The following is a 144,179-nucleotide window of genomic DNA, read 5'->3' on the forward strand; positions in this document are numbered from 1 at the left end:
TTAAGCAAACTAGAGTAAAGGAGAGGAAAAGAAGTGCTAAACTCACAATTAAACCCCAAATTACAAACCATGTTTCTGCAGATGATCCAAAACCTTTCTACAGCTTCTGTGGATGGATCCTCAAGAAGTCTTCAGTAGGCAGCAATTAACCCCTATTAGCAGCATGCTGGAAGGGATTGGAAGCTGTGTTTGCATCATTCCCGCCATAACCATGTTCAGGGATGCAGACCCACAGCAGCATGTAATCACTCTATTTTTGCCTGTGAACTACACCTGTGATACTGTACGGCTTCGCATAAGCCATATCCTTTAGGTAAGCCTTCAAGGGAAGCACACAAAGTCTGTGGAGGGTGTAAATAGGTACCAAAGGTGTCCTGGGTTCAGCAGTAGCAGTCATGTTTCTCCTTCGTGGTAGCTGGTGCAGTGCTGCGTTTTGACTTCCAGCCTGGGAACAGTGCTGGTGATACCGATGTTTTCGGTTGTTGCTAAGTGATGTTTACCCTGACCAAGGACTTTGTGAGGCTCATGCTCTGCCAGGGAGGAGGGGAAGCCGTGAGGAAGCAGAGATGGAGCGCCTGACCCAGGCTAGCCAAAGAGGTATTCCATACCACAGCACGTCATGCCCGGGGTGGGGGGTAACTGGGAGTTACCCGGAAGGACACATGCTTCCAGGTGGGACTCATTTCTTGGCCGGTGGTATTGTATTCTCTTCCCTTGTTATTTTCTCTTATCATTGTTGTCGTTGGTGGTAGAGGTGGCGATTTGTGTTGTACATTGATTGCTGGACTGCTCTTGTCTCAACCCGTGGGAGTTGCACTCATTTGATCCTCCTCCCCATCCCTCACGGGAGCAGGGAACAGGAGAGCCCCCGGGTGGGGGGGCCTCGATTGCTCTCAGCCCGACACCACTCACTGGGAGTGAGTGAACAAGCTGTCTGGCTAGGGTTTAAACCATGACAAAATGGCAGGCTGGGGAGGCTGCAAAGGTGACGGGCTCTGGTGAGCACAATCCTACCAGCAGCACTCACTGCTGCCAGGTCACAGCTCCTGCTTCACTGGTGCATGGTTTCCTTTTTAAAATGGACAACTTGCAGGGCAGGGATATGGGAATATGGTCACGCTTATGGGCAGCAGCAGTCTCCACCTTTGGATTTTAATTATACATTAGAACTGGACAAATTATTCATTGGGAACAGTCTGGACTCAGGGGAAAGAAAATACTGCAACCAAAGCCTTTGTCAGGACACTTAAAATATATAGAGCGGATTTGTGCACACACACCTTACAGCAGAGTTATATTTAATGACCAGAGCAATCTGTAGGCTAACTCAACAGTTTGTGTCCAGCTTTGCTTGTCTATAGCGGCTCAGAATTATTCTGCTGTATTGCTCTATGGCATGCTGGATTTGCCACCTCTGGCTCCAGCTTGTGTGCCTGCACCTATCCCTGTCTGGAAATAAAGTGCCTGCAGCTGGGCTTTTCCCCCCAAAACAAGCATTTGTCATAGAATGTCTTCAGAAACACGAAGAAACTCCACCAAACACTGCCTGCTGATAGATCAGGAAAAGTGCCCACACTTTATGGTAGCTCAGGTTTCTTAAACATGCCTGGAAGTATTTGTCCCATCACCAGTGCCTCAACCCCAGGCTGCACAGGCAAGCTGCAGCCACGCCATCCTTCCTACTGCCAAACCCCTCCTCACTCAGCCCACAACAGCACAAGCCTCAGACATTTTCCTCCCATTCTTTGACTGGGTTTCCTTGGGTGCCAAAATCCCATTTTCACCGTGCAGCACCCTCAGAATTATTTTTTCATGTGAAAAATTACAGTTTCCATCAAGCTTTGTGTATTTTACAAAGACCAGGCCCTCGTGTGTAATTTGGTTGGTGCTTTGAGAAGAGAAGGGTGGAGGGAGAAGAAAACTAACACCAAAACTTTGGGAGGGAATTTTTCATGAATTAAATTTAAAGGAAAAAAGAAAAAAACCAAACCCCCAAACACACAACACTAGAATAGAATGGAGTTAGATATTTACAGCGTAATGTTTTTGTAAGTCAGCAGAACAAAACTCTGGTTTTCCTTATTGGCTGTTAACCACAATAACATACGACTTGCTCAATTGCATCTTTGTTCCTTTAATATCGGGAATTTCTTTTCTATTTTATTGACAAGGAAACATCCAGTTTTCTGGCTGGAGCCTGCTATGTAAAGAAAGCACAAAAGGACTCATTACTTTTTAACTACTAGCAGGGAAGCAATCGAAATAACTATTCTTTTCGGTGAGGTCAGCAGCTGGTAGCATCAGTATTTCAAACACCACATTTATAGTATCCCATCTCCCAGGCTCTTTGAAGTAACATCAATAACAGGATCTGATGACTGCGTCATACACACATGTACGCATGGGGGTTGATGCACGCTATAAAGAATGCATTTGCTAATACACAACGGATCGCATTCAATTATCCAGCAATGGATTTTACAGCACCAGCGCTGGGATTCACCTCTTTGCTGTCAGTTCAGGGAGGCTCTCTACGCACTGGTTACAGTGGGACTCAACACAGCCGAGCTGGTGGGGTGTACTCTGGCTGTTGCGCCTGTGCCACACTGGCATATCCCAGGGCCCAGCCGTGAGACCTGCACCACCTCCCAAAATGCCTGGCTTCCCCCTTGGGAGAGGTAAACCAGGCAAATAACAGGGATATTCAAGCAGATGGGGACATGTCCTTCTTCCCTCCTCAAACAGAAATCCTACTCCCACCACATCTCCCCACAGCATCTCCTTTTTCAGAGGCTGTCTAAATATTACATAGGTTTGGAATACAGAATTCAGAGGGGTTTTGGAGTAGCTTTTTGGGGTGGGTTTTTTTTTTTTTTTTTGAACCCACACAGTAATTAAACCAGTGGGTTAAACAGCGAACGAGAGAATCTGCCTCGGGGCTGAGGAATACCATCCCCACCAGAGACTAAACACTGCAAACCGCTCTGCTGGTAATGGATGGGCATTTTAAAGGAGGCAAATGATAAACAGCGATGGAGTGTAATTGGCGCTGTTTGTTGTGCGCTCGCTGATGAAATGCCAGCAAAACTGAGTCACTTCAAAATGACATGTTTATGTGACATCAAAGAGGCTGAGCTGACTTTACATTATATCTGTGACAAATGTATATATTGGATCGCTGTTTGCCATTTAGACCTTCTCTGATTACTTCTCATTGTAAAGAGAAACATTTGCGATTCTGCTCACTTGGTAAATCTGTAGAGTGACTTGTTAGCAACACATGCAGGGAAAGTTGTTGAAAAGCCCTTCTGGGCCTACCGTAGTAAATATGTATTCACACACCCGATAACGTGCTGCCGCTTGTTGCCTGAAAGATGAACGCAGACAGAGAGGCACACACAGTAGTGCTTCGACACGTGCTCCCAGCCAAGTATTTGCACTTCAGGCACTAAACCCAAGCCACCTCCTCCTCCTCCTTCCCCGCTGGACCCTGTGCCCCCTGGACCCTGTGCGACCCTTGCCATCAGACACCATGGAGGTTTGCTTTGCCATGGCAGTCCTGGGAAGTGGGGCTTGCACAGGCTGCCCAGCTGAAATGTTATGATTCAATTGTCCTGGGGATGGAAAATAAGCAAAAATAGAATCAGTGCTTGCGTATCAGGAAGGCACAGAAGCAAAAAGTTGCTTTCCTTTCCCAAACATGTCTCAGTTGCCTTTGAAGATGGGGAGGAAGCCTGGGGAAGTATTCAGCACTGGCATGTTCTGGGAGGGCTACGCTTTTCTCCAAACCCAGCAGCGTGGTGGGACACAGCACCCATCACTGGGGCAGAGGCTGCAGGCACCAGAGCTGGCACAACTCTGTGGCAGGCTGAGAGGCGGCACAGGCAAAGCATCTCAGCTACCCCAGTCCTCCAGAAACACCACCTTCCTCATCACCAGGTCACTGCTTACTAGCAGGCAGCTAACGTACTCAGGCTGAAGGGAGCACGCTGCCATAGGGATGCAAGAGCATCTGCTTCGTCAGGAAAGCCAGTGGCTCCCATGAAGTAAGGGAGCAGGATGCAAGGGAAAAGCACTTCACCAGTGGCTAATTCCTGCCCAGACCTCCCAGACCAGTGGCTCCTGCCAGGGGGAAGACTTTGGGTGCCCCACAGGGAGTAGACATAGGAAACTCCTCACCACTTTTCTCACCTCTAAAAGACCCCTCCATCAGTCCTGCCTATGGAAAGCCTTGGAAAATGCACCCCAAAGTGACCCAAACAACACTGCGGGCCAGGGTACCAGAGAGTTCATCAGAGGATGAATCTCTGTCCAAACTTGGCATCATCTGGTGATGGCAAGGGGAGGAGAGAGAGCTCAGACAGTCATCTGCACCCTTGTCCACTCTGGAGCAGTTAGTGCTTGCAGGGCGCTCGTTCCCAAGCAAATGGGATGAAGGGAAAGGAGCAGCTTTGTACATGGCCAGCTGGAGAAGCAGCTTTCTCCTCCAGACAAGCCAAGGGAGAGAGCCCGGCCACAGAAACCTGAGAACACGCTGTCATTAGCTGAGCATCAGCAGGCCTGGAGCCCTCAAATCCATTTTAAAACCAAACACAAACCTGAGACACCGGCAACAGCCTTGCGCTGCTCACCGCTTTGTGTGCAAACTGTGGGTAAGCAGATTTTGAGCCTGAGAACAATGCAGCTGCTTTGGGAAGGAACTCCTCGCCTGAGGGACCCAGAGCTGCCAGGGGTCCCAGGCCTGGCGGTGGCCCCATGGCTACTCCCTCACCCTTGGCACAGGGCAGGCAGCTAACAAAGCTGAACACACCGCAAAGCCTCCCCCCTGCCTCTGTGGGTCGATACGTAAATAGAGAAAAGATTTTCAACCTGCTTCCTATTACTTCTGTTATGTTTTAGCTTTCCTTTCCCCTCTGCCCCTGCCAGCCCCAGCCGTTTGCCCAGCAGGCAGCGAACAGGGCTGGCTGCTGTCACCTACCCATCCACCGCAGCATTTCTGTTCCCACAACAGGCAGCAGCTCTGCTGCCCTCCGAGAAGGCAGAGGCTGTCAGGATGCACAAGTCCCAGCCCCAGGGGCTGCAGCAGCCTCTTCCCGATATCTGGCCAGCTTCTATGTTTGGTTTCAGCCTTGTAAGCTTGTTTTTTTTAAGCATGTTTATGATTATCATAGTGGAGGAATGCACTAAATACATAGCATAACTGGAGGAAGGAGTTATTGCTGGGGGAATGTATAACATGTGTGCACACAGCTCTGTAATGCTATCCCTGCCTCATTGATAAACTCGGGCAGATTTTGAAGGCAGATATATTTGTAAACATTGCAGGGAGTGGATGCTCTTTGCGCTGACACCCAGAGAGGGCTCAGGAAAGGCATCCTGCGCCTCAGCACTGGTGTCCCCTGCCCAGGCAGGGTGGCCCTGCTGCTCCCTGGCCCCAGGAGCAGGGAGGCAGCATCTCTCCCAACCAACTCACCCTGCAGACTGGCTGTGCTGCCTCTTCTGCCTGCACACACTCATATTGACAGCTCGTTCTCCTGGGAGTGCTTTAAGCACTAAAGAAAGACTCTTGCATTCTGGTTTTGCCCTTTTTCATGGGCAGTGGGACTCACAAAAATCTGTCTGTTCCAAGAAAGAAGTAAGAAGGCCAGCACTGGGTGTTTCTACATTTCACTTGTTAGAGATGCAATTCACATGGATAAAGAGGACAGGTTTAGTTTATTCTTAAACCAATGCCATGACAACAGCACCATCGCCCTCTCTGCTGCAGAGGTGAGAACTGAAGCCCCAGCTGTTTTCTGGCTCACCCATCACCATTAGACTTCCTGCAGGTCCTCCCCAGACCTTCTCCAGCAGTGCTTCTGTCCATACCTGTGCACGGCAGGCTACGATCCCCTGGCTGACACCACCCCTGGTGCAAGCTGTCCTGCCACTGCCAGAGACTCTAACAGGGTCCAAGCACTGAGGCCATCATCACCCTGTTGGATGCCAGACCTGGGTTTTCTACCACCTTTTCTTCTATCCCATGGCACCATGTAATGCTGCTGCAGCACTGCCAGCCACAAGCAGCCACCAAACATATGGACCTGCTGGAAAGGGTCCAGAGAAGGGCCACAGAAATGATAGAGGGATGGAGCACCTCTCCTATGAGGCAAGGCTGACAGAGTTGGGGTTGTTCAGCCTGGAGAATAGAAGGCTCTGGGAAGACCTTATTGCAGACTTACAGTACTTAAAAGGGGCTTTAAAAGAAAGATGGGGAGAGATGTTTTAGCAGGGCCTGTTGTGATACGACAACGGGCAATAGTTTTAAACTAAATGAGGGGAGATCCAGGTTGGACATGAGGAAGAAATTCTTTACGATGAGGGTAGTGACACCCTGGAACAGATTGCCCTTGTCACCCATCCACAGCAGCCTGGGAATAAGTACCACCCTGGGATCTGAGATGCTCCTGGGTCTCCAGCACTCCAGGGCAGCTCCATGCAGGCAGTACCCTGCACCCAGCCCATCCACATCCCCAGGGAAGACAGTGCTCTCCCAAATGCACTCCTGCCTTCTCCCCTCTGCAGGACACCACTAGATTTGGCCCACCAAGCATGTTTACTGGTGGGTTACAAATAATTGCACGTGTTGGTATGCGATTGTTAATATGCCTGTTGGTATTGATTAAATAAGGAGTATGATGTTTCCCTTTTCTTTGGCGTGGCACTTTGCCTGTTTGTTTCTGGCTGGCGCCAGCGCTGAGCACTGAGCAGCAGGAGTGACTGCCAGCAGCGCTTGGCCATGCCCGCGCCATGTGCCGGAGGCTCAGGAAACGGGCTTCACGTTGGGTTCCGCAGGTCGAGCCGGGCTGGCACGTGTCAGACCTCTCCCATCCTGTTGGAAGAAGTGCTTTGAGGCAAAGCATTTTTCTGGGATTAGGAAGGTTTTGCTGAACTTCAGGTCCCTGCCTCCCCTAGCGCAGCTGGGACTCAGAGCCTTCCATGGGCACCTCGCTTTTATGTCAGCTCACAACAAAGGCCACAGTTCCTGGAAAAACATTTTCCTTCCTGGGCATGAACACAGCAACCCCCATGCTTCCCACCCCTTCCCAGAAGTCAGCAGAGACCCCTGACAGCCCCAGTGCTTCTGCCACAGCCAGGCCACCAGCATCCCCAGCTTCTTCTGGCATGGGACCCTGCCCTTGCCACACAGAGACATGGTGTCACCTCCCAGGAGCATGTCCTGCTCTGCAGCCTTTGCCCACGCTGGGCCAGCAGATCCCTCTGCCCATAGGAATGGTGTTTTGATGTCTGTAACACTTTGGGAAGTCTCATCTATATCCAGGAGTGCAGGAGGAACCCTCCACCATGAACCAGCACAATGCCCTGGGCTCACCAGCTCTGTATCTGTGCCTCAGCTCAGTCCTGCAAGAGCTCTGCTGTCTCCTGGGCACTTAGGAGGAAAACTAAGTCTTTGCAGGATCAGAGCCTAACAGGAGAACAGGTATAGTCAGAGCACCACATGAACAAGCCCTGTACACCTTCAGCTGGGGACATGGGAGATGAAATGACCCTGCTATTCAATGTCATGATGTTAACATGTATGTTTTTTCCCAGACCACATTCTTAAGGAGGGAAGATGTACGCAACTACACTATACTTTCCAGTCCTTCCTGGTCTTACTGCACCCTGATGGCTGATTTCAGTCACATGTAATGCTGCAGAGGAATCTCACATGTATCAAATTCCTATGAGTCTCAAGAACATGCATAGAGACTTCAACTCCTGTTCCCTCTGAAGAGCAAGACTACGATGTGAAATTACCCATGCTATAAGATACCACAGATCCTACATGGGAAAACAATGCTATGAATACCCCAGCCACAGGAACAGCTTTAATCAGGATGAATACAAAATAATCAAGCCATGGGAGAGCACGCTAGAGAAAAAAAAAAACCAAAACAACAGGACTCGTAAGTTCTGCTGCGCTTGCAGCAATTTTTTTCCCCTCTTAAGCACTATAATAACCAAGTGGCTCTTTTTACAGCCTTCTTTTCGCATGCTCTTTTTGGATTGCCTTTCTTTAGCTGCTTGCACACAGCACAGAGGTTACTGGGCTTATAGTGCACAGCATCCACAAGTGGTGTCTGGGGCTGAGCAGGCGTCAGCAGATAATTTGGCAACTGCACAGCTGCATCCTCCAAGAGCAGAGGAAAGGAGGAAAAGCTGCTGTCCCTGCTAGCCCATAGTCTCACATTTTAGCTAATGCTGCTTAGTAAAAGCTAGGCATGAACCTCAGCAACAGGCCTGGACGCTTCCCCCTCTATGACACTGGCACCCAGCACTGAGGGGCAGCCTGCAATGTGCATATCTCCAGTGGTGCAATCACACACAGGTGTTAGCAGTGTGGTAAACAAATCCTTTTTTGACTAGGGATGAAGAACAGACACTGTACAACAGTAACCAAAGGCTGGCACCAGCTGTACTTCCACAGAAAAGAAGGCTGAGCAGGCAGCTTGCTGCCTCTCTTTCCCACACAAGCTGTGACTAAGGACTCCACAACAGAGCTGAGCATCCTACGTTTTTGATGTTTTGCCCAGATGTGCAGAGACCTGGACCAGGCTGCTGTAGCTCCAGCTGCCTGATCCTACAGCTCCAGGGCTTACTGGGACAGGTTTTTGTTAAGGGAGTATTATTATTTTGTCTTTGCCCCATACAGACAGACAGCACAAGGCGCAATGAGATACCTTTAGCTGTGGGAGCTTCCACTTGCCTGACCCATAGCTGTTTTCTCTGACACTGTCAATGAGCAGGGTTATCCAGCCACTTTGATACCTCCCTAATAGCCATCTTTGTCCTTTCTACTGTGCCACCTCTCACAACACAATTGCTGTCATTCCTCCTCCATATCCTTCTCTCTGCTCCACTGACATGGATCAGCCAGTTAACCGTCCCGGTCAGTAACATCAATCACAGCCACCTCCAAGGCATTTAGATAATAGAGATATAATGCACAAAACACTTTTACATGTTATGATAACATCCCACTCACACACCCCTGCAAGATGTAAGCTCTTTGGAAAAGACACATGGATGCTCCTTGTCCTGGGTTCAGGATGATACAGTTGTACCAGTGGCTCTGCCTCCTCAGACAGGACTGAAGGCCCTCTGAGTAAGCGGTACAGCCAGACCTGCAGGGTACAGCCCAGAGGGGACCAATGATGATCTAACTCACAGAGAGGTTAGGACTCCAAACTCCCCCCAGAAATATGTCAAGCCTGTCTGAGCTGGCCATGGAGGGACAGAACTACAGATGGGACTGAGACACAGTGAGATCATGTCTTTGATCCAGGGACAGCAGCTGTATGTTGCTCCTTTCTTAGGGTGTCTAGTTGTCCGTAGCAAAACCATACTTCAGAGAAAACGAAGAAGCCTCTGCAAGGCATTTTAATTTAACAATGACAGCTTGTCAGGTGTGGAATAGTGTTTTAAAGGCAAATAAGATCTGCACCTCTTAAGGAAACTTAATTGGTTCCATCCACAGCTCCCCTTAGCTATTGAACTCCTTGTACACCTATGTTTTATGCATAATGACTTTTCTATCTGGTATCAGACAGTAATCATTCCAGAAGGCAAAAATCTCAAAATAACCACAGTATATGCATACAGAATACATTTAAAAGAAAAATCTAAATTGACTGTTCAGACCTTCCCTCACTTGCCAGTGGATCTTCTCCAAACAGAAGGCATTCCAAGTCGGCGTAGGAAATGCTAAGATAGCATGCTTTCCATATTGTGTTATCGGAGCGTCTTCCAAAAACTCAAGCTTTCCCATACAACAAAATGTCATGAAGAAGGTTTTACTCCAGTCTGCGTATCACAGGCTGTACATACTGCTTCAGCTACTGTAACGTTGGCAAGCAAAGCTTGTAATGACTTGAAGTACAGTTTAGGAGCAGAAAAACTTTGCTTCAGAGCCACTTGCTCACACTGTCTGATTTTCATTAGGAGGGGTTTGTGTGCCTGTGTTTCTTCCCCCAAGAATCAAGACAGAGATAATGTCACAGAGGACTTTTTGGCTTTCAGTGCTTTCACTGTATGGAGCCTGATTAATTGAGCTGATGTCATATTTGCACTGAAAGGAGGTGGAGTTTCCCAGAACCAGCTGGCCCAGCTGAACAGAGAACTGGGTCAAACCCTGTCAGCAACAACACACTTCATCTTGGTTACAAGAACAGATTTTACACCCAAGCAGGTAGCTTCCCCTTTCCCTCCCATTAACATTAAATCGCTTGCTCTCATCTGTGTTTTCGCAAGGATAGAAAGAAGCAGTCTCTGCAATACTTCACTTGGGCACCATCACAGCAAAACCAGCAGAGCTAGGTTCAAACAGCACAAAAGGCAACAAGTAGCATCACTGTCAAGAAGGCAGGTATAACAGCCCACTAGGACACCACAAAACCCACCACCCTGACACAGAGGCATGCTCATGCTGTCTTACCTGATGAGTCCAAACCACACTGGGGTAATCTCCATGCAGCATATCTGCTTCTGCTGCAGCGATGGCAGGTGGGCAACAGGGAACTGGGGGCTCAGCCACAGGGGCCCCAGCCTAGCAGGGAAGCAGCCAGGGAACCCACACTGCACATCTCCCCATCCAGGCCGGGTGGAGTGAGTCAACCTTTCCCACCGCTGCATCTCCCCTGCAGATCAACCCCACTTCCAAGCTCACCCTGGCTCCTCTGGGCCCCAGCTGTAATCAGTGCAAGAAACTAAGCTCACCAGCAGTTAACCCAGTGCAGCTGGTGCCCAGGCCCTGCTGGGGTCATGGAAAAGGCCACCTCCAAGGGCTGCGCTCAGTCCTCATCGCTGCCTCTCCTGCAGCTCTGGCTGCGGTAGTCCGGCAGGGAGCAAGGTGCAACAGTGGCTGGCACCTCAAGACTGCTCTGGTTGTCTCTTTGTGCATATGAAGACGCCTGGGTGCTTGCTGGGGGCTTGGCTCTGCCACACCAAAACCACCATAAAGGATCACCAGAGCAATGCAAGTGCCTGGTCCTGCCATCAGGCCTGGGCAAGAGGGAAAGGAAGCAGAGTTTCAACAGAAATTCAAGTCTTTGGCACACTGATTAAAGTTAAGTTCTGAGTGAAAAAATATATGCTATAAGGGTTTTAATAAGAACCCATTTATCCAAATAAAGTCCTCATTTTCTTTTTTAACTGTCAAAGAATTTAACAAATTTGATCAGATCATACCACTGAGCCGAAAGTGTGAGTTCTGGGAATGAGCTATTTGCATCACTGTAGCTCCCCACTTACAGTTTTGGGCTTGCTATGTGCCCCCCTCTCTGCCTACTCTGCTGTTACAACCCATCTGATCTCGCTTAGGGTGGAAAAACGCACTTCTGCAGCACAGAACTCTTCACAGCAAAAAGGCAGAGTTCTCACCCATGGCTCGAGGGGGGCAGGCTGGGTGCCCCCCTGGGGTGGCACTTCTCACCCCTTCTAGTCCTTCAACAGCACCAGCCCAGCCCGCACAGCTCAGTGGCAGAGCCCTGGGGTGCTGAGCTCCACACAGCACAGATGCCAGCTGCAAGCCATGTACTTAAATGTAAGCACATCCGCAGATACAAAAGTGTAAGTGTGAAATTTGGCTGAGCAGGTTTGACCCCAGCTCTGATTAGACTGGATGGCATAAGGTAGATCATAAGGTGGTGGCACAAAGCAGTGAGTAAATACATCTTACTTTGCTCCAAAAACAAGGGCCGTGTACAAGCAGCTTGGCCAAGTCACTGAGACTATAACATAGCAGCAGAAACAGTGGCCCTCTCCTCCGCCCTGGCCCAGGTGCCACCAGCTCATCATGGTTGTCTTTCGTCAAAAGATGTCACATGTTGCTCAAGCACATGTGCTGCTCACAGGCTCCAGCACCTACCTCTGCTTGGCAGCAGCCACTCTTCAGAAGAAACCAGAAGGCCTCACTCAGCAGGTAAATAAAAGATTCTTCTATGAAAAACCAAAGTCCTGCTTTCATTTGTTTATTTTCACTCTGTACAACAAATGCTCTGGCGACAGAAGCAGGACCACCAGGGAGCCCTTCACCTCCAAAACACCACCTACCTTTAGAACAGCACATCACATCCCACAGCAGGGACTGCAGTCAATGTGCCATCCATTCCCTCCAAGCAGCAAGCCCTGGTAACCTTTCCTAGAGACCTGAAAGCTGTCAGTGGTCAGGCACAAGCATCCTCCAGCACTGAGGGGTCCCCAAACACGTGTATTTCTAGGCAGCAATGACACTCTAAAAGGAAACACAGCAGCAAAGCTCCCTGGACATAGGCTGTCACCACAGCAGCAGCAGCCACCCAACAGCTGCAGTCACAGCTAGTCAGCACCCACTGAAGCAGGAGCCCACATCTCAAATGTGGCAGTACTCCATGTCATCTGCCAGCATGGTGGCATGAAAATACCACCTGCATCAGCCCACGGCTTTGTTGATCTGCCTGCTTTGCCTGTTAGCCAGCAGAGGAGCATGCAAACATCCATGGTGTGGGTCCTCATGGCATGAATTTGGGGAGCCTGGGTAAAACAGAGGGCAAGTTATTCAGGTCATGTCCTGCATGTGCTCATGGAGATGTGGACTATGAGGTGTTCAGCATGCCAGTGTTCAGAACAATTCTGGTGCAACACTGATTATTCTGGAGTAAAGCTCGTGTTTTTGGAGGTGGTGGTAGCTCTATAGTTATCAGCCTATTCCTGTTTTGAGCTGCTGCCCATAAGGCCAGAAAGGGCAAGTCCAGCTGCTCAGGACTAGGAGAGATGAATGTATATCCTTTCAAGCCCCTTAGGATGCCGAGATGTCCATCTCCCCTCACCAGGACCACTGTGCTCCTGCAGTGCACTGTTCATCGGGGAGGGGGGAGATGTAACAAGTCGTCCAGGCAGGAGGGAAAAGCTGGCGGCTTCGTGCTGAGTCACTTCTGGTGGGAAGAGGGAAGATGGTGGTGAGGAAACAGCTCCTGAGGAGCTGCTTTCCAAGCCCAATTTGATTTTGAAGGGCAGCCTGTTACAGCTGCTCTGAGGTGAGAAGCAGCAGCGAGGAGGAAGAAGGAGCGGAGGCTAGTACATATAAAGAAACGCCTTGGTGTTCTTCAGACGCTTGTTTTCCTTTAAGGAGCCCAAAACAGAAGGTATTTCCACCAGCCAAGTCAGAAGTCCTGCAATACTGTGCAGCCTGGCATTGCCCCTGCTCTGTGGAGAGTTTGCTCACTCAGCTTCTCAAAAAGACCTGTAAAAGATTGGACAAGCCATTAAAATACAGTCACTGAGCTATAGATTTCCATTTTCCCTTTCATGACAGATGGATACTCTTTATTAGACCAGATCCCCTTTTTAAAAAGGGATTAGAAAAGCAAAGACAAAAGTAAACTTCTCCAGGTGCAGCTCCATTCCCAAACACCACCAACCCAAAAAGCTTTGTAATGGATGGTAAGAGAGGACTAAAACAGATGCTGCACTGTGGTAAACCTGAAATTCTGATTTTTTTTTTCTTGCATCTATAGTTTTCAAAATACTGTTTCAGATTACTAATAAAAATGCTTTAACAAAACCAGTTTCGACATCCAAAATCAGAACAATCCCATCCACAACACTGAATCTAGGTGACTCAGCCTGCTTATAGTCCCTATTCTCATGAAACCTTTTCTTTTGATGAAACAGCCTTTTTATGATAGAAAATTCCTGACCAGCTCCAAGTGTAAGTAGCAAGCCCACTGCAGCAAACAAGTCCAGGCTAAAGATTCAAGTTCTCATATGCTGTACTGGCCATTGGGAAATAAAGCTTTTACTCAGAGACTGATCTGTTTTGGTATGTGCTTGCTGAAATCTAATAAAGAGAAGACTCTGGAAAGTAACTGTGGGTAACGGCATTCGAGTGAAGCAGGTTGAACCTAAGCTTGTTTACCTCAGAGGGTTGTTTCCTTTACAGAGCGTTTTCAGTTGAGTGGGAGCACACAGCCATGGATTTGTCCAGTTCCCTATCTCCTCCCTGCAAGCATCCTCACTGGGAGCACGTTGAGTTTACCACATCTGATGGGAAAAGTTCTCTGGCATGTCTGTAGCCACTATATTAGCAGCAAGTTTCTGACAGTCAGTGCAGCCCCATAGTAATCACTTCATTTTTTATGTCCAGAGACAGAACACTTCCATTTGGCTTTCCAAGGGAGAAGCTTTTATGAGAGGAAAATAATCTTTTTCCAGCACTGCGGAAGAGCACAGGAAAATAGTAATGACCAATGCCTGCTGCGAGGTCAGCTCAGGGGACCTGCCCAGGGTGGCAGTGTTCTCAACACCAGAAGTGGACAGGCAGGCAGGTCTGCTGCTGAGCATGGAACAACTTGTGGTTTTGGAGAGCACACACACATGAAGCTCCTATGGAGCTCAGATTAACATGCAGCATCTGAGGGGGTTGTACAGTGACAGCAATTACACAGTATGAGTATTCTCATTACTTAACCATGTGCCTGTGTGGGATATCAGTACATACACAGGGCAGTTTATGGGGGGATTTCAGTGGGGCACCAGTTCATGGTGACCTGCGTCCCACCGGCACTGTAATGGTTAATGTCTAAAACTTGCCTTGGCTGAGATCCTTCTGCTGTTTGATGGCTCAACTGAAGCTTGATGTTTATGGTGGAAATTGTCTTGATTTCTTTAGATGAGATGAGCATCCATGGAGTTTGAAAATGTGTTTTAATTAAGATTCTGCTAAATTCTACCAGACACCTACTTGGAAAACAAAGCAACTGAATAATTAACTCTGATGAGAGCAGATGCTGCTCTAATGACAACCTGTTACTGCTCAAGTGCATCATTAGTTGTTTTACTGGGCTCTTATAATATGTCCAGAGATCTTCAGCTATATTGGTAGCAATGCATCTAAAATAATTCTTTAGTGTGGACTGTTGTAAGAGAATAAAAACCAATAGCCAACAAGAAGAAAAAAAAAAAGCCCTGCTCAACTGAAATAGTGCTTCTGCTGGTCTGCGCTGTGTGTGCTTGAAAGCAAACACTTCTTTAGTTATCCTTGTGGGATTATTTTAGCCATTCATCAAGTGAAGCTTACAAATTGATGAGAATCTAATGATGCATTTATTTACAGATGTGCAGTTCTGTTCCCTGTTGTGCTGTAGAGGGGTGAGAGGAGGGAAGGCTTTTTCTTTCCCTCATGTAATGTGCACAGTCATACGTTTGACAAAGTGACTAGAAAAATACCACCAGCATGATTTTACCCTGTTATTTCTAGCTCTGAAAAATAAATCTATACCATCTCCTAAAATATAGGCAGGGCTCTTCAAAAAATAGAATAGACTATTTATACTTAGTAACCCACTTTAATGACACACTGGACTTCCTGTTTTCACAATATCTTGCGGTTTCCATCTTAAAACATGTATTATTTTTATATTAAAAACTGTGGGTTTCTATTTTGGACTATCAGCATCAAGAAGGATTGGCCTGACCATAAAAGTAATGAGATGAAGTGCAAAAAAGCAAGCAAAAACATCACATGGGGGGATCTAGCTCACACTTTTATATTACCTTCTCTTTTTTTTTTTTTCCTTTAATGTCAGGACTCTCTCTTTTGCCTTGAAATAAATAAAAGATATGTTGAGGAATGATTGGGGTACTCTTCGAGATGTTTTTCAGAGCCTGTTGAGCCTGGCAGACAGCCGCCTAGTAGAGCCAAAGGCAGTGGAAAACTCTAATCCCTGGAAAGGAGCTGAAGATTGCTGGAGAATGTGTACAGTGGCATCTCCATCAGCCCCTGGGGAGCAGCACTGCTCACCTCCAGTCCAGATGGGTACCTGCAGTTTTCCAAGCCTCAAGTTTCTGTAAACCCAGCAAGAGTTCAACAAGCAAATAATGCTAAGCCCATGCCTTGCTCTCTGATCCCCCTCTGTGGGTAATGTGCCTTGCTGCAGTCCCAGAGATGACACTGGTGAAGCCCCATTGCCCCTTTTGGAGAGACTCAGTAGCTGCTGCCTCACATGGGCGGTAGCACTCTTGAAAGACTCAGATAACGATGACTTAGCCAAACGCATGTCATGGCCAGCTCATCCAGGAGCAAGGTTAAAGACTCAGCACCACCAGTATTGCAGTGACGAGCTCACAAGGCCCTCGCAACCCAGGGGGCTGGCCCAGCTACAACCCCCTCTGCACTTGCCCAGGCAGCATCCCTGAAACCATACCTGCATGCCAGCAGCGACATCTGCTCCCTACACACCACATGGCAACAGCCATCCCAAGGCATGCTGCCTGCTGGGATCTGCTACCTGCATTGCCAGCAGGTCACTGCAGGTGCCCTGCCATGTGGCACTTCCCATGGGAGCAAGCTCCTGGCTGCAGAAGAAGCTCCATACACAGGCGTGACCAGAAGGGCCTGGCTGCCTGAAGCATGTGGACCGTGCAGGGGTGAGGTTTGTCGTCTCTGAGCCATTGTGGTACCATCTCATACTGGAAACCAATACAGCTATTGCCACTTTGTTAATACTTTTAAGCAAATGAAAAAACAAACAAACAAAAAAAAAATCCCAAACACCCAAACAAATAACCATATCAACCAAAAGCATGTGAATATTCACACTCCTTAAAAAGCAAATTAGCCACCTCATTTCATCCCAGCATCTCACACTGCCGTTTAAACAATGCTTTATTGCAAACAAACTAGCTGCATCCTTATTAAAGAGGGAGGGTAAAGAAAACAAATCAAAACAACAAGAACTAAGCCCAAAAACTTTGGTTTGCTTTCTCCTATGACCAGCTTCTAACTACAAGACGCAAAACTTCCCAGGTCACCTTTCCATCATAAAAGATAGAGAAGCCCTTTGAATTTATAAGGCTCACAGCTGACTGCTATGCCTCTTATGGGGACCTCTTCGGGTCTGATTAATTAGTAATTGGGGCAGGAGCTATGCACTTCAGTGACTCTTGGTGCCTTGATTATAAATCGCAATCTGGTGCTAAATCTCAGCAGGTCACATTGCTGTTTTTGCTGTGCCCCAGTGACACAGCTGATTAAATCTGTGTAAACAGTATCTTAACAGAAACATTTTTGGGGATGGAGGGCTGCCTTCAGTTCAGAAGAACTGAGTTATTTATTTCTGAGGGTTCTGTCTGTTCTAACGCTTTTCTACCAATTACCAGTCATCCCAACTGATCATGCAGCAAGCTAATGGTTTTAATTTGGCCTTAAAAAGCTTGCCCACTGCAGGGGCTTTTAACAGAGAGTCAGCACTCCAGTCATACATGCGAGCCTAGGATCATAAACAAACACTATCCTGGGTAGTTTTACAACTAAGGAAAGGACAAGACAGTGCTACAACACAGTTGTTTCTATACATTTTCTTGCCTCCTGCCAGGAGGCCCCGTGCGGCCTGGCGGGCTTCTTCCTCAGCAGGTGTGTGCAGTACAGGCTGCCTTGTCCCTGTGTTTTTGACCACAAATGATGAGAAATGCAGGGCTGTCTGCTTTCCAGGCTGTTTCAGAGCAAGCAGAGGACCCACACCGCTCAGTCCACCTCCAGTCCTTCATCCTGCACCCTCGTTGTCCCCAGCTTTGTGTTTGCCTGGGCCAGGTCCTTGGTCCTCTCCCATTCTCCCCTTTCCTGTGCAAGTGGCTTTGGTTTTCCATTGTGTTGGACCCCCTGTGACACTTCGTCCACATGAGATGGTCCCATTTCTGCCCCTGTTATTGGTGTGCTCCCCACAGACTCTTCCTGCACCCCAGCCCGCACTGTGCCTTGCTGTGCAGGTCCATGTTGGCTTAAATCTTGCAAGGTTGAGCCCTGCCTGCATGTTTGAAGCAAGGAAAGTGAATTGAATGTTACTGTAAGACTGCAGGAGAAATGTTTGACATGTTGCCTCCCTCAGAAGACTGGTCATTAAAGACATGATTTTTTCCCCACTTAATTCACAAAAGCATGTTAATAAATGTGGGATGCAAACCAGTGAGTCTGGTGTATCATTGCCTTTCCTCTGCTCCAGCTTCCTTTCCATTGTAGCTCAGTGAAGGTGATAGGTGTTTCTCAGACTAACTGCCTCTAAAGAGACAAGAAACCATTTGCAATACACTGTAATGCTGAACAGCTGTTTTCATACTCTCTTTGGAAAGGAAGTGTGTTTATCTGCAGTTTCGATGAGCTGGAATGCTGTCCATGACCTTGCAGCGATGTTTTAACAACTGCTGTGTGGAGGAGAAACCAGCCAGTGCTCTCTGTAACCTTCCTTGGGGTGAGGAGGAAGGGGGAGTGTTTGCATTAATTTGCATGATACTTACAAATCCGTGGCTAGGCTGTGGATTTACACTTGAATTACCTGCTGGCTATTGTGGTCCAGCAGGATCTGACCTGCTTTTAAACAGTTTAACTTTGGTCTTTCAAATGCAACGTTGAAATTAGCCTGGAGAATCCAGCTCTGGCTCTAGAGCAGGGAGTTTGGTCTTGGAGTTAAAGAGCCAGTGGGCAGGACGTGCTCTCTTGGATGGCATTCAGGCAGAAAAGGAAAGAACTGGGGGAGCAGCCTCTGTGTTTACGGAACTCCTGGCCACAGAGGATGGCTTTTCTGAGTGTGGTGTTCGGTTGGTGCCAGCCACCATTTCCACCATGGCCCCAGCTCCTGAGCGTCTGCTAGAAGTAGGAGACCCCATGTGTAGAGTGAGGTGGGAAATGAAAGAATTGTCAGGAGACAGCATTCAAAATCGTATTTCAAATATGGCACTGGAGTTGTGCAGACCTACCCAAAACTTGGTGCATTACAGACCTCCGGGTTCTGGAACAGGGATTAAAAAATCTTGAAAAATTAAAGGAATCTTTTTGGGTGGATTTCAGCAGTTTGGGACTCTTTTCTCCCCCGTGGTGCTGCTGCAAGAACACTTTCCCTTGTGTTAATTTGTTACTTCCTCTCCTGATTCCAGAAACCAGCAGTAAAGCACATAGCAGTGGAGTAAAAACTACTGAACTCTTACAAACCTCACATAAAGAAGTTTCTGTCCTTATCTTGCCTGCAATTGGTTGCCCTGTCTACAGCTTCAGCACAGTCCTGCTGTCTGCAGAGCTGGAGTTGGTCACAAACTGGAGTGCCAGATGAGCCTGTGCATCACCCACTGAAATTGTCATGATGAGAGATGGGCTCACGTCAGCCAGTTCAAGTGGGGAACCATACACAGTTCCAGTGGGGGCTGTTTGGAACCAATGTTCAGGATAGGTCACTGGGGAAATACGTGTGATTTGCAGTTTAGCCCTGGATTTTAGCACCACAGACCTAAGAAGGCTTCAGTTCCACAACAGCCACTGGAACTAAGATGGCTTCTCCTCAGATCAGTGCCTTGTTAGAGAGCAGCCTCTTACTGTCCTCATCAAACAGGCCTTGATGCCACCAAGTGAGCTTCAGTCCCTGAGGTCAAGATGCTGTGACAGTAGTACAGCGCAGTGATCAAGCCTTTCTTCTTCTAGAGAGTACAGTACATATGGCAATAGGATTTATGTGTTAAGCACATTACATCAGTGCTTATGGAGACTGAAGAGGAATGCTCCAATGCCTTTAGTAGGGGTTGGGCTGAGTATTTCTTATTGAGATGCAGAAGGCAAAGTGTTAAGACATATAAAAGCATCTGCCAGAAGGCAAACAGCAGGTCACAGACTGGGTAGCAATATCATTCTGTCTCCTGAATGCTACAAGCCAGAGCTTTAACTAGTGGCCTCTCCAGCCTTTCAGTCAGTTCCTCAGCATGGATTCCACTTCCCTTTCTCATACTTTTCCGGGAAAGGGAGAGAACCCCAGCTGCTTTCATACGTAGCAATTTTTTTATGACTAACATTGAGGTCTTGTTGAAGACATCAGGATTTTGCTACCAACTTCAGTAGCCAAGTCTGGAAGTACTGGAGCATATGTTACACTAACTGCAACTAACGGCAACTTTTCACTGTGCATCTCTTAATTGCATCCATACAGACAAGATGTTCTACTGCACATGGTCAATTCCAAATGAGCAAGAATCTGGCTAATGAAACTAGATTTTCTCCAGAGCAACTGCAAGTGCTACTTCTTATTGAGGACCTTTTTCTTGCCAAATTTCAAGATTTTAGCTCTATCCATTCCTGCAGGAGCCCTGTCTGAGTAATCATGGTTGATTGCTCCTGGAGTTGTGTGAACATTCACAAGAGCATTTGTCATCTTCTCATTTAGTGTTTTTCTAAGAAAATAATTTTGCTGTCAACAAATCCCTTTCTTGAATGAAATGCTAGTAGCTAAAGTAGCATGCTTAGAATAGGAATGGGATTTTTGTCCTCGCTTTGCCAAACTCAACACTACTTCAGAGCTTAACATCAAAAGGGTCACAGTGAATTAGAGGATCCCAAACTTGTGAATTCTTTCTCAACCAATGGCAACTGTCAGGATCCCATTTCAATAATTAAGCATGATGTTTCTTGATTTTTCCTCTGTTCTGTGAGAGTTGGGTCCTGTGAAATACTGTTCAGACACTGGTATCTAACACCCAACTTCTCTTATCCTTAGGCATATGACCATATCTCTTGTTAATCCTCTCCTTCCTTATTACCATACTTATCGAAGGTTGATATTCAAATCCAGTTGTGCATTTTAGTCAAAACATGATGTGTTCTTCTCAATTCAGATCACTAGGGCTTCTGTAGAGATCAGACTTTGTAAGTTATCTTTAAGATTATTTGTTTCCTGCTTCATGCAAGATTCCCCTTTTTTCTTCCATTTCATCTACAGTGGCTGAGTCCTGAAACACCACTCTTGCATGTGATACTTCATTGTACATCAGTATAAACCATGGTGCTTCATTCTTTAGGTATTTAAACCAGGTGATTTTTCTGTGCTTGTAGCATATTCTGTGTTGATTCCTGGGAAAAACAGAGCAAACATTTTGACTGTAGAGCTAGTGGTGGGATACTAATAAGTTAGAATTGACATTAGCCGTTGCAAAGATGTATTGCCAGTTTGTTCCTGGATCACACCTGGCTGGTACAATTCAGCTGTGTGTTTATTCACTTGGAGCAGAGCACATATTTCCCTTCTTTGGGAAAAGCATTTTTACTGTCACACTATATCAGGTCATCCTGGATTAGTATCTCAAGCAAATAGTTTTATACCTTTTGTACTATGCAGTTAAAAGCACAAGTTGTTTAACCTCACTGCCAGAGCAATAAATGGCTATCTGCACTGATGCCCATTTGCTTATATGCTTTCAGAATTACTCTAGTGGGAAGGCTCAAGAAGAGTTAGACATCAAGATTTAAATTAAGGATTAATAAGAATACAGAAGACATCATTGTAATTTATGGAGGGTAGTCTTCTTTATATTCTTTTATATAAGTATGTATATAAACACATGCACATACACATGCTACTTTTGCAAAAGAAAAGTTTTGTTAATAGCTAGCTTAGAGTGGCAGCTCTTATTGTTTTGTTACCTGGGGTGAGGGGGAGGTTTCCCATATAGGGCACTTCCTTTTCCGTAAGTGTGGTGCCAAGCTTTGCACTGGCATATGCCCTGCTGCTCTCTGTGTTTTCTGCAAAGAAAGTAACTGAGAAGATTGCTAAAGTGACCCTCAGTGTCAGGAGGGGATGGACCCCACTCTCCTCCTGCCATCTCTCAGTCTGAGGAATTTTAAGACAGCTAGTATTGTGCAGAGGCTAGCAGTGAGACATGCATTTGGTACCCTGAGACACAGGCTATTGCCACACAGTCAGAAAATGCTTAATTGAGCAAGTATTATCTAAGCATGGATGGTAGGGCTCCTGTCTTCCGATGTGTTTTCAGGGTGGCAGGTTCGGCCTTTTTGGCTTTGCTCAGTTCTCCTGAATTGCAGCTGGCATTTGTGGCTGTGTAGAGTTAGACCCCAATCCTGCAGTGGATCTGCAGAGGATGAATTAGTTGGACTGCAGATGGATGTATGTCTCTACTCACAATAATCACATTACAGGATCACGACCATCATCTGGAGCTTCTAAAAACAACATTCCCTCATCTGTTTGCCTAGCTGATGCATAACACATATTTACATAGGCTCTCATCTTAGGAATTTTCATCATCTCTTGCGTAGGAGAATGCTGAAATGATGTTTGCACCATAAGTGTTCCAGATTCCACACATGCTTTCACTCACTAAGCATGGTCTTGCAGGCAAAAATATGTGCCTACTGTCCCGTAGGGTAAAAGTAAAAGCAGTACATACCTCATTGGAGTTTTCCATCTTATTCTTGGATCTAAAAGTTTCCACCCCTCAAATATTAATGTGTTCAAAGTAAAATATCTGCTTTAGCATTTTCATTAGTAGGATGTTAGGCTGATTCACCAAGATGCCTAAAAACGAGATTAAGGGTGTGGAATGCAGAAGGCAGTATGACCATTTGCCCACTTTAATTTCTTGAGTCAGTTTAACCCCAGAGTCAGAGTTTCAGCACTAATCACAGACTCAAAAACTACCATCTGAAATTTAAGAAGTGTGTATCTTCTTAAAGTTAAAATGGAGTTAAAATGGAGCTACTTACTTGGAGGCAGTCACAATAAAATGAGCAAATGTAGCCACAGATGTGACAGGGGTGCTGCCTAACCTGATGATGTGCTCCTCTTGTCATGTGAACTGGGAACACTGGCAGCATGGGATTAGCAGGTCTGCAGGCCTATAGATCCCCCTTTGCCCCTCCTTCAGTTGTCCCTTGAAATTAACTGTCACCAGCCCAATTCAATACATTTTGTAACCCCTAACCTCTAGTCAATGATATTTTTTCAGTCAAAATCAGTGAGCTGGATATAAAGAGGACAATTTCTCATGTCATTACATCGTATGGTTAATACAAACTATTATATTAACATTTTCTGCTCTTGTATTACATCTTGTCATTTTGCAATCATATGGTTAAGCAAATTAAGACACTGAACATCCTGCGTGCAAGATCTATTTGGGTGACATTAACATTAAATAACCTGTCAGTCGAGAAAGATGGCTAGAGCCAAGTGTGCAGTTTTCTGGGTTCACACAGACATCACAGGAAGCTTGCTGTTACACGAAAGCCGAACTGAGGTCTCCAAACCACACTCAAGGTCCATGAAAAAATGGACCATCTCAGTCCTAATGGGGTCCTCAGTATCTCAGCAACATGAATAATTGAAAGTCAGTCACTATGAAAGCTCTGGGAATCCTGGCTCTAAAGCACAAAGCTTAAGGGGTGGCAGAGCTAAGAGGAAAAAGCCAGCTTCAGAAATGATAAAGATCAAATAGATCTGGTAAAACCAACCACTTTTTCATCCAGTACTGTTAATTTTCAATAAGTCAGTAAATTCCAGTGTGTTCTACTTGATTTTAGGTTGACAAAAATAGCAGTGAGCACATTGCTGGCAGGACACTGGCAGTAGGTGTTCTGAGAAGTTTTCTGCTGGGCTCCACAAGAACTCATTCAACCTTCAACATTTCATGAAATGTAGAAGTTTCATAATTGTACTTTAAATCCTTTAACTGACGTACAAGGAATTTGTATATAAATAGAAGCTTCAGAAGTTTCACAGAGGATTATTATTGCGGGGTCTGTACCACTCTGACGACTTGGTTGCCCAAGGACATGTACTTTGTCAATACAGAAAAGTGTGAAGTGAAAATTAATGCTTAGGGTGGGTACTTTCAGTAATTTTATCCAATTTCACTCATACACTCAAATCTCCCTGTAATTTAGGCCCAACCCTAGACAATATCATGGGCAAAGGCTGGGTTGGCAACAAATACAATGAGCTGAACTTCCTGAAGTCATTCACTTCTGGTTCAAGAATAAATAGCTCTTATACTCTGTGATCCCCATAAGACTTCTGCAGGCACACTTTATTTTATTTCACTTTGAAATCTAAAGGACTCTTCAGGAATGGAAGGTTAAACATGCAGGTAAGTGTTCAAGAAGCCGGAACCTTATTTGACTAATCTCTCCTCAGCTAATAATCAAATACTAAATAGCCCTGGCTCTAGGAGCAAACATTTCCCCCTAAGGACAAACCTCTTTCCTGAATGATAGACCAGAAGTGAGCTGGCACTCTGGAGTTCAAGACAGACCCACTGTAATTAATTCAGTTAAAGCACAGCAATTAGGAGGTAGCAGAAGGATGGCAAGTCCCACCCTGTTAACTAATCTCCCTCAAAGGAACGTATTTATTACAAACTCTTAAAATCACCTTTTGATAACGTTGAACAGCCTGTGAGGGGCCCATTAAGGCATACAAGGCAGACCCATTTTAATCCTTAATACCACTTGAAGATTATCCATTTTAAATGGCCTTGCAGAGCTTATCATAATTTTGTAAACTATTAAAAAGTATTAAAAAGCACTACTACATCTATCTGATGAGAAACATGGGCTCCTCCACCTGCCTTATAGAAAACACTGTATCTCTGTGACTGCCTGATGGTGATTCCAGCTGTGGTAGTCCAGATTAATATTGGTACACAAACTTCCTGAGTTTCACTGACTGTGAAGACTGTATTATAACTGGCTTACTCAGCTCCTTAGTCTGAATGCAGAGATCTCATTTTCTTTTCTATGCAGGACACTGTCACCTAAAACCAAGATAGGTAAATTAAAACTGACCATTCTTTTCAGGGCACGCAGTAACTGGCATTTAAAAGCATGTTGGCTTTCAAGAGTGCGGCTGAAACAGAGTCATCTTGCATTCAGTACTTTAAAAAAGCTCCCCAATCCAAGTCACTTAAAGAGAAAACCAAGCCATTCTGTGGCCCCTGGACCAGAGAGTGGTTAACACTGGCTAGAAGTCTTCACACCCACTGGTAAAGGCAATATAAGAATAACCATCATTTCCAAGGGGACTTTGGAGTGCAGAGTTCACTCGGGAATGGGTGACCTAACCTCTGCTCCTGAAAACCCATGAGATGCATCACAGCAGTTGCAGCTACTGTCTGCAGGTCCATGGCAGTATCTCTAGATGCACTTCTTCAGATGCAGCAGCTCCCCTCTGTTCCTAAAGGCAGGCCACCGTATCTGTAACATAATGGAATGGAAAAGGAGAGATAACAGAGCAAAGTACAGCCCGCACTGTGGAAAGAAACTGAAATGCAGATGTGCCTGGTTGCCTGAGACGCCTTGGCCTGAGGAGAACCACATCTGGCTAATTCCCCCTTAATGTTGTTAGAGGAACATGGGAAGAGAGTAGGGAGAAGAAAGAGCTGGGCATGCTGTCCACCTTGTTTACTCTACTATCTTTGCCACTGAGCTTGTAGAGGGGAAGTCAGCACGGATGACACTTGTAAGCTTCCAACTGGATGATCTGGTCCCTTCTCATTCCCTCGGTTGCCTTCACTAAAGGAAAAACTATCACATTTACAGGGCTAAATGTTAAAGGAAAGGAAAAGTGAGCTCAAGAGAAAGGTGCAGCATTGCATTTTTGCCCTTCAAAGTAAAGAAAGCCAGGAGAGCAGGCACAGTAAACCAGAAAGTATACAAGGCTTGGAATGAGTGTAATCACTTGGAAAAAGGGGGTGCAAATTAAGCCGGCTTGAGCCAGATAAGCAGGGCTTCTCACACAGCAGCACCCATACCACATCTAAAGCCTGACCTGCAATACCAGCTTGGGCTTGTGAGCAGAGATGTTCAGGCTGAAACTGAGCAGATAAGAAGTGAGGGGAGGGTGCCAAACTCATTTTCATGGGGGATCCGAACCACAATTCAGTCCAGGTGACATTTTACATATTTTCACCATTGTTTTTGTTTAGTTTGTGAAAGCAATTACACAGCCAATTGAACAATGTAAAGCAACTGCTGCAATAGTCAATATTTCAATGAGGTACAGAACAGCTCAGCTTTCCCAGTTAGGATATTCAGGCATAGCCCTACGGTATCTGTACCATCCATCACTGACATCGCCATCTGGCTTACCTGAATCCTCCCCTATCACAGCTTGTGCTGAACAAACCTGACTTTTCTTTGGGCTCCTTTTGAGGAAAACAAGGCAATGAAACACCCTGCACTGCTGGTGATATGGACAATGTTAGCTGGCATTCCTAAGCTCTTAACTGAAGCGTGACAGGGGACAGCTAAGTGACAGATGAGGCCAAATACACTGGGTATCTGGGTGGTCACTTTGATGCAGATAATTGATGGCTCACCCTGTTAAATTACACAGTGCAAACATGTAATATTAGACCCCTACAGAACTGCTTTGCCCTCGTGTCATTTCAACTGAGCTACTCTGATTTTTATTGTTGTGGCTGAAATCAAAGCTGTTTCTTTTTGGTGTGGTGTGGCACAGAAACCACTTCTAAGTTCCCAGGGCTGAACCAGCAGGGCCCACTTTGCTGCCAGGACTGTAGTGGGACAAATTGGTGGTACAGGTGAGTTGCTGAGGTGGCATAACAGTGTCAACAGAGTAGAAGATAACTGTGCACACGAGTATGCTTGGAGCTGGCGGTAGTGCCGCTGTGTTACCTATGATAAATAGCCTGTGTCACCGCAGTAGCTGGTCTCCAGATTGAAGCAGACTTTTGCGAATCAGCAGGGTCAGCATTTGAAAAGCATGTGAATATTGTGCACTTGTAAATATTTGAGCACATCTGTTTAGCTCCCTCGCAGAAACCACTGGGAAAAACTACTTCACATTGTGCCATGCGATGCTGTTACCCTGCTCTAATTGTCAAATCTGTTGAGTGTTTTTCTCATGCACAGAGAAATTAAAAATTCCTATCCCCATTCATGATTAATTCAGCTGCAGTGCTGCACTGTGTCACACTGCATTTTTTAAAGTATTAAATTCCACCTCATAATCAGAAGAGTTTTAATTAACTTTTTGCCACTTCATCTTTTTTCCCCTCCTTCTCAGAGCCTCAGACAATCTCCAGAGCTGCTCTGCCTGCAAACATCTCAGATGCTACCAAGAGAATGATGGAGTGCCAGGCTGCACTGTGAAAATTGCTTACACCAACCCAAAACTTTCTGCCTCTTCCATGCCTCCCTGCTACAGGCCTGAGGCCAGTTGCCTGTGTGTGCACAGCTCTCTTGGTCAGGGCATAACAGAGATGTAACCCATGGCACTTCCTAGTTGCCTGGGAAGAGCATCTGGGTATTTCTTCCCTTCAGCCCAAATCTTCTGGCACATATGGGACTGGTCTTTATATTAAACCTTTAGGGAAGCGGAAGAGAGGACTTCACAGGCGCAATATTCCCACCTGTATGTCTGTTATTTTTCTCTAAAAGCATCTGTCCTCTTCCCCACACCTTGTGCACCCCAGAATTGCCCCAGACTGCCCTTACAGGTTTGCATAAGGACTTACCAGGCAGGGACATGTTTGCAGGTAGGAAGAGCCTTGTTCCCTCTCTTCCCAAGCTGGCTCTGACAAGAAGAAAGGAAAGAGGTTATTAGACCTCATTGTTTTCAGAACTGAGCAAAAGGGAATGCAACCAGCATGGAAAAAGAACCCAGAGACTCAACAGCTTCCCACAGGTTTCTGAGACTTTCTGGACCACTGTGACTTTTTAGACTTGACTTGGAAGTGATTAAAGAGCCAAGATCCAGGTGGGCTTTAGCAGGTTTGGATCGCAGTACAGGAGTTTTCCTTGTGAGCAGCAAGAACAGAAGAAAGCAGCAGGAGCTCTTCTCCATCCATCAGCCCCTATGGGAGGAACTCTGATGGAAAACTGCCTTGGCAACACGACCGTGCTGCCTCTAGATGGCTTTTCCTTGCAGGACCAGTACTTACTCAGCGGATCTCCTCAGATTTTTCTGACCTTGGCAATATTACAAGGGTCACATTTTCGCATGGCTGAATTGTTCCTGAGCAATTTCTCTGATGTATTAGGCACAAGCATGGTTTCTGTCAGCATCAGGCATGTCTAATCTCTCCACCTGCTTTCTCTCCCAGCAGTACATTTGGTATCTGTTGCATGGAAAATGCCACTTCTTTACATTTGTTTCATAGCAAATTCCCACTGCAGGCTGAGGGAGCAATCACTCCTCAAAGGAAGGTGCCAGCTGGGTTAGATTCACTTTGCTTTCCCTGAGACAACTTCTTCCGGCGTCCCTGATTTATATTAGCTAGTACCACAAACTGGTATTCTCTCAAAGGGATGTCAGATACCTTCTTTCAGGTCCCAGGTCACCCGGAGCATACTCCTTATGTCACCCCATTGGTGATACCTCTCCCATGAGAATGCCTATGCAGTGAACCTGCAGCTCTAGTCTCAAGCCTTTGAGACACTTGTATGGCCAAATGCTTCTTCTTTTAAGGGTCTCACCTTAAAGCAGGTCCTGCTTTAAGCTCCTGCTCAGTACTGTGAGCATGGGTCAGGGCAGAAGTGCCCCCTGCGCTGCCCTGTGCTGGCTGAGTGGAGGGAGGCTTCAGTGGAGTACACGCTGCATATGACTGCTCTGCCTCTCCTCCTTGCCTGCTCCGAGGCCTCACTGTCCTTGTAAATCAGCACTGACAGGTTTTAGGGCAGAACTGGTTCCAGTAAGGGCTTGAATCCCTTCTGAGGGGCAAAGAGATGAAGGAAGCTGCAGAAGAGGTCCCTCCACCTGTGTTGGGACAGCTGCACCACAGCACGCAACACAGTGACATTTCTCACAGGGTGCAGGAAAAGAGAGACAGAGGATATGTAGTTTGATGGTGTTAATGATAAGGCAGTGAACATTACAGACAAGGTACAAACAATGGGAAAATGGAAAGCAAACAAAAAAGAAAGGGAGCAGGATCACATAGATATTTCATTATGGGAATTTCTAACAGTGATTGCTGCATACTTGAATACAGAAAGACGGGCAGTCGCATTCACCAGCTCTGATCCAAAGAGACAAGGAATACTCCACAAGAGCAAAGATGGTGTTGATTTTGCTGCTCACCCTAACACTTTGCGACATCCACAGGGGCTTTTTTTTTTGCCTTTTCTGTGTCCCTTTAAAGACTACATTGCTCTCTGAACCTCTGGACGGAGCTGGGAATCCTGACAATACTTTAGAGGATAAAATGTGGTTATATTTGATATATGAGGCCAGAAGAAACATCTTCGACAACATTTGCTTTTCAGTAAGAAAACAAGCAAAGGCATTCCTGGCCCAGCAGCGTATTTAGTGGGATTTCCTTAGTACTTTTTTCCTATCCCCTCCTGTCCGCTTCTCCCCAGCTCTGAACCCCCTTGAGCATCACACCACAGGTTGGAAACAGTTGTTCCCATGCCAGAGCATCATGAACCTCAACTAGGCAGGAGCTGCTCCCCGAATGATGACTCCTTCCAAGCTGATATTAGCCTGGCGCAGCTTGTATCGCTTTCTGGAGTGAAAGAAGCTGTACTTACCAAGACACTTTCATGCCATTATTTCCTGTTTGCTGACAAAACAGTTGTGCATGCACAACAGCTTTACCCCAGCTCTGCATCAGGCAAAACATTACCAGCCATTTTAGAACAAACTCATGCAATGACTAGGCTCTGGGCTATTAGGGCACGTCTTACGTAATCCGGTCTACTCTGGGTTTTACACAGCACGTGTTTCCAAGGGCTGAGATGGTGTTTATCTGCAAAGGATGTACTGATTAAAACTGCACATCTAGTTAAACCTGTGAAGCCCACACTCTGCTGACATAAATCTGCTGCTATACCTCTCCTGCACAGAAGGAAGAAGACCTGGTAGCAGTTCAGCTTTTTAGGCCTCTGCTGTGTGCCATCTCACCCATGAGCACAGTGCAGCACCGCCAGCATCTACCAGCAGTGCCTTTGTAGGATAGAAGTTTGGCCTCACTTCATCCTCCCCATTACAGTTATGGGAAGGAATGTTAAGTATCATGTAGGAGAACCTCCTTTCTCCCCTTTCTGCTGGGTTTCTTGGGTCAACCAATACTAAAAGTGAACCCCTACACTGGAAATTTTTTGCACTACTTTGCTGCCATCCCCAGCAAGCACCCAGGATGGGCAGACTCTCTCGAGATTTTCTTATACAGCCTACTACACTGCATTAGCTGAAGAGTTACCCCTCTAGTCTGAAAGGTAGCCTTCTATGCCTGGAGTTTCTTTTGGGCACTTTTCACTTATTCATAACTTTTCACAAGTATACCCAAAATACTGCAAATACCTTTTACCATCAGGGATGCTCCAGGAAAACACTTGTGCAGAAAGGAAGGGCCGTTCCTTTTAGCCCTGCCTTGTGATGGGCTGAGAACAGAAACCAATAGATGCTTTGGGAAATAAAAATAAGAAGGGCCACCAATATGAAGTATAGCTGATATTTATAGGTGAGCACTGCAAGGCTGAAATTAATCGAAGACATGCATTTCATTCCCCTAGGCTGATTTGCAAGTATACCTGTGGGTCTCAAATGTACAATGCATGTGAGTAATTGTCAGTTCGACTTTACTTTGAATAGATTCATGGCAAGATAAAACAGACAAAATGCAGGCACTCAGGTATATCCTGGATTTGACAGAATGAAGAACAGTACTCACCTATCTGCCTGACACCCCTTTGTTACCCCTTTACCAATCCTGAATGTTCAGCTTGCAAGTTATTCTCAAATGGAAAATTGCATTAGCAATTTTTGGTCAGAACTTGGAAGAAAGAGGCAAAAGCAGAGCTGAATCCACAGATTTGAAAAAATCCCTCTCTCCAAACAGTATAATTCTTATTAATTAATCTTCAGGCATCCCTCTTCTGCTTAGAGGTCCTTCTCACCAGCCAACTATCCAGTCTCATGCCATACAGGGCTTTTTGGCTTTGCCACTGCCAATTGCTTATTGCCCCAGGGGCCAGTGCTTTGCACTGTTACCAGCCTCTCTGCTTGTGAATCTCAGCTGTCCTGCACAATCACCTTCTCTACTGTGTCAGGTGGGTTCTGTCTGTTGGCCATGGATGGAGCTCTGAAAGCATTTTTTTCATTCAGTAGGTTTTCCAGGTACCACAAAGTTCTGTATTTCCCCTGCTTTGGGATACAGAGATGCTTTGGCTGCTATTTGACATCTGGCACACCTCTTTCCATTTGAGTGTCTTTCCTTAAGTAACCGTGAATGCAGAATATACAGAGTCATGCAGTATTGGTGAAAACAACATATTAATGCATGAAACAACATTATACTTTAACAAACACCCTCCAAGTCAAGAAGAGGACATAGGAAGAGACTGCACTCTGGTTAAGTTTATAAAAGGGGCAAGTTCAATGTAAGATGGTCAACAAAACAGTACCAAAAGGCTCTTCATGAGTTTTCTGAACATTCAGCATGATGCGTTATAATTGATAAGCAGAGGGGAGAACTCCCCAGAGCAAATGAATGTGGTAGGCCTTCTGGATATGTCAAAGGATAAAATGGGATTCCCCAGAAATAGCTAGGTAACCAAACACGAGTTAAACACAGCTGCTTACAATCATTTTCAGCTGATTGTTGGTCATAAAAGGCCATCATTAAGCCTTGAAAGTTAACAAAAAACTGTTTTCAGTGGATCTGGAAAAGGAAATCTGGAAATGTGCTTTATCTTTTCTTTATTATATTTTTTCTTTCTCTTCCACTGTCTCCACACCCTCTACAGTGGGGTATGGGGTAAGCAATAACAAAGGAGAGGCTGGAGAGGAGCAGGAGAAAGTATATTCAAAAAAAAAAGGCACAAGAAAACAAATAATAAAGAACAAAACAACAAAAACTGCGAGCTTTCAACTGCAATTATTTCCCCTATATTTCAGTGAAGCCATTCAGGAAAACAAAATATTACTCATTTTCTCTCCAGAGGTTTTTGAAATGGTTTCAACATTCTTCCTCAGCCTGGCTTTCTCCTGTCTCCAACCATTGTGATGAGTGGTGCCGGAGGAGCCTCTCACCAGAGCAGGAGGTGGGGAACAGGCTATCACACCATCAGAGGACGCATCGCCCAGATTGAGAAATCACCAGGACCAGGCTGAATCCAGCAAGCCTTAGCAGGAATGCACTAGTCAGCCCATCACCTCATCTTTCTGCACTTCAAATTCAGTTTTATCTAGTATGGGATGCATGATATCATATAGACAATACAAACATCTGACAGGCGAAACCTCAAAACCTGAGGAGCTCCTTTGCCCAGGTCAGCCCACTGCAACTCATTCACAAAAGGCTTCTGCATGCATCTTGGCTGGTAGATATCAATGTACTAGTTTAACCCAGGAGAGGGACACAGGGAGTTGCAGGATCTCCCCAGCACATCGCCTGTGTCCAGGGCTTGGGCAGGTTTCCTTGCTGTTGGCCAATGGACACATGCCAGTGAAGAGGGTGCTGGACCTTCTAAAACCATAAAGATGCACTGGCTGATGGAGCCCTGCGAGCACTGATCTGAACAGCTTGTGAACCATTACTATCTAGAAGTGTCAAGAAAGATTAGAACAAACATCAAGCAAGGATGAAATAAACAGCTATTGTATGGGCAGAAATGGATTTTCAGTTTCCACAGTAAATAAAATAATGTGCTGTCTTAGTCAGTGCCCCTGTGATGATACAGTTTGCAGGATTTTTACTGGCAAGCTGCCATACTTACTTTCATTTATCTGCCTCAAAGCACCATTTCAAAAAGTGCAAAAGCATGTTGTTGATAGAGTAGATTGTTTATAGCTGAATTGAGTGTTTCAGAACAACACACATTGTAATAAAGTGGGGGAAGGGACGAGGAAGCCTGCACAGCTGCAGCTTCTTGAATCCTTTGTCAAAAATCAATGCCAGAAAGCTGAGACATATTTGTTCTGTGTCAGGAAACACAATACGCAGCACCCTTGCAGCCCTGCTCCGTGACAAGTGCTAATAAAGGCCAATGGTACCACCAAGACTTCCCCAGCACCTTGCGTGGCACCCCTGGATGGCTGAGCGAGGAATGGCACTGCACTCCCTGGTGGCTCCTTGAAGCCTGTGGACACATCACCCCATGCACCATCACAGTTCTGCTGCTGCACATACACCATGTGGTATCTAAAGTCCATGTCAGAGCGCATGTGGAGAGAGAGGGAAGAAAGGAGAGAGAGAGAAGGGTATTAGAAATAATGCTATAAATAACCCCAAGTTGTTTCAAGAGCAGAGTGAAGCCCTTGTCGCTGGATTTGCAACCTGCCGCTGCTGGAGAGAGGCAAAAAGCCAGGGCAGTTCATTGCAGACAGGAAGTGGTGGCTGAAAGAGAAAGGCGGCTTGTCCCTGTTCACCAGTCTCTCGTGCACTCACCGTCTCTTCAAAAGGAAAAGTGAGTCACACAGACTGGTTCTCCATGCTGAAAAACAGCACGAAAAGCACATGCCTCTGGAGGTTTCCACTGCTAGCAAGGGTTGGTTTCCTCAGCACAAGCAATAAAAGGCTGATGAATGAGGACTTCAGTTCCCCTGATACTATCACATCTAAACAAATATCAGGCTGAAATATATGGCTAGAACTAAGGTAAAAAGAGAACAAGATTCTGTGGGAAGATAACCATAGCTGCTACCCAGGATTAGAGGACATGGGGAGAATGTGAGGATGTCCTCCAGCCTTGCTTGGCCCAGAGAAAAAGCCTCATTCTCCCACCACGCTGGGGGACAGCAACCTCTCTGGTCAGTGTTCCTGCAGCTTACTGGAAATAACAGGGATGGTATTGCCTCCAGCTGGAGGGTACCAAGCCACGGTTGCTGGAGATACACTGCCTTTGTTCCCTCCCTCAGCCCAGCTTCCCAAGCAACCTGCCCCATGGCCCCACACCAGCCAGCACTGCACGGGTTGGCTCTGCCACTTGCTCCCGGCTGCCTCGAGTGCAGGCTGCCCTAGGACAATGCTGTGCTGGGGCACCTCAGCTGAGTGCTGAGTGCTCTCACCTTGCCATTTCCCCCTCGGCTGGCCCAGCCAAATGCCCTCGGGATGTTCATTACAAGCACAGCTCTCCCAGGCACCACAGACTTCCAGGAGATAGTGCGGTGCCTCAGCTCCCTTTGTCAGCCCGAGCCCCTGGAGGCATTCAGAACCCTGAAGAATTGCTTGATCCTTTGCTGAATCAAGCCCTATTAGCATGTTTCCAGGCATTTACAGATGCCATATTTTCTACATTAATATTTAACCCACCAAGTCTTTCAAAGCCCGTCTTTCCAAACCTCAAGTTCCCAGATGCTTTTTAATGCCCTTCTCAATAGTGCAATAAAAGTCTGATATTTTATTACTCCCATGAATTATTATCCTAATTTGTAATTTGCCAGACTTTTTTAAACTTCAAAATCTGCACTGTATTTTCCCACACCAGGAAAAAAAAAAAAAAAGAAGAGAAAAAAAGCTGTGCATGACACATTTTTCACTAACAAGCCGAAGCCTAATATTTAAATAGACAAAATGATTTTTCTGAGAGGGCATACTATCTTTGTCACACTGTCAGCGAGATTGTTTTATGTCACCCCAAATCACATTTAAAGGTTTTCCTAAAATAGAAAGGATAACCTAGAACTGTGCACAAAAGACTGGAAGCAGAATGAAATGGTTACACATTCTTCTGAACTTTGATGTAGTGTAAACTTCCAGGATGGTTTATAGGCACCCTTTTTATTTTAAGAAGTAAGCATCTTGGTTATCTGGAATGCAGATGCTGGGCAAATTCAGAAGCTCTGGAATGCCTGCAAGCTGTGCTCCCTATGCAGTAGACGCCAAAGATAATGGAGCAAAAGACGCTCCAGATCTCATCCTGCACCTACTGAAGTCAACAAGGGCACTTTTACTGACTGAGCTGAGCTGTGGATGAAGCTTCCAAAGGGCACCCTCCTGTCAATAAGCTGAGACCTGACTGAATCCAAACCACCACAAATGAGTTGGGTCAAATAAAAGAAAAGAGAGACACTGAAAGGGGACCTCAAACTTTAGTTACTTACTTTAGTACATTAGTACTCTAGGAATGTCTAAAGACACGAGGCTGTTGGTGCGCTGCTTCTTTTGATTCAGGTTGCGATGAAAGCAGAGCTCTGTACTAAGAACAACTGATTTATCAATGTGAGGATAGAAACCTCCATTTGTCACCCAGTGAGAAATGAGGGTTTAATACTTACAGCTCACAAAAGTGCCTTCCACTGGAATCTCAGTCGTAAGCTCTGGAGAAGCAGAAGTGAAAAACTATTTGCTTTCTTCTTCCTTCAGACCTATTAAAATGAAGGCAGAAAACTTCTGTGGAGCCTGACTGTAATGGCTCAGAGCTGACCACAACTCTGTGCAGAGTGGCATGTTGGCAACTTCACTGGCAAAAGGCCAAAAGCTTTTATTTCTCTGGGTGGAAGCAGGGCATCACACTTCCCATACGTACAGGCTATGTCATCCTGGAGCGAGCAACCTTATCATTCATGAAGAACTTGCAGCATTTGAAGATTATTCAAACACTCAAATCCTGGAACATTTAAACTTATCTATGGCTGGACAAATCTGAGGCAAGCATGTGCCTTGACTGGGAAACCTGGACTGGGGATCGACTGAAAAAGTACCACACTTCCAGTATTGTTTCCTAAGGATCCTTTTCCATTAGTCACAAAATTCACAGCAGAGCTGAGCTCTCCATCTAATGCTCAGTTTTGTCTAGGATCCCTCTCCTGTCATACGTACCTCCTGTTCTCTCATCCCCTTGGCTCCCCTTGGCCTTTCCAGTTGTGATGTAGGATCCTCTTGCCCATCAACTCTTCTACAGTTACTTGGTTTTGAAACTCGAGAAGTAAAAGTGGATTCCAGAGTTAACAGGAGGATCTGCTTCTTCCTATAAATGCTATGTGGAGTTCAAACCTCCTCTGGGAAGAATACATAACTTTTGCAGGTTTCTGATCAGCTCCATACTCCACATAGGACCAGTACTGGAGTTTAGGCTCAGAAGGGAGGAACTTGAACCCCAGAGAGAGAAGCAGAGAAACTCTCTCTGAACTGCCAGGAATTAGTCCTGGTACAAGTTTCAGCATGGGAGCTAGGGTCAGGTCACTGGAATTAATAGCTCTATTAAAGTCAGAATTTGCTTCAGATACAACACCAAGTAATGAACTAATAGTAAAATACAATACATGAACATACAGTTATTATGCTCTAGGCACTGGATTTATTTCCCCCCAGTTCCAATTTATTTTCTATTTGCCCTTCTTTTTTTTCTTTTAAACACCTTTTCTCCAAAGGGATGTTGACAACAACTCTCTATTTTGCTGAATATGCACTTCCTGCCTTTGACTCTGACTGCTTTGACAGCTGGTAAAGTCAATATATGCTCCATCTCATGCAGCCAAGTAGCAGCTACAAGTGGCAGCCACTGATCTCAGAAGAGAGAACTCAAACCCTCTCTTGCATTATTCTTATGGGAGGTTTTTGGAGAGCTTCATCTCAAACCCACAATTTTGTTGAGGCTGAGTCAGCTGAAATGTGCAAATTCCTTTCAGCATTCAGGGACCCACAGTCAGGTTAACACACACAGGAAACAGGCACAGCTACACGACAGGTTGAAACATGCACTGGACAGTACTGCCGCAAACTGTCACATACCTTTCAAAGGTGGTGAGGCAGAACTGTGAAAGCCTGGGAGAAAAGTCAAATATGTTCTTCTAAAGGCCAATGAGAAGGAATTCGGAGAGCTGCTCATGTGTTTTTGAGTGCAGGCAATCATGGCACTCACCCCAGAAGTCCTACCACCAGAACACTGTTACGAGGACCCAGTCAGCTGTGTTGTCATGCTCCCGCTCTCATCCCTTCCATCACCTCCCCAGGCTAATCCAAGACCAGAAACCTGCCTATCTGGAGAGAGGCAAAGCCTTTGTGAGCAAGCACAGGTACAATACGCAAGAGCTCAGCTAAGTACCTAATAACATGTGTATGTGATTGACAGCCTCTGTGTGACGCTTACCCTTCTGCTTGTTTCTCAGGGTTGCAACTTATTAACAGTGTTACCTTCTCTGATAAAATAACATCATGCGTAAACATCAGTGACAGGCATTTATTGTGGACAATGCTTTTAATGAAAGATCGAACATTAATAAGCATAGACCCTGAGAATTAACACAATGAAACACTTGTACTTGGTCACTAAAGAGTACTTCTCACAAAGAAAACCCTCTCCTTTTGTTCCTAAAAAGGTCAAAGTCTTCTCTATTTGACAGAAGAAAAAACACACAGAGTAGAGCATATATAGGCTGCTTTATGTGGCTTAAATTATTTCCATCCATGCGTAAAAAGCATTCCTTTCCAAAGATGCTCACCAAGTTTTTGAACGTGATCTACAACTCCCAGAGACTCTGCTCCTGAAATTATTAGGTTAGCTGCTGAAAGCAGCAATCAAGTTTTACTGTTAATCTTAAAAGCTAATCCTTTTTATTGACTTCCCAGTCAATAAACTTGTAGCTCTGAAACTACTTTCAGGTTTGCTTGAGTAGTAAGAGGGTTTGCGTGTACCTGTGCATGTGTTTGAAGCTGCTAATTTCCCTGCTAAGTTGTGCTTGCAGTTTAAAACTTTAAAGCAGTTTGCTTTGTCTCCTGCCATGGGGTCATACTTCCATGGAAATCAGAACAAGGCTTGAGCTGAAAGGACTAAGGGAGTAAGGTCAGGACCTTCATCTGGTCAAGTTTGTTGAAGGCTGTTAGAAGGAGTGAATCTTCCTGAAGAACAGAAAAGATAAGGAGTTGGGGGGGTAAGTTTTGACCTTTTTTCTTGTAAGAAATCCCATGGATACAGTCCTGTCCCTATTCTTGAATTAAAATCTAACCCAGAGAGCTAAAGAATAGTTAAGCATCACACAGATTTATCACTCTTCAGCTCCAGCCAAAGAAAAGGAAATGAAGGACATGCCAGATGTCTCAGACTACTTCAAGTTGCTGTGAACCAATTTGGCTGTATTTAGCCGTGCACAAGCCCTGCTTACAAGTCTCCTCTTACACCAGCAACCAGCAGTGCGGGACTCCCCAGAAACCCCAGCATCACCTCCAAGCAAGAAGAGGACACAGTACGGGAGAGGAGAAGCAGGTCTGTTCTCAGCTTACGTGCTATGTCGAGCACTAAAATATAAATAGCTCTCTGAGCAGCAGGGAAAATATGAAGGCTTCCTTGGCTTTGTAATTTGTGGTGGGATTTTCTTGTGCAGAGCAAGCTCTGACTGAAGCTCTTCCCACTGGTGGGGGGCATTCAGGCTGCCGCTCAGAGAGCAGCCTTTCCCTCGGCATCAGGATTAATGCTCTTTGTCCATTGCCAGTTTCACAGAGTCTGCCAGAATTGAAATCGTCACCATTCATAGCTGCTGCTCAAGCTCAGCAGAGACCAGCCCCTGGGTTCAAAGGTGCAGGGGGAGATTTTCCCCTCCCTCACTATGCGGGAAGTTTTCTTTCAGGCAAACCCCCTTTCTGAGACCATCTGACAGAGAGGTGCTGTCCAGCCTTCGCTTACACCAGGGGCCCATAAACACCTGAGCACTTCTCCCATCCAGCATGGAGCAGAGGGCAGTGCTCGCTGCCTGCACAACCAGGATGTGCTGCAACTCCCAGCCTCACATTTCTGCTCGGGTTTCAGGTGGGCCAGCTCCCCGCCTGCTCTTAGCATGTACAGCGAGCTTCATGCTCTTAACATTTCCCAGAAATTCAAAGTGACAGAACCGGAGGTATTGCAATCTGGAACTCTTAACTTTCGTAAACTGGTGAGAATACTGGAATGTGCATGTTCCTTATTTAACTGCTCCACCAGCTTTTCTTATACGCTGCTCGGCACAGCCGTTCAGGATACATATTAGACAACTAACATCTGGACTGAATATCTATTAGGACCATATGCTCTACTCAGCTACAGCATCATGTTGGAGATTGGGAAAATCCAAACCAAATGGAGATATCAGAAACTTTCAAGGGTCAAAAATAAAGTCACTTTGGTTTTCCCAGCCCCAGCGAATACGGTATACTGGCCTGTGCTCTATGCCTCGTGCGAAAGTCTCATTGTAGAAATAACCTGACTTAAAAAAGGAAAACCAACTTCAGTATTGTGGTTGAAAACAGATCTATCTTGATGATTTTCCTCCTAGTAAAGTTTTGAGTGAGGCAATGCTTAATGCCTCTGTCTCCTAAATGAGAATGAACAGCAAGAGCCCCAACCTTCACTTTCCTGTCGATACTTTATGATGGTGTTTCCAGTGTGGGTGTGATGGTTTTCAGTTTCGCCCCAATAGGATTCTCCTGGTTTACGGCTGAAAAGGTTATACATGCCCTAAATGTCTGTGCCTGGGAATGCACCGCTTACATAAACAGAAGCAGCACTTAAATGCCATAAAAGCCCCTCGAGGTATCTGACAGCACAGCATGACTGCCTCACTACTGAGTAAGGAACTGAGAGCACGGAGGAGCTAAAATCATTTTGTACATGAAAGGAAGAAGGCAGAAAAGAGTCCCTTTAACCACCTTTAACCAGCTCTGAGGCCTGATCAAGAAAAAAGTATAGACTCCCACAGTCTCACTAATGTCTCATGTAGAAGGGGACACCTTAGTGCTTTTAAAACATTACAGGTAAAGCCCTGAAGCATCAGAGGCCAACAGTGTTCCTTAGGTAGCAGCAGTATTTATACCTACCCAAATTTCCTGTGACCAAGACTTGTCTGGGGCAAGGAGCAGAACTTAATACCATGGCTTCTTGATACTACTGTCACTTCAGATGGATGTGCTCCGGGACAGTGGTGTCTCAAGCCCCATATAAAGGCATTTATTCCAACTTAGCTGGGACACCAGGGGAACTACTGATTTTATCAAAGCAACATCCATACTGTATTTTTTTCAGATCAAAATTGCAACCCTTTAAAATGATCCCAAAATAATTTTGCAAAAGAAACCAATTCAGTTTTCCACTACATTTTTTTTCCTTTTTGTTACAAAATTAAATTAGTCAAAATCCCCATATTTAAAAACCTGACATAAAAAAAAATCCTAAACATCCTTTTTAAACAAATGCTCTTATTTTCTTAATGGTTTAAATGGATGGATCAACACCACAAAGGTGGAGAAAGAGAGTGTGCATAGGACGGATATTTCTGGTCCGGAGGAGGAGAACTGGAAGAGCTGGATGACTAGAGTGTTAGAAATGGGGTGGGATTCAGTAGCATAATGTGCCCAACCATAAGCTGTCAGGAGTCAGAGCACCATTGCTGCTGTGCCTAGGGAGCTCAGCAGCTGAGAATGACAGTGGATGAGAAGGGGCTGGAGGTATTGGCTGGTCACAGGACAAGTGCAAGGCACCAGAATGACCTGCCCTTGAGAAGAGCAGGAGTCTACTGTGGGATATGAAGTAAGGTAATGCTCTCAGAGGTAAAGCAGCAGTAACAGCCCTGTTCAAGGCCAGAGACCATCACCCGTGTTCGGGAAAGTTGAAACAGGGAGAGAGAAACTGCAACCAGAGTGACCAGGGAAGCATGGATCCTTAGGATCTTGGCTGGTTTAGCCCAGCAAAATGGACCGTGATGGTGGCTGCAGGACCATGGGAGTGCAAAAGGAAAAGGAGGAAATAAGGAACTTGCAGAGATATTCTTTTCAATAATTGTGTTGGCAAAAGATAAATAACAAACAGTTACATAGCCATAAATGAACACTAATGTTTTCTTCAGGGTGTTAAACTGAGCTATGGTCTCTCAGACAGAGAAAAAAATGTGAGGCCTAATAATCCTCCCAAAACACTGACATCCCAGTGAAGTCAACAACAAATTCCTGCCCTCCATCCCTGTGTCTGGCTGCCCGCGGATTCAAGCAGATGTTCCTGAACTACTTAGTTTCAGCTCCTTGCTGAAACCTTTTTTTCTCTCTCTCTTCATTTTTTTTTCTTTAAACTCTGAGGTCTAGAGATTTCGTTTTCTTCAGATGAAAGATTAGATTCTGTCAGTTCTGAGTACATATGTGGGCTGATCTGGCCTATGGGCCGTATGTTTGACACCTCTAGTATACTGTGTTATTGTACCCGGGGGAGGTGACGGGGACTTATTTATAGAGACAGTGTCTGTCAAGGGAAGTTGTAAGTGCGATTTGTGTGGGCTAAAATAGGAAGAATATGTACTCTTTTAAGTGGACACTCCCTTGATTTTAGGCATGGTCAGGGCGAGTGCCCTTCATGAATCTTCACAGTTTTCAACTTATTTCTTTTTTGTGGGAAGACACAATATTTTTAGAATCTTCAAGTATATCTTTAAACTTGGAGCAATGACAAGTCCGGGGACTTCTGGGACACTTGAAGCAGATCTAACCTGTCATATCTGTGCTGTGAGCAGCTGCAGACGCCACTGCAGAGCTAGTGCAAATGCTACTCGCTGCAGGGGCACTGCTCAGCACCCAGGCAGCACAAGGGCAACGTGGAGCCACGGCTACAGAGGTTTTGGTTCTCTGGGCCCCCACGACCGCACCGAGCCATCTCTCTCTTGCTGCTCTCCCTTTCCACCACAGAGACATTAAAATGCACACAACGCCCTGCACAAGCCTGATGTTTTGGAAGACCACTTCTTCCAAAATGCCTTAGTATGAAATAAAAAACCACCCTGGGTTAAGGAGGAGAAAAACATCTCCTGTTGACTTCATGACAGGCGATTGGGGTCTTCACCCTGTCTCACTGAATCTGTTCCTTCTCTAGTGCAAATTATTTAAGAAAGAAAGTTTCCTGATATTAGCATTTCACACATCACCGCGCGCATTGCTGGTGCTTGAGAAACAGCCAACAAAAATAGCTTCCTTGCAGGGTTTAAGTACATAAGATTTAAAGTAGCCAATGAAGTTTTCAGGCTCCTAACACTTCAAACAGAAGAACTACAACAGTAAGCATACAGCTTAAAAACTTTAATCAAACACACTAGTTCACAGCAAGAGCAAGTAGATAAACAGATGCAAGATTTCTAGACCAAGTCGTTCTCACATATGGTAACACCATCCTCTCTTAGGGGAAAGCAATGATGGCAAACAATGAAAATGCCCTTATTTAAAAGAATTCCTTCTTATGTCCAAACTGTCATCTCTGTTTAATCTCAAATTCACAAAAAAGAAAAACCAAACAATCCCCTTGGTTAGGAGTCTGCTGATACTTTAGGTTTAAAAAAGAAACAAACCTAAACCCCCCACATCTTCCCCCCACACCCCACCCCCAATTTCCTGGAGCTGCTGCTATGTAAGTTCAGGTGAGAGAAACCACTTGAGAAGGTTGTCTCAGATTATGGTTTCTAATAGAGCACACTGGGACAGCATCCTTAAAGGTGGGGTCCAGGCTGTGTTAGTCCATTGCTACAGGTCACTAATGTTTCACCAGCAGCTGGCAACAGAGCTGGGACCTCCCACAGCCTCTGCATGGCAACCACGGGACAGAACTGGCCTGCTTGTACTCAAATTTCCTTTATGGCTCCTTGCATTTAATGAAAAGGTTTTTTGCTTCCTCTGGTCTGGATTGGACATGGCTCATGATCTTGGTGATGTAAAAGCCAATAATTCACCTCACGAGTCAGCCCTGCATTTCCTATGTCCATTTATTATATTAAATTCCAGCTGTTACCAATCATTCATATACTCTCTCTTGTGTGTACACATCCACATACACCAAAACAGTAATGTCAATTGAAAGGTAGGACTCTTTGGGTTACCCACCTACCAGCCAGGTTATGAAGTACTGTTTTTCAACCAAAATGAAAGCTGTGAAATCAGCAAAATAACGGGCTGGTTTCTTAGGTACACACAGCAGCACAGCACCACTGGGTGGGGTGAGACTGCTCTCTCACAGCTGGTGAAAGTCTGTTCTACTTAGTCCCCCTTTTCTCAGGATTAAATGCATGCAGCAGAGGACTCTGCAGCAAGGAAAAGCTGTCACTCAGAGGGCAGGTCCAGGGCTGCAGCAGTAGTGCTAGAGGTGACAGTAGCAATGTACCTGCGCTCAGTAATGCTTGTTTCAGCTCATTTTGGACCAGCTCCTCATGCACAGGCTGAAGAGGCAGATTTAAGACTGGTTTTAACTTGTAGACTTCGCAAGAGGGGACACGTAACTTGTCCTGTTCCCTAGAAAACAGGGATTCACTCAGTGGTGGTGAAGTTACGAAAAGCCTGCTCCCCAGTGCATTTTGACTGTCTTATACCCCACGTTTTGACCACTTAGAACTAAAACTAGTCATATCTGGGTTTAACTTACCGGTGCCATTTGCAGGCAGGATCATACCCTGAACTGTTTCAAACTGGCATAGCCATATTGGCCCTGAGGATGGATCAATCTGGACACCCCAGCTCCTCAAGGGTCTGTCCCCTGATGCTGTACCTATGGGGCAGTTGGAAATGTCCGTGCCAGTGCATACAAAGTACTTGCAGAGCACATTATCTGGACAATCACGCAGCTCTTCAGGCATCAGATTAGGAACAACTAAACCCAAAGCCCCTCCTGAAACTGAAACAATATCAGCTTTGAGCAAACAGTTGTCCTAAATGAAAATTCATCCCCTGCTAAATTTAACCAGGTTGCATGACAGCACATATGTGTTGATTTCAGAGAGGTTTCTGAGGCATGAGGGAGATCATAAATAGGCCCTAACATCTGAGAAAATTAGACAGAAAACACAGCTTAGCTTTCCGTTACACTTTTGTTTAGAATTCAGCTCAGTATCTGTTCTTCCTTAAGTGTCCTGGCACACAGCTTAATTATTAGCAGGGTTTCCTTTGGAGGGAATAGGAAGTGGAAAAGGTTATTTTTATTTCATTGTCATACCCAAATTAATGGGAAAAAATATTTGCAGTGAGAGTTTTTAACTTCTGCACACTGTGAACCTGGCTGCTGGCTCACCAAGTATCATAAACACCCCATGTATGTGTTCTTGCTTGGTGTCAGGCAGCCACCACCAGCACTGTCAGGTTAATCATCTCACATGTGAATAATCACCCAAACAAAGTGAATGGTGGACGACACAAAGCCGAAGACACAGCTTTTCTAACCATGGACTTAAGTCAGGTAAGACCAGGATAGCTGGGCTGTGGTGAGGCTGCAATGTCTTCACGCAGCACTGCTGACAGAAGAGCAGAACTTGCCCTCAGGTTGCAGGCTTCATCTCTACATCTTACAGCAAATAGAAACAGAGATGGAGGAAAATTATTGTAAGAGCGGACTGAAAGAGGCTTTGTATCTATCTCAGAGTGAAGAAGCAGCTGATGTCAGACTGCCTGGCTGCATGCTCTGGTCTCTGAGCACTAAAACCCAAAGCCACAGTGCAATATTGTATGGCTTCAACATGAGCTTCGCTACACGCAAATTGGATGTACCACTGTCAATGCTGGACATGCCCTTAGGAGATGGGAGCAAAGATGAGAAGGTGCGGGGAACAGCATAAAGCTACTAGCAGGTCTCTATCAAGACAGTGACTTAAGGCAGTGATGTTTGCATCCAGTGATGCAGTTCTCTTCCCATTCCTTTCCCCTGCTTGGTGTCTGGGCTCTGAGCAAACAACCAGAGGCGTCACCACAGGGAAGGTCCTGAAGTGCACAGCTCACAGGGGTGCTGACAGCGCCCTTCACCAGCTGCCCCCTGGCCTGGAGAGCACATAGACACCCACAAGACGGAGGCTTCATTTCATCCATTTCCTAGCATTGTCCAGCAGGGCAAACATCCAGCTGGGCACAGAGCAAAGAGGTTATTTGCAGTGAATACTAACCTGTTTCAGGTAAAGTTATTTATCTGACCTTTTTTCTGAAATTGAGCAAGAGGATGACGAAAAGAGCTATTTCAAGAGCAATTGCAGCACACTGGTTTCATATCTGTGATTTCCCCTGAATGTACTAAATTGTTTGAGAATAGGAAGCACTGTGAAATCTTTGACATCTACAAGTTTGCTTTTCCTCAAACCTAAATGAAGGAAAATCTCTAAAAAACTTTCAAAGTCAAAACTGCATTCCCCATAAATGAGTAATTATCATGATTTGAAAATGTGTGTCTGATTCACAGATCATACCCCCGCTTCTTGTCGTATTTCTGTAGAAAGTAATGACGCAGGAGGGAAATGCTGCCCTGCGCATTGCCTCTCCTTGCGCAGCAGGTTTGAAGAAGCCAGGAGAAGGCGACGCATCTGAAGCCAGCCCCTCTCAGGAGCAGAGCAGAGCATCAGCACCGGCACACAGCTCCTTCCTCTCCTCTCTGTCTCACTTAGCATTCATCTACCCTTGGCAGGTACTTAGTGTTTTCCTCCTACCCAGGATACATAAAAGCAAGGACTAATCAAGTAAATAGTAGTATTAAGTAAATGTTAATGTAAAATAACATCACTGACCTTGTCACTGTGTAAATCTCTCAACTCAAAGTTGAACTACATTTACTTCAAAATGTTGTCAAACATTGTTTTAACTGAAAAAAACATGCTCTCATCCACTCAGGAGGAGCACACCAAGGCTTATAAAGCTCTCTCACAGTCAGCATCAAACAGAAAGGGGCTGTAACTTTTCGCTAGGATAGACTGCGTGTCCCGTCTCAATTCCTTCATTCTAAGATTCTCAGATTTAAAGCTGTTGTTCTCAAAAAAGCACTTGAATTGTTTAGAAATCATTAAATAAAGTAAGCAGAAGACATAGTATTTCATTTAGAGTGTTGGCAACTTGATTCTTTTTCTGTATTTTAGACACGAGTAACCTGTGTTTTGTTTTCCCCAGCCCAGAAGTTGTCAGCAGTGGTACCCTGGGGATCCTAAATGCCATACACGCACAGATGAACCCTCTGGATGCCCAGCACAAGAGATTTTCCATATTTTGAGAGTACCACTTGGAAAGCTTTGGGTTTACATGGAAATGCTATAAAACTGGAGGAGTGAGGCTGAATACAAGTGCTCTGTTTTCCTGGGGATTTTGATGTCTCTTTGGTCCTGCTCTCAAGCTCTCTGGAGGAACATACAGGTCCTCTAGGTGCTGGACACCATGGCTAAATCCTAAGGCATGAGGGGTGCATGAGGAGGTGAGGGAGGCAGCAAGATGAAGAACAAGGTTTAAAAGTGCGGCCTGAGAAGGAAAGTAAAAGAAAGGATGGGCAGGGGATGGCATGGAGGTCTGAGATGAATGAAGGAAGGACATCTGTGGAGGCAGCTGATGCCAGTGCATGATGCCTTGCATGCCCTGTCCCTTGGCTTTCCTTGTCAGAGGAACATGATGATTGTGTTGGTGAGTCTCTCAAACTGTGTAAAAAAGCTTTTATTTTACATGTCGTGCTAGAACTGAAATTACTGAACTTTTATATATGAATTACTGGCTAATTTTCTTGGGGTAGCAGGGTTATTTTTTTTTCTTTTACATATACAAATATTTTAAAGCTTTTCTTTCTGTGTATAAACTACATTTTCGTATCAGCTCATCAGCTCAAAGAAAGTTTCATTTGATATATGAACACAAATACCTGTGCTTACTATCATAGTTGCTAAATCCCACAGAAAACCTTGAAAAAGGTGCACCTTTGAGGATGTAGCAAGACTAACAACCTAAGTCCATGCAGGAGTATGTTTGGATTATGCACAAATAGAGCATAAAGTTAAACTGTGCTAGAATGAAAACCTCACTGTTTGGGAATATGAAATTTCCCCATCTGTTTCCATCAGACATGGCTGAGTGGATGCTCCAGCATCCCCAAAGGAATGTCTATGTTAGGGGGACAATGTTTTCTACTCAAAGCTTCCAAATAGTCAGATTTTAAAATTTAATTGAATTTCATTTTCTTAAGGAAAAGTCCAAGTCACACAAGGACCCACCAAAAAAAGAGCTGAAACAGTTTGGATGGGAAAAAAAAGAAGTCAGAATCCCACAGATATCATGGAATCATGCTGACTCGTGTTTCCAGACTTTCCTAGAAACGTCCAGCTGCTAACGAGAAGATCTGGCCAGTCTCTTCCAGGATACTCAGGGTTCAAACTCCCCGCTAATGTGTAAGCAATATTTACTCAATGCACTTCATCCCTTAAACTAAGATACTGCTCTTGGAAAAGAAACATGAAACAAGTCTAAAGGGAGTGGTCTCCATCTCCTTAGGCTTCTATGCAAGGACATACAAAAATAAGAACTTACACCTCCCCTGGGGCAAAATATCAGTTTACCCCAAGAAAACAAATATGTCTTCCATGCAATATAATTACAGGTCAGCTGAGAAACTTGGAATGAAGGAAAGCAGATCCATACATTGGCAAATTCACGCAGTCCCTTGGCTTTGAGGGATGCCAACAAATCCATTACTGCGATAGTATTTTGTACTGACGGAGTCCTACTTCAGAATTTACAGGCTTAATATAAGGAACTTCGGCTGGAAAGGAAAGAAGTTCCCCTCCCATTCACTATTTTCCAATGGAAAAGCATTTTTCCCAAGTGAAAAGTAAATTGCTGAGAAAATGCAATTGAAATTATTAAAATTGCTGAAGGTTTTCCCCTTAATTTTGTTCCCATCCATCTCCCCCCCAAATTCCCACGATAGCCAATGTCAGAAGATTTCACTTACTCTTGAATTCCTCCTCCCAAATCATAAATATTTATCACGTGAATGGTGTCCTTACAAGTCTCTCACATTTGTGAAAGAAAGCAGTTTGCTGCAGGATTTGACCTTGAAAATCTTCCCCAGCCTCATTGACAGGAGCCAATGTTATTTTTCCCTTTTAATAGCCTTGGAAACTTATGCCAGACAGACAGAACAGCCAGACAGACCACACGCAGAGTATTAAAAACAGTTAAGGGTGTGTGATTTTGGTATAGGGAGATAATGGCCACTATAGGGCAAATGGAAGGTGGTACGGTGAAAGGGGGTTTGTTCATTAATAATGAAAGGACATTGGAACATAGTTAATTCAACATAAAAAGCCAACTTCTTCAGCTAGAAAATGCAATCGATTGTCTGAAGTAATGGAGGAATTAGAAAACATGTCCAACCTTTACGCTTTGGACTCCTAAGTAGCTATTAGACTTCAATGTTGGAAAAAACACCACAGTGATGCCTAAAAGCAAGAGGGTAGATTGTATGAACTGTCACCATCAATTCCACAACCCCCTGTACTGAAGTAACTGAAGTGCCCTAGCCTCCCAGGGCAGACCCCTGCCATAAACGCTTACTGTCCAATGCACATGGATAAATACCAAGCTTTGGTCTATGATGGACACTTGAACACTGAAGAAGCAGCACAGCCCAAGACAGAATGGACCAGGAAGCGAGAGGCGATGCTGCTTTGGCCAGCTATGCTGTGAGAAGCAGGAGGAGGCATTTTGTTTCCCTGCATCTGTGTTTTCCTCCTCCGTATCTTCTGTTGGATCTGTAAGAGTGCCCAGTCACGGGGCTTGCAGCAAGGACCTGACTCACATCCAGCCCTCGAGGCAGGCATAGTAGGAGCAGAATTTGCATACACAGCTGCACTGCACCCTGAGCACTGTCACCTTGCGCTTGTCCCTTGGGCTATCACTGATCTTTTAAAACCCAAACAAACTCAACATGAAAATCAATGAAACTTAGGGCAGCCAAAGAGAGCAGGAATCTCAGCCAGCTGACTGAAGTGGGCTTGCTCTTGCTTTTACTGAGAAGAGATGATTTCCAAGAGTTTCAATGAGCGTTGGATTATCAGTCAAGGAAGAATCTGACTCCCATGTTAAATTAATGCTAGGCAGTGCACAGACCTTGTACAAAGATATCAACAGAGGGGGCTGCACAGTCAGAGAAACCTCCCTGAGAAGCTACCTTGCCAAGACCAGAGAATATGCATAAACACCTCAGGATGTGCCTTGATGCTTGTGGCACAGAAAGAATCTCTAGGTCCATATGATTGCTGTGGCCCACTAAATTTATCAACCAAGAAAAGAGAAACTCATCAAGTCTTGCAGAAAAGAAGATCTGGTCCTGTCACCAAGGAAGATGACCTGGTCAGAAAACCCATTGCCTGCCCCTTCTTTATGAGTCTCGCCTCCTGCCCCTTTATCTTCCAATAGATGTTTTGATAAAAATGAGGAAAAAAAAGATGGTTTTGTGAGAAATTTCCTTGGTTTCTGAAGGCTGTATGGTGAAACACAGTGATGTTGTGACCAAGTTTCCTCCATCGCCTCACTTCTCTGACACACAATAGAGTCCCATTCTGGTTGGAGAAAGTGATTACTCATGGTATCTCTGTCAAAGGAGCATGCCCATTGAAAAATGGGGTTTGGAAAACTCACTTGTTTTCCACTGTGTTTCAAAAGACCACTTACTGAAAAAGCCTCTCTATTCGAAATCCTTGTTTAAGATCAGGAGCCTTGTCTGAACTCAGCAGCATCTCAGCATCACTGAAAGAGGGGACAGTTCCCCAAGGATGATTTGGGCTTCTTATCACTTCTTCCATTTGCCTTCCCCAGACTACCACATCATCTCAATCACACCCCAGAAACTAACCTGAATACAAGCTACTAAATCAGATCAGCAGCCAGCTATGCATGGAAGTCCTATCCCAGGGAACAAAGAAACATAAAAAAAAAAAGGGGGGGGCCTTAAATATTCTTCAGGAATGCAAAAAATGAGCTTCTATCACAAAGCAAAAGAAATATTTTCCATCACCACAGTGAAATATTTATTAATAGCAGACACTAAATAATCTAGTACAGACTTGCTCTCCAGAGTGCAGATTTTAGCAGGAGTCTCCGAGAACCAAAGCCCATTTAATTGTAATGAATAATAGCACCGATTTCCTGTATTTGGGCTCATATTTTGCAAAAAGTGTTAGCAAGTAAACATGGATATTCCCAAGACTGTGAATATTTACTTAAGTTCTATTTTGATGTTTCTTGTTCTGAATATTACTCTATGAATTATTAAATTGCAGCCGATTTTCGTAAGAATGACTTTTTTTGTTTGCAAAAATTGCTGCTTTCTTCCACCTGAAGCTAAATCCACTACACATGGAGACAACTAGAGGCAATATATTCCTGAAAAGGATCATAAGATCTGAGCCAAAGTATGTATCGGATGAAAACCAGAAATGATGCTTTTGTTCGAGTGTCAAACACACATACAAATACATACTTCATACAAATGAGGATTTTTACCAAATGGCTTACTACTATTACAAGTTCATAGGTGGAAATGGGTTTAGTTGAGCACATGCTACTGACCAAGCATTTTCACTTCATTTACATCTCGTGTCTCTGACCAGAAATAGGCAAAGAATCCATATCCCAAATGCAGAGTGTAGGGAACAGAGGAGTCTGGAGAGGAGAAACCAAGTGCTCTCCATGCAAGTGTCACTGCACTGGGAGGGGAAGCCCTGTCCCAAGGTGCCACATGGCACCAAAGAGCCCATTTCATGCTGGGTGGTGGAGGGGAGCCAAGAACATATGCCCAGGTGGAAGCCAATGCCCTGCACTAAATCACCAACTTCTGTTTGCCGTGCTTGCTTAAAACTCTCCCACTCTTTCCTGTGACACTGGACACTGCTGGGAGCAGTGACTTCTCCCTGTGGGGTTGTATGAGACCTAGTAAAATGATCATGACCTCACAAGAGTTTCATCTGTGTACATCTTCTCCATGGAGATGAGAGGTGCTCATGTCACAGCAGTGTTATTAGCAAAGAGTCGGATAAAGAGCAGACCTCCAGCAACTGAATTCTCTGGGGGCAAAGAAAGGGGATACCTTTAAACTTACATAACAAAAGTACCATCTACTGTAAGCATTAAATGATGGTCCCACAGAGGTGTAAAAATGCAGAGGAATATTTAACATCAACACAATTTCACAGAGCCAGCTACCCGCACTCCTGCTCCCAGAACCATCCTACAATCATCACACAGGCACAGTGGAAATACCTTTTACTCCTGTAGGAAACATTTTTCTAATACTGAGACCACATAGGGAAAGGAGAAAAGAAGATACACGTGTCTACAGCTGAAATTTCTCCACGCCAGGCTTACTGTTCAGGCCTGTGGGCTCGTACTGCTGCTGACAAGTGGTCAAGACTTTGCTGCTGTTTTCACGGCAATTTGCATGGCATGGCTCAGTGTTTCATGATTTATTTTATCCAAAAATGACACCATATTTGACATGTACCAAGTGACAGCAGCAAACTTATTTAACCACTCTAGTGCTGGGAAGCTTAGGCGAGGCTCAAAGGTACCTTACAATTGTCCTGCTTATTTTAACACACCATACACAAAGCTGCAGATCAGCCTGACAGCATGGAGAAGCCTCTGATTAGACAGCAAACTTCACTTTCTGTCCTTTTTAAGTGTAACATTTTCATTCTCACACATGTGCATGCTCATTTGGGAAGCATCTGACTAGTTCTGGCATCAGATTTGGACACCTTAATGTGTGCATCTTCCTCACAGTCTCATAGCACTGAATAACACATGAAGCTGCATTTGTCTAGAGGTCTGCTCAGCTCAGCCTGGGCGGGTGAAGAGGCAGATATTTATTTACACTGCTCCCAAGAGGGGTGAGATCCGAGCGGGCTGGTGCAGGGTGTGCAGTCCCTGACTGCAAGCTGAGCCACTGGTTTCAGCGCAAGCCCTCAAAGAGCAAGGCACTGCTCAGCTGGAGCTGATGCTGGTCCTTGTCTTCCTGCCTTGTATAGGTCTTTGCTGTTAGGAACAACCAGAGAGCTGCCCTTTGCTAGCACGTCTCACCTGCTATCTACAAAGCAGTTGTATTTAGAACAATAAACCACGGTACCTATGTAATATTTGTCAGCAAATACTGGCTTTCGGTGAAAAGTGCTAGTGATAAGCACAAGTTCATTTGGTAAACCATGTCCTGTCTAGCAAGAATCCCAAACCCTTCCTGCAGAGGAAAACCATTCTTAGGGTTAGCTTAGGGTTAGGCCTGCATAGCCTTCTCTCTCCCTTACAGCAATATACTCTGTGAGAGGTAATGGGAGTAGAGCGATAGCTAGGTCATTCCTACAAAACAGAATAGATTTTGCATGGAAAATCCCATCATTTTCTTGTATAAACAAGTCCAAAATGCATTTATAGGATAGGTTTGGGTTTTTTCAGCTTGCAAGAGGGTTTAAATTTTTTTCCTCGCCACACGAACTGCCAACTAAACTGAGAAGCAGAAATCCTAAATAAAAGTTTAAAACCAACCACCAACTGTTTAGAAACCAAAAAAGAAACTCTACTAGGAAATCAGCCCTTTTAAGATGGCGTACCAGTAAGATGCCAGGGACAGGTCACTTGGTTGTCTCATTGGAATAACCACGTTTTAGGTTTTCAGAGTAAAATATATGAGGGTGGGCAGCCGAGAGGGCTCAGATTTTAACACAAAGGGTAATCTGGTCTGGCACAGTCTGGTCACTGCAGCAGTGCATCTGAAGGTTAGGTTTTATGTTTATTAGCACCATCCAGATGGCGTTTTATGTCCTTAATAACTTTGTCCCTGACTAAGCCGTGAACCTACTGTTTGACAAACACTGTAGGAAATACCCATCAGCAGAAAAGCCATTTTGTAATGAGGGGTAGAGCCTGTATGTTTAAGATGACTACAATTTACTTCTATGTACCTGTCACCTTTCGCTGTGTACACTTAACATTGTAAAGTACTTTAAACAGTTGTCATTAAGCTAAGGGGTCTGGACAAAAGCCTGGGAGCCCTCTAGATTCTTGCAGCATGCTTCTGAGCTCCTCCCCAGCCCCTTTATGTATTTGGCCTCACCGAGGAAGGAGGGCTGAGGCTTTGGCAGGGCTCTGGGGCTGGCTCCCATCTCCCCCATATGCCTCATGACATGCTGGAAAATTCACATCAAGAATGTTGAACTGGGGAAAACCCACCTTTCTCACAAAGCTGTTACAACAATTCGATTATCTCCACTGACAGAGCACCTTGCAATCCCCAAGAGGAACAGGTTCTGTACTTCATTAGCAAAGTTATCTCCAACATGTTGTCCCAAACACCGTATGTCTTACAGAATCTCTAGAATTTACTGTATTTTGATAGCAAAGAAGAAAGCTTCACTTCTAATTAGTGGGACTTGCAACTTTCTGTGGGGAAAGAAATATTTTAGTTTCCATTTGTTAAAATGAAAGGACTGCTGACAGTTAGTTTAGCAAGACCATCCTTGCTGCATAGGACATCTCAGCAGCCCAGTGGTTTCTTTCAGCACCTCAGAGGTGCAAAATTTTTTCCACTTTCAATCTAAACTGAAAAATGTTTGATTTCTTCCTAGCTGCAAAATACATGGTCAAGACATTCCTCCAAAATGAGCAAAAGATATTGCACATTTGCAGACGGCAAAGGCCTGAGCACAGCCCATGCCAGGAGCTGGGGTGGGCAGGGAGACTGCTGAGTGCAGCCACATGCACAGCTCCCCTTGTGATGTTCAGGGAGGCTTGTACAGTCGTGTGATTTCATACCCAGGCAGCCTCATGTGCAGATGCCTACATGACATTTAAAAACTGAGCTGTGGCCAGCTATCATATACTGATCAAATGTATGGGCTAGAAAATAATGAGTTTAAACAATCCAGGAGACTCTACATAGATGTCCAGCTGGTTTACTGAACTGATTTAAGCTTAATTTGTTCACCCTCACGATTCAGACAAGGCCAGAATGAATGTTAGCAGCACTTTCGGTGTTCCATGACACAATTTACCTCGAATTACAGCAACTGGGAAAAAACCTTGTGCTCAGGGAAGGATGTATGTATCGCTGTTGAAGCAGGCACTGGCAGTAGTGACATCAGCATGTTTTTTTAAGCATACGTTCGTCTTTTGCAGGGATATTTTGAGACCCTAAAAATGTCACTACAGAACTGTCCCAGTTTTTGATTTTGAAAATGTCACCTGTGTCATCGTTGGAACTGGGCTGTTATTTCCAGAACTAACCATTTGGGGAATGGTTTACGCGAAACTGAAACCTTAGCACCAGCTCTGCAGCGAAAGGGAGAAGGCAAAAGTGCTGGCGCTCGCACTGGCGCTGGAGTCATCCAGGAATTGGCTGGCTTACCTCAGGCCAGCCTTTCCCTTGCCAGAATTCAGAAATTCACATTTCTTTTCAAATTTGCTGTTTTCTTGAGGCATTCATTTTGAACGTGACCAGCTGTTCTCAGAACAGGGATCTGGAGCCATATTCTATATTTTTAGAGCAGGCATCTTTCCTGTTAAACAGAAAGATGAGAAACTCCAAATTAGAATATGGTTAGGAGGAACAGAAGAAAATTCACAAGTGCAAAGCTGCTGCTGTTCACCCAAAAGGCTCCCAACAAAGATGCAGAGCGACTTTCTTGGTAATCCACAACAGTTTACCTGAAACAGGAGCAGAAAAGAAGCCAAGGCAACCACACAGCAAAAAGCAGCTCACCAGGAGCCCCAGGGTTTGGTGCCACAATCAGCTGAAGGCACCAAAAGGAGCAGCCCCACCTCTGGTACAGGCTCCTGCTCCTCCCTTGGGCCAGCACCAACACTGACACAACTGTCTCAGGGACTAGATCAAGGATCTCATCAAGCTACAGACTAATCTGGCAAAAAAAATAATCCAGTTTTGGATGGAGCGAGTCTCTCAGCTGCTTCACGGTGTGCACGCTGGTGCTGTCACAATGACTGGGATGGAGAGTAGGACTAGCAGTTTTGGCAGTGAAGTGACAGCAAATGTGCAATCTGAGTAAAATTACCATGCATTTCCAATAACACTGGAAATAATGAAGCCAAAGCTCACAGGGTCCTTGGGCTGTGAGCTGCTAGACAAGTGTTATAGGTACACAGGTGGTACAGCACAGGTTCACCAGGCATGCTCATCCTCTGATACCTGGTAACATTCATGTTCATGCCACATCCTTTCCATCTGTCAAAACTGACAGAGCCTTTCTGCTCTAACCAACCACATATATTCCTAAAACTTCAGGAAATTAATTATCCTTGATAATTAATTTCTTCAGCCAATTTGGTTGAGGACAGCCATCAGCTTCCACTGCCTTTGAATGTGGTAAAATTTAAACAAAATAACATTGCTAAGCAATCCCATATCCTTCACAAGTCATTTGAGAGAAGAACCAAAACAGCACAAAAAACCCCCAACCCATCAACACTAAGCTTAAGGGAAATTTATTTAGAAGACCACACCTGGGGCACTGTCTCTATAATGTCTTTGCCTTGAGTGGTCGCTTCCCTCAAGAGGTCCCCAGCCCCTTTGGAGATCAGCAATTTTGTGCTGTTTTACAGGTGGGAAGCTGAAGAACAAAGGAAGAAGACATGGTGTGAATTTAGCGATCAGTAGAAGATCAAGTCGGTTTACTTACCCACTAGGTAGTGCCACTTCTTTTTAGTTTATTTCTATGTTGCCATCTTAGATATTTTGAAAAAAAAACCCACATCATGAGCCCAAAATGGTGAAATATTAACTTATGCCTATATCCAAGCCTCAAAGGATCATCTATAATTTTTCACGTTGTTCCTAATTCTCACCAAGTTAACCAAGGTTTCAAAATGTTACATTTTCATAAAGCCCTGCATTTATCTGGTGACCGTATATGCAACCCCTATTTTTTAGCCATTTTAAATATTTCCCTTTAAGAGGAAAGTTTTGGGTTATTCCACATCACCACATTTCTGAAATTAATGATTTAAATTTGTCACAAGTAAGTTGAAAAATTTCACTCACCCACTCTGTGCTGTCAGGATATACAAAGCCAGATTAAATGCTCTGTGGGAGACTTTACCCCTAATTAAGCATTTAACCAAGGGAGTTTATCCCTCCACAGTGGAGGCAGGACCCTTCCCTGTTCTGCTTCAGGATAAATTGCACTGAGTGGGACAACTCAGAGGAGATGATTTAAACTGCTCTCTTCTTGCCAGCCCTAGGCCAGCAGCATACAGACAACCTGTCCCACCTCCCACGAGAATCCAAAGGGTCATCCACCCTGCAAGAACAGTGTGTTAAATCACCTTTTTTTACAGAACTCAAAAAAGAAGAGCTCCTTCAAAGGGCCTCCAAAAGTCTTTTTCTTCCTTTGAGAAGCAAAATCCCCCAAAATTCAAGGTTGTATTTCAACAAGAGTGCCGCTTGTTTTCCCAAACTCCTCCCAGCTCTTGGCTATAGAAGAACATTTTAGATGAAGGTGAAAGAGGCCATTCATGCAAATGGATGCCTATTGTTGCTCTGTGTCATTCAGAAAAGGTAGCCACTAGCAGCAGTGAGGGTTTCTCATACAACACGCTCTACTATACACTACCCTCAGTCCCAAAGAAAAACATGGGATCCAGTGAGCAATCCTGTGATAAGACAGAGTACATTTACTTTACATTGGTAATTTTAAAGATGAAAGGGTATGAAACACCCTTAGCTTGTTATTAGGAAATGCCTTGTTAGCCACTTTCTTTTGAATTCACTCACTGCCATTTGCAGAAAAGCCATTTCTCCCCAGAAACCGTTTCTTTTCAGATTGCTTTTTCCCCTGCTTCCCAGCAATTTCTGTTTTCAGAGTAATGAAGACCAATGTGGTTCTCTTCTACACAATTTCACTGCATTTACTTTTTTTTTTAAATAATTGATCATATCTCTGTAATTTTATACTTTTATTCTAAAACATAGGATATGTACAGTCACTGCTCAGCATTGCCAGTGAATTATGGCTTATTTGGGATTTTAAATACAAAGATTATAAAAGTGCTGGTTAAAGTGCTGCCAAGTGAACTAAACTTAGTGTTCATGGTATCTGGCTAAATATATGGTTTTTAAGTAATAAGGAGTTGTTATTGAAACTGCAATCATCTTTCACAATAAATACTGTTTTACTTGAAGGCTTCTATACAATAAAGGTGTATCAGTACTTGGGTATAGTGTACTTATAATTCGCACAAATATAGGGAAAACGTACTAATATTTCTTAAACTGCATTTCTTTTGGTTATGCTAATGGGAAGAACAATTTGGTGTGCCACATGCACCTAGGACTGATAAAGTCTGAATATTATACGAAGATGTCTATTCAGAGGTTATCAGCTTAGACAGTTGTAAGCAGGGACATTATTATATGTAATCAATATATTAAAGAGGGGGTAAGCCTCACGGACTGTTAATAGGGAAAGGCTTAGGGGTTGAATGAGGATGTTGATGTTGTTTAGACTGAGATTTTCTAGGTATATTCAAACCCACTAACTATGGCGTAGATGAACACCCCTGAGACCTGCTGAACTCTGCCAGGATAAAAGCTGGGCAAAACTGGCAACTAGTATTAAGTTTGAGACCCATGTGCTCCAATGGAAAAGCAAGATTTATCATGAGATTTAAAATCAAGGCTCATAAGCATTTAAAAATCAAAGTTTCATTTTCTCTCTGCTGTTACTTAAGACAATGAAGATAAACTAGCAGAATTTACTTTTTAAAATTTATATATACATTTAAATAATATACATCTACAATACTTATATTGAAAATATCTACTCCTTTCCTAAGCAGCTCACAGTGACAAAGTATATATAGCAACAAGTTTGCTTGTGATATCAGGAATACAATAAGGAAAAGTTTAAAATTTATATGGGGGGAAATTGAACAGAGGTTGAGACTGAGTGAGGTTAAGGGTTTTTTTTTTTGCTCTTGCATACAGAAAAATTCTAGCTGTGATTTCTGTCACCAAAAGCTGAATTTCACTTTTTTAACGCATCCTGCAAATTGCACTCACATATTTTACTAAAATCGTGTCACCCATCCTGATGAGATCAATGAGGCATTAAACACATAAATAACTAAAGGATCAGGAGCCTACTTGCCTAAAATTGTAGTACTTTCTGTGACTTTAGGGTTCATAAGATCCTATGCTCTTCTTGTGCAGTAAGGGAATTGGTTTCCTTATGACTTATCTTCCCTCTCTCGGGGAGACGCACTGTATGCATGCATGCACTTTAAAAGCCTGGAAGAAAGAACAAGTATTTCGAGTGAAAGCAACATAGGGTGTGCAGCCGTCACCACTAGTGTACTCCTTCAGATGCCCAAATACAGTTGGCACCCCTGGAGGAGCATTGCATAACTGTTTTCATGCAAAGGCCTGATGCCTCTTCTCATGGGACCTTTCCAGGCGGATGGGGACAAGATAGTGCCACTGTGCTGGGACCACTCAAGGGATGCTAGCCTTGCTTATGGGAATGAAGCTGCAGGGTCTGTCCCAAGACTTCTCTGCCCACCCTGGCTTTGTCAGAAATGCCATACAACATGGTGAGGAGGAGACAGCCCTGCTGCCTGCGCGGGTACAGGCAGGCAAGGGACAGAGGGAGCGAGGGAGGAACCCGCAGATTTGTCCCTCATCCCTGACTGCACCATGGCTGAGACATATGAAAGTGTCAAACCCCAAAATGTCAGCACAGAGCCTGACGTTTCAGACATACAAGTCTGTGAGAAACTCTCTGATCAACTGCCTCCAGGGCATCTTCTATCCTGGACCCCTTCCAAACAGGATGGTTTGTGGATGCAGGATGGAGAGCACATCCAGCGCATCAAGCGTTGCTTGCCCATTGCCTCTGAAGAGCCTGATGCAGAGGATGCCTTGGGGCCACACATCTTCCCTTGCCCCACTCCTTTTCCTTGCCTGCATCCTCCCTCAAAATGTTTCAGGACCAGATGCCACCTGACATTGCCTGACACCCACCCAAAGCCACCTGGTTCCTTCAAGTCATTGGGCTCAGACTAAACCTCCTCTGGGAAGCTGCCTCAGCTGAGGAGCAGAGATGGTGGGGATGGCCAGTGGAGCCTCTCCAAGACCCTCACATGAGTCATAGACAGCTGCTGGTTGCAGTTATCACATTAATGCTGGTCCAGCTGCCTTATTAAAGAAGATTTCTTAGCGGAAAAAGGTGGTTTTTAGAACTTGAAACTTTTTCATGTGAAAATGGCAGTTTTGACAAAGGCCTTTCATTCTGTGATGGAGATAATCAAAATGAAAAATCTCATCTTGAATCGAAATGAAAAGAAATGGAAAAATGAAACAGTTATACTTTCTGTTTTGACATTTCCCATTCAAAACTCCTCAGAATCCTTTCCCTGCTGTGTGAAAATGTTCCTTTTCTGATTTTTATTTTTTTTATTTGTTTCACTGGGGGAAAAGAATTTGGAAATGCTGACATTTCTTGCATGAGATATTTCAAGCTTTATCTAGAGAAGTTGTGCCTACAAGCACACTGAGTATGGGTTGGTTCCTTGCACCCCACCCCACGAGTATTTTAGAAGACTTGCTGGAAAATATCAAATTTAAATAACAACCTTCTGATATTAAAATCAAAGTCAATGGGTTACATTTTTCTCTTTGAATCCAGACACTTTTCTTCAATTTCAGATACTAAAAGGTAACCAGATTTAAAACCAATTTCACAGCAGAAATGCTTCCATAGAAAATGATAGACCAGCTGATGCAACTGGCAAAATTCACACTTTTAATTAAAATGATTAAACACAAGAGACCCCATTGCCTGTTTCATGTATAAAACAACAACAAAGTAGGGATTTATGAAAGAAAAATCGCGTTTCTGTATATCTTAAAGGAAAAGCTGAGAATTGAATTTAAATTGAGGATTTTTATGTGAGGTGTTATACTCTTCACTTCTGCAGACTACTAGTACAAATCTGAGACTAGCCCAGTGTTCAGATATTATGCCATCAAAGGCAATCTGCTGTTATACCCTTCTTCCATAGAATCTATGTATGTACACTGGAAGTCTCTGTTAATTTCAGTGATATTCCAACAGTCAATAGAACATCAAATTAATCTTTTCCCCAATGGTCAAAGGTATTCCTATCGTAAAACAAGCTTCCTTGAAATAGTGCATATTTTCACTGTTCTTTTTTACAACAAGCATTATACGACAATGATTTGTCATGTTTTATAATGCAGAACACCACTGAAACGAGTAAACAGCTTTCATGAGGAGATCAAGAAGAATACATATTTTTAGACTATTAAATGTATTTATAGATTATTTTACATTCAGGTCCCCTGCAAAAATAATACCATATTCTGTCTATAGATCTTCCTCTTAATAAGCTCAGTAGAGACGTCTTGTTCATTTCCTGGGAAGCAACGCTCTTCATAAGAATTATCTGTAAATGCCGTTAAATTAACATCTTCAACTGCTTTTACTCCACAATCATGAAAATAACTACATCCAGAATCATTTCACTTTAAAAAAGTCATTTTAGTCTAAAGTTTGGCAAAAAAATAAACTGAAATGCTTAGAAATTTACATTTTTGTCACTCCATAAATCAAAACTTACTTTACATATTAGAACAATTTTTGTGAGAATTTTGGATCTGAGCTGATAACCTTTTGCCAAGTTTTAACGAAATGCAAATTGAAACATCTGAGATATTAAACAGACAATCGAGGTTTATGGTTACATCATAAGATTATTGCCCAGTAACACTGCATACTATGGCCCCAATTCTGAAACACTCACAGGCTTTATGTATGCAAGCAACCCTTGTGAACACAAATATAAGTGCTAATATAACCTCATGGCATCGAGAACACAATGTTGTATCAGCAATTGACATGCAAACTGTTTTGCTAAGGGAACATTCCTCCAAAAGATGTAGGAGGGTGTATGTGTAGAAAAGGGCAGCAAACGATGGCAGAAGCTTAATTATAGTACCACTAATGGCAGGAAGAGAATACAGCGTTGAAGACAGCCAGCAGCATTAGCTCAGCGCAGCTACAGAGCATACAGGACCAGCTCCCTGGCTTGTGTAAGCTGGAGTGGGTTCACTGGAGTCTTATTACATGGGTTTTCATCAGATCAGGATCTGATCTGTACAAAATAAAAACCCCACTGGCCGATAAAGAATGAAGACTAGGTACTCCCTTGTAGGTCACCAACAAGCATCCTGGCACCAATGTCTTCTCCCTCAGAAGCCCACGCTGTAGATGCACACCATAATGCAGACCTTATGTAGTGCTGAGGGAAGTGTTAATTAATATCTTTAATCATTACATACTACCGCAAGATAGGAATAAGTGTCTTGCTGGACATAAAGTCTTTCCAGACACCACATGTAAGACTCAATTACAGCCACTACCCACTCCCACACCTCACAGAGGCAATGTTGACATGTTCCTCCTGTTCAGCCTGGGATTGGCTTTCACAATAGCCTCCAGGAAGAGCTAAACCTGCAAAACTTTCTGCACTTATGGTTCATATTAATTTGCCTGTGGCCTCTGTGAAAACTACAGACAAATTTCTAACAATGGAGAAATGGTTGTTTTAAATGGACTATTGTTAATAATTAAGGTTATGCAATACTCGATAAGAAAGGTCAGATCTGAAGAGAAGGGATTCACCTGATGCTCAGAGATACACTGATACAAAACCTAGGTCCTCAGAGGGAATGATCAGCATGGGGCTGTGGGATAAGGCCGGCATCAGTCTCACAAATGGGGTGAGGTTCCTCCTCCCCTGGTGTCGAAAGCAGAGAAGACAACAGGAAGCCCTCTGAAGGGGGTCCACAGTATATTTACAAGAGGAATGCCAAGTGCTAAAAAAATACATGCACCACAAACAGTTCCCGGGAGGTTACTAACCAGCGGATGCCCCAAAGTCTTGTTGTTCAGCTCTTCTAACCAGATAAATTGAGACTAAATTGTAGGCTGAGCTTTTCTCTGGTAGAAAAATGTTCCCACTCAAATTTCACTGTTCTAATTGCAGAAGCTAGAAATAAAAATACTTTCATTCAAATAACCAGCATTCAAAATGCTTTCAGCTGGACTTTGCCTCCCAAAAGAAGCAAAGGCACATGAAGGATGTTCTGTATTATCATTTTTATTGGTGTTGTGGGCCAGGACTCCATAGGTGCTGTCCTACCACAAAACAAAGATGATTATTTCTACTTCAAATCATGATATTTTATTATAACAGTTTATTTAATCATCTCAGCATGTATTGCATGAAGTCTGCAGTGGAATCAATTCATTTCTAGTAAGTATTGGGCCAAATTGTGCTTTTAGTCCCGGGAGGAGGGGTGGGGGTAAAATATACAGAACAGCTGGGGCCACCCAGTAGTTCAGTGAGGCACTCAGACAGCAGCAATGGCAGATACAAGCAGAAAACATCTTTAAAGAGCCCTCAATTCTTCAGCAAAGCCATAATTATATTCTGAACATTTTTCTCATAATCATTTTCATCCAAAAATTTGCCAAAAAAATTCATCGTGAAAGGCGTAGAAATCTACATTTTTGACACTCCATAAATCAAAAGCTTATTTTACATAGCAGAACCAAATTGCGGTATATTTTACCTCAACCATACTGTCTTTTAGCATTACCTGCTCCATTTCCAGACTTGACAATTTTTACATACCCTTCCACAGCTCCTCCTCAGATTTTTTTAAACTCATCATCCTCTTTATCAAAACATATTAAATGCCACTTCTCAGAATCTGTCCCCTTGAAGCACAATGTGGCCCTAGGGCTGAACTAGCTCAGTTTCTGCTATGATGATGTAGAGCAACCTGGGATCACTCACCCGTCACTTCCCATCCCTCCAGGTTCCCACTGAGCTATTCACCACAGGTTAACAATACTCCCTCTCATGCCAAAGGTGCAGTAAACCTTTTGCAAACACCCCCAAGCTGCAAGAGAGTGCAGACTTGACTCCAGCAAAGCCACTTCATCCTGGAGGCAGAAAGGTTTCCCCGGGGGAGGGTACATTTAGGAGCATTCATTCCAAGAGGGGGGGGTTGAGCAAGCCCCCTTTTGTGTCAGTACGTAAAAAAATGTTTGCTCTTCAGTTTCAACTCTGATTTCTTTTTTAAATCAAAATGAGTCACCTTTTAATTTGGGAAATTGGATCATAAATTCATATAGTCCAACCACAACCAAAACAAAACAAAATACAAGCAAATCTGAGAATAATGGTGACTTTCAGACACAAATCAAGCTGGGTTGGATTTGTGTTATTTATCAAGAGTTAAGAAACCTTGTTTTCCTTCACCAGTCCCCTGAGCCATTAACTTTCACATTGCACCACATTCTTATAAGATTATGGGAATTTTCAGTTCAGAAAATCCAAAGTGTTCTGCAGCTGAGCATATTTAGTTGCATTTTACAGTTCTATTTTAAAATAATACCACTACATCTGATACCCCATACTTGTCTGTGACAAATGTAATATGCAAACATCTTCCATTGCATAAATGGCATAGGAATGGCAATAACAATACGCTGAATATCTAACTCCCATTGTCTGAAGAGCAGTCTTAATGTTGCTGAGTTAATGAGTGAAATGAGCATTGTGGTCTAAGTGTCACATAAATGATGGTTTCTGTTACAAAAAAAACTGTACCACCACACCCTGCCATCTCAAAAAGCTAAGCTCTAGAGGTTTCCCACAGACAAATATATAAACCAGCACTGAATTTCTTCCCTTTCCTCCTCTCTAAGCAGCTCATTTAGTGACCTCTTTCTTTCTGCAACCTATTTTTTGTGACAAGATGCAGCTAAAACATTCTGTGGTTGTACGAACAGGAGTAAAATGTACCCAGTGTAGACCATCCTCTTCCCTGGTGTGAAGGTCATCCACCAAAGCTGCTGAGTGGCAATTCAAGCCACTCTCACAGAGATATTAAACTCATTTCTTCTGTCTACATCTTTTTACACATAAAGCAATGAGGCCCAAGTCCTCCCTGCACTTTCACATCTTTGATAGCAACAAGGAGCACATGTGCGGAAGGGCATGCAGATCATAACAGCAAATGCTTGGATCCAATTCCAGACAGCCATGGCACTGCTTCCAGGGACATACTGAGGATTACTTTCAAGCAAGTTTTGGAAAGGGAGCAAAATATACACAACAGAGCTATAACAATAGCAATCAGGGGGATAGAAAAGGCTAAGCGTTTCACAACCCGGGTCAGTATAAGCACAGCCTTTCTAAGACGCAGAAGCCAAGGCAGAGAAGAAAAGGGAGAGTTGACCAAACTAACCTGAGAATTCAGCCTTGCATGAAACCAGGCTCCCAAATTGCCATACAACGGCAAGTAGATGGTTCTTTCCTCCAAACCTCCTGAAGATGCGTGAAAATTACACTGACAATCTTTGGGTAAAACTATCTGCAATCTGTCACTGGCTTTGTATCTGACATCTGGCAAGATGCAGTTTCACAAGGATTCAGGGGATAGCCTGCGGAGTGGTCAATAGCTTCAGTTGTTTTCTAGGCTTTTGTTAATTTTCTGTAACTTTCTGGTGTGGTTTTTGTCAGAGGGGATCCACAAAAAAATTTAAAGAGTCAGGTATTACAATCCCACTGAAACCAAAGGAGAGAGGTACCCAAATGCCTTGAGCACATCAGAAGGTATGAGCCTTGCTACCAGCAGTTACTCATGATTGCAGCCTTAACGGTGTTGAGTATGGGCAGTCTTACTCTGCTATATTCACATAGCATCCATCTCAAATCAGGATGAACTTGCACAGGACCTGGGTTGCTGCTTTCATTCTATAACAAATACATGTATTTTGGTTTTGCTAAGCACCAGTGACTCTCAGGTTTACAGAAAGCTTGGATGAATGGTTTAGTGGGAGGTGTCCCTGCCCACAGCAGGGAAGTTGGAATTAGATGATCTTAAGGTCCTTTCCAACCCTAACTATTCTATGATTCTATGAAAACCAAGTAATCCATTCAATCAAAACAAGAAAGGTTCAAGTAGTTGAGGGTAGCAATTTATATTATGGATAGTAGCAGTAAACCTTTCCTTACCAGGACACTCCCCATTTTATCATGATGCTCCAGAACTAATTTTGGAGCACCTGGAATTAATAGCCCTTGTTTAAACTGCAGTAGCAGCTCTACTTCAGCTGTAAGTCAAGACCCAGGTCAGTTTGCTGGTGTCTGCACCAGGAAACATGACAGCAATTTGTCCTTGCTTCAGACTGTTTACTGTGTAAATCTTGAGTGAAAGATAGAAACAAGCCCAGAGAGAGGACGCACAGAGAAATTATGAGTGAAGATTGGTGTGTACAATGCTGAGCTGTTCCCTTTCTTTCATTTCATCAGTTGAAACATCTGGAGCTTTTTAATGTTATTTTCTTTTTAGCTGTACAGCATACTGATCTGCAGGGTAGGATTTACTTTGTGCAGACAGTTAGCTGGAGCAATGTGGTAAAGACTGTTTGAAAAGTGTAAGACACGCAGATTCCATCAAAGCTAACCTCCCTCTCAGAGTGAAAAGTAAAGCCAGGGTCTTTTTCAAGGTGAACTTACTCAGCACACAAGTTACATGAATAGGTCCTTCACTCTGAGAAATAATTGTATGACCCTCCTCACAATAGACCTGAGAGCAGCAACATCAGATTCTCCAAAGAGAAAGACAGCCTTCTGTCTTTTACAATTTAAAAGTGAACTTCTTTGATAAAGGACAACATACCAAATTTTAAGGACAGCCTTAAAAGGACCTACTTAAGAAAAAAAAGTGTCATTTGTAGGTGCCAGGTCTGCTGTATATTCCCTTGTTTAATACACAATTTTATTTACTCAAGTTTTGTTGATGGGAATCCCTAATAAAGATTTGAAGAAGATGAAATTTATTACAACAGCAAAGCCACTTTGTTCTGAATTAGTGTGGTTTCTTTTGCCCCATCTGTGGTTTCTGCAGCCAATTTTTGTGAGGCAGACCAGAGTATTAGACTCAGCAACAAGGACTTTAAGATCTGTTACGGAACCAAAATGTTTCCAAACCAAAATGCATACACGTTTGCTCACGTAGACGTGACTCACCTATGGCCACCCTGTGATTCCACCCATGGTCCCATGTATGGTTACCTAACAGAACTTACTAAGATGCACAGGCTCAAACAGCCATAATATAACTGCCAGACTCACAGTTAGTGTGTGATCTGTATGACTTGACTGATAGGTAAAAATGCAGCATTTTCTGAGGCAGCAGCTAACCTGTTCCGCTTAAAGGGTTGTGCAGACACCTTGAAAAGATGGGAAGCATTTTGCATTCCCCCAGCCCTCCCCCATGGGTATGATTAGGTGGCATGATGGGCCAAGCTCTGAACATAGGTTATAAAACCACAAGTATGGGTCATTAGCTCTTCACTTTATTTCTGGGTATATTTAATCACTTCTTTTGCCTGTGCTCCTGATTTGCCATGTTTTGACTGCACACAGGGTTTACACACCTTTAGTATATCTTGGTATTGCACTGAAATGATTTTCAAGTGTTTCAATTGGCCAATCCTGAATCAAGTTCAGTAGAAAAGATGCTGGCATGATTGCTACTGATTTGTTCCAATCAAAATAGATTTGTTCTTAATCCTCCATGACTCTCAGAAAAGGCCATGAACTCCAGGTTCCATTAGAGCTATCAAGCACACCACCAATGCCAACACCATATTTTCAGTCCGGTTTAAAAAATGTGAGTCTAACTCATAACATGTTTTTCTGATATGAAGATTGCTCCCACTAATGACTAACAGATCATCAGCAATTGATAAACCTATGGTAACATGGAGAAGATAATTCACTCAAGGAAACCAATGGCTCACTCATCTCTCAAACCAAGAACTGGAGGTGGGAAGAGTAACAAACAAGCCAAACAGGAGGCAGGGTCCAAGCGGGCAAAGCAGCAACAACAATGTCTGCACACAAAGCATAGTTAACCTGGAAACTCCTTGCTGCGGGGTGCCACATGCAGTTTTCTCTCTCTGAGGTCAAGTAGCAAAGAGCTGGGGACATAAAGGAAAGCAATCCTCAGGAAATCAAACACAATCAATCAAGTCATCCCTTGTTGACATGCAAGGAGTCTGGGACAAAATAATGTATCTAAATCTGAAGGACTTATTTTCACCCTCTTTCAGAAAGCCATTTACATGATTTAACAGAACATTCAGCCATTTCTGGAAAAAAAGAAGTATATTGGGAAATTCTGCTACAGGAGTTGAGATACCTTTTAATTATTGTTTGTCTCAACTTTCAGGGGAACGTTCCTTCTTTCAATTGTCTTTGGTGATTTAACGTAGATAAACAAGGACTTCACTTGACACACATGAACATTAGTAATATCTACTGCAATACTCTGCAGTCACTTGTGGACTCTACTCGCCTCAGACCAGAAGTGACACTGGTGAAATAATAGTAACAGCAAGAATGAATACTGAATAATGAGGACTGTCAAAACCTTTCCTGAGAAAGGTCACATTTGGAGATGTGTAACAGGCTGAACTGAATAGCAGTTAGTCCTCTTCTCTCTGCTAATGGTCCTCCTGCTATAAGCAGAGGGCCTCGCAGGGCTGGTGGTTTCTCTGACCCTGTGTAATGAGTATCAGCCCCCTTCTCATAACCACCATTTCCTGCCTGTTCTGAAGATGTGTATGTGCTCCACTACCAGGAGATAGGGAGACCTGATGTTTTCAACAGTCCCTGCAGCAGGGTCCTCTGCCTCCTTCCCTCCTGTCCTTCCAGCTGTTGCTCACCCTTGGGACCCTCAGTCTCCTACACCCCATGGGCTGCACCACACATGGCAGCTCCCATGTCCCTGCTCCCTGCCTTCAAGTGATGGAGCAATGCTCCTGCCTTCCGCTGGCCTCCCACTGTCCTGCCCTCAGCTCAGGAGGACCTGGAAACAAGGATCATTTCCAGTGAAGTTTGGTACAAAACAAAATTAACTGGTTCTGCAGAGGACTGTGCCAATGGGCATTACTCCAGGCAACGGGAGGCTTGGTGTGGCAAGCAGGAGCAGGGTGACAGTGGTAGCAAGGGATTGTGGTGAGGCGTGCACGTTCTTTTCATGGTATCTTTGTAGAGTTGCAGGTTTTATCAGCAGTTGATGCCTGGGATTTGGGTTTAGCATTCTGGCAAAAATCCTAACAATTCACCATATCCACCCCACCAAAAACATTCAACCTTATCTTAAGCAAGTTCCGCCCCATATTTACCTTTCTGTGGCAAAGCCCAATCAATATCTTTTTCTAGACACTATACCCTCTTAAATGCCTTTCCATGACTTGAGAAGCACAACGTACAAGTTTGGTATTTTGGATTCACCTCACAAACTGCTAGTGTTGCTGGTAAAATCTTTTTCTCTGATCCTAAGATTGAGGTAATACAGACTGCAGAATACTGTAGTTTGCAGGTGTGGAAGTCCATTTTAATGCCAGTTTTTATACCTGAGATACTGTAAACGAGTATCTTCAACTTATATTGCCCATCGTAAACTTTTTTAACCTGTGAGTCATTTTCAAAATAATAAACGTAACTATTCCATAAAAATATCTCAACACAGAAGAGCCAGAAAAGTGAAGGACATGAACAGATGGCACATCAATCTTCTGCATTTATACAATTTGTTTTTTAATGCAAATAGTGTGGGTTGCCTGCTCTTGCCTTGGATATTGTTCCAAAGACGAGCACATTTTCTTATCTTTCTGGATCAATGTGACATTTGCAGTTATCATAAAGTGGGAGCCCATTTAATGATGTTAATGCTTCCTTAATGTAAAAATAAAATCACCTCCTTTATAAAAGCAAACAGATTAAAAGTCCCAAAGAGACCATTGAAATCTGTGACATTTGCAGTTACTGGTGGCGAGATGGCTTGATTATACATAGGTAAAAAGTACCTTAAAAGCATTGTTTACACTCATTAATCAGAACATTCAATAAGAATGCTGGAGTCCCCTCAGCTAGAATCAGGTTTTTTAAATGTATTAATAAGAAAATGGAGGCATCATTTCATACAGGCTGTTTAGATGGTTCAAAACACCCAAAACTGCAAACAACCAAACTTATGGCCTTATGGCAGCTTGGTAAATCTTCAGACCCCAGATGTAATATGTGGTCTGCATTTTTATTTGCACATATTGGAAAGTGACTCTGCCAGCACTCCCTGATTCATGCCTATACCGTTCCCTCCACGGTGCCACCAAACAAGTGGCACATCACTAATATTTCTGTTCTTGCCCACAGGGAAAATGTGAATCTTCAGGTTTCGTATGGGCTTTTTGGGGGGAAGGGAACAAAACCAAGAAATCACAACAAAAAACTTTATCTTCTGATCTGGATTCTTACGAAAAGGGAAATGTAAAATAACGGAAATATCTCACTTGAAAGTAATCTGAATACAATGTATCCTGCAAGTCCCAGATTCCCAGGCTCCCAAATTCAGCTAGGACTACATTACATCTCTCCAGTTCTAACAGAAAAGAAGTAAATGATATGAAGAACACAGTATATTTTTCATGAAAAAATACTTTACAGAAAGAAACATTTTTAACCATTTTGAATCGTGTTTGAAAGTCAAAATGTGGTGATGGCTTCTGAGGAAACATCATTTTGAGCAAAATAACCAAAACCCAAACAACCCCTTGGAACTCTGCTCATGATTCTGCTTAGGAAAAAGGCTCCGCATGCTTTGGGAAGGCAGCAGCGATAATTCCAATTGCACCATCAGGCTGGAGGCAGGCACCAAAGCCTGCTGACCCCCAACACAGCTTGTGACAATAATATTTCTTTTTCTCTATATATTCTTCTATTTTTTAAGATTTTTCAGTGAAGGAGGGATGAATGCTATAATCAGGAAGGAGCGGAGGAAGTAACCGTAGAGTAAGTAAGAGTAACTGGGTAATCCAGGCATTCCCCCTACACATGCTATCCCCTATCACCTCCCAGGTTTCCTTCCAGACCTGCAGCTTCTAACTACCCCTTTCCCCTTGCTGCCCAAAGTCCTGCCCAAAAGACTCCAGCTCACAGGGCACTGGAATAAATCACAGATGCAGATATTGCTTGTGCAGCTGCACACACAGGGTAGATCCTCATACCACCCCTTGTACAGTACCTGTAAAGGAGGTTAGAGGAAGTGGCGAGGTGGCAGAAAGCTGAATGTACCGTACAGCCCACAGATGAACATCTCTTCATTACTGTTTCGGAGAGACTGCCCTCAGACACAAACACAAAATGGGGGGTCTGTTATTGGGAACAACCCAGCTTTGAAATACCTCACTAACTAGAAAAGGTAATTAAAAATTCCTCTTAATTCTCTGTCCTTCCCCTTCTGAATGAGCTGTTAAAAGACCAAGAAAAACTGTTATAGTGATACCATAAAAAGAAAAAAGCCCAAAAAAACAAAGAGCTCTCAGCTTCAGGCGTGTCCGAGGGGCTGGCAGGGAGAGACAGCACCCACATGGGAAAGTTCTGTCACCCCATCTGAGATATCACTTAGCGGTGGCAGCTCTCCAGAGGCAGAACGGGTCCCACCTGTTTCCAATGTGTTTAGCTATTAATATTTATATAGTAGTTCAAGTGGATATAAAAAAGAAAAGGGGGGGGGGGGGGAGATGAAATTCATCAAATTGTATGTCATCTCTTGGTGGTGTAAAGTAAAAACCGTTGCAGCAGGGGGAGAGGGGAATGGCTTGTTTTCTTACCTTTCTGAAGGGAGGCATGTCATTGCTCTCAAAATGTCTCAGCACAAAGCATTTGGCAATCACCTCGGTGTGATCCACACCTTGACATCCAGGCTAAATACCACGGCCACAGGCTGGCCCCAAAATCACAAGGCTTTGAATGGCTCCACGCAAGTAACACTTTATTAGCTCTAGGGCTCAACTTACAACACCAGGGGAAAAAAAGGCGAAAGAGAGTTACACTGATGTGGAAGTCATTTTCTTAAGCTTCACTTCCTGGGCTGAAAAGGACCCATGAAGACATCTAATTTTTAATCTCGCTAAGGTACCAATTCATGGATTGCTGTGAGGGGGAACAGTGTCCAAGGGGAGCCCTTCTTCCCACCCAGAGGTGAAGTCCCAGGGATGCATCCTAACTACATATATATGGGTGTCCCAGATACCCTGCTGGTGCTCAATCCTTTTGGACTTGTTCTGCTTTCTATAAAATACTTCAACATTCAACGGAGCAAAAGAGAGGAGAATGACTGATCACCCAGTGATAACTTAACCACCATCCTTGATATGTATATTAGGTGAAAGTAAATATTATAGATGAAGAGGATAATTTCAGCATGGGAGAAACAGAAACATCCACTCTAGGTCTCCTGTACTGCGAAGCATGGAGCACTTTCCAGACAGGCAAGAGGCCAGGGCTGAGAATGATGCTCTAATAACGTTGTCTTTCACATTTAAAATTCCTCTGCCTGAGGAATTAATATACATAATTAAGATCTAAGCCATAAAAAATGGAAAGGCTTTAATAGGAAAAAAACCTAAAAGCCATTCATGCCAAAATGAATGCCCATCTTTGGGTGGTGGACTGAGTATTCACATTTTCTTTGCATAAATGGGAAGGCTGCCTGTCCCTGAGGGGTGTCCCCTAAACAAGGAGCAGGCAAGGGAAATAGGAATTCAAACTGGAAATTTTCTGTTCAATCCTGTGAACACTATCCCATCATTTCTTAAAACTGAATCCAGTCAGAAAATTCAAGTGAAATCTGTGAGCAATTTCAGGCCTTCTGAAATGCCTTTTGTCAGTGAATTAAGTATTTGCCAAAAGGAGAGCAGAAATTGCCCAGCCTCTGCTCTGAATAGGAATAGCACCAGGGAGCCTCCTCAACAGTGATGGTGATGGGGATCTGCTCTCAGCACTGTGGGGAGAACATCTGCACCCAACCAGCGAAGAAGCAAAGGGAAACAAATATTCCTTTTCCAGGTGCTGAGAGTTTTTGGTCAGGAGTGTTTTCCACATCTCCTCTCCTTCCTGCCCACTGATGCTTCTCAAAACACCAGTCAACACAGTTTGGCTAAGGGTGTTGGGAAAAGCCCAGGATAGGTGACAGGGGTTGGGCTATTCTCCTTCCCCACAATATTTGTTACACACCTGGCACATATTGAAGAGGAGAGCAGTTCTGTTCTTGTCCGCAGTCATCCACGGTCTCCTGTAATCTAACTCCTGCATCTCTCTCACCTACACAGAGAATTTGCATCCAATTAAAAGAACTTGATCAAAAAGATAAGCTAGCTGGAGATCACAACCATAACCAATGCCTCAGACCATGCCTGCAGCAGGACTGTGTGTAAACATCAGAGATAGTGCATGGCAGAGGTAGGATCCAAATCAGTCACTGGTACATTTCTCTCTTCCCTTTCACTCATGCATGTACAAAACCCTAGCCCACACAAGCCTCTTTTGCACAATACTCTACAGTCTGGTGGGGGGAAATTAAGCCAAATAAACAGCAGATAGAAGGAAATTCTATAACTCTATGATTCTATGAAATTATAAACCAGAATAACATATAGCAATTGTTAAGATGTCTAGGTCTAAGTATGCCAGGAAACCTTGTGAGGGCAACTTGGACTAGTCTACATTTTACTTAGCTCAAATATTCAGCAAGCTACATATGAAAAAGTCACTGCAAGCCCTGAATCATCATGTTTAGCTCCTCTCTCTCCAGCATGTACTACTACTTTCCATTTAATCTTAACCCAATCTTTCCAAGAGCTTTCATTCCCATCAGCCTAATCAAAGACTTCTTATTTACTATCATAAATTTTCAGCATTAGATTTTGTGAAATCTATATAAAGCTCTGTATATTTATTATACTTCTGCAATAACTTCATTTCAGTGAGAGCACTTCTCTGCCGTGCAGACACATTGTATTATAAGCATTTTGAAACATGAGTGACTTCCTTCTAGAAATAAAAATTAAGAAACTCTCTCCTCTGTCTTCAGCTTCTATCCCTCTGAGCACTTTCAGAGTTCGCAGTTTTCAACAAGAGCTCTCTATTACTCTTTTCCACGCTCCATTCAGCAAATGCTTTAAAGAGCAGGCTCTTTTAAAATGTGACCATTCTCAATGGCCTTTTGTTGGTAGAAAGGGCTAAGTAAATTTCTGTAGGTATAAGTGAGGGAGTACCTTGCTCTGGAAGCAGAGAGGATGGGAGCATACACATGAGCCAATCCGCCATTGTAGAGCTGCAACAAGTAATAGGCAATGTGCAGAAGACCAGAGCCTGCATGGAAATCCACTATCAAGTCAGCCAGCATAGGAAGTGGACTACTAAAGGAAATCTTTCTCCTGCCTTGTCCAACCATGGGCTCCAAATTCATCAGATCTTTGTTTTATAGAGGGAAAAAATAATATAACTTTCTCTCTCCTATGCTTAACAGAATTTTTATCTGGTATGTATGTCTGGATGAAGATGAAGGCAATTGAAAGGCTCATTTCTTCAGGCTTTTGGCTTAACCTTAGCTATGAAAGTCTGGAATAAAAATCTAGATTTATAGATAGTATAAATATCTAGAAGAGGCACAGGAAAACGTACTCTTTTTATGCTCCTACCTGGATTTTGGGGGTCTGTGGGAACACAGCACTGTTTGATGATTTTGGCTACATTAAATCTCACTGACAATTTGGTCTCACTGATAAGCATGCTCTCTGCACAAGTTAGCCTTCAACAAAAGTTTCCTGCAAAGAAATAGGCAAGTTTAAGAGAGGCAATCCCATGAAAGCACAGATTCAAGTCATTCTGCATGGCAGACACAGTGTGTACAAACTCCAACTGACTCAGGTGGATAAAGGAAGAAGGGACTGGCGTGCTCCCCTACAGATGCATCTTGGCTGATTTCCTCAGCCCAAAGATCTGCAAGCAGACCAAGGCAGGCATCATCCCTTCTCCTTTTAATGCTCAGAGCTGCATGGCTAAATGGAAACTGGGAACCTCCAGACTGGCAGGGAGTCTGATGAAGTCTCCGAACTGTAGAGAAGGCCGTAGCCAGTCTTGTTCCTTTTTCCTTCCTGCATGCACTCAAGCTTGAGGGACCAAGTACTTTTTCTTGGCTTTGTGCCTAAAGGGGAAAAAAATCCCTAATTTTGTGGTCTACAAGTCCTAATTAACAGTCTTGTATGTATTCGGGTTCCAGCCCTTATCTCCAGGTATCCTCTAAAGTTTTGCCTTTGGATCAAATGCAGAGCAAGAGGACCCACTTCTAGCACATGGGTGACAAAACTCCTCTCTGGATGTGTCAGGACATCTTGACCAAGAACAAACTGTTGCTACTGGCCAGTCGAGGTCTGAGGGCTACCCTGGTTTACACCAGCTCTAAAGTACAAATCTCTGGCTGAACCAACTGCAGAAGAAGATTTCACTTGCCTCTTCATTTAGTCTTAACTTTCTACTTGTCCCTTTCAAGGATACTGACTGGTGCTGGAATGTTTGTGCCAGAGAAAAGGAAATCAGCTTTACCCCCATGGGCAGCTCTCACGCTTTTCTATACATTTTTATAAGACAATTTTTCCTAAGACAAAAGAGAAAGAAGTCATGGTCAGCATAGCAGAGAACTGCATAAGGGAAGTTGTTTGTATGGAATATTTGTTTAATGCTTATACTGATTTTCAGCTAAAATAGAATTCTGCTCTCCAGAGAGATAGAATCGGGTAGCAAACAATCTCAATGAGGATCACCAGATTCAAGCCACCTATTGCCTTTCCCCTGCCCACCTTGAATCCAAGGAAATCAGAACTGAATGTGGATTTAAAAACAATAACAAAACCACAACCACCACCCCCAGCTTCTCACAGAACAGAAACTGGAAAAAGAATACATCAAAAATGAAAGATCAAAGACACAAAAACGTAAAAAAATGATACTGTTGGTCAAATCAGGTTCCATTTAGGTTGTCGCTTAATCTCCCAGAGAAACTGGTACAGGGTACCAAACTGAATTAGTACCATTTCTGTTTAAAGAATGTGAGAACTCTTCAGAGTGAACAAAAGGAGGATTAAAATCCTGTCCCTGCCTGGCCACTGAGATACCATCACTTCCAACTCATACCAGTAAAATGCCAAATCAGCCTCAAATTTGTCACAATATATTTTTTTCCCAAACTAATCCCAGTTTTAGGGAATTGAGAAAAGGGATCATTTCCGATTTCAGAAGGAACCTTTTCTCCACTGCAGACCCACACCAGGACCACAGCATGCACATCTGACACATCAGACAGGAAGGTGCAGGCACTTTCCCATGGCACCATCCCTTCTGCTTCCTTCCCCAAAAGCATCCCACCAGCTCAGGCTGCATACCTCCTCCCACCTCTATGACAGCACACACAGAGAGCAGAATGGAAGACAGAGAGCAGGACCATAGGCTTGGCAAACCTCTGCTTCTGCCCCCTGCCTCTCAGGAACAAGGGCATCCGCAATCTCAGAGAGGCAGCAATGCCTCCTTGTCCTCCTGGGCTGAGAGAGATGCTTCAGCAGCCATGCTGGGAAGCACTCAGCGCCTGTTTCGCTTGCTTCGTGTCTGCTCTGTGGTGCAGAAAAGACACCATGAAACAGCCACATATATTACCACTTCAACATGTTTAAATCAATTCCACCTCCATTCAGATGAGTGCTGAAACCCCCGTGTGGCTGGCAATTCCTAGAAGAGGACAGATCTTTTCCAAAAGCTAGGCTGAACTTAAAGTAGATACAAAATAATACTATAGATTTTCTTTCTCTCTCTCGCTCATCACAGCCCTAAGATTAGCATAAAAATGTGCTATCCTAACTAAGCAGTCTGTTAACTGATAAGCTATCAAAAAATCATCTGTTATTTTTATAGCTCAAAGGCAGATGCCATTTCAAGAACCAGAGTTGATTGAGTAGGATTTTTAGTGCTTTGTAGATTTATCATTGTAAACTTGAGGTATTTTAAAACAGAATGATTCAAGTCTTGAAATATTACCTCAAGAGCAATCAAGCATTAGGATTTTTTTGCTGGTCTTAAATTTTATCTGGGATGAAATCACTTAATCTCATATCATAAAGAATTTGAGTTGCTTTCTAATGTGTGCACTAAAAAAATCTTTTCTGCATTACTGTCCAAACCAATGTAATTACTCAAAAGCATGGAAGTCAAAGCTTCCCAGCTCCTCCTGCAGGGCCCCCTTCTGCACATTCTGTTCATATCCCCCTTCTCAGGAGCATATTTGGTGAGGACCTCAGACAGCCAGTTGCAATCAAGCTTACTGTATCAGGTTTAATGGTTTAATTGGCATGGCACTGATGAGATGCCCTGCCAATATCTGTCCGATTATCCTGCTATGTGCTGTACAGACCCTTTATTGTAAAGCTGAAGTACACATGCCACTGCAGGAAGGGAAAGAGACTACCAGCATGCGTGTTTCATACAGCAAACCAAGTATGCTGAGTTTTTCGATAGTAGGCAGAATGGAACAGGGCCAACGTTCAACTCGTAGGAAGAGAGGAAAATGTGGAACAACGTTAACCCCACATTACGTGTGATGTGGCCACTGCATCAGCGAAGCATGTATCGCTGTGGAGAAGCAATCAGCAATAGACAGAGCATTGAAAAGCTCCAGTGGAGGGGCTTCTCCTTTCATAATGAGAGACAGGTGCCAACAGGAACTAAAAGTCTGCAACCAATTGTTGCGATTAATACTGAACTTTTGTGAGTCCTACAAGCTTTCACATCAAGGCATGGGCAAACTGGCTATCCAGGGCAGCTCTTCCACATTTTATACCAGTCAAAACAATTAGACATACCTCCAAGCTGATGTCCTCTGAGAGAGAGGCATGGCGTTACCCCCAAAAGAGAAATAACGTGAGTGTCAAAACACACATATCACCCATTTTCAGAGGAACTTGCCTCTGAAATACTTCAGTGCTTACAACAGCACAAGTTTGCTGGGCTTGCGGGAATGAACCTCCTTTCTCAGCCGCTTTTGCTCAGTTCAGGGGTCTTCACACAAGAAAAGAAATCACTTCAGTCAGAAAGCAGACTAGGAGGTTTAGTTTGAGACTTTTCGAGCAAGAAATATTCAACCAGTCAAAGAGACAGCAAAGAGCTACAGAGTACCTATATACAGCCTGACAGACAGGCAATATTTTTTTCTTTGGTGTTGGTTCACCGTGACTGAAATTTCAAAAGGCCACATAATTGTACTTATCACCAGTTAATCCCAGCACATGCTCTCCTGCACTGGTGCTCTGCACAGTGACATGTATGCATGTGGCTCGCTGAAGGCTGCTCGGAGCCTTCTGCAAGTTTCCTGAAGGATCCCTGGTTCCATATGCTCCTGACTCCTCCTGCAGGCAACTGAGGTCCTCATTACACAGCAAATTTGCACCTTTCCCAAAGCACATTAGGCTTTACTCCATCACTCCCCTCAGAGACAGAAATCCCAGCAAAAGACTTGATGAGGTTAACAGCAGTATAATTTATCTTCCTGAGTTTATGGGGCATCCAACCTACATTTGCTTCCCTCGGCTTACAGGCTGGCCCCTGCACATATTATCTGTAGGGGAGAGGGACCTGGGGGTCCTAGTGGACGACAGGATGACCATGAGCCAACACTGTGCCCTTGTGGCTAAGAAGGCCAATGGCATCCTGGGGTGTATTAGAAGGGGGGTGGTTAGTAGGTTGAGAGAGGTCCTCCTTCCCCTCTACTCTGCCCTGGTGAGACCGCATCTGGAATATTGTGTCCAGTTCTGCATCCCTCGGTTCAAGAAGGACAGGGGGCTGCTGGAGAGAGTCCAGCGCAGGGCAACGAAGATGATTAAGGGAGTGGAACATCTCCCTTATGAGGAAAGACTGAGGGAGCTGGGTCTCTATAGTTTGGAGAAGAGGAGACTGAGGGGTGACCTTATAAGTGTCTATAAATATATAAAGGGGGAGTGTCACGAGGACGGAGCCAGGCTCTACTCAGTGGCAAACAATGATAGGACAAGGGGTAATGGGTACAAACTGGAACACAAGAGGTTCCACTTAAACTTGAGAAGAAACTTCTTCTCAGTGAGGGTGACGGAACACTGGAACAGGCTGCCCAGGGAGGTTGTGGAGTCTCCTTCCCTGGAGACATTCAAAACCCGCCTGGACACATTCCTGTGTAACATTATCTAGGTGTTCCTGCTCCGGCAGGGGGATTGGACTAGATGATCTTTCGAGGTCCCTTCCAATCTCTAGCATACTGTGATACTGTGATCCTGCAGCCTTTGGAGGACTGTGAGGGCAGCACAGTAGGTGGCTTTTCTACCTGTCTGCTGTGTGAGATGCTGAGCTTTCAGGCACTCTGCCTCCCTTTCCACCACACAGCAGAGGTCACATGGATTTGAAGAACGCCTATAGAAGGGAAAAACTACCCGGTATTCCCAGGAAAAGATGCATTTTTCATGCAGGATCCCTGACTGTCTTTTGTTGCAGATATAATCTCACCTTGTCCTTGTTGGAGCCCAGGCAGAAGCTGTGGTGAATGCGGAGTTCAGACCCAGTTTGTGTGTCCAGCTGTGATACATGGTGCAAGGCCTGTGGAGCTCCCTGGGTCCTGGTGAGCAGGGACAGCATGCAAAGAGCCAGCATCAACCTCAGTGGCTCACCTTAACACCCCATCTGGCATCACAGTGTTCTGGAGAGGTAAGCCAAGGGGGAAGGAGGCTCATGTTAACCTCAGCAAGCTACCTTATGATAAACGTTAGAAGTACCTGCCTGCTTCTGTGGTTTAACAGATTTTATGCTATGGAAAATATAAACTAAATAAAAAAGGAAAACTAAATCCAAACAAAAATAGCCACCAGCTTTTCAAACAGCAAGGACAAAGCTCTTCACATAGCGGCAACTGCCTCATAAGCCCATGATCTCCTGTTAACCCTCTGTCACTCCAGGGAACGGCTCCAGGTTTCAGCCTCTTCCAGGGCTGTGTTAGGTGAGTGGGTTTGGGAAACAGCATGACATGCTTTGGTACACGCTACCAAAGCTCCGTGTGAGCTACAGAGGCATGCTAGAGATTCATATGCGCCAAATAAATGAATTGTAAAAATCAAGCACAGCAAAATACTGGAGCAGATGCAAAGCTGCTGTGTCAAAGACGAAAGAGTATTAATGGTCCAGGAACACCCCACTTTGGGCATGATTTTGTCCCAGTTTTCCTCAGTTTTTAGCAGCCAGTTCCCTAAGAGGCCTCAGCTTTTACCAGCTATCTCCCAAAGACAAGGGCAGAGATGTTTTTCTTGCCCAGAATAGTTAGAAGTCATCAAACAGCTCTGCACTTACAAGGCCAACCTTTCCTGACCTTTCTGGCTAGACCAACTCCTGTTACATTAACCTCTGACCTGAGACTCCTTAACAGCAATATTCCTGGGCACTGTAATTTCCCTCCCACTGTGTTGGCTCAGGGAAATATTTACTATCTGGGCTTCAGAATTTATTTTTCAACAGAAGTGGCAGGGACCACCCCATTCCACCCCCTCCTCCTGCAGTACAAGTGAAGTAATTCCCGAGATATTATTTTACCCGAACAAATGTGCTTCAGAGCCTCCTTAGCTTTGTACGAAGCCCTGACTTCCTATCAAAATCAAACAGGGACCTGGTCAGATTTGAGATGGATATAAACAAGAAATGGGAGCCCATAATTGGTGATGGAAATCAGATAAGCTCCTTTTAAATACAACCATTGATAGAGAAATGGGAACTCAAATTACCTTTGATTAAGTCTCTTAAGCAAATAAAGCAGGGGGAGGGGAAGGAGGGTCAGGCTTAAACAAACCACCCTCATGGATAAAATCACTGGGAAAGGAGTGGAAGGAGATGGTTGTAGCTTGTCAAAGTCCCCAGGCTGGATGCAGCGGGACTGAAGCCAAGGAGAAATTCCTCACCCATCATAAGCAATGTCAGCACTTGTGATAGAGGGTCCCACAGAAGGAGCCACGGCAAGTGTTTCATCTCTGTCTGATGCCCTCATTACTCCACGCTCGGTAGCCAGAGGCCGTGCAGATGTTATGCACAGAAAGTCAGCTGAAAGCAAATGAGGACACCAGCTTCCCGCAGGCTTCTTAGACTTACAGGGTTCATCTCACTGCTTCCAAATTTAGGTGAATCACATTACTTCAAAACTGGACTATGAGAGCTGAGGAATTTGCTTGCTTCAGGGCAAATCACCTATGGATTTGGTTGTATGCCTGCCTCGTACACCTCTATACAGGAGAAAAAAAAAACTGTTTTGCTGCTGGAGATCTGGCTGACCTCTTCAGCTAATCTGGATTTCCCACCATTTAATTATAGTTACTTGTAGTGATCAGAGGTTTGTAGATATATTGTCCGGTTGGGAATGAAACTGAATGTTTGGATGTACACCTGGCAGGGGAAGAAGAATGACTTCCAAAACAAACCTGAAATAACCAAAAAGAAGGAACTTCCTCTGTACAAGATACTACTTTTGAGTAGCCCTTTCTCCATTTCCATGACTTGCTCTTCCTGCCTCTCCCCACCCCCTGACATGGCTTCCTACGTACTTTAAAAGACTTCTCCTGATGTGAAAGCAATCCCCAAGCTCAAAATACAGATACATACCTAAAAAGGACAGTGGAGGACAAGGTGGGCTCACTAATATCCGCTAAGAGGCAAGCAGCTCTGCTCAGCTGATGAGCAGTTGATGCTGACCACTGGCCACAAGCCTGTCTGGGAGCTGCAGCCTGTGCAGGACCTCTGGCAGAAGTGCTCAGCACCTTGCCCAAGAGAGCCACCACTCCCTGCACCACACCAGCAAATGGGGATGGACTCACAAATCCACTCCTCAAAGCTGTTGCAAAGCTCTGCTGCTGCTGAGCCTCCGGAAATGTGAGGCAGCTGTAAGGCAACCGCCACACACACATTAACTACCCAACTCCCCACTGGGCTGGGAAGGGCTTTGAAAAGGAGAGGTGGGTGTTTTACCTGACAGCTGATGGCTCCCACTAGACAGCACAGGATTGAGCTGTATATGTGGAGCCATGGGTTCTTACCCTCAGGATGTTGTGGTGCCATGTGCTGCTCCTCCTTGCAGGAGCCATGGGCACTGCACAGGAGCAGCTGGCGTTTTGAGGGGGTAAGGCTGAGCATGAGCAGTAGGGCAGAGAGGATCACCACTGCGGGTAGTACTAGGAGCTGTGCAAGGGAGGACAGGGCAGAGGAACACCGGCCTTGACTTTATTTACATGTAGGGATGCCAAAACCATGGGATCTCTCCTGTGCTAAGCACCTCATATTCTCTTGCAGGAAGGCTGGTTCTCCCTGGAGCTTCCCAGGGCACCCAGCTGTCCCAGGGACAGCCCAAGCTGCTGCCCATGGCTGCTCCCTGAACCTCAGCCAGGGGTCAGCCTGGTGGCAGTGCAGCACACAGGCACAATTAAGGGGACACACGCTGTGTTAAGTGTCAAAAGCTCATTTTCACACAGTACACCGGGCTCTGAACACGATCCAAAACCACACCTTTGGTGGTGTGCACTGATGCAACCGTGCTGAAGTCAAGGTCATCTCCCAGCCTGTCACCATGTCACCTCACCCCAAACCACAGGCAGGTTTGCTCCTGCACTCCTGAGTTTTGGATCAGGCAGCCAAGGCTTAGGACAGGGACAATGATGAAGCTACTGTAAGTAATAGCTTCTGCTTAATTGCAGCCCAAAACCCTATTTGCGGGTCAGTTCCCTGTCAGGATAAATAAGCATTTTCACACAGTATTACATTTCTCTGTTTCTTTTGGCTGATAATACTGGATACTGCCCAAGTCTGTCCCTGATGACCACAATAATCATTCTTATCTGGACTCTAATCAGTGTCATATGTAACCTTATCACGCACACGTCTTCATAAACATGCAGCGTTTAAACAAATGTAAGGTCATAAGGAACTCTCATATTTTGAGCAAGTTTGTGAAACACAAAGTACTCAGTTTTTTGAAGAATGTTTAAAATTAAAACTTCTGATTTTCTGCTGGAAAACTGGATATTTTGGGTCGATTGGGTTGAAATACAGCTGCATGCAGAACTGATCTTTATAATGATGGACAGGTCCTTCTGTGCAGATAAAATCCAGATTTAAAATATTTCTTTTAATTGTTATTGTCTTTGTGCTCAAGGACTGATTGTGGGAAAAATGCCATTCTCTGACCATAAAAATAAAAAGAAAATACAATAAAGCACTAATTGGTCAATGATGATTGAACTAACGACTTTACAGTGCCAGTCAAACACACATCATAATTGCTCTTTGGACTCTTTATGAAGGTACACCACTGTTTCATAAGACTAATCCAGCATTATAAATACTTCATTTTATGTCAGTTTCCGCCATTATCACGTAAGTCTTATGATAAATTGCATACATTATTAAAGTTTCCTAATTTAGACGACACAACGCATGATAAAAGCAAAGGGTTATCTCCACCAAAAGCAGGTCGGATGCAAGTTGTCACCAAGATGACAATTACCTCTCTTTTTTTGTTGTAAATCTGAATGACAAGTATTGGGAAGTGTTGGGTGCTATGATCTGTCCCCTCCTCCTGCGGCGGGAGGTGGAGAGATCACATCAAACCCTGGGGATCTGCAAAGGTGAAGGGAAAAGAGAGCTCAGCTGCGGCCCCTGCCCTACCCAGCCTCTCACCCACATGAAAGCTGAACTCCTCCACAGCCAGCTTCCCAGAATCCACATATGACATGGTTTGGCCACCTCAGCTGGGGTGTGTTGATCTGTTCCCTACACTGCAGCAGCCATGCTCTGAAACTGAACCTTGTCACCACTCACAACAGCCAGCACTCCCGGGGGAAAGGCACACCACTTGTCAGCGAGCAAGAGCCCCTGGTGACAGCCAAGGGGTTCAGGCATTGCCCGAGCTTTCCTGCATCCAGCTGTGACATGCTGCTGTAGCAGATTACTCAGCTGTCCAGCTTCTTCCACTCTGAGGAAGAGCAGACGATAGCTTCATGGAACAAATAATAGGAACATTCCAGATATTGCTACTCACTGGTGTCATAGTTGTGCCGAATGGTGTCCACTAAGTTCAGGGCTTGCTTGTGCTGCCATTGAGGTGATTCCCCACACTTCAGCACTCCTGACACAGAAACAGCAGGGAGTGGTGGGAGGAGAGCACCAAATCTATCAGTGTCTCTGTGCAGAGAGCCAGTGCAGCTGAGGAAAGGCAACAGACTCTCCTGAGACTCCTTTACTGCAGGAGGGGGAAAGGAGCCCCTCTTTTCCCCCAGTTTCCCATTAACAGCTCACAGACAGCCCATAAATTCTTGGTGGTGTTAAATGAAGTTAGAAAACCTTTCTGTTTTCCTTAAAGCATATCTGGAGCCTAACGCTGCTCCCAGAACTCATATTCCATTTTTTTGTTTTCCCTCTCTTAAATGCAGTCTTGGAAATGTATCAGGAGAAGACCACAACGTAATTTGCAACATTAGGATAAGCTCCTCCGGCAATTCTCCATCCTGGATGCACCCTCTCTCCCAGCCCCAGATCTGCTCCGTGGGATGTGCCGAGGAAGCCGGCACTCCACTCCAGTGAAATTGCACAGGGTCCTTTCCCTGTGTGGTCAATTTTGAGACTTTGCAGCCTCTGTCAAGCATGCTAATGAAGTTCTCAGTAGCTGGCTGTGCGATTGTCTATCAAACACCACCACAAAGAAAGTGTTTGCTCTCCACAGCAGCATTCAGTCGTCGTGAGCTAGCAGGGGCCACCTCCACACTCCAAATGGACATCCTTTTTGGCCCCTTGTGGAAACGACTGGCCAAAGCACAAAGCAACACAGTCTCTGACTCTGTGCCAAACCCCCCTGTGTGATGCCACAGACTTACATTAGTGTGACCCTTGGCATGCAGTGATACTCAGGAAGCAGTGCCAGCTTCCCCCGACACAGGCTCTGCCATAGCAGAAGCCACAGCAGGAAGCACCAGGAGGAAGTGAAGAAGCAGGCCTTGAGCCAGGGGTGCTCAAGCGACCCAGGCAGGTCCCTTCCATGCTCCAAATTGTACAAAAATGTTTAATGAGAAGTATCAGAGAGAGACAAAACTCTCATATGGAGGAGATAAAATGTGCTTGTACATCAGTGAAATCTCTACACCAAATCCCACCATACACTTCGCATATCCACATACAAACACACAAGGGAAGAAATTAACAGAATTCCTCTAGTCACAGAGTAGAGTACTGAAACAATATTGCTCCATCATACGCTGTTAACCTGCATTGGCACTGCAGGACTTACAGCACAGGTTGTAATCGCATCTCCAGTAGAAGATACAAGCCAAAAGAACAAGGAGGAACCTGCACATTAGAGCCACCATTGTGTGCTAGGCAGTGGGGATCCCCCACTGTGGGATACTGCATTGCACTGTGCTTCCTCATCTGCCACAGTGTGAGAGCTGAGGTTGTGGGGAGGGATGATAGCACATCCCCTGCGTGCATTGGAGGGTGGGTGTCCACAGCCTGGCTCTGCTTGGCACAGGGTGCTGTTGTTACATACAGTCATGCTGGCTGAGGGCAGGGGCAGGACAGCTGGCATTCGCAGGCTGTCTCCCAAAGAGTCATGCTGGGGAGCTGAAGGTGAGTGGGTGAAATGTGGTCTTTGTAATTAAGCTTTTGTCCACTGTTCGTTACCTTGAAGAATACACCAGGATTGCCAAGTGAAAAATACATCTTAGCCACAGAGCTCTGAAAGGATGAAATTGGCTTTCCTTTGCATCGGAGACTTACCTACATATATTATCGAAATGAGATCCAGGTACACGTTACAGGAAAGCCACCAGAATTAGCGCAGATTGTAGAAAACCAAGCCTGTCTTGTACTGCAATGGACTCGAAGCACACCTCAACGGTAGCATTAGGAGTTACAGCCTTGGCTCACAAAGTTCCTTAGACCTGACCTTGACCCAGAGCTTCTGGAGAAGGGGGCATCTCCACCAACCCTCAGCCTCTGCAAGACCAAGAATAACTACCCAGTAGGAATGAGAAATAGTAATTTCATCCTGAACTGCCACCAGACAACAATGCTATTTCGACAGAGGCGACGTAGGCTGGGGTTGAGGCAGCACCCAGGAACACGCTGAAGCCGTTAACAGCCCTGTGCTTGCAGCCCCAGTGCACCACCCAGCCCCACAGATGTGGGGCGAGGGGGTTGTTAGGGGCCAGCTACTGACATTTTACATGGTGAGCACTTACTGTACTGATCAAAATTTATATTTGCTCTGTGCAGGCAGCAGTCTCAAGCATCAAAGCTTCTGTTTCAACACTGTGCCAAAACCCATAAAGTTTAAGGCTTGACCAAGCATTGATTCAGCACTAAAGCAGAAGCCTAGGCTCTGGAGACTACTGAATAGCTGGATTAAATAAACACTTTAAAAACACGCTAGTGGTATGCTAGCGTTGCTAATAAAAACTGGGACTTCAGAAAGGCATAGATGAAGCTTTGTTTGCTGAGGTTTTATTTTCACATGTATAATAATTATATTTACAATAGGAAAAATGTTTTCTAAAATAGCTATAAAAATAAAAGCACTCACAGTGAAATCAAGGTGCTAAATACAGCTATTTGAAGACACAGGTAAAATTAATTCTATTTGATGCTTGTGAACAGGGTCCTGCCAATGCCTTCTGTTGCTTTTACAGAGAAGGAATACAATGAAAGATCAGTGGGAGTCAAAGAGCAGACACAAGGAGGAGAATGGGAGTTACAGCAGCATCCGTGGCAGCCAGCACAGATTCAGTGTTTCAAAGGTTCCAAAGACCAAACAAAAACAGGCATATTTTTTCATGACAAATTCATCTGAGCTTTCCACCAGGCTGATGCAGACCTTAGCTAGACAACGCATCTGTGTACCTATGAACTAGGCACATAGGGTACACAGCCTCTCCCCTCTCCTTATCTAAGCGCAGCCCCATCAGTAGTACATCTCCAAGAGCAGAAAGACCAGAAACAGAGCTGGAAATGCTCACAACTTCATCTATGGTTTCACTGTACCATCCATTTCTCTTAAACATGCTACCCTGAGTATTGTGATTCCCCAGAAATAAAAATTAGTTAATTGATAGCATTTAAAGTTCTGGAAGAGATTCTACTGGGAGTAAAAGTATAGCAGGAAAGAGAGCGTGCGTGCTTCCAGACTTACAGTGAGGTTTACAGAATTTGCTTGGGGCTAACAAAGAAAATCTAATCATTGTACATGTGGGATTGTGCAGGCAATGGTGGAATGCGAAGACCCTTTCTAGGTCCCAGGGCTAGGACCAGGGCAAACCAGAGACGGCTGCCCAGGGGAGCTCCTCTGAGAGGATGGCTTGGATTGGAAGGGGGAGAGCAGCTGTACACAGCACTGCTTGGGATCATCTGGCAGAGTAGCACAGTCTAGTCCATCTGGAAGAAATAACTAATTATACCCCACCTCTATTTATGTCTAATTTTAACAGCAAATTTCCTAGGATATAAAACATGATCTGTTACCAGTCAGACTCAGCACTAACGAATGTCAATGAGCGCTGTGTTACCCCAGTGCTAAATGTTTTTGAGAGTCTCCATTTAATGCCTTGGATTTAAAGAACAAATCAGATAGGCTCTTCTTGACTAGGCCATTTTACAAAGACAGATTTCAAAATATACCTTGCTCAGGATTTTCTCATCTTTCTAAAAAATTCCACTATTAAACACCAATTGACTGGGGAAAAAAAAAAAAAAAAGCCTTCACAAAGATCTGATTAGAACAAGATATAGCCTGGATAGAGTGAAAACCAAGTTTGAGGCTAGGCCACAGCAGTGCTTTTCATGGCTCCAGCACAGAAAGGAAGAGTAACCAAAAGTACTTATACACAGTTGAACAAAGCTACCCAAAAAACCCTAACAAAGTTTCACTGTAAATCGTTCTACCTGGTGAAGTAATTGACTTGAACCATATCCTTGTAATATCTATTTAGTGACAAAACCCACTTGGTGTCCCCTTGGTTAATATTCCCCAGATCATCTGTGCTGCTCTGCCAGCACCAACTTGGAACATGCATCATTGTGTTATTCATGAGACAGTAACCGGGCTGAGAACTGCCAGAATCTACCTAAAGTATTTCCTTTCCAACATCACTGATTTTCATAGTTTCTTCCACGATGACAAATGAATTCAAATTCTTTCCTACCATTAATCTTTTATCATTGGGTTTAGCAACTTTTAGAGCTTGAACAAGCGATCAGCAAAGTCAACGGAGAACATGCCAGAGGCAAAGGCAAGTAAAGCCACAAAGTATAGTTTAAAAATGATGGCTACTCCTGCCCTCCTTAGTAAACAACTAGGTTACTTACAGTCCAAACGTACTGCAAGTTGGGGAGGTGCGCTGAACACCCCATGAAGAAAGAATTATAGTAATCAAGTCTTGTGGTCAAAAAGACCATGGCTGCTCCTAGTAGTTCACTGCAGGACACAAAAGGGCTCACCACAGCCTACGCAAACTGCACAACAAAATAAAAACCAACACCCTAACCTTTGATATCACAACAACAGATAGCAGATCTCCAGTGCAGTTCAGGATCAAAATCCTTGTGAGGTTGCCAGATCAATGAACTACATCTGAACTTCCCCTCTCAATGGAAAAGGGAACAGAGGAAGAAGTGGGTTCCTCCTACAATACTTCTGCCACATGCAAGATTCCCTTGGCTGAAGAAAGACATGCTCTGACATTTATTTCATCTTAAGTCTTTCGACCACCTTTATGCTGTCCACAGGTTAAAAAATAGCAGTGCAGAACAGTGAAGAGCCACAAACTCAATCTTCTGCTTATCCACCCAGCTTCACACATAAGATGTACACAGGACTTGCGTGGCTTTTTTCCAGGTGCTGCATGCCAGATCCTTTATTGGCACACAGGGACACCCTGAGGCCCCTTATCTTCTAAACAGCAGGAGCCAGAGCTACATCAGCAGGGCCTGGTAGTTAGCAGTACAGCCCTTGGTAGCCAGTGCAGCTGGGTGGTCAAAAGCAGCACCCAAGCAGCTTTGTATAAAAGCAATGTGAGGCCCTTCCCAGGATGAAATTCCTACACCAGGGAATCCCTGGTATCTAGGCAGGCTTCGAGTAGCAGAACAGTGTGGTTTTGGTCAAGCAAGCAGATGAGGAAATATCTTTGAATGGAGAAAGCTTGGGATCAGCCTGTAACAGCAAACCCTTTCCACATTAATCCTTTAGGAAAAATTTCAGCAGAAATGTCCCAGAGAGGGCATTTGCTTCTGGTCTAGTGTATCTCTCATGTCCCTTAATACTTCTATAAACTTTTTAAATCCTGCAAGCGAAGTACAACCTGAGTACCTTATTGTTGAAGACTACAGTCAAAGCATTCCTGTTCTCCAAATGTATTTTCCTGTTTCTGCAGTGTTCTGAGGTACCCAAGGTAGCTTGGTGCCAGCCAGCTGCTGATTTTGGTAACTGGCAAGAAATACCAGCCTTTGTTTTTCAGAGCACTCATCTTGGATTGCAGAGTGGTATTGCAGCTTGGATTTGAGGTTTTCTGTAGTCATTTGGGTAATGAAAGATGCTACATCCATTTAAACTGAGAATTAAATGGCAATCTCAGGGCAACACTGCAAGAAAGTCACTGATTCAATCTGGACGATTGAACCTTTCTGCAAACAGAGCCAGGACAGTAAGGTGAGTTGCTGAAGCAGCAGTGGTGTTGCTATGTGAGCAGGGTTGCAGGTGAAGATTTAACCTCAGCCACAAGCACCAAGATGTGATCCTTCTGCTACAGAAACTTAACCTTGTGCTTTGTGTATCACCAAACTTGTGAACTTCAGTGCTTGTCAGGCACAGCAGGAAGTCCTGACCCAGAACAAGTTCCTTCACGTCTGTAAAAGCAGTACGGCTGCGTAGAGACATGATGTTTTATAAAGCTGCGTAAGAAGAGTTAACTAGACAAACAGTGTAGTTAACACTCCATGAGAACTACTGCAGGCGGACCACAAGGCTAGCAAAACACACATAGGAGCCCTGAGCGGAGAAGAAAGATCAAAATTAGCCCTCTGGGGTATGTGGTTTGCTACTCTGCCTGTTTAAATAAGCTTAATTTTTTAAATTCGCTAACAGAAGGCACCTTCTGCCAGCATTTAAGCATTTCATTCTGAGGGGTGAATTTCTCAGGCCCTGGAAGCTGTAACACAAGCATGCAGTACCTCAAAAAGAAAGTCAGAGAGTTTGCTTCTCTGCCCCAGCCTTTCCAGCCCTGTCTCCAACCCCACAATGGCCACATTCCCATGCTGACACAGAGCTGCACTGAATCATGCTTAATATGAGAAGGAAACAGTTGGCAAACATCTGAAAACATTGTCCGTTAACCTTTTTCTAATATGGTTATTTTTGCAACTATCACATCTTTTCGTGGCTGAGCTGCACTTTCTCTCTCTTTAACTTGGGTTTTATTACTCTAGAAATATTTGGGAGTTGATGTATTTAGCCAGTGAATCATCTGGGGGCTCTGTTCCTCTGAGTAGAAGACTGGCATTATTAAACAAAAGTTTATTTTCTGGTACAAAACTTCCCAACAGAGCTGTCACACTTGGGCACTTTGAAATCTGTTGAGAGCATTTCCTTGCACAAGGACTGAGAGCCTCTGTGCTGCAAGGGCCTCTGCTTTCTACAGTAGTGCAGTGGGGTTGGTGGCCCCTCATCCAGACCCCAACTTCTCATTTTCCTCATGGCCCCCTCTTCTTCTTTCCCCCTCAGTGGTGAAAGGCCCCACCAGAGCTATGTGCCCAACAGACCACCCCATCAGTCCCTCATTTTCATTTTCTTTCCCTTTTTTGGATCCCACTCCAAACATATGGATGGCACAAATGAAAGCAAACTCATTTACCTGCTCCTTGGAACCAAGGGTACAGTGCAGACAAGGCTCTGTTCCCCGTCTGCCTTTAGAGCAGAGCCTAGAATTCAGTTTCTACAGGACCCAAGCACATCTGGGGGAAGATGCTGCTCTATAGCAAGAAGCATGGCACAAGAGGGTAAAAATCCTTGTGAAAGGAGCTGAACCTTTGTGGCAACAGCTCCTAGGTGTTGTCCTATGCTAAAGGCACCAGCAAACTCTCAACTTCCCCTGACCCAGGCTGTGGGCAGCACAGGCCACATCTCTGATGGTGGGAGATGACAGGAGAAGCAAAGGAAGGTTTCTGCACTCACCTGGCCATCCGCAACATCAATCTCCAAAATATTCTGTCTACTCAGTTTCCGTTGGCTTCCTGAAACCTTGGACACTGCTTCCTAGATCGGGGGAAACACGTTTCTTTTAAAAATGAAAACATCACAATACTTCTGACTCGCAAAAAAAACAACAAAAAAATTACCATCAGATATGTTTGTGCAGCAAACTCATTCTTCCCTTTTTATAAAGCCACAAGAGATATAAAATGTAGAACATCCAAGGACCACATGAAAAGGATGTCTGGATCTGTTAAAACATAAAGAAGGCTTTACCAGCCAAGGGCAAAAGTTTAGCAACAATAAAAGTGTCTTTCGGGTTTTTTTCTTTCAAATGCATAGAGAGAGGAAAAGAGTTTGTGGTCATGTTTTCCAGCTTTATGTATATTTGTCTATCATTTTAATATAAACAGGGTGTATTTATAAAGCCTAAAGAAATGGGAAACAGATTCACTGGTTTCTAAATGCCAAAAAGTCTCTTCAAGGATGATAAGCAATTAAAGAGGAAAGTCAATCAAACTTTTATGACACTTCTGACCAAGGGTTTTATTTTTATTGCACAAAATCCAATGTGACAACAGATATATACAGTAGCAGCACCCACCCGTCCTTCTGTTGTGAGGGGCCTGCCAGCATTCCCAGTAAAATCCCACTTCTGAGAGGAAAACAATGCTTGAATTCACGTACCCTTTGACAGAAGAGTTCTCAGCGCTTCTGAATACACTAATACACACAGGAAAGCATATAGAAATAGATACACATGTACAATTTCCATATGTATCCACAAATACCCTCTTAGAGCAATTCTCTGCACAGCCCCTGAGGAAACATGATCTGTTTTCTATAGCAAATGCTATGGGGAGTCCAGAAATCCTTCAGTAGCCCTGACAAAATTAAGCAGAAATGGAATAAAGTAGGAAAGCAGACAATGCAGCTGGTGCGTTATTTTGCACCAGTCCCAAATATTCAGCTTGCACAGTGATACAGACAATTTTATATTGACAAGGCAGAACTTCAGTTGTCAGGTTTTGACAGGCCATTTTGGTAGTGAAGAAGGTTTGGCTTTTTCCTGGGAGAGGGGGAAGGGGGAGAGAAATGAAGGTGCTAATTAAAGACATAGAGTGTATTATGTGCCCATGGAAAGAGAATTGGAATGTCTCATTAATGGCTCTTTTGATAAAAGGTATCAAAAAACTGTGACTAAAATACAGTGCAGTGCAAGGGTCTGTGTATTATGCAGAAGAGGAATGCTGCATACTCCAAAATGTAAGGTTCCTATCTAAAACAAGCACTTACTGAAATTTTGAGTACAATTCACAAAGAATGTTTTAGGAGATGTAAAGTTTGCATCATTAAGCAACTGCGTCTTATATGTCAAATAGCCAGAAAAAAAAAAAAAAAAAAAGCAGGATAGGGCCAGAGAAAAATGAGTAAGAAGCTTTTTGAGATAAAATATCTTTTTTTAATATGCTATTCTATTCTATTATTTATTTATTAAAAACAAATTATTGTGATAACTCGGTCACTGAGTTCTGACCTGGAAGCTCTGACACAGGCAGCCCCATTGCATCGCCTGTAGTTGTGACACAAAACACACCCTCCCCCCTATATACCACAGCTTTACTGTAGTACATGGGAAAACCAGGGTGAGCAGAAACAAGGCTGCTTTCAGCTAGACTACATCGCACCGTATTTGTACTACACAAAGGAGACGCTTTCTGTATAACAAGTATAATGAGTAAGGGTCGGTTGTTAAGATCTGAATTCTTGTGGCATTTCTCATCCCTGCCACAAGCTAGGTAAGAGTAGATAGGAAAACACACTGAGCTCCTGAGGCCTGGCAGCTGGACCGTCTGCATTGCAGCTCAGCTTCCAGCTGACAGCACCCTGCTTGTCCTGACTGCTCCTACAGCACACGGGCACTACCACAACATACTGCCTCCTGGCTCCACAGGGGAAGTGAGGTCTGGGGTTTCTAACCCTTTTTTAAAGATAATTTTACATGGGCCAGGCTACTTGCAGCGGCTTGGTTCAATCAGCTGTTAGTTTTTCCTCATCTCCTTCGGCTTACTAGCTCTTAGGATTTACCTGCCAGAATGCAAAGCCCCTCAATTTTTTCCTTCATCGCTCGGGATGTGCATTCTCAAGGGACAGAAGTGTTTACATTGTGTTCAATTTTGGCACAGATGCTCTGAGGTCTATTTTATCTGTCAGATGAAATTCATCCTGGTGTAAATCCAGAGTAAATCCCAAGCAACTCAAGTAAGCCTCTGAAATAACTCCACAATTATAGAGCATGTAGGATTTGACCCTGAAATTATAACAGGCTTTCCTTCCAGACAAGCTAAGCCCCAGTCCCTTCCCGGCCCATCAGTTAGAGCAGCCACCTGTGTGCTACCCACAGAAACCTAACAACTCACAAGCGGCAGAGCAGCAAGCCTCTGGCATAGTTTGCTGAAGATATGAACACATCAAAAAGGCAACAATGAGAGCAAAGGAACATGGGGTAGGGGATATGTTTTGTTGTCCTGGTTTTATTGTAGCTATGAGGGATTTTTGTTGGGAGTTTTTTTGATGCAGGCTCACAACTCCCATTGCTCTATGAGGGACGCGTTCATGTGCATCTGAGGATTGAAGGGCCTCAGGAACAGCCAAGTTATCAAACAGCTCATGTCCCACAGAGCTGCTCAAGCCAGAGCACTTCTACTCCATCCCTTGGTGCCAGGTTTGATTCAGGAAGGCAGAAAAAGTTAAACGTAATGTGATATGAAAAATACAGGGAGATAGAAGCTGATTCCTCAGCAGAACTGATAAAGCAGCCTGTCTTTCCTCAAACACCAGGAGACTGCTCCACATTAGGCAAGCAGAATTAATAATTCACATTGAGTAATCTGGAAAATTAGATCTCCTTCTGACTATGCCTGCAAGCAGCTTACAATTTGGTTTTATTCATTATTCTTGGAAACATCTCTGAATAATTCTTGGTCCACTAGAACTGCTGTGGGAAGCAAATTCAGAAAGGGGAATGAGCACAGCTTTGGCCAATTCAGCCAACTTTTTTTGTTCAAATGCATGTAGCGGTCAGCTGAACGTACTGTCAATGCTCAACTATTTGTTCAGCTCCCCAGCAACTGCTCCATTTTCTCCACTAAGAAACGTTTTCATATTTGCTCTGAGGTACCATGAAAAGATACAGTTGTTTTCTATGCTTGTTTCAGGTTGCATTTAGCAAGAGGAGGGAGGTGGAAGAAGGCAGAGGAAAAGTAATTCATTTTGTGGGAACCAAACCCGCTGTCATCTGACTGTCCTTGGTGTCCCCCTCCCAGAAGGGGCTTGCACAGAGCAAAGCCAATCCCTGTTCTGCAGCCTGGAGTCAGCAGCACCAACTGACAGAAAAAAGAAGAGGAGGGAGCTGGACAGCACTTTCAGAGCACCAGGATCTAAATGAATAGGTCACACATTAAACTTTGCACTGTGCCTGAAATCCAGTCTAGAAACAGTACTTCAGCTGGCCTGATCCAGTTGACAGCATCTCCAGACTTTGCTTGGTCAGGCCACCACTGCATTCTGCCTCTTCGCTCTGGGACCTGGGTGAGCCTTACTCCTCCTGCACACACCAGAGGCATGAGCCTCTGGTGTGTGCAGGAGCATGAGACAGTGCAGTGCATGAAACAGTGTGCAGAGCATGAGACAGTGCCCAAAACCAGTCTGAAGGTCCAGGAACCAAAAGAGCAAGTGAGAATAATGGACCGCCTCATGTCTAAATATGATTCAGAGATTGGGTGTCTGGCCACAGATTAAGAAATACTGAAGTGGGGGGAACTACAGGCGGTACTTCTCTAGAAGTTTTGTAAAAGCCTTGACAACCACATGCCAGTGACACATTTGATTCCATGTCCTTCCAAAGGATGAGAAGATCTCTCAAGGTCCTTTCTTGCCCTACATTTCTAGGATTTTAAAAACTGCCAGCAAAAAGGTTCTGGTTCTGGGCGATACAGAGCCAGTGGTGAATTGCATCATCCAACACTCTGATTTCACTAATGAAAACCAGCACAACCAGCACTACAGATGGAGTCAGCTGAATCCTGAACTTCCTTGCTTTTCTGGGATTAGTCAGACCCATAACAGACCTTTAAACATTTTTTTTTCTTTGTGGTTAAATTTTTTATACCATGCTTATCATCCAGGGAGCTCCTAGAAATAATAGCAAACATGCATGCACGAGGGTCACACAACTGCTAAAATGTTAATGCAGTTTATTCTCTCTGGATTCTGTAGTTCTCCTGACCCAAGGAGTTCATACTTCTGCAAACAACAACGGAAGAAAGTCTCTTGAACTCTACTAATTATTCTGAAATATTCTTCAATAAACAGCTGGTACATTTTCCATTAGTTGCAGAGATACAAAACTCTGGATATGCTAAAAACCAGACTGCTAATCTGGGAACTTCAGCACAGCCTAAGCCTTTCCCCAAAACATTTTGCATTTCTGTTGCTGAGCAGCTTTCGGTTTCAAGTCACCTGAAATCCTCAGTTTCCCATCAAGGTACGTTTCTGCTAAGAAGCCATGTCAGACACAGTAACAAAGTGGAGCTTTTTGCTGGCTAAGAGGAGCTGTGCTGATCATGGAAGTGTCTTACCTGAATATAGACTGCACGAGCAGCCAAATACCTCCTCAGTGACGAGACCACTTTCCCTCTCCAGTGCTTTCATATGTGACAGTGATTAAGCAGAGGCTTCAGGAAACTCAGTGGAAGGTTTTCCATCATTTTAAACAGTGGCCTTCTCTTTCACCCCTCTCCCTGTCAGAAGCCCTTTTTCTTGTCATCTCCCACCAAAGCCAGAGCCTCATTACTGGCTTCTGCAATGCCCTCTTCTGCAGAAATCACTGTGCCATCCCTCTCTCAGCACTAATGATGCCATTTGCTCCTGACAATCCCACTCAAGCACATGCAGACCAAGCTAAACTGCTTGGACTACTGAGCACCACCTCTTCAGGACCTTTATCACAGCATTCTATGAATCTGTCTTGTTTTAACATTTATTAACAGTCAGCTTCAAAACTTACTTCTAGCCATGTTTCTATCAACACAACAAAGGCATGAAGTCAGTTAAAAATTCCTCAGGTTTTACTCACAGTTATATACATGCACACAAAATGAACAAAATGAACATTTGGCAATGTTTGTGCTGCCAAAATTAAAATTAGGCACCCAGTCTGCCCAGGCTCCACCTTCAGGCAACAGGGAAGGCTGGGATCATTGGATGGAAACGCTAAGTCCCTAAACCAGGCTCCCACTCAAATCCTCTTTGGGAAAGGTCTATGCTTCCCATCAGCCTCATACAAAAGGTTTGAAGACAGCCACTGAAACTCCTTAAACCCCCCCCCCCCCACATTCCTCCCAAGGCTTTGTTTGTAACCTCCTATTTGCGTCTTTACTAAACAAATGGAAAGAGAGGGGTCAATTTCTGAGCCCAACAGTGCAAAGATCACTATTCCCTTCTTACCCTCTGTTTTTTCAGCTGATAAAATGAAATTATTTTGGTTTCCTAACAGAAGGAAAATGGAAAAATAAAACCAAGGCAGAAGCTCACCATATAATTTTTTCCAGAAAATCAAAGCCATTTTTTAAATTAAAAGTGTTTTGATGAAAAATTACAACCACTTTTCAGTGAAGTGGCTTTATAGCTTCTCTTAATCTAACAGAGACACCCACATAGAGGCTGCATTGTTTAACCAGCTGTAGCATCCCCCTACCGTCCCACTCTGCAGAGCTCCTTGCTGAGCAGTGAAGATATTTATAGCCTGGATTCCCAGAAGGGAAATCTCCGAGGTGCCGCTAATTAGTTCTCCTAATGCACTGTTAATAAAAAGGGGAAACACAACTTATCTCGTGAACAACAGCTTTGTTGCTGTTTGTAACAGGAACTAGGATAACCCACAAGTATTACTCAGGGAATGAATTCCATGGCCAACATGTGGGTCTCCTCCAGGGGCTTCTCTTCAGGAGGAGGATCCAATTGCCACATTTCTGGGGAGCAGTGATGGCCACATTCAGCCTGGAGCTGAGCTCTTAGCCACATTTCACCTCCACCCCGGGGGAAGACTCAGGCACCAGTGCCCTGTGCCTGGTTTCCACATAGGAAAAATCCAGTGTTGGGGCAAGAAAGGAGCTCTGCTGCATCCAGGGTAGGAGCCCAGACAGACCGACAGTTCTCAGGAGAGAGCTGTGGCAAGAGCCGTTGTGATTCCATTTGGACTGGGCACTTTCACAGGCATTTGCACTGGGGAATTTATCATTGAAGTGAAATCCTACCTTTATTTCCAATAGCAGGTGACTTGTGACAACCCCACAGTAAGTCAAACTACATCCACTTCCACTGAGAAACAAATAATAAGCCACAGTCTCAACAAAATGTGTAGAAAATATCATCCAATCATTACAAACTATCTACTCAGGGATGTTTCAGAGTAATTACCTGCTAGAGAAACTGTGAATAGACAGTCAATAAACTAACACCACTAATGCCACTACCCTCCTGGGCAAAAGCAGTGATGGACTGGAACCTTTTACTATCCTGATCCATAAAGGCAAGAGCCCTTGCAAGTTTTCCAGTTCCTACACTAACCTATTTTAGTACCAAACAGTCCCGTTTGAACGCCCACCACAAATCAGAGCTTTGCTGCCACTTTCTCTCAGCCCCCTACAGAATTAAGTGGCTGTTACCCAGTTGACCCCCACCCCTGCAGATACTATATATCTAACTAAGAGATGCAATGCCTCCTTGCTGACAAGAAGGCAATCATTAGCATGCTGTCACGGCTCAAAGTGCTAGCCTGTGCTCATCCTTTCACATCAAGTACAAATTCACGTGGGTGAGCATTTGGACAAGTACAGATCACAAGAGCTATGGAATAAGGAGCAAAAAGTTCAAAAGAAAGCAAGATAATAGCTAAACTTACAAGCCTGTAATGCTATTGCTAGAAATTGTTAAAGATGGATTTGAAAAGCTTGCCTGTGTCTACACCTACCTGCAACGTTGTCTGAGTTCTCTAGCTGCCAATTCAGATGAAATCACTGCTCATTCTATCTTCTCATGGACTGGATGACCAAAAGACAAGAAAATGTTGGCCTTCCTCACAACAGTAGTTTCTGTTTTCAGAGGACTTGTATGAAAAAGGTCTTGGGGGCACATTCTTGAAAGCTGCTTTCTGCCATCACACAAGCAAAAACCTGCTTGCAAAAAGGTTTGCAGACATGACTGGGGTGATTTTTCATCTAGATGTTACTGAAATGCTCCTCCATGGATTTCCTTAGTTTCTGTACCATCCCAGGTAGATACCAACCATCATCTTCATACAGTTAAGGTTTGGGTACAGGGAACAATAATAATCATACCCAACTGCAGGTGTTCAGGTCAGCATCAAGTAAGTCTGCAGGATCTACTGGCTTGGGTTTATGTGCTATTTACTGATTGCAACCTGAAAACTCCATGTCTTGTTGGATTTCGTACATCAAATGTTATTACTTACTAACTACTTCCAAAATTAGATAGCTTTAAAAAAGGCAGAAACACAGCCTCATTCCACTGGGTCATAACAGAAACATCAACTGTACTTGAAATATTCTGAGTTCACACTACCAGTGAAGCTTTCTGCATGCAGAGCCCATCTTTTCCTCTCTGATCCATTTCTACCTCTCTGTACTCTTGTGCCATCTGCCCCCTCTCAGCCTCCCTGGAACAGTCCTGGAAGTCTGCTAGAGCACACAAAGTAGAAAAACCAGGCATTAGAACCACAAAACAGTCTTCATGATGGGAAAAGTACTTCAGGGAAAATAATTTGGAATACCTTAAAAAAATTACCATTGTGATGTCTCAGTGCAATGGTTTTCACTTGCTACATATTTAGGGTGGAGAGAGTAAGTCACTTGTGCCACACAAAAGGATACCTTCTGTAATACCTTCTGTAATACCTTGTATGCAACATGGTGAATAAAAATAATCATGATCTCCAATAAATTCAAGCCACATTCATGTTTGGCAGCTTTCCCATCATGCCAAGAATTTACCCAACGCCCCTTTTATTTATGATGAAACAGAAGTGACATAACACTTTGTCATGAAAGAATGCTGTAAATGATACTTTTTTAATTATATACACTGTTGTTCTTGAAACAACTCTCCAATAATTTATGTTTATAGTCCTAAACACATGCTGAAGAAGTGGTATATAAAATACAGCTGTGGTCAAAGACCATGTGATTCTAGTGTGACACTAGCTCAGCACTGGAAGAAAGAAGGAGCAGGAACTCCAACAGGTCCTTTTCCCCTACCTTCACTTTTGCAGTGTTATTGAGGTGTAGGCCTAGGAAAAACAGATGTTTCCAGTCAGCCAGCCTATGAAAAAGGAAAACACTGTGGGAGCTGAATGTGAACGCTGGTGGGTCTCCAGCAGATCTGGAGCAGAAGCAGAAAATGCTGATTTCTGCTGAAAATTTGGAGCAAGAGGAGAATACCTGTACATTATATTGCTTTTCCAGCACCTCAGAGCATCATTAGCAGCTAGTGATCCCTCTTACCTACAGTGACACCTTCACACTGCTTCAAAAGACTGAGATGTCAATAACAGCAGCTAGGTCTGTCTATGCTTTCCACCTCATACTCATTTTCCCTAGCTCTTCAAATGTTGTTAAAGCAAATATTTATAGATTTCTGAACATTACTATTTCTACACTTTGCTGCAGCCAGCATAGACAAGAACACACCCAACACAACAGACAGAATTTGCTGCTATTTGGGGCCCTCAGAGAATATCTGGGTTTGCAGTGCAAACACAAATTAATTCTCCCCCCCCCCCCCTTTCTCCTGGTCATCCTTTCCATTACAGCCACCAAGCTTTATTCCCTATGAATATAAATGCCAAAGCAACAACAGTCAAGTCCTTTGAATTTAGTGTATAAAGGCACGAAGGATGTGAAAATTCAGACATGCAAGAGCTTTAAGATACCAGCAATTGTCTGTTGACCTCACCCAATTGATATGAGTGCATACATGGGAGCAGAGCAAATAAAGAGGACTAGTATTTCTGATTTGAGTACTGAACTACGCAGCCAATGAAAGATCAGGGTTACTGTGAATTGTGTCCATATATCAATTGCAAGGTAAAAATATTAAATAGATAAATGGGTAGCGACATAAACAGAAACTGATGTGTGATTTCAGAGAATGGTGTGATAGGTTTACTGAGAACTGTTTGCACATACGCAGGCTTAAAAGAACATAAAACGCAAAGAAGATGATCAAAGAAGAAAGGCTTCTGCAAAATGGACAAATATGTGTTCTGCTCTTTGCTTTTGCTGGTATTTATCACATAGGTATTTTTAATTTCCTGGTTGTGTGTCTCCCCCCTCCCCCTACATTCTACTTTTTGCATTTATAAACCTAATACCTCAGTTCTTCCTGAAATTCAGAACCCTGCAGGATCCAAAACTCTCCAGAGTTACAGGCCAAATCCAGTTCTGATCAAACACGATTAGTTTGGGGATCAAGGATAAATCCTCTGCATCTCACTGAACAAAACATACAGCCCATAAATGATAGAACCTCTTTATCTCTTCCATCTGGTTTTCTTTCATCACGCAAGTTTGGTCCACTCTTCTCCTTAAGATTTCTGACTTCCAAATAAAATCATCCTTTGAGTTCAGATGATTAGGAGAGCCAAAAGGCATTGTTTTAGTTTTTGCTACATTTAAAACCAGTTTGTTTTCCTTGAACCAGTCTGTCAAAGTCTTTTTGCAGTTCAGGCGTTATGTGAGAAACAGATTTGCCATTAAAATGCACAGTCGTGCCATCTGTATAAAAATGTATAGCACAGTAATGACATAGCCTTGCAAAATCATTAATAAAAAGAAAAAAAACAGGAATGACTGACACTACTCAACTTGGGGAGGGGGGAGAATAGAGGGGAGAGACATTGACACCTTTGACTGACAAAGGGGGGGAAGAGACAGCCCTGTGAAGAGAAACAGATTGATGCTTCTCCCGGATTCTTTGTCTTTCCTGACAGAGTATGGGCAGCAGCACAGGCCACCTACTTGCTGCACTAACGCCTGCAGCACGTTAGGCCAAAAGCTTTGGTGAAGTTAGCTGAGAAAGATTTCCACTACGTTTTCATTTATTTAGGGTATGCTAGAAAGAATTCACCATTAAATGCCTGCTCAGACACCCCATTTCACTGGGAGTTGTTCCTCTGCACTGGCAAGGTGCCCCATGTTCAGTCCGTCTCTGCAGTTCTCCCCAGACAGGCTGTTACTGTCTCCCCACTGACAGTACACCTGCTTGCAGTACCACTGATTCTGAGCCTTTATACTGTCCAGGCCAAGTCCTGATAGCTCTGACAGCCCCCAGCTGCACTGCTTCCTATCCAGATTGCTACCTACGTATCCCTACTTCTCCAGGGTCATCCTGTTAGAAAAAAAGCTAGGTGCCTGCCAGCATTAACTCCCAGGGAGAGGTAACATTATAATGGCCACATCCTTTGGGTTCCCCCTTACAGAGACTATACCATGAGCTGAGGGAACAAGCACCAACACTTGCAGCAGTAAGGCAGAGTTCCTTCAGTGGCCCAGTAAAGGAACACTGGCTGCCGGCATTCCTCACGTCACACCTGCTAGATATGATTTAGGTTCAGGGTTGACGTGTGTTGGTCCCACCTCACTCTGACAAGCCAGCAGGATACTGTGATTCACAGGGGGATATGTGCGAGTCTTCCAAAAATATGCCCGGAAGGAAAGAACTGATGAGGGCATCTGAAAAAGATGCACATATGGTTTTTTTTTTGATGGCTAAATAGCAACCAGTTCTCTAGACTTTTCCTCGGGTCACACAGGTGAACGTTTTCCTTAGGCTGAAGCCTTCTAAAAATATCATGGAAAAGATTCATTTTTGGCTATGTTGAGTTTCACAAGTGTCCCTTAAGGTTTGTTTACCCATCATCTTGTCAACGTGGCATATGCATCTCTTCGCTATCAATTACGTGCTCCACCCTTTGCGTCTGGCTTAGTGCTGAGAGCCGATTGCAACCCACAGCCTCTAAACAGCCCTGGGTTGCAACCCAGGTCTTTTGCCGAAACTAATAACATGTGCTGAAAATGCAAAAGCATCAAAACAATAAAAGCCATAAGAACATCTTTACAAGGTATTTGCTAGCATTCACCCCAGGGGCTTCACTGTCATTTGAGAGAAAACATTGTAATTGTGGTAGAATTATAGATTACAGTTTTACTCGGACTTCCTAAAGTTAACCTCTACCATTACAGGCCTAAATTTGGAGGAGTCCATTGTGCCGCTTGGAAGAAAGCCACTAGTTCAGCTCTAGCAACTTCAGTTGTATAAAAAGAACTTTTTTAATGATGATTCGTGTTTCATAAGCATCTCACTATTTTTAGAAATATGAGAAAGTAAAGTATGCCTCCTTTTAAATCTGGCTTTTACTGCACCCTGTAATTTATGGTGATATAATAAGTAATTTGAAAATAAAGATTTGAGACAACATTTTAGCATTAGTGTTTTTAAGACAAAACAAACATTCAAAATAAAACCTAAACCACAGCAATGAAATCTATCATTAAATGCCTACTTTCTGCTAAATTTGTAGTTATGGCAGCTTAAATCTCAAACATTTGTTGTGACCTCTTGTAAAGTAAAAATAATCATATTATTCATTGTGGTTCAAGACCAATATAGGGTATTATTTCATCCTAGCCTTAAGTATTCATGGAATTATATAGCGCATCTTTTGAAACTGTATTAATTACTCTTTGTTGAGTCCAAGTGACTGCTGGTTTTCAGAATGAAAAGCGTATAACCTCATAGTATTCGCTTTATTTGTGAAGACTAGCAGTTCTTAGGCTCATTTATGCATAATACATCAGATGTGACCTGTTTAATCAAAGTCTAACTTCTTTTAGTACCTCTGTATGAGTTTCAGACACAAAGGCTTTTGAATGCTCATGGAAAAATTCAGACACACTTTTTCTCTTGTTCGCTGTGTAAAAGCTGCCACTGTACTGTGGTGCCAAAACTCCATGTAGACTGCAGTGAATAATACATGCCAAGCAGTTCAATCCAGTCCATTAACTCTCTCAGACAGCCTTTACATGACACCAAGTAGCACCTCATATGTCCCTGTTTATCGCATAGGTATCTCTCTGGGAGAAGGAGAGTCCTCTCTGCATGGGAACCAGCCCTGGTTTGGGACATAGGAATATGGCATTTGAGCCTTAACAACACTTCTTCAATTAAGGGAACAACATTTGTTCCTTTAATTGTAAAGCCACTTCCCTGCTTCCATTTCTATTGTCACCCAGCATTAATGACACCTGGGAATTACATGACTTGATCATAAAAAGTGTTCCCTTACCTTGGCTTTAGGAACAGAAATGTTATATTGAAAAGCTTTCCAGGAACTGCTACACAAGAGTGCCAAGTGCTACATATTTGCAAGGCCAAGCATCCTAGGGGATTGGCTTAACATTAGAAACCGTCTTCAGTCAAAGAGGGGAATTTGCAGGCAGGGAAGTCTACCAATTCTCTTCCTTTTAGGATTTCTGGAAAAGGTAACATTCAGAGAAGAAGGAATAGAAGACATTTTGCATTAAAATCTTCAAATCTTTCGAGCTCCAGACTCAAACATCTAGTATTGCTCCCTTCATTCTTCAAATCCATCACAGATGTGATTATGAACCACCCAAGAAAGGTACCAGACCATGCCTGTATCCACACATGAACTCTTACTGCATGTGCATGTGAAGGAGGGAGGAAGAAGGTTTTTCCTGTTAAAAATTTGAAGTACTTGATTTTGAGAAGCCAGAGACAACTAATCATATATTCTGGAGTGCAGCTAGAATCTGATCTACCAACCAGATCCAAAAGTGGCAAACGACCTCTAATTGTATGAAGAAGAGGTCAACAAAACAGAACTGGCCATCTAAATATCGAGGGCTTATGAGCAAGTTCTACACAAGCAGAAGAGGACTTTAGGCTCAAAATTAATATTTAGCTATTGGAATCCTTCTCTGAATTCCAAAATATTCTGGGGCTCTCATCAGAGCTGCAAATTGCTCACCTTGTCTGACATTCCAGAGCATCTCAACCTAGAAATCTAGATTCAGACTTTTAAGCCTTAAGATCCATCAGTCCGCCTCTCAAGCAGCAAGTGTGAGCTCTACAGAAAGAAAATGCAAAGATGACATTCTCTCTGGGTTTACACCCATACCAGCTTGCTACTTCACTGTGGCTTGGCAGGTGCAAACAAGAAGAGAGTTTAGCTCTTGCTCTTGATTTCTTGAGTTCCTAAAGCTTTTGTTGGTGTTATTTCAGACCAAGAAAAACATGCACATTTAGAGAGGGGAAAAAAAGCCTTCGATAATTGTTGCTTTTTCAACCATTATGCAAATGACTTAATAAGCTGAAACTTTGTAATTATTGATCTTTAGTATGGTTCTTTTTTTTGTCTTTACAACATAATATTTGTACCCATTTGTAATATTTATTTGGTTTTTAAATACCTTTTAAACGTTGATATCACTGGCACGAAGTTTGAGTAGTTTTCTCCTAGTTTTTCCATAACGTTTATTTGCATTTTTGAGGACATTATAAAAGGAGAAGTGGAAAAGGGAAAGATAGAAATTCTGCTTTAATGGTAGCTGACAACTCCAAGCAAGATTAAACACAAATGCTGTTGTGTGCTCACTTGAATACGAAATTCTCTGTTTGTGATGGTCCCTCTCTGGAGGGTGGGCACTTCATGGAAGACAACTTGGGCAAATGCACAAATGGCTCTTGCTGCACGACTTAGCCCTGAGACAAAGTAAATTCATTTTCAAGGGCCAACAAGAGCTTCAAGTTTGTACCCACTGAATCTGAGCTATTGATCTCTGTCTCTCTGGAAGAGCTAGGCTCAGGAAGGAGTAAATGCAATCAATGGTGCTACACATAGACTGATGTGACTTACGGAGATGGCAGTGCTAGCCCTCTTGCCAGCCTGAACAAGCAGCCTCGACAGAGGGAGGAGCAGGAGAGGAAGCAGCACTTTTCATCTAGGCAGCTGCACAAAAGCTTGCAGATACCAGGCTGAAGCTAACCCAGTAGGAGAGCATCAGTCCTCCCCTTTCCCAGGTACATTAGCATGTATGGAACACTTCAGGTTTGGGAGCAAGAGGTTAAGAGTTCTCTGTTCCTAATAGCTCTTTCCCATCCGCATCCTTGAAGTCTGTGGAACTCAATGTCTATAGCTGGTTTTCCTTTAACTAAATACAGACTTTGGGGGAGGGGGAAGGGAAACCCAAAACTTTTACACAAGATGGTGATGAACTTCACCAAAATGTGGGTTTCATGGGGAAAAGAAATGGTTCCTTTCATTAATTAAAAATGCTATTTAAACTGTCTTTGTAGTAGTACTTATTGAACTGTGAGAAGATACAGGAAACTCTCAAACATATTGATATCATATAAAAACAAATAGGGTGAACAGACAGGGAACTGATTCATTTTTAACTGATAGAAAAACAACTTCAAAAACATGGTAAATGTTCATGAAAATAGATTTTCATTTACTATCAAGCTCTAGAGGAAAAAAACCCATACTTATTCTCTTTTGAGTCTCACATAACCTACTAATCCACAACATATCAAACACAAAGAAACAGTAAAATACATTCATAACCACAACTGCCAATATGTGTGTGTCTGAAAAAAGCTAGCAATTTAAGACTCTTAAGTGGAACTGTTCCACAAAGAATGTTATTAGAAACTGTTGCAAAGAGCATAATGTTAGTAAACACCTTTATGATGAAATAATTGTATGGAAGGTACTGTCACATAAGAACATGGACCTACAGCCAAGGACAATTGCTCTACTATGCTCAATTCATTTATGAAGCATGAGGTGTCAGTTTTATGTGTTTTGGCTGAGATTGGTGTGGATTTTCTTTTTTTTTTTTTTTTTAATTATTCCTACAAGGCTAATGGACTATAACATATTTTGCCAGAGACTGCATTCCATAGCACATATTTTATGAAGAGGATGTATGATGTATTCAAGGCTTGCTTTCCCCATGAATCAATGAATCAACAAACATCTCCCTATTGTGTAAGATACCATTGTTTGGTTGTACTTAAGAAAAGATTATTTGTTCAGAGGATTGTGAAGTTATGGGAGGAGGAGGTGTGCTAGCCAAGGAATCCTTTTGCGATGATTCATGAAAACAGACAATCAGCAAACCAAAGACTTGCCATGGCACGGACAAGTTCACAGGTCGTTGGTTCTGAGCCTGCAGTGCACTTCAAGTCACCTCCCACACAGAATACAATGCAGAACAGAAACATTTCAAAGCACAGGGCTGTTTGAAGGATAGAGGACTTTTCTACTTCAGTGGCTCAAACTCAGCCTAGGAACACAAACCCTTGAATTAATATTGTTTAATGGTTGCATCATGCTGTACCTGCCTTAGATGAGCAGGGAGACCCAGAGACAGAGCTTGTAGCTCTTGTGCAAAATCCTTCATGTTGTGCTGCTCTCAAGCCTTAGGGTTCTCTACTATACTAATGGAAGCTGAACCACACATCATGCCAAGCTGCCAGCCCTTCCACTACCACGGCACAGATAATGAAAGCCCCTGTGATAGCTGGTTTTGCTCTGACCTGTACAGCAGGGCTGACTCCCTGGAAACCCAACAGCCTGCAGCTGAGATAGCAATGTCTAGGAGAAAATGCATTGTCCAGCTTTCATCCAAACCTGAACTGTATATCTCTGATCACAACTGATTTGTTTCCACAGGTGAATTTGGTATCCGCCAGGTGTGTGCATCATCTAAGACTGTGCACTCCATTCACCCTGCAGCTGCCAGTTGCATAGGGTATGGATCATGGCACCACGCATGAGGGCTTAGGAACACATTTCCCAGTTTAGCCTCACCTCTGAAGGAGAGACCATTCACAATGTAACCATTCACTCCCTGGCAGTACATTGCCCCTCCCTCCTCTTTCCGGTGGCCTCTGTCTGCACTTGCTCCCTTAAAGCGGGCAAAGGACTGCTTTGGCTTTGAGCTAGACACGTGCAGGTAAATTACTGCAGCAGACTCACTCGGCACATTTGCTGTAAGCTTCTTAGCTCTCCCTATTTCAACACTGCCCTATTTTAGTCTTCATCTGTTTGCTCAAAGGGAGCAATGGAAGGAATAGCAGGTCATGTAATCTCTATTCGGGTGACAGGGGATGCAGAACACACATGCAAAAGTGAATGATAACAAGCGCACGCTGCCTGCAAAAAGGACCATGCGAGGGCAGCAGGGCGACCAGCAATCAGATTCCTCCCTACAGGAGAGCAGAATTCTAGGGCAGAGAAACAAATACCTGCAATCCTGGCCATGCACAAGGAAATGCAGAGTCCTACTGACACCACAGAGCATCCCCCCAAGATGCAGGGCACTCCCTGCCTCCATACCAACAACGCTCCAAGGGGCTAGCAGGCTAAAGCAATGCACTGCATACTGGGATAGTCTTTGAAAACTGTAAACCACTTTTCTCTCTCAAAGTAATTTCAGTGCTATTGTGTAATACAGAGGGAGAAAAAAAAATCCTTTTCTTTTCCACAAAACAGGCTTTCACACCACCTACAACCCAGGATTAAACTTCAGAGGCAGTTACACAAAGAAAAGGGTTTCTGCAAAGAAATCAATCAATCATTCCTCAAGTGTGGGTACAGCACCTCCAAAAACCAGGCCGTTTCTCAGGTACATGAAGATACGAGATCTTTATTTAAACCACCCCCAACCTGTTTCACTCAAGCCTCAGAAAACTGTGACCTAAATGCCTTAAAAAAGAGCTTGGATTTCAATACTAGCCTCTCTGTGGCTGAGACTACCACGCCTCAGCATCGCCAGCTCACCTTTCCTTTCAAAGTCTGTGTGAAAAGAGAAATCCCACCGCCCATGCACAAGCCAGCCAGCTTTTACTGCATCAACTGCACCAGGGGCTATGGGGGTTGCTGTTACTTATAGCCATCTTATAGCTTCAACACAGAAAGCTATGGCTTTCAGGAATCTGAGCACTCAGAAAGAGGGCCTTTGAATACTGCTGTCCCCCTTCAGTTTCATTAACCTTCTTTTTTACACAGTTTAAAGACCCTTGTTATAATTAACTGGCTGTAACAAAGTGATCCAAAGAAAAGCTAGTTCAAAATACTTACAAGCTTTTAGGACTCCACTGTTTTACAGGCACTGTCAGAGCTCCTGAACAGTCAGACCCCACTTTCATCTATGTTTTGTTGCATTTTATTGTATGTACACAAGTGGAGCAGGCAGGACTGATACATCAACCACTGCAGTCCGCTGTGGGTAACTGAAAATAATGCCGCCTTACCCGGAATAACTTCAGTCCTTCCCCATAAAGGTATTCACACTCTTAAAAGTTTAATGGTACAGCAAGGCCAACAATTCAGGGAAATAATTTTATGGTTCAGACCAAAGGATCAAATCAAAGCATTTCACATCGCATACATGTTATTTGGAAGTCTCTGCCACACCAGATACTCTCAAACCAGGGAGCAGGTTATAAACAGAGTGGTGACAACAGTGCCACTGTGGCTATTTTATCCTAAAGCGTAGCTCCAGCTCAGGGTTGGTGCTGGGTCAGGCCAGGCCAGCTGCCCAAGCACAGGAAGCAGCAGCCCGCTGCCACAAGCATGAGGAAGGAGTTCCACAGCTGCCCTCGCAGGGGTTTGCCCTCGTTCTCCAGAGGAAACAGCACACAGCTGTCAAAGCAGCTCTGGAAAACACCTGCGAATCCCCTCTCGGTGCAAGCACAGCCCCTTCGGGTGGCTTTGCAGTTCATCTGCTCTCCCAGCAGAGACTGAGTACAAGCAGCAACCAACCACTGTGTGCGCATCACACCTCAAACCTCTGTATGTGAGCCATGTCTCAAACCTCCACACTAACACACATGGGAGAACCTGCACCGGCGGCAGACACTGCCCTGCCCTCGGGCTCTGTACCTGTTGCTTGACTGGGGCTGTGTCCAGGAGGGACGGCCTTTCCGCAGGTGCACAAGCTGCCCACCATCAGAGAGACGTGAGCAGATGGTGATGTGCTCTGCCCTGTCCCTGCACACAAAAACATTTTTATTATCAGGCACAGAGTGTTTGGCGGCTCAATATCTGCTGCTCTTTGCTCGTGGCTGCTGACAGAGGCATCACTGGAGGGCTGTGATTTACCACCTTCATATTTATTTACATTTGTGTCTCAAGAAGAGTGGCGATTTGCCAGATTTGGAAGTGCTTAATTGGATCTGATGGGCAGATTAATTAGTACAGGTCACAGCACTACTTGCCTTCCAGGAACATTACCTTTTTTATTTACTTTTTTTGTCAAGGCAAAGCAGGAGGAGGTCAATGCTGCCAGCGTGTTTTACATTTTACTGCTTTAAGTCTTCACGGGTTTATTTCATTACCCCAGAGTAAATGAACTTCACTTTTATTTCTGCCACAGCAGTATACTCCAAATAAAACAGAGCAGGCACACGCAAAAATGGGATGCAGAAAGATGAAAATCTTATTTATTTCCCCCCTTCCTTCCATACTCTCTATAATAATCCTCTTCTCCCCTCTGCCATAGTTACTGCTTTCCACTATGATCCTCTTGGTATCTTTCTGTCTTTGAAGAAAACCGGTTTGGAGTACAGAGCATTTTCATACATACATATATAGATACACACACATTTATATATATACAGACATCTATTTTTATATATATGCAGAAATAAATATATACATACAGAGTGAGAGGCAGACACCATAGCTGGCTAGCCATTACACCAGATTGAGCAATTATAAACTCAGCTGGATTATTCTTAATTTTCACCGGCCTGACTGAAATTTGAATGTGTATCCATTATGTATAGATTGACAAACCAGAGAACATTGACATTAATTTTTTATGGCCACAGAATCATTTGCACTCCATAACCTTGGAAGTGACACGTTGCTGGTAATCAGGGACACACGCTGTTGTCATGCCACCATGGTAAACGTGAAAGGGCCTTTTGCATCTGTCACACCACAGAAGGCAGGAGTGGCATATGGAGAGCCAAAGCTCCCCAGGACACCACAGGGACCACACTACTTTTGGACAAAGGAGAAAAATATATTTTCCCAATTTTTCCCCTTATAGAAAGGTGCTATTTGGAGAAAAAAAGGACACAACCAGCATGGGGACCACATGAAGTCACAGCACCAGGCCTGAGAAACGCCTGCACCACCTACCCTGGGGTTGCAGAGGACAGGATTTGTCCCTTTTTCCCTAGTGCAGAGCGCTGCTGTGCATAAAACACTCATCCACAACTTCTGAGGACAATCAGCAGCCAGCAGGCCCGAGACACCTCTGCACAAACAAGCAAGATACTGTGAAGTGAGCAGATCCAGCAGACTTCATAAAGATTTTCTAATTTTCTCTAAATATGCTTGGTTTTCCTGTCCTCTGACACTCAGATTTATCACAGCACTGAGGGTAGAAAGAAACCATCTCCAAGACTGTCAAGTATTCAAGCCTGTGTGTCCACACAGGGTTTTACAGGCAGATGTGAGCTGTGCCCGTAGCCTTCCAGAAGTGGCCCCACAGCAAGCAGCTTGGCAGGAGGCTCCTGGCAAGGAGGTTGGCTTACAAGAGGGAAAAAACATTTGCAAACTCTTGCCCAGTGAAAAGAGAGACAGGGTAGGACTGCACAAGGCAATAAAGCTAAGCTGTTTAGGAAGGATATAAATGGACTGAGGTTTCTTTCTTTCTTGTTTTCTTCTTTTTCACATGTTTTTAGTGTATCTTCCCACTCTCACTCACAGATCCTGAGAGAAAAAGAAAGAAAAAGCCTTCCACAAAGGAATGACCGAGAGCCAAAGCCCTATTCAGTAAAACAAGCAGAGAGAATGTTTTCACGTTTCCCTATTTACCCTGACTCATTTTATTAAGTTGCAGATGATAATTTTTATGCACATTTATGACCACGTTTCCAATACACGTGGCACCCTATAAAACCTACCACCACTGCACCCCACCCAGGGCTGTGCTCCAGCTTCTCATGCATTCTGTGATGACTGTAACAAGGCACAGCACTACCACTGCAGGTCAGGCTAAATCAGTGTTTCCATTCAAACCCTGGGTTGGATGGGTGTCCCAGGACACAGCTTTGAATTTAGTTGGGCTTTGGTTTCATATGTCAGGGCAAATTCACTTCCCTTCACCTTATTTTGATTAAATGAGGAGGGAGGAGTGACAGGGAGAATCCGTGCCTTCCATTTGAACACATATCTGTCTTTCATTATCTTCAAGAGTCCCACTGCAGTGGGGCAGGTGGTTAACAAGGTGCCAGTTTCTCTCCAGCAACATCCCTCGTGAATGTCGTTTCCCACTGCTGAAGTGAATGCCACAGGTCAGGTCAGGGCCACCTCCCCTTTTTTGCAACACCTATTTATAACCACAAAGCTTACACCTGTAATTTTAAACCTATGTTTGAACTGTGGGCAAAAGTCAAGTATCCTTGTCTGTCACTGCTTTTGTGTGCAGACAAGTCACAGAATAGGCAGCCACATCCTCATCATTTTCTCAAGAGAAGGAAAAGGACAGGTATTGCAGGTACAGTTGGCAAGATGCGCCCTGCCCTATATAAAGGAAAGCAAGTTCTTAGCTATTTCCAGTGACAGCAAAGTTTCTTAGTCCCCTGATTAGGAGGGAAACCTTCCAAGCAGGGATGTAAGGCCTGACTGCTGGCTCAAGCTGCTGGAATGCTCCAACAGTAGTGAGCAGAGATTTAAGACTGCTGAGGTGAACACCTCAATTGCTGAGGTGAGTGGCTCGAGAGAGGACGCCTTCAACACCGGAGCAGGGGGGAGATCAGCGTCCAGGAGCTTCAACTCAGAGCGACAAGAGCCACCGAGGGAGCCTCAAGTCCTCGACAGGACCTGCCCAGGAGCCGGCAGCTCAGCTGACGAGAGCGAGCAGCTGACTCACACGGGGCGGAGCCTGAAGCAGCGGCACCAGCCCTGATGGGTAAAAACCTGACCCGGGGAGTGCGAACCGGTCCGGCAGCTCTGCTCTGGCTGCCCCGGCGGTGGCCAGCGTAGGCACCCAGACAGAGCCGGGGAGAGGGGAGGCTGCAGTGCAGAGCTCGGAGTGCAGAGTGCCCGCACTGGTCTCCTGAAGGGAGGGTGCATGATGGGCAGGGCTGCATTCGGTGCTCCCTGGTGGAGGTCCTCCTGCAGCAGGGGCTGAGCTGCGGGATGCTGTTAATAGACTGCGAGATGTCAGGGAAGCTGAGAGGAAGCAGGAATGCTTGCTCCCGGCCCAAACTGTGCAGGGGCCTCGAGCGTCCATCATATCCCATGCAGGAAAAAAGGAGGCCATTAACCCAGGAAACTGGGAAATAGTAATAAAAAAAGGAGGAAGAGGACAATTAAAAGTAAGGGGCTTCCTCTTTGCTGTCCTGGAGGGGGCTGATGAGGAAACGCACTCACACCATGAAAGCCAGCTGATGCGCTGGTAAAGAAGATCTCTACTGGTGCTGCCAGGGAGAAGCAGTGGGTTGTAGTAGCAGGGGACTCTACACTGAAAGGGACAGAAGCACTCGTCTGTTGGCCTGACCCAGTCTCAAGGGAGGTGTGTTGCCTACCAGGGGCACGGATCAGGGATGCTGCAGAGAGGCCCCTGGCCTAATTAAGTCCCACTGGTTATTACCCACTTCTAGTCGTCCATGTGGGTTCTGGTGATACAGATAGCAGTAGCCCTTAGAATGGAAAATGAAAGTATGAACGAATAAATGGAGGTAGAATGAAGACCTTAGGCCCACTGTAGGAGAGGATCTAGTTCAAGACCCTGTTAAGAACCTGAACATACACAACTCCATGGACCTGATGAAATCCATCCGCGGGCCCTGAAGGAGCTGGCAAATGAAGTTGCTAAGCCACTGTCCATCATGGCAGTCAGGCGAAGTTCCCGATGATTGGAAAAAGGGAAATATAACCCCCATTTTCAAGAAGGGGAAAATGGATGACCCAGGGAATTACAGACCAGTCAGTCTCACCTCTGTGCCTGGCAAAATCTTGGAGCAGATTCTCCTGAATGGCATGCTAAGGCACCTGAAAATCAACAAGGTGCTTGGTGACAGCCAGCATGGCTTCACTAAGGGGGAATCCTGCCTGAACAATTTGGTGGCCTTCTATGATGGGGCTACAGAACTGATGGACAGGGGTAGAGCAGTTGATGTCATCTACCTGGACTTGTGTAAAGCGTTCGACACTGTCCCACACGACATCCTTGTCTCTAAATTGGAGAGACATCAATTTGATGGATGGACCACTCGGTGGATGAAGAACTGGCTGGATGACTGCACACACAGAGTTGTGGTCAATGGCTCAATGTCTGGCTGGAGACCAGTAACGAGTGGTGTCCCTCAGGGATCGGTGTTGGGACCGTCCTTGTTCAACATCTTTATCGGTGACATGGACAGTGGGATTGAGTGTACTCTCAGCAAGCTTGCAGATGACACCAAGTTGTGTGGTTCGGTTGATACGCTGGAGGGAAGGAATGCCATCCAGAGGGACCTTGACATGCTTGTGAGGTGGCTGACGCCAACCTCATGAAGTTTAACCATGCCAAGTGCAAGGTCCTACACCTGGGTTGGAGCAATCCCAGGCACAGCTGCAGGTTGGGCAGAGAAGAGATCCAAAGCAGCCCTGAGGAGAAGGACTTGGGGGTGTTGGTCAATGTGAAAATGAACATGAGCCGGCTGCAGTGTGCACTTGCAGCCCAGAAAGCCAACCGTATCCTGGGCTGCATCAAAAGGAGTGGGACCAGCGGGTTGAAGGAGGTGATCCTGCTCCTCTACTCTGCTCTCGTGAGACCTCACTTGGAGTATTGTATGCAGTTCTGGTGTCCTCAACATAAAAAGGACATGGAACTATTGGAACAAGTCCAGAGGAGGGCCACAAGGTTGATCAGGGGACTGGAGCACCTCCTGTATGAAGATAGGTTGAGAAAGTTCAGGCTGTTCAGCTTGGAGAAGAGAAGGCTGCGTGGAGACCTCATAGCAGCCTTCCAGTATCTGAAGGGGGCCTATAAGAATGCTGGGGATGGACTCTTCATTAGAGACTGTAGTGACAGGACAAGGGGTAACTGGTTAAAACTTAAACAGGGGAGGTTCAGGTTGGATATAAGGAAGAAGTTCTTTACTGTAAGGGTGGTGAGGCACTGGAATGGGTTGCCCAGGGAATCTGTGAATGCTCTATCCCTGGTGGTGTTCCAGGCCAGGTTGGACAGAGCCTTGAGTGACATGGTTTAGTGTGAGGTGTCCCTGCCCATGGCAGGGGGGTTGGAACTTGATGATCTTAAGGTCCTTTCCAGCCGTAATTATTCTAGGATTCTAAGATGCTGCCTTTAATCAAAAGTGAGTGTTTAGGCTGCAGTTTAATGATGACAATGTGAATGTCAACTGTTAACAGTTTCACTGCTGATGTGATTAGCAGCAAAATCCTGCTAGTCCAGAGCTGTAATTTGAGTACTTTCCCACCCCTTCACACCCACTCCATCACTTGACTCTAACTTAAAAGAACAGTTAACTTTTATATAAGCCAGATATTTCATAGGCTTATTCCTGCCTCTGGAATGGCAGCAGCTGTTCTATATTTATTTTCAAATAAAAAAATAAAATAGCTCAAGCAGTCACATTCATATTAAGTTCTTCTGGGCAGGGCCCATCTTTACGTTCTGTGTTTATACAGCATCTAATTCAATCTGGATAATAATAATAATAAGTACCAACTGTTTAAAAGATTGCTGTAGCGTGAACTGACACAATGGTTTACTTGAGATGAGCCTAAATACATTTCTAGTCCCAAACACTTGCGAGCACACCCAATAGCTCCTTGTCACTGTTACAGATCTGGCTGTGCATGGCATATTCTTATGTGAATTTTTATTTACTTAATTAGTAATTCCACTCTTGGCACAAGCTGGGCTACCAGGGCAGGCTGCGGCCTCCTCGAAGTGGCTCTTGACCTTTACCAAGCCAAACCACCTATCTTGAAATTCACTCTCTCCACGGAAACATACCTACATTAATATATAGCAACTCTTTAATAAAATCAACTGCTGGGGTTATATTGCTATGTTACAGGGACATACCCTGCATCTCACAAAGAGACCACTGTTTCAGAAGCTGTGTCTCTGTTTCTCCCACAGCTGCAGCTTGCAGATGTGATGGTGTAGAGGAGTTATGCACAAGGAGAAAATCCCCCTCACACCTTCACTAACACCCCAAGAGTTCAATGTACCCAGGGAACTGGTACTGTGCCAAACTCAGATGCCAGAATAGGATGGACTTGCACTTCAGTAGTTAATAATTTTTTGCAGCCTACATCAAATCTGACCAGTGTTTTTATTTTGACCACCATGAAATAAAGCAAGAAGAGCCTTTCTCACCGTCATCTTTGCACAGGACAAACCATTTTCCTGCTTTGAAGTCCATGGGTTTGGCTCTCATTGTTCTGTAATAGCAATTCCCACTGACATTAGTGCAAATCGTGCATAGAAATTGAACAATTAATCCCCAGAGGAAGTATTTTAAAAGCTACATTTTAGTTTGGAGGCAATTCCTTGGTGCAAGAAAATCACTAATGCCTGATAAACAAGCAAAGTGCCTTAAATGCTTCAAGACGTATGTATGACAAATTGACAAAGAAAAATGAAAGTATATGTCAGTAAGTTAGGGATAAAACCCTTACAAGGATGTTATGAACTTCAGCCCAGAAACTATTGTGGAAGTTGGCAACTACAGCCACCTATTCTGTCAGCTCTCCTCTACATAGCTATCACAAGGGGCTCCCACACTTCCACCTGCTGTGGGTTGCAAACCACCCTGAAACAAACTTAAAATCATGTAGCAAAAGGGCTAAACCCCCTAAATATAACAAACCTTGAGAGAAGAAGAATTAAAGATGTTTACTATATCTAGATGAATCTAGGTCCTACTCTACAGAGAGAGCGGAAGATGAAAATCTGACCCAGGTGAAAAAGTCCCGTCCTGGCCCCAAACCAGCAATTATTTCAGTACCCAGAGCATGTGATCATTAATTGAACACATAAGCACTTGGTACTGCTTGCAGTTGTTCACAAACTCAGCAAATGCAGAGTTAAAATAGCAAATGAAAGCAACCCAGGTCTCCAAAAGCCCTGGGCATACCCTGCTCCAACCCAGAACTGTAAAGCTGTCCAGTCCTCACACCAGGCAATAACCATACAATTAGTAGTTGTGGTCTCTCAGTGGATGAATATTGATTTTAAAGGTCTTTTAGCTTAGTGTGCATTAGGGTTTCATCACTTGATTCCACCCTCCCCTTCAGTTTCAGCCCTCAATCAACCAGATTTGTTTCATGTGCATGCTCCTGTGTCTTGGAAAACATTTCTGAATTCTACACAGAAAAGATGCAAAGATTTTAAGCAGGGAAAGGGAAACCCCCAAAATAAGACAACAAGCAACAAAACTGCTCAGGTAACAAATTTAAGGGTAACCTCATGGCTGTAGAACTCTCAGGTCACGCTCACCGAACAAGAACATGTAACTAATCTCCAAATAAATTCCCTGAAAACTGTAGCAAGTGGACAGGTTTCTTTTAATCACTGGTTTGGAACCGAGAGCTTCATCCCAGACCCAAATGAGTCAATATGGTAATATCAGCCTAGCCAGGCTTCCAGATGGACAACCATTCCCCTGTCCATTGCTGTGATGGATGAAACCCCATTTTACCAGTGTGCCCTAGGTCACAGGCCTAGACACCCTAGCGCTGCATGCTGCGTGGCATCTAAAAGCATTTTTGACAGGGTGGGTTTGCATTGTTAGCCAAGGGCAATGGACACATTCAGAAAGTCATGGCTTTCCTAGTAGCAAATTTGCCCCTTTTTTCCTGTTGTTGACAAGTTGCATTACTGGTTTGCACTGGCAAGGCTGACATTGCCTGAGTTCAGAACACCAGCCAAAATCTCAGTGTCCAATAGCTGTAAGTCTACCCCACTTCTTCCCACAATACTTCACCCTACCCTGTGACAAGGGAGAAAGCAACATCCCTACAAACCGTCCAGGTGCCTATGGCAACAGAGCACTTAAAGAACAAGAGACAGGTAAAAGTCTCCGGACAGGAGCCCTTCATAGAGGTATGACGTCCCTTTTTACCTCTGTCTCAGTGCCAGTCCTAATCTGAGATAGGGCAATAGCTGCTGCAGTCCCAGTGTCACAGCTTCTTGAGGCAATAGCTAAATAGTTTGGAGGACACTGTTGACCTCAGCAAATCCATAATAGGAATTAGGTGACTGTCATCAATTTATCCCCATCATGAGAGCTTCAATACAGCCAGTGTTGACCACTCATACAGACAGTTTGAAGTGTTTGCTGTGGTCCGCTAGAGTCAGCCAGAACAGAATGATAGACTATGATTTATCAAGGAACCCATTTTGACTGGTTTTAACAAATTCATACTTTCATTTGTAAAACTCACAAAATTCATCCTGTGTCCTAAGAAAAACAGAATATTGAGAGGGAACCTCTATTTCCATAGAAAAAACAAATGCTCACCATGTTATTTGATGCAGAAAAGGGCTGAGCCTGTACCAGGAACTAGGCGTGAAGCCACCACAGGCCCTCCAACACCCATCACAGCAGGTACCCCAGAGAAAAACGTGTAACAGAGAACTGAAACAATGAAGGAAGACAAGGACAGCTTCCGCTGATATTAGAGAGTGTCCACTGTCCATATTAAACTAATGCAATATAGGAGGTGAACTCAGGAAAACCTTCCTACTGAGCAACTCAGACAAACTTAATCATGTTCCACATGCATGGGACATTAATTTAATAGGTAATAAACTACAGTAAATTAAATACATACTTCTCTTATTACCAGGTTGGCACCAAAGCGTTAACACACACACCCCCCCCCCACCATCATTATCAGCTGCAGGATGTCTATCATTATTTGGTAGTAGCACAATCTACTTCAGTGAAAAGGCAAACAGAAGCCAAAAAGTACACCTCTCATTTAATAGGAAGACAACTGCTGTGGGAGGAATAGGGCACTTGAGGGGCAGAAGTGATTAGCCTCTCAATAAAGTACCAATGAAGATGGCAACAGCACTGATAAGCCAGCACTGCTCCCATTGCCAATGGATGGCGTTCAGAGTGAGGCTTCCTCACAGGGAGTTTTGATAAAATGCTTTTCCACTGGGAAATGGGATGAGAGTATTTGCTCATTTAAATACACTGAATAGTCATTAAATGGCACAATTGTTTCTGGTGGCATAGACCATATTAAAACCCTGAAAATCTTGAAAACAAGCAGATCTGTGCCACTTCACCAACCAGAAGCATCAGCCCTTCCCTAAAAAGAAATCACAAAATAAGGAGGAATTTAAATAACGTAACAGCGAGAAATAGAAGGCACAGCAATTCAGACATCAGATGGAACAAACCCATACAGACACCCAGGCTTTTCCAAGTGCCTCTGCAACTAACATTGATTTTTGCCTAGGGTGCATTGGCAATGAACTTGAGCAGCCACTTGTTCTGCCCCGGCTGACGACGATGTTCAGCCAGAAGTCAAAATCTACCCAGGTACTAAAGTGAGCTTCCTCCATACTTGGTATCTTCCATGGAGAAAATACACACAGAGTCACTCACAAAGGTAGAGTGCATCGTAATGAAGATCAAGGACATCCTGATTACAGCAGCAAAGTGATACTGAACATCTGTTAATGCTAGAGAAGGTACTTCAAAGAATGAGGACAGCTGGACTTCACATAAAACAAAATCACTAAGTGCTTGTGCGTGAGGCTGCAAGTGGGGCACACAGGCTTCTGATAGCTGGACCAGCGATGGATCCACCCCGCTGTGGACAAGGTGACTTCGCAGGGACAGTGGCACAAGCTCTTCTCACATCAGGCCTACAAACCCCCAGCTGCTCTGCTCTACCCAGGGGAGTGCTTTCTGGGGCATCAACATCCACCTGGTACTTAAATTTCTCCCATCTCCACTTTCTGTGGTGTAAACTTTGTCCCCTCCCCTCCTTCCTCCTCATTCATGAAAAACTGTGCAGCCTGGGGGATCAGCTGAATTGCTGTATTTGACACTGCATGTAGCTGGAAACTGGAATTCACACCTTCCTCTATTCCCTTCCAAGCCTCAGAAAAATTTGGATTTTCTTATAGATTAAAAGCTATTTTCCCTTCAGCTTAGCACTAATGAAATCATTCAGAACTATATTGCTCAATCCTTTTCTTTCAGAAATATAGGGGGAAAAAACCCAAAAACCCTAAGGCAGACCAGACCTCAACATTTACATTTCATGAAAAATTTGATCTGCTTTTGGAATTTGGCTTTGTTGTCAGTCAGAAATAAAATATAAAAATAAAAACAATTTCTGTGTCTAACATTGCTGTTGGTGATGTTTTCAAAATATTTTGTCTCAAAAGTGGCAAAACAAATACCAAATTTTCAGTGTTTCCTGTAAAATAAATTTAAACTCTATGTGCTTTTATGTGCCAGTCTTATTGAGGATGAGCAGGTAGAGGAAGGGAGTTGTGAAGTGAAAGGACAACACAAGGAATTGTGCAAAATATTGGAAATCAGAGAAAATTACTCAGAACTAAGCACTTCATTTACCTCTAGTTTCTCTAGAAACTTCAGATCAAACATTTAATCAAAAGCAATGATTTCACATGCAAAAAATCGGTTTTGACAAAAATCACGTTTTTGAGTTTTCTAAATAATTCCCTGAAATCCTCTTATTGTGATACTGTCGAAACAAAATTGTTTTGTCATGCATGAAGGAAAAAAAAAAATTACTATGTTTTCATCTTACAAATACCCACAATTTACCTGCTCTCATGAAATGTTCTGATTTCAATGGAACTGCACTACAGAAAAACATAGGCCACCTCTTGCTGAAAATGAGGTGTGCTGCTAGTCTCTACTCCCCAGCTACCCAGTGCAGTCAGCTTTGACCCCAGCTGCCCTCCCTAACACAACACGGAAGCAAGTTAAACACCGTACAAATGAGCTAGTTCTCCAGCTTCTCTGTTGCTGCTCATACTACTGCTGCTGTCGCCAGCTCCAGTGCTGTTACTTGTGTTCAAATCAGGGCTGTTTTCTCTACATCTACCCCTTTTATCTTCTTAAAGATTCACCTCTGGGGGTTGGGGGGGGGCAAGGTGGGAGAAATCTAACTGATCTTTCTTCCACAGAAGTTAAAGTGTTTTCTTTTTTAAGCCATTTTTTGCCAAACTGTAAGATCTTTTGTACATGGCAATTCTCCGCTCATTCAAGTAGGAAAGAAAAAAAAAAAGTATGTACAACGAGGAAAGAAGGAAAATAATTACATTATATTTACTGAAAATAAGTCACTGATAAGAAGCACTGAGCGCTTGCAAGTTTAAGGCAGGATGCAGTCAGATGCAAATATACTGGCAAAGGTTATTTCGAGAAAGAGCAGCCTCCAGGCCGCAGCACGCTATAGCTGAGGCCACCAATGATCTCTGTCCTGTACAATCCAGCACAGCCAGCACCTTGGGCTGGGGTGCATGGCTCAGTAATGGTGTTTGCCAGGGGAGCTCCACTGCTACATGAAGCCCTTCCTCCCACTAACGAACAGCTACAGGGACGCGCTACAAGCTGCATTCCAAAGCCTTTTGTCTGGTTGCTCTCCTTCTGAGCAACTGTAGCTGCCTCCTCATTCCGGCTTAAGAGCTTGAAGTGATTATAACTTCCTCTAGAAACTTAACTCCCTGACTTTCTGATTTTTAACACCCAAATGGAACACAAATTCATTTTATAAGAGTAGCAGAGATTAAATAAGGCAGAATTCATTAATGTGCCAAAAATATGTGCCAATGTGTCTCCAACTAGTTAAAAGACAAATACACAGATTGATTTTTTTTTCCTCCCAGTACATCCCACATTGCCTATTTCCTAAAACCTTCTGTCAAATGCATAATCGACTGCTATGTCTTCAAAAATAGCACTTTTTATAATCATTCATCTAGATATTTGGGAGTAGATGTTGCACTGTCTGTCATGCCCATGCAAGACTGGGACACAGAAAGCAAGCATGGGCATCTCTGCTGACAGGCTGGGCAGGCACCTTGTGCTGTCATACCCTGTGTGGGACAGGGCAGCAGGTGGGAAAAGCTGGCTGGGGGGACATGGCAGAAAGGGCAGCCTGGTACTGAAGACTGTGCTGCCTGCAGAGTGGGCATCTGCAACCTCCAGTTCCCTACTTCTTGGCAGGTGGAAAACCAACTTGCATGCATCTTCTCAGGTCTATGTACCTACAAGAAATTCCCCAAAAGCCCTGGATACTGGCAGGGCAGATAAAAAGGAAAAGCATCCCATGCAGAATGACTTCTCTCCCAGAGGAAAAACACAGGCAGAATCAGCTTTCCTTTATAGCTGCCAAAAGAGCATACTAACTTTCCTGCAGAATATTTTAACACACCAGTTTGTAAATGAAGTCAGGTTGTTATTACCAGACCAGGTTTCTCTGAACAGGCAATTAGTACAGTGCTATCTCCTATACAGCCAGCAAAGCACTCCCAGTGCTAAGGAAAAACAGCTTTCAATTTTGCACAGAAAAAAACCAGCCCACACTAGCCTGTTTTACTTGTGAGCTCAGTAAAATAGAAATTCCCTCTATGTGAGGGGAGCCACTTTAAGGCAAATCTAGAACAGGATCTCCCAGTACTGTTTTTACAGCATTTTGCCAAGCTTAGTCTCGTAGTCCCCTGGGGTACCCACAGCCTTCCAAAGCTACCACTGCAGGCCATTGCTGAGATCACAGACCTGTATCATCTCTGCTGGTGCCTAAGCTGAGGGGTGATCCCCTACTCTGCTTCACTGTACAGCACCCTCCCTCTTTCTGGCAAGACAACTCAAGTTCAGCTCCTCAAAGCAGACAGGCTTCTGGAATGTGCATTTTCTGTGTTTATCATAGAATCATAGAATAGTTAGCGTTGGAAAGGACCTTAAGATCATCTAGTTCCAAACAAAGCAGAAGGGCCAGAAATGCACAGAGGTAGCCCAAAGTAAGGTGAACAGGAAACTCTTCTTATTACAGTAGCTAGCAAGTAGCTCTGATTTTCCTTTTCTTCTTTAGTGCTGTAAGAATTTACTGTAGATATTACACTGCTATCTCAGGGGAGCTGCTTAGCGTATCTCATTTCCATTTTTACATTGAATACGTGGATTGTAAAATTTACTACATTATACATGAAGTTTAAACTCGCAACCATTAGACTCTTACAACTCTACTAAATGCCACTTTTATAGGTGTTGGCTACAATCCTAGTTTACCATTTCATCAAAGAAATAGATGCAGCTCCCAGTAGTGACCAAGATTTGTGATTTAAATGAACGGGGCTTGGGAAGTCTCCTAGCGAGTTTCTTCTCCAAAAAGAGATCTTTCTGAAAAATGATTGGTAGGAACAATTCTGCTAAAGTACAAATTACAAGGTGGTAGGGAATAGAACAACACAGTCCCTACTTGTTTTTAAGCAGTGTCAAAGACACACTTCGGTGCAAACAGAACAAATAAGTTGAAGGCCAGAGAGAACCAATCATGATCTCTTAAGTTTGGCTTACTAACATTGACAGCAATTACACAGCAATATTAAGGTGATTTTGCATGTCTATACTCAGACATCAGAGCAAAACCATCATGGCTCAGGGCCAGTTATTCCCCTGGCACAAGCCAGATTGGTTCTATCCCTTTCCAAGCTTTATCAGGGTAAGCCAGCTGGAGCCTGTCCGCTTACCTCTTGGCTCTGTCCTGCTCACCTGCTGTTGAAGGCATGAGATACGCAAGACCCATGCATCCTCCCTTCACTATAGCTAGCTGCAGGGATCACTACAGACCCTGTCTTGGGATGTAGAGTACAACCACCTATAATGCCTCTTCTGACAGCATTTTACTGCAAAAGGGAGGTGTACAACAAAGTTCAGAGACAGCCACGCTACCACAGTTCAGCTGTCCATTCTGGCCCTCCATAGTCCACACCAAGCTTTCCCTGGAAATCTCCAAATCATCCTCCTTGAAGCACCAAACTCCTTTCCTTCAGCACTTCCTCTCTGTGTCCAGTGGCCCAGCCAGTGATAAGGAAAGGGAACACCTCTCCCAACCCGCTCATACTTGGAGGCATTTCTATTCCTTTTTCTCTCCTGAGCAGCCTCTCTGTCACACAGGCAGCCTCCACCATCAGTTAGGATTGAGTGCTCAGGGGAACAGACAAGCAATATTAATGAACTCTTAAGACCACAAATCCTCATGATGTCTAGTGATGGAGAGATGAAGAAACTTGTTTCAAGGACAATTTCTCAAGCACAAAACACAGCATACTTGAATCACAAAATCTATATTTTATTTTTAAACCGGGTTTATGAACCAGAATATTTAACAATAACAGACTCCATAAAATATAAAAATAGATAAATGGAAGGGCCATGGCGATGAACATGGCTCACAATTTACAGTTAAAGGCAGGAAAGGCACAGAGGTGCCAAGAGATCATTAAGCTTACTTGATCTTTAAAAGAATGAATGCAGGACCTAAGACCATGAGCATACTCTTGAAAGCCATATAGGTGTACTGCTAAGTGGCACCATATGACCCGCATGGCCCTAAACTGCAAACACTGTCATCAGAAAGGAGCAGAAGCTAGTGCCGCTCCGGAGCACAACTCCACTTCCACTGTCAATAAACAGGTTTGAACCATGCTGCTGGCAACACCAAACCCCCTACTTGAGAAAAAGAGCAGCGAAGCAGCCTGCAGGCTTCTGAATGAAGGGAAGCAAAAAGGAAAAGAAGAAATTCTGGGCAGCATCAAAGCCAGAGGAACAGCTTCAGCTCCAATTGCCCTGTACAGTCGGGCAGCTGTGGCCAAGCCAGAGCAGGATGAACCCAGCACAGCCACGAATTTCCAGGCAGCCAAGTGTGGGTGAGCACACCCATTTCCTATTAGGTTTGCACCCACAGTCTATTTACTCTCTGCACCCAGCACCACACTGCAAGCTGCATTTCAAAACCATGGACTCCTTCCTCCCTCCAACGTGCCCCTTTCCCAGAGCAGGACTTACCCAATCTTTTAGCTTTTATTATGTCAGATTGCTTTTGTTGTGCTCCACACCTCCCACCAATTAGAAATACCAATGCAAGCCACATTTATGTAAATAGAGCCTGTGGTTTATTAAACATATTTTTCTTCAAAGCATAAGGGTCCCTCTGAAAAGGGAGAAGGTTCAATGCCAGTAGGAGATGCTGCTTCTGAGCTGGGAGGCAGCAGAGGCTGCTGCATTTAATTACTGGACTGATCCTTGCATGTGCCCCACTGGTGAGCACATCTGCCCCAAATAAGCAATGTACTTCACTTGGATCAGTAGCTAGTGAGGTGTAGTGCTAAGGGAGACCTGTCACCTGGAATTTGCCAGCAAGGAGAGCATCACCCTCCCAGGTTTACTTGGATCCAGCTGAAGGTTGCCCTGGTTCTCTTTTTCTGTTTGTTCTTTCATTGGAAACACTGCAAAAGCCTTTTTAGTTTTACTTTTTCCCTCCTCTATTTAACCTGTTTAATGGAAAATATTACCATTCCCTAAAGTAACACCTGATATGGATACAGTCATGGTCACGTATGCAAGTATGGACTGTAACCAGATTGCTTCCTCACACTTGCTTGACTTTCCAGTTGGTCATTTGGACTCAAGGGTGTGACACCGCTCTCTCCCACAGGAGGAACCCACTGGCTTTGTCAAGCTGAAGCAATTGCAGGATTAGCCTCTTGGGGCTTCCTCTCCCTTTTCCTTGTATTCAAGTGGGTGACAGTAAAAGGCCTGAACATCTTCATTGCCTTTCCTTCAATCCTCACAAGAGAGGTCTCCATGCAAGCCCTGGCACAGCTGCCAACTTCCCAGGAGGGTTTGGGCAGGAAAAGAATAATGCCTCAACCTGCCTGCTCTGGACTGGCCTTAAGCAGTGTGACATAGGCTTCTGATTGAATCGTGCTGCCTCACACCTCATCTGGAGAGCAGCAAGCTCCTGCGGGGAACATCACTACAGACTGAGCTTCTCTAGCCACCAAGCACAGCATAAGCCTTTTGGCTCCCCTCTGAGCTGACCTTGAAGCATTCTACCTTGCCTGTAGGCAAAAATGAAGGCTAACAGTATGCAGCTATAAGAAAGAGTGATAAAAATGAATAAGCCATTGTTTCCACCAGTGTTACTTTCTCTGGAGCTGCACCAGTGCTATAACAAAGATGAAAAACTGTCCAAGTTTTAAACAAAAGTCTGAGAAGAAACTGGGGCCAGCAGTCCAGGAGCAGTTGCCAGTGGAGGAAAATGCTTGGCCTGGAGCCGAAAGCTGTGACCCTGCAGTTAAGGTGAGGCTGTGATGCAGTACAAGCCCGCTGCTCCCTTGGGCTGTGGGCAGCAGGAAAGGCAGGAGCATGAGAGGGAAAACAGATGTGAAGAGGAAAGTAGAGACACCCTGTGCTGAGAGGCGAGAGGCATAAGCCTCAGAGAATGAGAGGTCTTTCTGCAAACCCTTCATCACTTCCCAGCTGAACTTGGGAATCCACTTTCAACAGCCAGCATGAGCCAACCTGTCACTGCTCTGTTCAGAGTCTTCCCTTCCTAATAGGATGAGACACAGCAAAAAAGGTAGGAGCAATCTGTCTCAGCAAAGGCTGCTCCAGACCTCTCTCGCCCATCCTGGCAGCAGCAGGCTTCAGCCCAAGCCTGGCCAGTGCAGAGAGCTGTAACCCCACCTTGGTTCCCTGCCATGGCAGGACCTACCTAGGGACACAATTTCCCTGTGCTTATGTGTCTACACTTCAAACCAGTTGCAAAGAAAACATTTCATGATAGACATCAAAAGTGCTGTAACTGCACTCAGCTTCAGGACACTGTCAGATTCTTATCTGAAAAGTTAATGAATGAGCTTTTTAGTATCTACCTTTTCTTTGAATAAGGGGAAAGAGAAAGTAAACCAGCAAAGAACAGGAGGACTTTTCTTTCAAAGTTACACTTTAGCAGTGAAATATATCCACATTTTTACCTAAATAAATTCCTGTTCTTTCCTCCCTCCTGCTTTGGGCAAAAAAAATACATTCACAGGTGCAAACATATTGATCCTAGCAGAACCTGTTGGTGTAAGGTAGGTGTTCCCAGCCCTCCTTCCTAACCAGTATCTGCTGTGTCCCCAAATTGCTACACTGTGTTTTGTCCACTGATGCCTCCCCACAGACCTCACCTCCATTGTTTTTTTCATTCTCTCGGTTACACCATCACTTCTGCTATCCCAGTAATAGACCTTCTGGCTGGGGAGACACATTCAACTGCAGGAGCCAAGGCTGTCCCTGCCCGCAGAAGTAATTCAGTAGATCTTGACCTTCCCTGTGCTGTCAAAAGCAGCAAGCCCTAAGTGCGGCAACAGTCCTGAGCCCCAGGAGCCAGAAAACGAGAAGCAGTTTCCACTTCTGGTATGCGATGCTGGGAGGACTGACAGGACTTCCTCAGAAGTGGAAATAACCCACTATTTCCACCCTGACAGATTTCTTCTGCATGTGTTTCTCTTTGTAGTGGTGTTTTGAGGGTGGTCTTGTAAATTGTTTGGTTTGGGGGGCTCCCTCCCCAAAATGTCCTAGTGTATTTCTCTTCTTCAATGCAGGAAAACAAGCCCCTAACATGTTTGGATTGCTAAGCACAGGGGAACTGTCAAACACATTCATAAACCCTGCATCCTCCACTAAGTGACCCAAGAGATCAAGTGACTAAGAGGTCAAGCGAAGGTGCTGGAATGTGTGTTTAAGGCTAATGGCATGGCACACGAATGCCTCTCACCCCTGCACATCAGGCAGCCCAGAGAATTTCCCTCCAGCAACTCCTCACACAGGCATGGTGCTCTTTAACCAGCAAGCCTGAGAAGGGCATCCCTCACACAGGGCAACTCTTCCAGGTGCCTGGGCCAGGTGGCCAGGGAAGAGGCAGCACCCTGTCCCAAGGGCAGGGGAGCAGGAGCTCACAGAGGACTCCAGGGATTAGGAGCAGGAGGCAGGCAGCCAGGAGAAAGTGGGATACATTATGTTCTTTCAAGAATGGCTACTGGGAGCTTCCATGAGCTACCAAGAGGCAAGATTTGTGCTAAACATTTCAGTAAAAAGCTACAGTATTTCAAAAACATTCCTGAGAAGAACAGGGTTTTATTTTGTTTTTAATTTAATCCAGGCACCCTAAACACAGGGAAAACTCATGTCCCAGTACTGTCAGACAGAGTGGTGAGCAAAAGTCTCAGACCTTATCAGCAATTCACCTTCTATCCCCTGACTGTAAACAGACTCTTTGCATTACATCACAAGGAAACAGTCCAGGAAACACTACTAGCTCTAAGTACTTCACTTGTTCATGATAGTTTGTAATATGGGTTACCAACAGAATTCCTGGGATTTTATTTTTTTTCCTATGCAACTCAATTTATGAACAGAGCTTCTATTTGAGAGTCATCTGGAGCTTGAGTATTATACAGACATGTTCGCCAAGCAGCTTCAAGGAACAATCTCTGACCCATGGGATGCTGTCTGATGGTGACAACTGTTGTTATGCAGAGCCTAAGAGCAGTCATAGGCACTGATAGCTTCTGCTGGCACCCTTGAAGGGTTCACGCACTAGCTGGGCTGCAGAGAGTGTTTGGGATTTTGGTTTGTGGTTGGGTATTTTGTTGAGGTTTTTTGTTGGGGTTTCTTTTGGAGGGATGAGAGGTAGGGGTTTGTTTGGTTCGCTTTGAGGGAGACATGAATAAGAATTAACCAATGGTAAATGATGAAATTGAACCAGTGTTACCCATGTGTATGACAAGCCACAAAGAGGTTGGAGCATTTCTGAATTTTCACAGATTATGTGTAGCTGTTCAAAACCCTTACAATCCTTACGAAACCAAGATGAACCTAGAAACAAAGCAGAAATTAAATTCTAGTTGTTGGAGGTTTTTTTAAATTTAATCTAAGATCTTTCAATAATTTATAGTTTTAGGAAAATACAAATTATATGCATACATATATATACACACCTGTGTGCTTGTGTACACATCCACATATATTATACTACTATGAAGAACAACCTGAGTGACACGCTAGAGGTCTTGTGTAATGAAGTATCCCAAGAATTTGCAAAAATTATAGCTGACAATTCCTAACTCAATAAAGACTGAATCCAGCATCAGGGAATTCTGGTATAGAATTCTGGTATAGAATTTCCTCATTTTGACAGATAAAGAAAAACTGATCACAGAACTAAAAGTTAGTGGTAGCTTACATACAAGTGATTATGACTTGATTACATTTATATGCAAACAGAATAAAGCCCAAACTAGTAAGTTATACACGTAGTAGTTTACAAAGGCAGTTTTACAAATCTGAAAACAATTATGGACCAAATCATTTAGGAAAAAGAATTTAAATAGAAAAACATGAATGATAACTGGGAGCTACTTAAGAGCATATTACTAGATGCCCAAAAGCCACAATCAAGAAAAAAAAGGCCACATTGGCTAGGAACTCAACCTGGCTCAGGGGAAGTCAGAGCAACCAGAATAAATTAAACACACACCAATATAGAAATGTAAGGAGATGAAAAACCATATAGCAATAAGTATAAATCAAAACCCAGCAGCTGTAGAAATTTGATAAATACACAGCTGGAGATAGTAGGCAGACTTGTCAGTATTAACACAGAAAACACTTAACTAGCAAATACACATTTAAATTTGGGGGGTGGGGATCAAGCAGCTGCTCAGGTTAAATTTTTTAGATCAAGTTAATCTCAGAAATTCTCACCCCTGAATTCTAAAATTAAAGATCAGGGCTCTCTGAATAACTAAGGATGATTTTCAATAACTTTTCGGACTTGGGGATAAAACCAGATCAATGAAACAAAACTAATGCTGAGACAATGCTTTGGGAAGAGAAATGGAATGGCCCAAGCCAATAGTGACTTACAGAACAGAGAACTGTCCCAAGTAGAATAATGGAAGAGCATGTACAAGATTCAATAAATTAAAAATTAAAGGAAGGTAATATAACTAATACTTAGCAGCAAAGGTTTATGAAAAACAGAGCTCCTCAAACTAATTTGACATCTTTTCTCTAAATAAAATTAGTGTTGCCAATAAATGTAATAGTACTGAGGAAACAGATATGTATTTCTACAAAGGCAGTGGACAGCATGACATGTTAAGATACTAGCACAACACAAAAATAGCCCGGTACATATCAGTGCTGAAGGGTAAGCTGACAAATGACAAAATATGGAAAAGAAGATCTAGGAGTGCCCTAGCAGTGTCTCAGCTTTCAGCCCTACTGCTCTTCAGTGGGAGAAAGCCTGTCAGTAGTGATGAGAAGGTGGATGATAACAGTGAAAGAGCAATAAATACGGAAGAGAGACTAACCTGGATTGCTTTGTAAACGGGGTGCAAATACCAACAAACAAGTGAGTTGTACCTTCTGGGCATGAGAAGAGGGGTATCTTCCACTCTAAGAGAGACACTTACAGCATCCCTGTGGACAACCACCCACATAGAAACTCTCATAGTGAAGATGCAGGACAAGCATCCTCCTCTCTTTACAAGCAGGGGCATTGCCAAGACTAGGAAGGACCCTGAAGTACCCACGATTTTACACTAGCTGAAACTGCTACTGGATTGCTGTGTGCTCTCTGGCATCCTGACTGAAGATACTGGAGAGCTGGATTTGGAAAGCATGAAATAGAAACAAAGTCCTAACCTATGTGGTTAGTTAACACCAGACAGCATGGAACTGAGCAGGGGAAAATGATGTGACTGCCTTTCTTTCCAACCTATCCCTTAAAGATCAACTTTGATTCAAATTGGAATTAATTCAGGATAAGTCACAGTAGATGGTAGCAAGCACGTCTTCATACTGAAAAGCAGTAGCAAACATACTGAGAGGTCAACTGGGAGTTTGATATCTCACACAAGATTATAGGATGTGTGTCTGCAAAGCAGAGTGAAGTATCCAGTGTACATACACATGTGTTTAGACGCTTAAACCATCTTACTCTAAAGCTACTGACTTAGGGCTGTCCCTACATGAGCACAAGTCCTTCCCACAGAGGCTCGCAGTCCCACCAGCACCTACATATTGGACACTGGGCGTGCTCACTTGTCAAAGCTCCTTGTTCTGCAGAGGCAGGGGACAGAGAGTGAGGAGCCACCTTTTGCGTCAGGGGCCTAGAAGGGAATTCCGGCTCTGATTATACTCCATTCTGTCTATTTTCATTGCATATTATTGTATAGCAGATTACAATTCTGCTAATAACTAGGGTTTGCAGTCCTATGTACACCTAACTGAATGAGCCAAACTTAGCTTGGGAGTGCTCCAGAGAACCTGATGGAGTTGTACCAGACTGTCACAGCTTACTTTAACGCTGCCAATACCACAAAAGTATTCCTGTTAGCTTTGCAGATAGTTTGAGCTTTATTTAAAATATTAACTTTAGTTATTTAGTTATATTAATAGTGTCTTTATGTTCAAAGTTTGACTTGGCTTTGCTCAACATCGTGAACATAAGCGCTAATCTCAGAAGCCTCCCTGCCTCAGTAGCATCAACACTCTGTTTGAAACAGTTTTGAAATGAAGTTCCCCCATGAGTCCAACTGTGAGGGAGCCATTAGAGAGGGTAGCAGATAACCTTGGCATCCTGGGCAGCATCCCCTCTCCGTAAACAGTCTCTAATGTCCAAGGTCATACAAGATACAACTGAATGTAAGTAGCAATCCACCATGTTTGCCTGCACAGCTGTTGCAAGTACTTAACACCTTGCTTTCTGAACAGACACAAGGCACTTAAAATGAACCAGCAGAAAACAAAGATTTATTCCCTTGCACTGCAAAATATAGGCTCAACATGAGTCTGATATTGATTACAACCTATCTGTAACACACACCCACACATATCCCCTGCACCTCCAGTGGATGCTTTATAATTTATATTACATATTTTCCAATTACTTTTTACTTTGAATAAGCAAATTGCTGGTCCAGTCTTATTTAATGCAAGTCCAGATGCAAAGAGGAGCAGAACTCAGCCTAAACTGTATTCACCAGGAAAACAAAGAGAAAAATGAAAAGCCAATAAAAAATTCCTCTTGTTCACTGATATTCTCCCCCTTGGAGATCAGAGGCAGATTTTTATGCAGATATTTTTTTCCTCTTCTACAAAAAAAAAAAAAATTGGATGGTTGTATTTGAAGAAAAGAAAGCCTTGCTGCATTTGAACTCAGGTACCAGTCTAGCAACAGCAGTGTTAATACCTAAGTAGGTCAGTCTTCTGTGTGGTCCTTGAGCATTTCCTCAGAGGACTAGTCCGTTGATATTAATGGGAGGTACTCCTCCCCAGTACCCACACACCACAATGACAATTCAGCTAAGCATGGTAATTAATGCTGCTTCTGAGATGGCTTTGAGTCAAGCAATTCTCCCTGTCATGATGCTGAGAAAATGTACTCATGGGACTAAGTGGCAAAAGCACAGACCTAAGAAGAGCAGAGCCACCCCACCCTAACACTATTTCTTTACCTAATGAAATACATGTATGTTGATCCTTTGTGGATATATATCCACAGTGGATTGACAGATGCCTAGTGACCTGGCTATGCTGTAAGCTGGAGAGATACAAGCCAGCTCTGGACTGGAAGCTGAAAAGCCCTTCTAAGAGTGCCACATGGCACAGGAGCATCCAGAGCTCACAGAATACAGCAGACTAATCCAGCTCCAAGTCAGCACTCGAGGCCAGGTTTGTGCACACCTCTCCATGCAGATACTCGCTGCAGTTGCTCAGTGTCATTGAGTGAGTTGGACTTTACCAAAATCGCATTCCTGCAATCCTCACTGTTTCCCTTGCTCAAAGATATTATTTACTAGTACAAATGGCAAAGATCTTGCTGCAGGCCATAACTCACTCTCAACCCTTATTAGCTTTCAACTACTCCATGTAAAAGATAAACCCCTTGAAAAAGCAATATTTCACTTTATATGATCAGTGCTTTCACTTTACCTTTTGATTTTATAATACGTCACTACAGAACTACACCAAGACATTCAACAACAGCATTTGTTCTATCTTAATAAAATAGTAAATTACATATTTCTTTTTAAAATACAGGCACACATCCTTCAGTACCAAACCTTACCCTCAATTCCTTAATTTCCTATTTTATATTAAATACATTATCTGGGATAACACTTTGGCATAATTCCAATTAAGATAGCAGTGTTTTTCCTGAATATGAAATAAAATCTTTACACCAATCTTTCAAGTGTTTTCTATAAGGAGAGATGATGAAGTAGAGAACAGCTACTGTGGTTGTGAAAACCATGACTGAAAGTCCTAGGAACATGAACCGATCCAGAAAAGGTCTTGATCCAAGAAACAGTTTTAATCACTTTGCAAAATCTCAGAGACTGAGACACACTTTATTGACCTGTAACACTGCCACCATCTTGTCAAAATATTTTCAAACTGGATCAAGCTGGAGCGTGCTATTTTACAACGATACCACATATTTCTTTCCTCCAAAGTAATACAGCAAACTGTATAATATGTCTGAGGCAGGCAAATATTCTGACCTTTTTTTCTTTCAGAATTCCTATCTTGGTGACCCAGCAATAAATGTATTTTTGAAATGTCAAATTTGTTTCCATGGTAACATGAAATGTCACTCCTGGAGATGATGTTCAATACAAATGTGAAGAGTTGAAGGCTATTTAACATGTTTTCAGTCATACCTATTCAACAATTGTTGTTATACTTTAAAACTCAATAAAGAAATTAAAATATATTTATCAAAAGTTGATCTCTGGCAAAGTGACTTTTACACCTTACATTATTGCTTGCAACAACACTCTAATGACAGGCCCCTTTAAGTACTCCTCTACTGGTGGAGCACAGAGACATTTTCTATTGTATTGACAGTCATTGCCAAGTTCCATTCCCTGACTTCACAAGGAAAAGGAGGGGTTTCATCTACCATTTCTACCCAAATCTCTTATTCATGAATAGACAATGGAAAGGAGGAGAAAAAACAAAGAAAAAAAGATTACCAGGGCAGCTGAAGGGGGAAAATGGCTTTTATGTGTCCTAGAACAGAAGGAACATAATCATAGAACATTTGTAAGTTGCATACACTATACAAAGAGTGCCTATATAATATACACAGACACATGAACCCAACTAATAATTAATTAGAAGATTTCTATCAGATTTTGCAATTTACATCATCTGCTACACAAAGTTCTCCCATGAGGCTCCCTTTCTGCCCTCAGTGAGGAGTGGCAAAGGGACAAGCAACATTTTGCTTGTGAAGGCAGGACCATTGTGTCACATTCAATGCTACCCCACTGAAGACGTGGTTGGGTTCTCTGACACAGAGCCTGCTACCTGATGTGGCCTGAACCCACTTCAAGAGCAGATTTGCAGTGGGAAGGGGGGGGTCTGTGCCCTGACAGTACTGGAGGGATTGTTTCCTGCCCATGGCCATGGGAGAAGGAGAAAATAAGCCCCTAGGAAGAAGGCAGAAGCCCTTCCTACTCTGCACCACAGCTCTCGAGGGCTGTTCTGAAAGGTAAAAACAAGATAAATTGTTCCCCAACGTTCATAAATAATATATGAACAATTAAGTCTCTTTTTATGGAAGCTTCATCAAATATTAATCCATTTTTATTTTCATAAATTTTACAATTTACAAGTTGTTGTTGTCTTAATTTTATGTTAACAAGGCATCTGAAGCTGACAAATTTGATTTCAGGTAAAAATATAATCAACTTTAAAAAAAGAGAAAGAAAACAAAATGAGTAGGACTTCCTATTTGTGCTCTCACAGATTCTTGCTGTTATTCCTTAAAGAGGAAGGAAAGAAAGAACCAGTACTCTTTGATAAAGAATAACTTCTGAATACATGTTTTATTTCATGGAAGTTATTACAGACTAATTGCGTCCATTGTGTCCATCCCAATAGGCTTCAGGCCAGGTACACGGTCTTTTATTACCCTGCTGTCTGAACATATCCATGGTGTAACTAATATGAAAAGTTAAAATTGTGAATAAGCAGTAGAGATTATTCTAAAGAACTGGAAAACTGGGTTTTTGCTTGTATCCTAGCTAGCTGAGGTAGAACCTCTGAAGGGAAAATTTAAGAACAATTAGATTTATTATAGTTAGGGCTATGCATACAGATGCAAAAATGCTGAACCACCTGCAAACAAAACCACTATAGGAGGGTAGCAACCAAAGTCAACTGGCTCTTCAAACCACCTGGGCTGCTGAGCAAAACGTTTACAGCATTTCGCTTTGTCTGGGCTTGTTCTTATTTTCCCCCCACAGGCTGAGCTTTTATGCAGGTCTTCCTAAAAAGATGCAAAGGAACCAAGCCAGGATAAGAGATGAAGCAAGTGAAGGCAGGACAAGCAAGTGGGATATCCTAGAGACATTGCAGAAATAGAGGATCTGGAGGAGCTTGCTGGAAAATAATAGTGAGCATTTCTGTAGGGTTTAAGAAACCAAGTTTGTTTGATATGATCTATCTATTGCAGAGCTACAATCATAGACCAGGTTTAACTATGTGAAAACCTTGGAGAAACACAGTGTAAAACAGTATGGAAATGAGATATCCACAGAAGGAGGAAAGCAAAAGAGAGAAGTTATGAAATAGCTGTTCAAAAAGAGTTCTAGATTGTCAATATGGGACCTTTTATCTAAACCCTGATCTAACTGCATGTGACCAATTAAAAGAACCTTAATTTCCAAAACCTTGTTGTTTTGGTGGTGGTGTATATTTTGCAAATGTTAATGTTTCACAGATTCCAGCCCAGTTTTGCTAGTAAGGAAATGAAGGAAGAAAATCCTGTGCATTAGAGTAAGGTAACAGATGCCAGGCATCCCAACAGAACATACTAGGGGTCACTTTGACTGTTCTAGCATGAGCGAAAATTAATGTCCCAAGAAATTTTTCTTAGGTAACCTAGTTATACAGCTCCAAATTTTGCCTCTTGGTTCAATTTAGGTAGTTCTGCATTATGGTATGGATGCAGCAGTGACAACAGCAAGAAATCTCCAAAGGCATTAACAGAATACCCACTACAGCAGAAATACTGCTTCAGCACCATGCATTTTGATGACTGATTTCCTCTGAGCTTCACTGACCAGTGTCATTATAACAACAAAAATAGACTGTGGAAGTAAGATGAAGCCAGGGGAAATAGTTCATTAAAAAGTAAAAGCATGTGCTGTCATACACATACTTGCACACCCTCAAAGCAGCCAGCTGGTTTAGAACAGACTAATTTTTCTAAATGCGATAAAAGGGACACAGTGTATTTTAGAGTGATAAAAAGCTTAAGTATGACTGAAGCAGTCACTGGTTTCCAGAAACACACATCAACAATGGCAGAGCAGCCCCACAGAGGGTTCACATCTATAAGGACCTAGGTGAGCCGTTTTGAGCCTCGGGGGCAATACATGGCACTTTCCTGAAGTCACTGGTACCACAGGAGCCAGCTTCTCCATATGGGCATCAAACCCAGGCAGCCTGGCTGCTTCAGGAGAAGCTGGTAGTAAAAAAGCAGCTCTCCACTGTGTTAGTATCTGAGCTGGAGCAGTTAATTTACACACCTGAATTATACCGTACAAATGCCATCACAAAAGTCAAACCCTTCTCCATCTTCTGAGAGGCTCAGTGCAAGTACCTGAAGGGAGTATGGGCTGCAACATATTTGAAACCCTCCAAAGCCAAGAGACATAACCCAGAACAAGCTCTACACTGCTCTGACATATATATTGTGTTTAATAGCCCTACAGTGATTTCCACAAGCTGCAGATTACAAGGCAGTGCAGCCATCACTGTACCTGTACCCTGTCAGAGAATAATCAGGAGAAGCCACTCTGCTTTATGGACAGCTAGCTTTGCATTGCCAGACTGCAGTGGTGCACATCTATTTCACTCAGATTACTAAATCTGGTCTCAGCCTACGGCAGTCTCAGCAGAGACCCTGAGGACAGAAGTAACTGGCTGGAGGGGAGGAGTGGTTATTGTGAAAGCATGGTAAAGCTGCAAGGGACCCAACGCCCAGGGCTGTCAGACTGGCACCTCCAGCAAGCACCACAAGGAAGTTACTATCACATGAGGCAAACATCATTTCAGAGCTTACAGAAACCAGAAACAGTACTCCTTTATTTATTTATGTTTAGAGAAGAATTTGACTGGGTGGGTTTCTCACTTGTATCTGTGCAGACTGCAGTCAGTGTTTCACAGGGTAAAAAACAGGTCGGAGTCTGGCCTAAAGCCTTCCTGGGGAACGGGTGGCAGGTGACATTTCTACTGCTCAGAGGCACTTGGCAGACGGGGCTAATTCTACTCTCAATCACACCATCACCAACTTTCCTCTTACTGGTACGCGAGGTTTGATTTCCCTCATTGTCCTTTAGTTTTCTTCCATTTCACTCACGGTTTTAATTTACTTTACAAGTTTATTTTAAAGAGTTATTACTGATGTTCTTGGTTAATTTGCTCTTGTTTTTGTCTCTTGCTCAGGCCAGGACCTCAGATAAAAATCAGACTTGAGCCTTAGTGAGTAATATCCTGGTGCACTTTATGGATAAATAAAAACAAGATCATTCAATAAATGCGACTCAATTTTGTTAAACTCCTTACACATGTAGAAATGCCATTTAATCCTCCAGTAAGTGAAGTGACTCCAAAATAATGATCCAAGTGCAATGAACACATTGCTTTAAAATAGAAAGAATTAAAAAGAGGAATTCCATTTAAAAAAAAAAAAATTATCCTAACAGGAAAAAACCTCAAGCAAACAAGAAAGCTTAAGCCAACTATAATATGTAGAAACCTAATATCCCAAAACTGAAAATAACTAAAATCCAATAATATAAAAAACCTTTATAAGGTTTTCCTTTCAAGTTGTGGTGGGTTCCAAAAGGTTCTGCAATGCAGAACCAATGAAATAACACACAGATGTGCCCTTGCTTTTTGAGCCTTTGCTCCAAGTGACAGCTTTCATTGTAAACTTTTGTTTAGAAACAACAGATTACATGATAAGGCTTTTCCAAAAGGGGTTATGAAAAAGACTGAGCAATTGCTCTCCAGCAATATTAGCAATAGCACAGAAAGAAATTCCCTTGATTCACAACAAATGTCACTTTGATTATGATTAGGAAAGAAACAAAAATAAAGGTAGCTCGGTATGTGAACAAGCCATCTATGGGAGGTTAGGGGTATCTTTCTTTGGAGGTTACTTAACAAAAATGAAACTTCCTTCACAGATGGTCACAGATGGCATGACCTCAGAGTGGGTGCACCCTCCATACTCTACCTTTTCCTTACATTTCAGCAATTCTTGAAGCTTTTATCTGAGAAACCCTAGTGTGTTCTGTCTTGGGGCACAGGCATTCATGGGAAATCCAGACAGATTTATTTATCCAAGCTGCAGGCTTTGCAGAAACTTCTGCAGATATCTGTTGGTCCTACAGGAGCGACTTACACCTATTCACACCCTACTCCCCAGCTATGTCTATGCTTCCCCATCACCATGATGCCATCAGTCTCTTTTGCAGCTCCAGGAGCCTGTATCTTCACAGATCCATAGATACCATCTACAGCTGCCTTCAGCTTCTGGGGCTGAGGGACAGAAAAAGCCTCAGGCTTTGGTGTCCCCCTACCCAGCACACACCTGTGACCCCATACAATCTGTCCCACCAGGGGTAGCCACCTATTTCCCAAGGCTTGGTAACTGAGTCTCCATGCAAGGGTACCTCTGACTTCAGTCTCATGGCCTTGACCCACTCCTAGCACAGACATGTATAGACAACTCCATAGGGCTTTGGTGGCAAAAAATAACACATGGTGCAAGTAAGACTGAGAATCCACCTACAGAAGAGACAGGTCCCATGGAATTAAAGAAAAAACCTAAATCAGTCACAGAACTACAATTATAAATGCACACGCATGCACAGACACACAGAGAGCTCAATGCAATTATTATTTATGTAATTTCCTGGCTTTGGAGGCCTTGATTTTTCGACCTTAACACTTCCCTACCAGATTTACTGGGTGTAAATGTCATTTGCAGTCACTCGTAACTTTATGATACATTCTGAATCCAACACCTACTAGCTGACTCCCTGCCAAAAGGCAATATTTTTGTATAAAATGTGATCAAAAAAACATTCAGCTATATAAATATATACATACACAAGGCTTTTTTTAAGCATCTCAGTGTGGAAAGATGGAATTTGGCAAGAAAAGAGTCTTCAAACAAGAAGAACAGCCTCTACGCATTTGTGGTGAAAACTGGGTTTGATTTGATCCAGTTCTAAATGTTTTAATATCACACGTTGGGCATGCAGCGTTCACACTGTACCATTTTGAAGTCATTTTCGGAGTCCTACCAAGCAAGGGCTGCTGCACAGCACATGCCTTAGCTGTGCAGTGAACACACATCCTTCTCCTCAAGAGCAATAGTGAAAGCAGAAGGCTTTTCCTCAAGTGCGCTCTGCAAACTGCGCAGCTGAAAACTTCATGCTCCCAGCAAAGGAAGAGGTTTTGGCATGCATGTGTCCCAGAACTCAAGGAGCACTGTTGAAGTGGGAGGGTAAATGATTAAAGACTTGAGAGACACCAAGAGCTGCCTTTTGATTACTTTTTTAATTTGGAGGAAGGTTGAGAAGTGCCTTTGACTGAAATTGGAAACTAATGTCCTCTTGCTGAGGACATTATAGTTACCTATTTATAGACCAGGAAGATACAGATGTTGGCTAAAGCAAATTGTGCCTGAAGACCCAAGCCCAGGGCCACCACTCAGCCATTAGGGGCAGCTTGAGCAAGCCCTGTCTGTGAGTGGTATGGGCCACACAGGAGCAGCTGGCCCAGACACAAGGGTCTTTGCCCCACACCAGCGTTCCTTCCTCGGCCCTGCAGAAGAGAGGTAGGCAACTCCCTGGTTGCATGTCCCATCAGGCCTGGTCCCCCTCCTGTGGGCAGCAGCACCCTCCATTCCCACATATCTGTAACTCGTGGTACCTCTGTGTCCAGCAGCAGAGCTCACCAGCCATCATAACATTTAACACTTGAAGGATTTATTCCTGCTTCTTCACACTGAGCTTACACCCTCTTAACTGGAAGGGCTAGAAGTTTCCCTGTTTTTCAAACAAACACCAAGAACACTGGGATAACAAGCCTGGAGAATTTGAGTGTTTAGCAGGAACTGAAATTCCTGACCATTACACCCAGGCTCATGACCTTTCTATCAGCAAGGCTAAACATGAAAAATCCTCTGTACCAATCACTGACTCCAGAAAAGCTCCTGCAGTCCTTCCTTGGACTGCCCCATGATCTCCCACTGTGCTGCCAAGCAAGGAGCCCACAGAGCCTATGGTTCACCACATCCTGCTCTCTGCGGGATGTTCACAGCTAAATCCATGCTGCACATCCCAGGGGAATAAAAACCTCGGGCAACAGAGGCAACATCTCTGAGCTTCCAGGGGCTACATGTCTTGGCTTTCAAAGAAGCTGTCCCCCTCATTCTCCTTGCAGAAGTGTTTCCCAACATGTTCAGCTTTTCCATGTTATTTTTTCACTCCTGTAGTTAATAAATTTCTATTGTTTTCTTGTCAATTACTTAATCATTAAAACAAGACTTGCGTGAAATGCAGGAAACCCAGCAAGCCTACAGAGGCTCCTGCACAGCACAGTGGTATGAGAAGTGCGACTACAATGGGACAGCAACCATATCCTTGTCTCCAGCAGCAGCAGAGGGGTTCCAGCAAGGACATCTCCGGGCAGGATGGGCAAGACCACATCTAGGGCAGGCCTACAGGCTGCTTGACAGCAGCTAGGAGCCATGGGGCTGTCAGCACCATCAGACGTGGCCATGGGCAAACCCCGAGGGATAGGGGGAACAAGGGAAAGACCTTCACGATCAAGAAATTCAGATCTTCCTCCCTGAAATAGGAATGGATAGTAGCAACCATATAATTTTTTATTCCTTTTATGTTGCATGAGCTCTGTTAAGCACAGTGAGTTAGGAAGTTAGTTCTGCTCCTACAGGAGTCTCAGGTAAAGGCAACGCAGCTATCCTGCTTGGTAGGGCCCCACAGCAGACCAAGTGCTGCACACTAGGGCAAGCAGCCTTCAAGAGTTCAGTTTCCTACAGGAACAAGATGGAAGATGGGGGAAAGAAGTGTTATTAATCCCTTCTGCAATAGTAAGCCATGGAAATTTGCTGTCTGTTCGAAGTCAGTCTGCTGCACAGCTGGGAACTGATCTCTTATCTCAAGTGCCAGCCTAGTGCCTAAACCACAAAAGCTCTCTTCCCTCCACTTCTTCGACATGGAAATGGAGCATAATTGTATAGGCATGCTTACCATAAACAACTAGCAGAACTTGGCATCATGCTAATGGGATTTTTATTAGCCAAATATTTCTTTGGTAACCAGGTCAAACAATCACGTTCTCTTTTGTTTCCTGTTATGAAATGAAACTGAAAAAATATGCCACTTAAAAAAATAAAATGAAAAGAAGCCCAACCAGTCCTTTTTTCATAAAGAAAACAATATGCTTAATGCAGAATAAACCACATTTTATGAAAAGAGGTCATCTTTGGGGGGAGGGAGAGAAACAATTGAAAAGAAAAAAATGTAGCACAAGAGGGAATTATGAATCTCTTTTTTTTTCTTATGGAAAGTATTTACATGTTTATTTTAAGCCTAACATAAATGTAAATATTTTAAACAAACAAAAACACACCAGGGTAACAATAGAGTATTGTTTCTTTTATGTTGAATAAAAACTGCCAGGACAGTGCATGTATATTTTTAAACATGCTGCTTCAAAAAGCAGGATGCAAGGGATGTTGCATCTTTAATTTTTCTGTTAATTATGGATTGAGCATTGTTGTGAGTCTTGTCCTCAAAACCCAGCTCAGAAAATAAGAGCAGATGCTCATACCCAGGTTTGGCTCATGTGGGAATTGAACAGAACATATTGGTTTATAATTAATGTAATTTGTTGGATTATCTTTTGTGAAGGAGCTAAGGTAAACAACCTTGCAGCATTGTAGTGAAATTCTTCTGTGTTCAGAGCCTCATATTTGATGGAGGATGACAAAAAACCTGCTCTTCCTCCTGGATTGCAGGAAGGTTTGGAAATGTCTGTCACATCCAAATGTATTTTAATTAACTCAAAGGAAAGAATTAGGCTACAGACCCTAAAGCAAATTACAAATAGTGTTTAAAATCAGAGCTACTGATTCCCCAATTGACTATTCTGATTAACAGGATTCTCTTTTCTAGTTGTCTGTAATTTTGTTATGGGACGAAGATGGAGGAATAACATGCTTTTCTGCCCTGAAAACAGTAGCTTTTCTTCAGATAAAATTTACTGATGCAAAAGGCTCCTCCCATGGCTGACATTCTTGTCTGGCTGCACAGTATTTGAGCAAGCATGGCACTATGCGGCAACTTAAAAACAAAACACACACATGATTATCTAATGTGGCACTTTCCAAAGGACTTTTCTCCAAGAACACTCAGGATCTTGGTAAGCATTAATGAACAACCCTTTAGTCTCCAAGAGAAAACAATAAAGAAAAAAGGATAGAAAAGGGGGGAAGGAATTAAACACTGCATTCTTAGGGGTAATAACTGCAGAAATAAGGGCCAACAGCTTGGTTGCGTGTCCCAGGATGATGGCGCTCATCTGACTCCAAACTGCCACAGTAAACCTTAATTTCTCTATTTCTTTGTGTTTCACAGAAAGAATAAAAAACCTGAGAGCATCAGCTTAAGGAGCCAGTTCAGGGCTGATGTCTCTTCAGGCCCCCACAGAATCACATGGCTAACTTTTAATCCTTTGTGCATTTAAGTGCTCCTCCTTCAAACCCATCATGAGTTCACCTTGCTCCACCAGGGACACCAGCGGGGTGTCCTCCCTCCATCCCTGCTGGCAGGCAGGAGGGGCTGCTGGCCATGCTGGAAAGCTGGACAGAACTACAGGAAGCCGGCCCACAGCCAGCAAGAGAGGGGATTTTGAGCCAAACCCCCATACCATGCACCTTTTGCCTTAAAGGGCTTCCTTCCACAGCAAGCACCTGTCTCATTTAGGCCTCAAGGCTCATATAGGTAACAAGATGCCTTGGGATGTCTGCTGGAAGAACAAAGAGATCAAAAAGCTTCTCTCAGGCTATTGCTGCCACCCTCACTGACCACGAGCTGGAGAGACATGCCACCAGCACACAGGAGACAGAGGCCGGTAAGTGAGTAACCTCAGTGCTGTCTTGGGACCTTGCAATAGGGCAAGTCACGGTAAGTACCTCAAGCAGCCTCACCTGCCTGAAAACATGGCATCTCCTTAGGGCACCTGCCAGCATCCCACAGACAAATGCATACTGGCTTTGGTCACAGTTAAAGTGCTGGCATCATGTCATCTTCCTGAAAACATAGCCTACATCCCAGCTGACAGATAGGCAGGGAGGCAGTTTTAAATAAAAGCAGGAGTACCATGCATTTGGTCTGCTTTTAAAGACAAATAAAAGTAGACATTGGGTGGATGTTGTCTCCTTGGTCAGGACCACCAGGAGTTAGTGCTGCTAATGTTCGTTAGAAGGGTCATCCTCTTCTCATTAGAAGAGTCTTTAAAAGCAGACATTTATTGTGGCATCAGTCTAATTTGTTTTCAAGTTCTGTGAAGACTTTGAGAGGTTTTCTCAGATGAGATGCAAGTTGGTACTGACCACACTGGAGAAAACCTGCCTTTTCTTTCAACTCTGCCCTCACAGGGAAATGGCACCCCACAAAGCACATTCATACACCAGACATTAACACATGAAATAGTTTGTCTGCCAAAGGTTTTGACTCTTAAAATAAGAAGTCATCTGCTCTTCAAAATTCATATACAGAATATTTGTGGGGAAAGGTCTTTCCTCAATATGTAGTACTTCTGCAATTTTCTGAGAGGCAGCAGCAGCAGAGAGTTTGGGACACTCACACACCAAGTTTAAAGTCATAAATGAAGTAGATTTCCAGCTCAGAAATGTACATTGCTAATGAGCTACAGGCATAGCTGATGCAGTAATAGTTCTATCCCGTGTTCACAAGAACAATGCTCACTCATGGGGAACAACAGTCTTATCAGATTGGTAACTTTATCTCAAATATCATGTTCAAGTTTTCATATCCTTATAAACTAAGAAATACTAGAATTAAGTGACCAGATATTCAAGTCTCCTCCACAGCACATTCATTACCAGGCATGCATTTAAGATGCAATGCAAGTCCGCTAGGACTCTGAAGAGGTTCGTTCCTCTTAGTGTCATCTGGGTTTGCTAGCACAATGTCTCCAGCACCTCAGCCCAGAGGAAACTTCTACTTCCACCACCGCCACATCCCAGGACTACTAATGTGCTGCGGTTTTTTCCAGCTAGCTCAGGGAGGAGAAAACACCATTTTTTCCTTTCAAGCCAGAGAAGGAGAAAGAGAGCAGAAGATAAAGGAGAGCCTGGAGAAAGCTCTTGCTTCCTGAGAAAGTTGCTGGTTTATTCAGTCTACCTGTCTTCTTCAGTACCACACAGCACCACATTCAAAGGGCCAAAAGTCTTACAACTTCATTTAATGCAAGTTTTTTTTCCACTTTGGCCAGTGCATCATCTGCTCAGGGTTTGCTAGTCCTAGCTGCTGAGCCTTGAACCTCTACCTTTACGATGCCTTTCAGCACTGCTGAGAGTGTAAACCCATAACATAAACTCATGTGCTCTGACACTAACAGCAGTGAATTGCCTGTGTATAGACACATGTGCTCCCTTTGATAACTTACTGGGTTTTTTTTGGAAAGATATGGAATGTAACTCTAATATTATTATAATTAATCAGAAACTTAAGAGTAAACATGTCGGTCTATGTAAGTGAGAAACACTGAGTACTGGCCTATAGAGCATCTCAAATCACTTATTACTCTTCCTGTGCTGTTCTAATGCCAACAGAACAACATTCTCTTTTCAAATTCTGTAAAAGAAAAAATATAAACCAAACAGGCTGTTCTCTGGCTGAGACCTTGGATTCTTTGGCACCTAATATAACAACAAAAAAATTAATTTCACATCATACTGGCAATAGCTTATATTAAAATTGCATTCTTGCTGCTTTGACATTACTGTATATGGCTCTTTTTATTCTACATAAGTACTCATGACTGTGGCTTTTTTTAACTAGCTAGTATTCCCTCCATCAGTTCAATAGGATACATGAGACTAGCATTTTCCTGCTTGTTCACATATCCATGAAAACTGTTCCTCTTTCTAGATTTAGGGTTTTTTTCTGAAAGTAAATGGGCATGGCACAATTCCAATGGACACCCCAAGTGTGACCCTGGCCCTCTCCCCAGTGCTAGTTCTGGGAGCAGATGCTGTTATCCAAAAGCCTTACAGCTAGGGACAGGCCAGCAGTGGAAGGTCCACAGACAACAGACAATTCACCCGTAATAAAAGCCTGTCCCTTCTTGTCTCAAGCACAATTAAGGGATGGCAAAACTCCACAGAAGACCAAAGGAGAGCTCCTGGTGGTAAGTACCACTATGAAAGGGCAAATCAAATTTCCTCCAAGGTACAGAAAGCCAGGGCGGCTGCTCTGCTCTTCATCCTACTGCTCACCCGCCATCACTATTCACAGGACACATGAATGAGACCAAATAAATGCATTTTACCATCCATGCCACAGCACTCAAAGTGGGGCTGTTCTCTGTATTTTCCAGCACTCTGTCCCACCCCAGCTGAGGAGTTTCAAGTGCCTGGACATCAAGGGAAACTGTAAGATAGCAACTTTTCCAGGCACTTCACCACTCCTCCTTCTTCCCAGGCATCCCCAGAATCACCTTTTTCCCATGCTTGTTACCTTCTCCTCAAAAAGAGTTAACATAGATCCGGATCCAGTTTGTAGTCACCCTCCTCCCTCCTTCAGTGGACATGGTCACCTTTGATACAAAACACTTGCATTGCCAAAATCCAAAAGGAAGCAGGGATGGATTTCTAGTACAGACACGCTCTACAAAGCCAATACAAGGTTTTACTGTCTCAGCAGATACCAAAAGCATTAATTACTCACACTGTTTACTATTGGGATTTTGTCAGTATTTGATCCACTGTTGGTTTGCCTTTTCTCCCGGGAGTGGGTGGCGGATAGGCTTTTTATTACAACACTAGCAAGATAATTTCATATTTACTGAAAATGTA

The sequence above is a fragment of the Pezoporus wallicus genome, unplaced genomic scaffold, assembly GCF_028554395.1.
Source record: "Pezoporus wallicus isolate ANWC-B61680 ecotype Strahan unplaced genomic scaffold, APGP_CSIRO_Pwel_v1 contig_4710, whole genome shotgun sequence".
Lineage (NCBI taxonomy): Eukaryota > Metazoa > Chordata > Aves > Psittaciformes > Psittacidae > Pezoporus > Pezoporus wallicus.